General features: G+C 50.0%; 1 protein-coding gene across 2 annotated transcripts; it reads right to left on the bottom strand.

Annotated features, from left to right (window-relative positions):
• Positions 1-697: 697 nt before the first annotated feature.
• CHRM3 (cholinergic receptor muscarinic 3) lies at positions 698-106,635 on the bottom strand. Of its 2 annotated transcripts, XM_007672446.2 has the most exons (3): positions 106,527-106,635; positions 68,124-68,226; positions 698-2,489 (listed from the first exon to the last, which is right to left on the bottom strand). In XM_007672446.2, exons 1-3 carry the CDS (start codon positions 106,618-106,620, stop codon positions 707-709), a joined length of 1,980 nt encoding a protein of 659 aa, XP_007670636.2. In that variant the 5' UTR covers positions 106,621-106,635; the 3' UTR covers positions 698-706. The 2 variants fall into 2 exon arrangements, with proteins under 2 accessions (XP_007670636.2, XP_001514553.2); XM_001514503.3 differs by lacking the exons at positions 68,124-68,226; positions 106,527-106,635 and adding an exon at positions 5,294-5,326.
• Positions 106,636-121,896: the final 15,261 nt, after the last annotated feature.

Raw genomic sequence — 121,896 nt, 5'->3', positions numbered from 1 at the left:
CTGAGCCCCCGGAGCCGACGTGAATCAGAGATCCGGGCAGAGCCCTGGGCGGTTTTACCAGCGCCGGATGCAGCATTTTTCTCTTTCTCGTTTTTTTTGGTCTTTTTCTTTTTTTAGGAAAACCACGGACAGTCTGTTTGAGAATAAAAACCTCGTCGTCGACCGCTTTCATTTACTCGTTTTTTATTATTATCGATCGTCATTATTACTTTTTTGCTTAATGCGGATTCGCCTCGATCCGAAAAGGAATCCCGCTCGGGCCGTGACGGCGACACAGGCGGTATCCGTCGAGCGAGGCCCACCGCGCGGCCGGCCCCGTCCCAGGCGCCGGGGCGGGTCCGGGCTCATCGGGTCGGACGCCGTCCACGTCCCGCCCGGGGCCCCCCGGGCTCGATCCCCATTTTCCAGATGAGGTGACGGAGGCGCAGAGGCCCGAGGTCACCCAGCGGAGGAGAGAAGGAGCCGGGATGAGGGCCCGGGCCGTCCCTCCTGCCTCCCGGGCCCCGGCCCCGCTCGGCCGCGCCGCCCCCCCACCCCTCCTGCCCGGCCCAGAGCCGACGGGGCGCGGCGTCCGGGCCGTCCGGCGCGGCCTCCCCGGCCCTCCCCGGCCCCCGCCCGTCGGCCCCGGCGCGTGGGCCCGGCCGGGCGCGCGCGGGCGCCCGCGCGGGGCCTCCGCGCCCTCCCCGCCCGGGCGGCGGGTCCGGGGCTAGGCCACCGCCTGGCGGGTCACCCGTTTGTGGAACACGACGGCCGGCCGCTGCTGGTACTGCTGTCTCCGGCGCCGGTGTCGGTCGCAGCGGCAGAGCAGCAGCATCTTGAAGGTGGTCCGGAAGGTCTTGTTGCAGAGCGCGTAGCAGACGGGGTTGACGGTGCTGTTGATGTAGCAGAGCCAGTAGCCCAGGTTCCAGAAGGCCTGGGGGATGCAGCTGTCGCAGAAGGTGTTGACCAGCACCATGATGTTGTAGGGGGTCCAGGTGATGATGAAGGCCAGCAGGATGGCGCTGAGGGTCTGGGCCGCCTTCTTCTCCTTGATGAGGGACATCCGCTTGCGCTTGGTGATCTGGCTGCGGGTCTTGAGGGCGAACCGCTTAGCCAGGGTGGCCTCCTTGAAGGACAGGGGCAAGGCGGCGGCGGCGGAGGGCGGGGGGCCGCCCCCGCCGGGCCCGGGGGAGACGGCCCCCTGCCCCGGCCGGAGGGTCGGCCCGGAGAAGCCCCCGCCGTCGGCCGGCCCCGTCTGGGGCCGCGGCCTCTCCCCGGCCGGCCTCCCCCGCCCCCGGCCGGCCCCCCGGGACCCCCGGCCCGACGGCGGCTTGGCGGAGTTGAGGATGGCCCCGCCGCCGTGGCCCGGGAGCTTGAGCACGATGGAGTAGATGGCCCGGGTCTCGGAGCCGAGGTCCTCCTCGTCGTCCTCGTCGTCCTCGTCGTCCTCGTCCTCGTCGGAGGAGGCGGCCGAGTTGTCGGGGGAGCCGGCCGCGTCGCCGTTGTTGTTCCAGCTGTCGCTGCTGCTCCGGTCCTGGTCCGCGGGGTCGGCGCCGGGACTCCAGGTGGCGAACCAGAAGCGGCAGCGGCCCGCTTTGCGGCGGGGGGTCCGCGTCCGCCCCCACGGCGGGGCCGGCGGCTCGTAGCCGCCGCTGCAGCTGCGCGAGCCGCCCGCCGGCGGGACGAAGCGGGCCTCCTCGCCCTCGCCGGCCGAGGCCTGCAGGCCGGCCAGCTCCTGGGTGCGCTTCTCCGTCTCCTTGTAGATCCTCCAGTAGAGCGCGGTCATGATGGTGACCGGCAGGTAGAAGGCCGCGATGGCCGTGCCGAAGGTGATGACCGGCTCGCTGAGGAACTGGATGAAGCACTTGTCCGGGGGGACCGTCCGCTTCCCGACGAAGTACTGCCAGAACAAGATGGCGGGGGCCCAGAGCACGAACGACACCACCCAGGCCAGCCCGATCATCACGCCCGCCCTCTTGGTGGTCCGCTTGGCCCGGTAGGTCAGGGGCCGGGTGACGGAGAAGTAGCGGTCGAAGCTGATGACCAGCAGGTTCATGACCGAGGCGTTGCTGGCCACGTAGTCCACCGAGAGCCACAGGTCGCAGGCCAGGTCGCCCAGGGCCCAGCGGTCCATGATGATGTAGGTGGTGAAGAGGTTCATGGAGATGACCCCGATGATCAGGTCGGCGCAGGCCAGGCTGAGCAGGAAGTAGTTGTTCACCGTCTTCAGCTGCTTGTTCACCTTGAAGGCCACGATGACCAGGATGTTCCCCACGATGGTCACCAGGGCCAGGACGCCCGTCAGGAAGGCGATGAAGACCACCTGCCAGACCGCGTGGCCCCCCAGCGGGTCAGGGGGCCGGGAGGCGTTGGCGGCGCCCCCGAAGGGAGCCGGGACCCCCGGGGCCAGCCCCGAGGGGGGGACGTCCCGGGGCCAGGGGGCGCTGCCGTTGGAGAAGGACGAAGAGGTGGGGTCGTGCTGGCCCATCGCGGCGGCTCTCTGACATAGTCTGGGGACGAAACGGACAAGGACGGGTCAGGGCCCGCGGGGCCTTTCCGGACAAGATCCCGGCCCGCCCCGCCTCCCGCCGCCCCCGCCCGCCCCCGTGGTCCCGGGGCGCGGGGCGAGGGGGTCGCGCTCCGCGGGCCCCCCCCGCTCCCCGCCTCCCCTCCCGCTCTTTGGCCGGTCTTCCGGCAGCCTCCGCTCCGGTGACCTTCCCCTCCGGGGGGAAGGCTCCCCCGGGGAGGAAGGAGGGGCGAGCCGGACCCCCGCTGGGCTTCGGGGTCAGAGGTCATGGGTTCGACTCCCGGCTCCGCCGCTCGTCAGCTGTGTGACCGCGGGCGAGTCACTTCACTTCTCCGGGCCTCGGGGACCCCATCTGTAAAACGGGGATTAACGGCGAGCCTCAGGTGGGACGACCTGACTCCCCTGTATCTCCCCCAGCGCTCAGAACGGTGCCCTGCACAGAGTAAGCGCTTAACAAATGCCAACGTTCTCGTTATCATTATCATTATTACCCCCCCGTCCCGGGCCTGTGAATCCCCCACTCCTCGCTGAGGCCAGAATGCGGCGAGGGAGTAAAACAGCGGGACTCGTCCTCAGCGCAGGGCGAGGGCGGCCCGGGATCGGGGAGGACGTCACCCTTATCGATTACGGAGGCCCCGGTTGGGCGTCCACTCTGGGCCGGGCCCCCGGATACGCTGCCGTCGGGTCAGACGCAGTCCCGGTCCCCCACGGGGCCCTCGGCTTAAAGGGGGAGGGGGAGCGGGTAGTTCATCCCCATTCTCCAGAGGAGGAAACTGGGGCACAGAGGAGTTAAGTATTTCAGCCAACGTCCCGGCCCCGTCCTTTGTCCGCTAGGCCGGGCTTGTTTCTCAGCACAGGACTGCGAGGCCCCCCGTGGGGCACAGACCGGATCGAACTTGATGATCTCTATCCGTCGCCAAATCGTCCACTCCAAGCGCTCAGTACGGTGCTCTGCACACAGGAAGCGCTCAATGCACGCTGTTGAACGAACGAATGAATCTCGCCTCTGCCCGGTGCTTAGGACGGTGCTTGGTGAAAAATAACAATGATGATGATGATAACGATAACGGGTATCTGTTAAGCGCTCACCACGTGCCAGGCACCGTATTAAGCGCCGGGGTGGGTACGAGATAATCTGTCTGCGCACAAGCCGTCTGCCACAAAGGGCTCCCAGTTTTAATCCCTATTCGACGGTTGAGAAGAGCTTCTTGAGAAGCGGAATTCGAACCGGCGATGCCGAGGGAGAACGCGGCCTAAAGGCGGCGGCAGAGACCGCCCGACCGTCTTAAGCCACAGACTTACTCGGTCGGTCGATCGTATTTACCGAGCGCTGACTGTCCGCCAGCACCGTATTAAGCGCTCGGGCGAGTACGACGGAAGGGTAAGCGGACCCGTCCCCTGTCCGCGACGAGCCTAGCGCCCAACGAGCAATGCCGTTGCTAATGTTAGCGATGAACTTCTCTGCCCCTCGGTTCCCTCATCTGCAAAGAGGGGATTCGACCCACGTCCTCCCTTCTATTCCGACCGGGAGCCCCGTGAGGGACCAGGTCGTCTCGAATCGACCCCAGTGCTCGGCCCAGCGTCGGGTACGGCCCTTAACGGCCACCGCGGCAACTTTCAATAGTAATCATAATAATGACTACGGTATCCGTTGAGGGCTTACCGTGCAGCCTTGGTCTAAGCGCCGGGGTGGATACAATTAAATTGAGTTGGCACGGTCCCCTGGCCCAGGTGGGCCTTACGGTCTCAATCCCCATTTTGCAGATGAGGTAACTGAGGCAGAGAGAAGTGACGTGACTTGCCCAAGCTCACGCAGCAGACAATAATAACAGCGGTGGCGTCTGTTACGCGCTTACCGTGTGCCGAGCGCTGTTTCAAGCATTGGGGTAGATACAAGGCAATCAGGTTTTCCCAGTCTTAATCTCCGTTTTACAGATGAGGTAACTGAGGCCCAGAGAAGTGAAGTGACCTGCCCGAAGTCACACAGCTGACAAGTGGCAGAGCCGGGATAATAATGTTGGTATTCGTTAAGCGCTTACTCTGGGCCGAGCACCGTTCTCAGCGCCGGGGGAGATACAGGGTGATCAGATTGGCCCGCGTGGGGCTCACATTTTTTAATCCCCATTTTTACAGATGAGGTAACTGAGGCCCAGAGAAGTGAAGTGACTGGCCCAAGGTCACACAGCAGACGAGTGGCGGAGCCGGGATAAGAAGCCATGACCTTCTGACGCCCAGGCCCGGATCGCCACTTTGGGGATGCTCTTAAATTCAAGCCCGTCAAAAACCGGGGGCTGCATTCATTCATTCAATAGAATTCACCGCGGGCTTACTACGTGCGGAGCACTGTACTAAGCGCTTGGAATGGACAGTCCGGCAACAGGTAGAGACGATCCCTGCCCACCGATGGGCTCACGGTCTAATCGGGGGGGAGACGGACGGACAAAAACAAGGCAACATCATCACGATACAGGGAAGGAGCGTGGCTCGGTGGAAAGAGCCCGGGCTTCGGAGTCAGAGGTCATGGGTTCGACTCCCGGCTCTGCCACTCGGCAGCTGTGTGACCGCGGGCGAGTCGCTTCACTTCTCCGGGCCTCGGTTCCCTCATCTGTAAAATGGGGATTAACCGTGAGCCTCACGTGGGACCACCTGATCCCCCTGTATCGGCCCCAGCGCTTAGAACGGTGCTCTGCACATAGTAAGCGCTTAACAAATACCAACGTTATTATTAACGCGCTTGGCTGTGTATGCCTTAAGTCATTCAAACAATGGTATTTATTGAGTACTTACTATTTAGGGGAAGCAGCACGGCTCAGTGGAAAGAGCCTGGGCTTCGGAGTCAGAGGTCATGGGTTCGATTCCCGGCTCGGCCACTCGGCAGCTGTGTGACCGCGGGCGAGTCACTTAACTTCTCCGTGCCTCGGTTACCTCATCTGTAAAATGGGGATTAACCGTGAGCCTCACGTGGGACCACCTGATTACTATGTATTACCCCAGCGCTTAGAACAGCGCTCGGCACCTAGTGAGCGCTTAACAAGTACCAACATTATTACGATAAATAGAATCAAGGGGATGGACACCTCGTTAACAAAATAAATAGGGGAATAAAAATATATACAAATGAGCACAGTGCTGAGGGGAGGGGAAGGGAGAGGGGGAGGAGCAGAGGTACATCCTTGTTTACTAACGAGGACCCCTTTTCCCCCTTCCCAACTACACACGCCCAATAACCTAGTGGGAAGAGCCCGGTCCTGGGAGTCAGAAGGACCTGGTTTCTAATCCCAGCTCCGTCACCTGTCTGCTGTGTGACCTTGGGGAAGTTACTTCGCTTCTCTGGACCTCAATTCCCTCATCTGCACAACGGGGATGAAGACTGTGAGCTCCACGTGGGACACGGACAGAGCCCGACCCGATTAGCTTGTATCTACCCCAGTGCTTAGAACAGCGCCTGGCACACGGTAAGTTCTTAGCAGACAACATTTCAAAAAATGAAAAGAACTAGGTCCTCTAGCACCGCGTCGCGCCGTGACCCGCGTAGGAAAAATCCAACCTAATTCTGCTGCTCATCAATGTGGGCAGCTTTCTGTTAATTGTTCTAGCGTCCTCGCTCGAGCGCTTAATACGGCGCTTTGTACACAGTAAGCGCTCAGTAAATACGCTTGAATGACCGAGACGCGTAGCGGAAGGACTCCCTCGGCATCTCTCCTCCGTCCTGCCGTTTGATTTTTTTCCTTTCTCGCTCGACAGTGAGCATCAGAATTCATTATCCTCTCTGTCCACCCGGCTCAGAGAGTCTCCGGTTCCTCCCCCAGATTAATCCCGCCGGGGAAAAAGATGAAAATGACCTTCACGAGAGGGGCCGGGCACCGGGAGGAAGGACGTGCCCGGCAGCGGACACAAGAGGGCCCAGTCGGCCCAGTCGACACTGTGTGTGTGTGTGTGTGTGTGTGTGTGTTTGTGTTGTTTTTTCCCCCTCCCAATCCCAGGAATTTTCACTTCGTTTCCATCGTCACTCCTAGGGAAGAGTCCTCAGACAGGATCCGCGCTAAAAGATGAGGTTGAAAAGCCACAGAAACCCGCTCTCTCGTTCATTCCTTCGATCCTATTTAATCGGCCGCTTACTGTGTGCAGGGCGCCGGACTCAGCGCTTGTCAGCTGTGTGACTGTGGGCGAGTCACTCAACTTCTCTGGGCCTCAGTGACCTCATCTGTAAAATGGGGATTAACTGTGAGCCTCACGCGGGACAACCTGATTACCCTGTTTCTACCCCAGCGCTTAGAACGGTGCTCGGCACATAGTAAGCGCTTAACAAATAGCAACATCATTACTGCAACACAACAATAAGTAGTGACGTCCCCTGCCCGCAGTGAGCTTACAGCCTAGAGGGACCCCCGGCTCAGCTCCGCCACTCGTCCGCTTCAATGTTGGTATTTGTTAAGCGCTTACTATGTGCCGAGCACCGTTCTAAGCGCTGGGGTAGACACAGGGGGAATCAGGCTGGCCCACGTGGGGCTCACAGCCTTAATCCCCATTTTACAGGTGAGGGAACTGAGGCCCAGAGAAGTGAAGTGACTCGCCCACAGTCACACAGCTGACAAGTGGCAGAGCCGGGATTCGAACCCATGACCTCTGACTCCAAAGCCCGTCCTCTTTCCACTGAGCCACGCTGCTTCTCGTCTTTGTCCGCTTTGTGGCTGTGGGCAAGTCACTTGCCTTTTTTGTGCCTCAGTTACCTCATCTGTAAAATGGAGATTAAGACTGTGAGCCCCTGGGACTGGGCGCAACCTGATTATCTTGTATCTACCTCAGGACTTAGAACAGTGCGTGACACATGGTAAGCGCTTAATAAATAGCATCATCGTCATTACTTGGGGAAAGGGGGGAGACAGAGACAAGAATCGATCAAGGGTATTTATTGCGCATTTACTAGGTGCGGAGCACTGTACTAAGCGCTTTGGAGAGTATAAGACGACAGAATTCCCTACAGTCTGGAGGGAACAGGGAAAAGGAGGTGGAGAGGGAGGGAGGGGAGCGTGTACTGACACGCCGCCATCTTTGACGCCCTCCCGAATCCACGCTTTCTCTCAGAACGTGCCGCTGTGAGGAAAATCCTCCTTCATAAAGAGGATGCCTGTTCCTCTGATTCGCCTCTCCGTCCTTCTGGTCTGATTCTACAGGACTCCCTAAATGTCGGAGGCCGAGGGTGATTTCTCCGAGCGTGGAGGCCACGCCAAAAAAATGGCTTCATCCCTCTGACAAGAAGCTAAGTCGCGCTTCTGCTTACCTGCCTTCGCGGGCCTGCAAAACTCTGCTTGGTGCTTTGGGAGGTGTCTTCAAACGAGGGGATCATCTTGTCTCTACCCCAGCACTCAGTACAGTGCCTGGCACGTAGCAAACGCTCAGTAGATTCCATAATTATGATTAGGGGAGAGAGGCGGACATGTAGTATAATTACAGTGGGAGCAGGAAGAAAAATAGACGTGATTGGAGAGAGTTCAGAAAAATGAAAAGAGCGGTGATGATAATGTCTATCTCCCCTTCTAGACTATAAACTCACTGAGGGCAGGGGAAGTGTTTACTGTTATAATGTATTCCCCCAAGTGCTCAGTACATTAATTCAATCGTATTTATTGAGGGCTTACTGTGTGCAGAGCACTGTACTAAGCGCCTGGAAAGTACAATTCGGCAACAGAGACAATCCCTACCCAACAATTGTGCCCTGCACACAGTGAGAGCTTAATAAATAAAACACTTACTTTGTGCCAAGCAGTGTATTAAACGCTGGGGCAGATACTAGATCGTAAGCAAGTGGCAGGTCGGTAACATTTCTACCAACTCTGTCGTCCTGTACTCTCCCAAGCGCTCGGTACAGTGCTCTGCACACAGTGAGGGCTCAACGAATACCACTGATGGAGGTGATGATGCAAGATAATGAAATAAGAGACAGTCCATGTCCCACGTGGGCCATAGGAGGGAGAATCAGTACCGAATCTCCACTTTATAGGGGAGGAAACTGAGGTCCGGAGAGGTTAAGTGACTTGTCCAAGGTCACACAGCAGGCAGTGGCAGAGCCCTCTGACACCCAGGCCCGTATTCCCCTCCACTAGGTCATGTTTCTCCTCCCAAGTGATGTTTTCTTATATATATATATATATATATGTGCTTAACCAATCAATCAATCATATTTATTGAGCCATTACTGTGTGCAGAGCACTACGCTCAGTGTTTGGGAGAGTACAAGGCAACAGAATTAACAGAAACGTTCCCTGTCCTTAACGAGCTTACAGTGTAGAGGGGGAAACAGACATTAATATGAATGATAATAATTTTGCACGTATATAAATATATGTGACAGCTAGGGGAGCAATGATCAGATCGCTTGAGAAATGTCTCCTGGAAAGGGAGAAATTCAGGAGGGAGGAAGCCCTAGCCAAGTGATGAATTTGAAAAATGTGAAATGAAGCCTTCAATGTTTGGGCATAAACAGGAGTTGTATTCATTAGAGCACTGCAAACAAACACCATCCTACTACGAAAAACAAAGCTATAATGCAGCGGAAAGTGGTAGAAAACAAAATCAGGCCATAATGATCATGTTTCCGTGTTCCTTGTCCAGTTAAGGCCTAGAATATGATCATTTTTTGTTTTTCTTTTCACATAGGATAAAGGAAGACAAAATATGTCTCCCTATCTGCTTAGATTCTATGGGAACTTGGAGAAAAAGGCTTAAACGCTAGAGCAGGAACGTGGGAGACAGTCTAAGGGAAGCAGTGCAACCTGGTGGAAAGAGCCCGGGCCTGGGAGTCCGAGGACCTGGGTTCTAATCCTGGCTCTGCTCCTTGTCTTCTTTGTGACCTTGGGTAAGTCGTTTAGCCCCTCTGTGGCTCAGTTACCTCATCCGTAAAATGGGGGATGAAGACCGTGAGCCCTAAGTGGGGAAGGGACTGTTCAATCTGATTGATTTGTATCGCCCCCGCAGGAACAGTGCCTAGCACATAGTGAGCGCTTAACCAGTAAAGGAAAAAAGTGGTGGATTCCGAATCGCCAAAGTCGACACAGACAAGCCAGGTCCTTCTGACTCCCAGGCCTTCTGACTCCACCGCCTTCTCCCCACACCCCCCAGCCGTGCCAAGTCCCCCAAAAGCGTCGTCCGATGACCTCTCCTAACTCCCCCTACCCCGTGGACGGCAGGGGCTCACTGCCAGCGGAGAGCCAGGGAGCCAGGACGCTTCAGAAACCCGGATCAATAAAACGCGCTGCAGCGTTCGAAGTCACTAGGCAGAGTCAGTATCAGGAAATCCTGAACAGGAAAAGATCTTAAATCAACTTTATGAATCAAGTGACATTTGGGAGTCAGAGGGAAGATGAAGCAGAACCTGGCAAGGTTTCGTTGGGTTTTTTTTAATCTATGAGCAATACAATTTGGAAAATGCACTAATTAATTACGGAAATGACTTCCATTTGTCTGTGTGGTGGTTTTTTTTTCTTCTTCCAGCCATGTGGCACTGAGTTTAGAAAGCATGAAGAAAGCATCTGCTGGATCTCAGAGGGTGACCCTCACTGCATTTCATAGGGAAAAACGCACGGTTTCTGGTTTACTTCAATCCACCCAAGGCAATGGTGTCTCACAGACTGGCACGAGCTTTGGCAAATGCAGTTTTCCCTAAAAGGACTTCCAGTGCATCACGTTTTCTGCTCATCGACAAAAGCCCGGCAATAAAAATAATAACCATAGTAATATGTATAATAATGACACTGGTCTCTGCTAAGGTTTTACCGTATACCCCTTTTCATTCAGTCGTATTAATTGAGCACTTATTAGGTGCACAGCGCTACTAAGCACTTGGGAGAGTACAATACAACGAGAAACAGACACATTCCCTGCCCACAATGAGACTGTAAGCCCGTCAATGGGCAGGGATCGTCTCTATCTGTTGCCCAATTGTCCATTCCAAGCGCTTAGTACAGTGCTCCGCACATAGTAAGCGCTCAATAAACACTACTGAACAATGAGCTCAATGTCTCCCTCAGCCCCACAGCTGCTTCTTCAAATGGCAGCGAGTCGTTTCCGACTCATAGCGACTCCACGGACGCACCCTCTCGAGAACATCCCATCTTCTGTCATAAAGTGGTTCTGGTATTTGTATCTTATGTCCACTTATGTCCATAGCCATAATTTATTTAATCACATCGCTGTCTCCCTCACCCTTCATAACTGACAGATCATCACTCTTCTTAACTTCAAAGGCTTATGGCAATCACATCTCCTCCAAGAGGCCTTCCTGGATTAAGCTCCCTTCTCCCATATGCCCTCTCCCTTCCGCGTTGCCCAAGCATTTGATATTCGCCCTTTGTTCAGCCCCTCATCACTTCGCGCGTATCGGGATTTTATTTATTTATATTAACATCTTTCTCCCCTTCAAAGCCCCTTGTGGGCAGGGGAAGCATCAGTGCGTTAAAGAAGCAGCGTGGCCTAGTGGCTAGAACGGTGGCCTGGGAGTCAGAAGGACCTGGGTTCTAATCCCGGCTTCGCCACCTGGCTGCTGTGTGATCTTGGGTTGGTCACTTCACTTCCCTGTGCCTCAGTTACCTCATCTACAAAATAGGAGGGATAAGAGTGTGAGCCCCATGTGGGTCCGTGTCCAACCTGATGAACTTGTATCTACCCCTGCGCTTAGAACAGTGCTTGGCACATAGTAAGGGCTTAACAAGTACCGTGATTATTAAATGAACTTGGAGACCCACTCTCCCACGTGCTGAGTGCAGTGCCTTTCACACAGTATGCGTTCAATAAATAGGACCGAATGAATGAATCCCCAAAGTTGGCACAGACGAGCCTGTGGGTTTGTATAGCTGTTTTCGGGAAAATCCAGATGAAGTCTAGTCAACGTCTTCTTTGATCCCCTGGCCCCTCTCTTTCATCGAAGAGGTAAGTTCCCGGCGTCAGTGACGCGTGCAAAATCACCGCGGGCTACCTGCCATCTCTGACAACGAGCCCTCCCATCTGGAGAGGCCCATATCGACAAAGGTCCCGGAAAGGGGTTCTCTATACTTACCTTGCCGCTCTAATGCCAACCTCCTCACTGTACCACCATCTCATCTATCGCGCCGCCGACCCCTCGCCCATGTCCCGCCTCTGGCCTGGAACGCCCTCCCCCCCGCAGAACCCACAGACAGTGACTCTCCCCCGCTTTAAAGCCTTATTCCCTGACTAAGCCCTGCTTCCCCCTTCTCCCACTCCCTTCCGCATCGCTCTGGCTTTATTCATTCCCCCCTCCCGGACCCACAGCACTTCCGTCCTCGTCTGTCATATTACTTATTTATATTAATGTGCGTCTCCCCCTCTAGACCGTAAGCTCATCTGGGGCAAGGAATGTGTCTGTTGTCGGGTGGTACTCTCCCAAGTGCTTAGTACAGTGCTCTGCACACAGTAAGCCCTCGATAAATGATGGACTGATCTATTTCTCGCTCTGAACAGGAAGACTCAGATCAAAGGAATCCCCACTGTTAATCCCGGGCACAAAGCTCGGCAGCATCATTTTTTAGTCCGCATAACCCGCTCCTAATGCCAGATTATCGTAGTTTCGGGAAACTGCGGTAATCTTTCCAAGAATCCCCGAGTCCGTCTTTCTGGGGAAAATAAAAAAAAGTCAGCTCTGCTCCTCTCTTCCTACCGTCTTACTTTCCCCTTAATATCATTTATTGAGCACTTAATATGTTTAGGGCATTGTATGAAGCACTAGGGAGAATACAGTACAGTTGAGCTCCCCTCTAGGCTATAACCTCATAAGCGCTTAGCATTTATTCACTCATTCATTCAATTGTATTTACTCAGCACTTACTGTGTGCAGAACACTGCACTAAGTGCATGGGAGAGTACAATAGAACAATAAATAGATACACTCCCTGCCCACGACAAGTTTGAAGTCTAGTAATGATAATGATAACAATGATGATGGTATTTGTTAAGTGCTTATCATGTGCTAAGCACTGTACTAAGTGCTGGGATAGATACGGGGTTATCAGGTCGCCCAGCGTGTTGCTCAGAGTCTTAATCCCCCTTTTAAAGATGAGGTAACGGAGGCACAGAGAAGTTGAGTGATTTGCCCCAAGTCAAACAGCTGACAAGTGGAGGAGCTGGGATTAGGACCCACGACCTCTGACTCCCGAGCCCGTTTTCTTGCCACCAAGCCACGCTGTTTCCCCACACGGTAAATGTTCAATAAATACGAACGACCGATTGACAAACAAAAACAGCAACCACAATGAAACAATGAAAATATTATGCATGTCTCTGGCGTGACAAGACAGATCCAAGATGGAACTTGGCAGAGAGATGTCAAAACTAGGCTTATCCACGCCAGGGGGCTTTATTTCGGGGGAGACAGACCCAGGATAATCCATGGCAGATCGTTCCTCTAAGCTGTAAAACACAGACACATCTATTCCTGAATCCCCAGTGGGAAACCTCTGATTCTAGACTTCAGGCCGGCAAATTTATAATCCGTCAGTTAGGCAGTGGTATCTATCGACCGCTCACCGTGCGCAGAGCACCGTACCGAGCGCTTGGGAGAGTGCACTATAACGACGTAACAGACACATCCCCTGCCCGTGGCAGCGAGCCCTTGAGCGCTGCAGACCGCTGTAGTAGACGCTTGGGAGCGTACGTTCCAACAGAGTCAGTAGATACGTTCCCCGCCCACAACGAGCTTACGGTCTAGAGGGGGAGACAGAAATGAACAGAAATAAATGACAGCTATGAACCTAAGTGCTGAGGGGCCGGGAGTGGGGGGATGAATAAAGGGAGCAGATCAGGGTGACGCAGATGAGAGTTGAAGAGAAGGAAAAGAGGGCTTAGTCAGGAAGGCCTCTTGGAGGAGACGGGCCTTCAGAAAGGCTTTGAATAAGAGACGAGTCTGTTGAATATGAGGAGGGAGGGTGTTCCGGGCCAGAGGCAGGATGTGGGTGAGCGGTTGGCGGCGAGATAGATGAGGAGGAGGCACAGAGAGGAGGCTGGCATCAGAGGAGCAAGGTGTGTGGGTTGGGCTCTAGTAGGAGAGTAGCAAGGTGAGGTAGGTGGGGGTAAGGTGGCTGAGGGCTTCGAAGCCGAAGGTGAGGAGAGTCTGTTCGATGAAGAGGTGGATGGGCAAACACTGGATTGTTCTTGAGGAGTGGGGAAACACGGCCTGGATTTTCCTGTAGAAAAATGATCCAGGCAGCAGAGTGAAGTAAGGCCTGGAGTAGGGGGAGACAGGAGGCTGGGAGGTCGGCCAGGAGGCTGATATAGGCCCAAAAGGACGAGTGATTGGAACTTAGTGGTGGTAACTCAATTTCCATTCAAACTGCCGAATTCCATCCCTCTATTCGGGCTTAAAACTTGGGCATTGAGTTTCAAATCCTCTTTATCTCTTTTTCCTTCGCACCCCCCCGACGGGAACGGGGAAAAAGGTGGAAAAGAGGCCATTAGACCCTCTTAAGTTCCCCGAACTCATTGCTATTCTGCTGGAGGGTTTCCATCGATTTTTAAGGTCAGAGTTGATGGGGTTTTTTGTTTTCCACGGAAAAGCGTTACTCATTCCTTTAATAACGAGGAACGAACAAACCCTCAGAAACCTGTCACCGACACTGGGTCCGCAATTCGGATTTCACACACCACCGCCGGCTCCTTGCGAAGAAAATTGATCCGCGGCTCCCACAGTGGCAGAGTTCCTTTCTTCCTTTTTAGTAGGGTACCAAATTGAAAACCTCTTTTTAACTAAATTAATCTGAAAAATCTAGCAAGACATGCCTGCCACCACAAAGCGAGGAGCAAAATATTACCGAGGAAGTTTTTCTCACGCTACAAAAAAACGAACAGAGTATAGGCTTATGCTTGCCGGGAGTCATGAAGGCAGAAGGTTTCTTTAAATGGAACTTACAAAAAAAAAGTGTGCCTTGGCGTCAAACTATGAAAAACGCTACATTTTATGAACTCCGAAGTAGAAATTTCATGTTTAATGACAGTGGGAAAATGGTAACCTCCACAGGGTTGATCTCGTGCCCGCGCTCGGCTTGGTCTGATTACTTTTGAAAGCGATCTCTGGATTGTAAACTCACTGTGGATGGAGAACATGACTGCCAACTCGGCTATATTGTAAAAATAATGTATTTGTTAAGCGCTGACTATGTGCAGAGCACCGTTCTAAGCGCCGGGGTAGATACAGGGTCATCAGGTCGTCCCACGTGAGGCTCAGAGTTAATCCCCATTTTACGGATGAGGTAACTGAGGCCCAGAGAAGCGAAGTGACTCGCCCACAGTCACACAGCTGACGAGTGGCAGAGCCGGGAGACCTCTGACTCCGAAGCCCAGGCTCTTTCCACTGAGCCACGCTGCTTCCCCAAATGCTCAGTACAGTGCTCTGCAAACATAAGCGCTCAATAAATATTTTTGATGATGAACATCTTTTTTACCGTACTCTGCTTAGTATGCATCAAGTGCTTAATAAATGCCACCGATGATTTATTGATTATAACTGAAATTGTCATTTTGGTATTTGTATTTGGTATTTGAGAAGCAGCGTGGCTCAGTGGAAAGAGCACGGGCTTGGGAGTCAGAGGTCATGAGTTCGAATCCCGGCTCTGCCACTTGTCAGCTGTGTGACCGTGGGCGAGTCACTTCACTTCTCTGGGCCTCAGTGACCTCATCTGTAAAATGGGGACGAAGACTGTGAGCCCCACGTGGGACGACCCGATTACCCTGTATCTACCCCAGAGCTCAGAACAATGCTGGGCACATAGTAAGCGCTTAACAAATACCAACATCATCACTTACTACGTGTCAAGTAACTGAACTAAGCACTAGGGGTAGACACATGGGGCTTGCGGGTTAAAGCGGGAGGGAGAACAGTCAGTCTGTCGATTGTACTTATTGAGCGCTCACTGTGTGCAGAACAGTAAGCTTGGGAGAGTACAATATAGCAGACACATTCCCTGCCCCCAACGGGCTTACGGTCTAGAGCAGACACTGGATCCCCATTTTGCCGATGAGGGAACTGAGGCACAGAAAAGTGACGTGACTTGCCCAAGGTCACCCAACGGATCTGCGGTCACGCTGGGATTAACGCCTGGAAAATTCTGGCCAATGCCACCTTTGCCTCACAGCCACCGACCTTTCCCATCCATTCTCCTACCGGGTTGTCAGGAAAATTATCCTTTTCGAAAGGACTGTCTTCTTCCCCTGTCCCGAACTCAACACAACAGAGGTGAGATCTGCCAGCCCCAGAGGACGGGGAATGAACCTTTTTGGGAAAGAAGTATCCCGGGAACCGCCGGGAGTGACATATGGAGCCATTCGACAGTGAACGGACTCCAACTGTTATCTGGACGTCGGCCACGGTGGCCACGGTGGGGGAGAAGAGGTGCATTCCGAGCGACGGCCGTGGAAGGAGAGGCACTTGGCCCAGTCTCAGATGCCGTCCCCCGAAAAATGAAGCAGGTTTGAAAGTCAATATAGCTTCCGGCAGTTCCACGACGGGGTTTTGGCTCCTCTCCCCCCAAAAATGAATCGGGAAGGAGTCAGTCGATCAGTCGATTGTATTTATTGAGCGCATACTGTGTGTAGAGCACTGTACTAAGCACTGGGGAGGGTACAGCGTAACGAGAAACGGACACGTTCCCTGCCCTCAACGAGCTTACCGTGCTCCAGTGGAGAGAGCACAAGTCTGGGAGCCAGAGGACCTGGGTCCCAATCCTGGCTCTGCCCCTTGTCTTCTGCGTGACCTTGGGCGAGGCGTTCACCTACGAGGGGGTCAGGAAAATAATCCTTTTAAGTTCTATGGACCTCAGTCTCCTCATCTGCAAAACGGGCATCCGATAGCCGTTCTCCCTCCGATTTGGACTGCGAGACCCATGTGGGGCAGGGACCGTGTCCGACCCGATTATCTGAGATCTACCCAGGGCTCAATACGGTGCTAGGCACCAAGTAAACGCTTAACAAATAGCACAGTTACTAACAGAAGCCGGCTTGGCACTGGCTCATCTCCCCAGGCGAAGGGGGTCTGTATCTTAGAAGATCTGTCTCCCCAGCTGGAGTTCCCACTTAACGTGCACGATTTTAAATTGTACATTACAGATTACTAACTTAACCCTATACATGATAAATTCCTTATTTATTCATTCGAATGCCCGCCTCTCCCTCTAGCTTGTAAGCTCATTACGGGCAGGGAACGTGAGAGGCAGCGTGGCTCAGTGGAAAGCGCCTGGGCTTCGGAGTCAGAGGTCATGGGTTCGACTCCCGGCTCTGCCACTCGTCAGCTGTGGGACCGTGGGCGAGTCACTTCGCTTCTCTGGGCCTCAGTTCCCTCATCTGTAAAATGGGGATTAAAAGTGTGTGAGCCCCACGTGGGACAACCTGAGGACCCCGTATCTCCCCCAGCGCTTAGAACGGTGCTCGGCACCTAGTAAGCGCTTAACAAATACCTACGTTATTATTATTATTATTATTAATTCTACTGCATTTGAAGACTAGGAATATGACCAGGAACTGGTTTCCCACTTCCATTTTAGATGCCAAAGGTAGGCAATTAAAGGGACCTCTGTTGGGGGAATTGTTTCTTCTCTTTTTCCCCAAACCATTTCAGGCTCCACTTGGAGAACAAATATCGGCCCTTGGGCTTTCTGCAGCCCTGCCATTTTAAAATTACAGTCTCAAACTGGCAATGAGTCCATAATGATCTCATTACACGAGGCGAAACAACTAGCGTGTTTCATTCGGGAAAGCATTTTCTAAGGGTGTGTTGTACCTATTGTTAATCAAATATTTCATACATATGTTTCTAGCCTGTGGGCGATGATTACTTGGCTTGAAGGCAGGGCAACAGCAGAAATTCTGGAGCCATTACAATTAATAATCTGCCATTGAGCACCTCTAACGAGATTTTTGCACAGCACCGAGGACCTTACCCAGCTTGGGAAGGAGGGCGAGACGGAGCGGATGAGGAAGGAGGGAGGGAAGGAGAAAGCGGTGTGGCCTAGTGAAAAGAGCAGGGGCCGGGAGTCAGAGGACCTGGATTCAAATCCCGGATCTGCCCTTTGGCTGCTGTGTGACCTCGGGCAAGCTGCTTAACCTCTCTGTGCCTCAGTTTCCTCCCCTGTATAATGGGGATTCAATACCTGTTCTCCTTCCTCTTTACATCCTCGTCCCTCCTAGCTAGATCGTAATCCCCAAGTGGGACAGGGATTGGGTCTGCCTTGAATATCTTCCATCTATCCCAGCGTTAAGTACGGCGCTCGGCACAAAGTAAGCAGCTAACGAATACTGCGATTGTTATTACTGAAGTCTGGGAGCCCCATGCGTGTGCCTGGATGACCGTCTTAACCACCCCATCGTTGAGCATAGAGCTTGCCACATAGAGAGGCCTGAATAAATATCACAATTATCATTATTACTATTATTAGTAATGATGGGGGACAGGATGTAAGGAATTCCAGGGACCAGAAGGGCTCGGAGAGGATCAGCTTCCCCACGGCAGCTGCTAAAGGCGCCTCCTTCCCAAATCCAGGCCGAATTCCCAGCTGCCGGCTGTCCTGGCCGGATGGAAGGTGGCACGTTCCCGGGAGAAGCAGCCCTGGCCTGGGAGCCAGAAGGACCTGGGTTCTAATTCCAGCTCTGCCACCTGTCTGCTGTGGAACCTTGGGCAAGTCACTTAACTTCTCAGCACCGCGGCTACCTCATCTGTTCAGTGGGGATCGAGACTGGGAGCCCCCCGCGGGACGGGGACCGCGTCCAACCCGATTTACTTGTAGCTATCCCAGTGCTCAGTACAGCACCCGGCACATGGCAAGCGCTTAAACAAATACCACAGTTGTTATTTTTATGAGCTTACGGTCTAGCTACGGGGAGGCTTTTGGGATATCAAGGTCACAGGGGTCCCCGTATTTTCCAAGATTATCTCGAACGGGAAAGGCGGGTCAGTAAAGCAGGTGGGAAGTAAGCAAAGGAAGTCAGAAGTTGGAAGCAATTCCAGCCAAGTCTAAATCCAGGCTCGAGTCCAGCCAGGCCTGGGAACACAGCCACGGAAAAGGACAAGCCAGATAAGAGTGGAGGGGCCGGTGGGTGTTTCGAGTGAAGCGGCGTGGCCTAGTGGATAGAGCACGGCCCTGGGAGTCAGAGGACATAATAATAATAATAATAATGTTGGTATTTGTTAAGCGCTTACTATGTGCAGAGCACTGTTCTAAGCGCCGGGGTAGACACGGGGGAATCGGGTCGTCCCACGTGGGGCTCACAGTCTTCATCCCCATTTCACAGATGAGGGAACTGAGGCCCAGAGAAGTTAAGTGACTTGCCCACAGTCACCCAGCTGACAAGGGGCAGAGCTGGGATTCGAACTCATGACCTCTGACTCCAAAGCCCGTGCTCTTTTCACTGAGCCACGCTGCTCCCCTATTACACTGAAATACCAAACAGGCAGTCGGGGAATGTAAACGGGGTGGCGGGGAGAAAGGGGTGTTAAGAAGTAATTAAGGAAAGCCTCCTGAGGAGATGGGAGAGCCGTGAAAAGGGGGAGAGCTGTGAACGTTACTGCTTCAGGAAAATTAATGTAAAATAGTGCTGGGGTTCTCATTCACGTGGCAGTTTAACATGTCAATAGTACAGGCCACCTGGCTGTCCTTATTTCTTACTTCACACAGAAGCCTCCCAATCAATCTATGGATAGGAATTGTTCTGAGGTAATAATAATTATGGTATTTGTTAAGCGCTTACTATGTGCCAGATATTGTTCTAAGGGCTGGGATAGATACAAGGGCATCAGGTGGTCCCACGTGGGGCTCACAGTCTTCATCCCCGTTTTATAGAAGAGGAAACTGAGGGCACAGAGAAGGCAAGTGACTTGCCCGAAGTCACACAGCAGACAAGCGGGGGAGCCGGGGTTAGAATCCACGTCCTCTCACTCCCAAGTCCGTGCTCTTTCCACTAAGCCACGCTGGAATCAGAGATCCTGGGTTGTAAACCCGGCTCCTCCACGGACTTGCTGTGTGACGCCGGGCAAGTCACTTCACTTCCCTGCGCCTCCGTCCTCTCATCCGCAAAATGGGGATTCGACACCTGTTCTCCTTCCTACTTAGAATCTAAGCCCCACGTTGGACCCGACTGACTTGTATCTACCCCAGGGCTTAGAACGGTTCCTGACACAGAAGAAGCACTTAAACACCTCGGTTCATAATAACGTTCACGGAAATCCTTCGGAAGTCAAACAAATTTTGGAGCTGTGGAGGAGAGCGTGTTTTGAGGCCAAGAAACAGAATTTCTCTCCAAGAAAAGGGGGTTTTCGCCGGAATGGAGTTGCTCATCAAATAGCCAGTGGCGAAAGCATCCCTTGTGTACCCCCCTTCTCTACCGCTGCAAAAGTCTTGGCTTTAGCAGAACACACTGCCCAAGAGCGCACCTCAGCTTCTCGGTGGGGGATCTAAACCGCTGCTCGATAGTTTTTACCCGTTCTCACATTCTCCAGCCGGTCAGCGGCCTCTGTGTTTACAGAAGCGGCCGAGACGATAATTTGGTGTGTTAACATTCCCCTCTCTCTCTCTGCCCTTCCCTCTGCCGTTTAGCATCCCGCTATCTCTCCGGAGTGATGGCTGAAAGAATACAGAGCCGCCCGGCTCTCTCGCTCTCCCCGGGAGACGCCATCTTCGGCCCTGTCCCCGGGAGAAATTCCTCCGCTCCAACTTGCCTCGGGTTTACCGCTCGTCTCCGCGGGTGGTCGGCTGTTCCGGACTTCCTTCCCGGCCCGCCATCCCTAAGGCGCTTCCTCCGGGCCTTTCCTGACATTTGGAGTGGCAGCGTCCCCAAGGGTACGGCTGTTTTGAGGCCCGGGCTTTTCCTCGTCTGGCTCGCTCAGTCAACCCTTCAGCGGGAGCTCGGAGACTTAACGTGTCGAAAACGGAACTCCCTATCTTCCCACCCAAACCCCATCTTTCCCGACTTTCCCATCACCGTGGACGGCGCCACCATCCTTCCCGTCTCACAAGCCTGTAACTTCGGCGTCATCCGTGACTCCTCTCTCTCATTCAAGCCGCACATTCGGTCCGTCACTAAATCCTGTCAGTTTGATCCCTCCCCCACATCTCTAAAACCCACCCTTTGCTCCCCATCCGAAGCGCTAGCACGTTAATCCAAGCATTTATCTATCCCGCCTTAATTACTGTATCAGCCTCCTTGCTGACCTCCTTGCCTCCTGTCTCTCCCAACTCCGGTCCATATTTCACTCTGCTATCCGGATCATTCTGCTAAATGGTCAGGCCACGTTTCCCCACTCTTCAAAAGCCTCCAGAGGTTGTCCATCAAACAGAAACCGCTTACTTTAAAAGCATCAGCTTTAAAAGCACTCAGTCGCCCTCCGCCTCCTACCTCACCTCGCTCCTTTCCTACTCCGACCCGGCCCGCACGCTTCACTCCTCTAATGGCGACCTTCCTTTTATTCCTCAATCTCGTCTATCTCGCCGCTGACCTCTCGCCCCTTCCTGGCTCTGGCCTGGAACACCCTCCCTCCTCAAATCCGACAGACCGTTACTCTCCCCCCCTTCGAAGCCTTATTGAAGGGACGTCTCCTCCGAGAGGCCTTCCGTGACTAAGGCTTCCTTTCCTCTTCTCCGACCCCCTTCCGCATCGCCTTGACTTGCTCCCTTTATTCACCCCCCGCTCCCAGCCCTATAGTACTTATGTACTTATCTCTAATTTCTTTTATTTGTATTAACGTCCGTCTCCCCGTCTAGGCCGTAAGCTCCTTTTGGGCAGGGAATGCGTCTGTCATATTGTTGTACTGTACTCTCCCAAGCACTCAGCACAGTGCTCTGCCCACGGAAAGCGCTCAATAAATACGATCGACTGACTGACTGATTGGAACGCAGGGAGACGGACCCAACCTGCGGCTTACGTTTGCCCGGGGCCCCGAAGGAAGGACCATTTGTCGGGTGCTCGCCACAGGCTGGCGACGTGTCCTTTCCCTGTTGGGAATTTCCCGAGCGTACTGAACCCCGCGACCGCCCTGACACTCCATCATTTCATCACTCAATCGTTCTCCGGCAACTCTTTCCTTTTCACCAAAATGGCCATCCTCCTCCTCCTCTCCCGATCAGTCCCCTCAGTAGCCTCCCTGCCTCTGGCCTCTCAGTCGATGAACGATCAACCGACGGTATTTACCGAGCCCTTACTGCGCGCAGGGCACCGTACTAAGCACCGGGGCGCGTTCGACAGAGTCGGCAGACACGTTCCCCGTCCACAACAAGCTTCCAGTCTCCAAGTAGGCATTTTTCTAAAATGGGCGCGCTCCTCCTCTATCCGCCGCAGCCATCTTAACATTCGGCAACGGAATCCAGCAGTAACCCTGAAAGGAGAGCAGTTTAAAAAGAGCAGAGCGGTGGAAGAGAGAATCCACTGAGAATGTTTAGTCTGAAGGAAGGAAAGCTTAAAGCGGGGGGGGCTTAATGGCAGTTAATAAGTGTTGTGATGTGGAAAAGACTCCTTGCTCTCCATCCAGGCCCAAATAAGGGGAAAATGTGCTTAAATTACAGAGAAGGGAATTAGATTAGAACCAAAGGAGTGATGGGGTGGTGAAGGAGATGGAGGGATTTTACAGTCTAAGAGTTATTTATCGAGAGCCTACTGTTTCCCAGCTCTGCCTTAAGCACCTCTGGGAGAATACGACGGTTAGTGGGGTGATCTCGGCTCTCAGAGAGAGTTTACGATCTCTCCTCCCCATCTGCTTCTCTCCACCCCTCTGCCTCCCTTTTTTCTATGGTATTTGTTGAGGGTTTACTACGTGCCGGGCACTGTTCTAAGCGCTGGGGTAGATACGGGCTAATCAGGTCTTGTGTCCCACAAGGGGCCTCGCAGGCTCAATCCCCATTTTGCAGATGAGGAAACCGAAGCCCAGATTAGTAAAGTGACTTGCCCCGGGTGATGGAGCTGGGATTAGAACCCAGGTCCTTCCGACTCCCAAACAAGTATTCTATCCACTAGGCCATGCTGCTTCTCAAGGGGAGGGGAGGGGGGGGGGGATAAAGCCGGATTGGGGGACCTGGGGAGCCCGACAAGACCCTCAGGAAGCTTAAACATCAGCCTCACTTACGAGCCACTGAGAAATAGTACGGTGTAGCGGATAGAGCCCGGGCCTGGGAGTCGGAAGGACCCGGGTTCTAATCCCGGCCCCGTCCTTGTCTGCCGTGTGTGACCTCCACTTCTCTGTACCTCAGTTCCCTCATCTGCAAACTGGGGATTAAGACCGTCAGCCCCATGTGGAACAGAGACTGTGTCCAACCCGATTATCTTGTTTCTACTCCAGTGCTGAGAACAGTGTGTGGCACAGAGGAAGCACCTAATAAATGTCATTATTACTATCATTATTGTTACTTCTATTGTTATTATTATTATTACTATCATTATTATTATTTCCTGCCAGGGGATGACCAGGAGCCAAAGCTGCAGCTTTAGCCAACTGGAAGAAAAAAAAAAATGCATAATCGCAGAGATAAGTCATGATTCTTCTGAAGGGTATCTCTTCATCGTGATGTCTGGGTCCTGAATGACAGATATCTACGGGCTTCAGAGGGCTGTCGAGTTAAATAAGATCGCCGGCCTTGATTTCGGTTCAGGATAAAGAAGTCATGCGGAGAAAACCCCTTTACTCTTATCTTGGGTGAACAAAAACTGACCGTGAAGAGAGTGATGACCGAAGTGGGGAACGGATTTTCATAATACTCAACGCACGGCTGACGGGCAGGAGAAGACGACGTTATATGACGTTACGCTCTATTCTCCCAAGCGCTCAGTACGGTGCTCTGCGCCCAGTAAGCGCTCAAGAAAGACGACTGAATGATTGATACGATTTAATTCAACGGAGTCATCACTGGGCCGCCTAAAGGGGAAATGTTCTGGGCTTCCAGAATATTTTTAATCCACCCCTCGAGAAGATCCCCGTGGCTCCTGGATTTCCACGGGATGGCTAAGGAATCTTCCTTCGCTCCTTAGGAACCCCGAGTGGAAGTGAGCTGCCTTGAGGATTTCACCGGGGGTGGGGAATATTTGAAATCCCCTCATTTGGTGGGCCATAAAAAAGGTGTTCTTCAAGGAAGGTGAACACCCTAAGCTTCCTGAGGGCACAGACCCTGTCTACATCTTCTACCCAGCCACTTGATGTTGATTCATCAATCAGTCGATGCTATTTACTGAGCGCTTACTGTGTGCAGAGCACTGTATTAAGCACTTGAGAGAGTATCACGTCACAGAGTTGGTAGACACGTTCCCTGCCCACAGCAAGCTTACGGTCTGGAGAGGGAGACAGACGTTAAATGAGGGAACTATGGATTTGTAACCTAAATGCAGTAGGGCTGAGGGAGGGGGTGAAAAAAGGGTGCGAATCCAAGGGCAGGGCACTGTACTAAGCACTTGGGATGGCTGGAGTCGGATGGCTTGGGGAAGAAGCTGGTGAAACTACTTAGGAAACACCTCTGGCGGAAGCTGTAGCCACTAGGAAAACTAAGCCTGTGAAGGGAGCAGTGTGGCCTATTGGAAAGAGCACAGACCTGGGAGTCACAGGACCTGGGTTCTAATCCCGACTCTGCCACTTACCTGCTGTGTGACCTTGGGCCAGTCACTTCACTTCTCCCTGCCTCTGTTCCCCCATCCGTTAAATGGGGATTCAATACTCGCTCTCTCTCTCTCTCCTACTTACACTGGGAGCCCCAAGTGGGACCTGATTATTTGATATCTACCCCCGGCACGCAGTACAGTGCTTGGCCTAAAATAAGCGCTTAACAAATAGCACAACTGCCGTCGATATTATCACTGACCGTCGCCTCAGCATTGCAGGAGTGGTGGTGATAGTATTTACTGACCCCCCGGCTGGTGCTGGGAAACACCTGAATAGATCACTGGAGATACATCAGATATATAACACACAAAAGCACTGACTTTCTCAATAAATAATAAGAACTATGGCATTTATCAGGCTGCACTGCCCTTCTAGACTCACTGGCAAGGGATGTGTCTACCAAATCTGTTATATCGTACTCCCCCAAGCCCTGATTTCATTACGTACGTGCTTGAGTGCCAAGCAATGTGATAAGCCCTGGGGCAGACACAAAACAATCAGGTCCGACCCAGGGATAAAGCACTATGGGTGCTAGGATTGGTTGTAGGTTCAGTTACCTCGTTTGTAAAATGGGGATGAAGAGTCCCACGAGGGACAACCTGATTATCTCGTGTCTACCCCAGCACTCGGAAGAGCGCCTGGCACATCGTATGTGCTTAACAAACGCCATCATTATCATTATTATTATTATTATTATTCACGCCTCTGCGATGAACTGATCGGGGAAGGTTTCCTGGAGGAGGCGGGAATCAGAAATAGGAGGATTAACGAGGGTACAAAAGCTTTAGAGCTCGAAACCAACTTGATGCCCACAAAAGTACATTTTTTCAGGAAAAGACGGGAAAATAGACAAAGAACCCTCTGCAGAGGTACAGTGACGGACTTCACGGCTTTTCAATTTTCCCAAAGAGCTTCTTCGCCCCCGCCGGCTACCCCGGGTCACTGTGTTCCGGTGTCACGGCCGACTGTGCGCCGTAAGATGAAGCAAGCTGGGAAAATGGGAGTCGGAGGAGGAGGAGAGAAACGGAAACCTTTTGATGACAAGGGAGATCACACAAAGAAAGACGTCTGGATGTTTGAGGAAACCAAAATGCCATCGAGATATCGTCAAGTTGATCATCGAGAGGAAACAGCCGTAATCATTTTGCTGAAGTGGGATCTCTGCCATCCGTTGAGAGGGGGAGACACCGTTGAAGCCCTTGAACAAAGCTTCGGACGCAATGCAATCGGAAGCGGCGTTTCCTAGAGGATAGGGCACGGACGTGAAGGACCGGGGTTCCAATCCCGGCCCCGCCACTTGTCTGCTGGGTGACCTTGGGCAGGTAACTTCACTTCTCTTGGGTCTCAGTTCCCTCATCTGGAAAATGGGGATTTAGATTGTGAACCCCATATGGGACAGGGACTGTGTTCTAAACAATTTGCTTCTACCCACCCCGGTGCTTAGTACAGTGCCTGGTGCATAGTAAGCTCTTAACAAGTACCACAATTATTATAATTAGTTATGATTATTACAACGTTCCTCGCCCCCCCCCCCCCAATAACAATACCCAAATGGAACAAACAGTCCCCAAATCCACAACGATGTTGAGGTCATGACACAAGTTGGAAGGCGAGGCAGTGAATCAATTGACGCTACATATTAAGCACCTATTCTGTGCAGAGCACTAAACTGAACGGTTCGAGGGAGTAAACACCATCCCTACCCTCTGGCAGCTTACAATCTCACCGTCTTTCAGCGGCCCTTCCGGTCAATCGATCCTTACAATCGATCGGCCTCCGCGTTCTCAGATCGGTTCCCCATGTCGATAGAAACGCGGGCTCGAGGATGCGGTGACTGATTTCCCAGAGGGCTGCCTCGGTTTACCGGCACCGCCCGCGGCACGTGAACACCCAGCCTCCGGATTTAACTGGGGACGACGCCAGGGGAGCTGAAAAATGACAAAGATGAATGCTGGGAGGAGGAAGGGAGCATTACACTAAAGACTACGATGGCAACGCGTAAGCCTCCGGGCGGGGAAAACTGATTTATGGCTACCTCGACCAAAGGCATTTAAATCCCCGCTCTCATTCACGCTGAGCAGTGTCCACATTTTCCATTCAGTTTTCCAAGAGTCCTCTCCTGTCGGAGGGAAAACCCTCTTGGGTCCCTCCCACCCCCAACCCGGGCCTCTGATTTTCCGGATCTCCGACTCCGGGGGCTAGAAAGCACCTCGGAGACCCGCTGCCCTGTCCAAACGGCGAACGCCATCCCAGTGGCCCAGACCGGCTGTTTTAGGACAGTGTCCGGCGTATAAACGTGAGAAGCTGCTCTATGTCCGAGTTGTCAGCCAGTTGGTCGTATTTATCGAGCGCTTACTGTGTGCAGAGCACTGTACTAAGTGTTTGGGAGAGGAGAATATAACAGTAAACAGACCCATTCCCTCATTTATTGATTTACATTAATGTCTGTCTCCCCGTCAAGCCTGGAAGTTCCTCATAATCAGGGAGCGTTGTCTACCAGCTCTGTTCTACTGGAATCTCCCACGTACTTGGTCACAGTGTTGCGCACATAGTAAGCGCTCAATAGACACGACTGATGGACTGACTGATTGATTGAAGAGCTGTTCTCTCCTTGTTTTCTCATTCTGTCTGGCCTCTCCACGGCCTTTGCCTGAAGCTGGTCCACTAAATCACACATCGCCGATGTCACTCTCCCGACCGTAAGCTTGCTGTGGGCCGTGCCTGGTTTATCGTTCTACTGAACCCTCCCGGGTGCTCAGTACAGTGTTCCGCACACGGTAAGCACTCAGTAAGTACTACTGAATGAATCAAATGAACTCCACTTGCATGCAAAGATGGAGACCGCCAGAGGAAAGTCCAGGCAGGGGAAGTGTTAGCGCCCTCGGGCCCGTGAACCATTTCCTATTGGAAACCGAATGGATTGGAAAAAAATTTCTTTTATAATAATGTTGGTGTTTGTTAGGCGCTTACTATGTGCCGAGCACTGTTCTAAGCGCTGGGGTGGATACAGGGTAATCACGTTGCCCCATGTGAGGCTCCCAGTCTTTCTTTGATGGTAATTGTTAAGCTCTTACCATGTGTCAGAGCGCTGTCCCGAGCGCTGGGGTAGGTACAAAGGAATTACGTTTGGACACGGTCCCTTTCCCACGTGGGGCTCCCAGAGTAAGTCGGAGAGAAAACACAATTTTACAGTGGAGGAAATGGACTCCCAAGAGACGTGAGGTAACTTGCTCAAGGTCACAGAGCAGTGGCAGAGCCGAGATTAGAACCCGAGTCCTCCTGAATCCCAGACCCGTGCTCTAACCGTTAGACCACACTGCTGGATCCTACGTTTTCTGGCCACAGCAGGAGAAAGTTTGGGAGGCGGCAAAAGGGAGACTGGAACAGCTGAAACCCTCTCCTCCTCTTGGGTCTCCCCAGTGCTTCGTTCAGTGCCCTGCACACGGTGGGCCTGCAGTAAATATCCATCCATTCATTCAGTCGTATTTATTAAGCGCTTACTGTGTGCAAAGCACTGTACTAAGCACTTGGGAAAGTAATCATAATAATAACGTTGGTATTTGTTAAGCGCTTACTATGTGCGGAGCGCTGCTCTAAGCGCCGGGGGAGATACAGGGTCATCGGGTCGTCCCACGTGAGGCTCACAGTTAATCCCCATTTTACAGACGAGGGAACCGGGGCACAGAGAAGTGAAGTGACTCGCCCACAGTCCCACAGCTGACAAGGGGCAGAGCCGGGATTCGAACCCATGACCTCGGACTCCGAAGCCCAGGCGCTTTCCACTGAGCCACGCTGCCTCTCACGTTCCCTGCCCGTAATGAGCTTACAAGCTAGAGGGAGAGGCGGGCATTCGTATGAATAAATAAGGAATTTATCATGTATAGGATTAAGTACATCTGATTACCCTGTATCTACCCCAGCGCTTAGAGCAGTGCTCTGCACATAGTAGGCGCTTAACAAACGCCATAATCATTACTGATACTAGGTGAAATTGGGCTATTTCCTTGAACTAGAGAGGTCTGGATGCCACCCTCCATTTCCCAAAGTAGCTCTTCCGCCCCGTGTCCTCATCAGTCAATCCATCCATCCACGGTATGTACTGAGCGCTTCCCGGTGGGCTGTGCCGCGAGCGCTCCGTGACGCTGGCTGATTTTTGCAAGAGAACACTCTGTGGCTTTCCCCGGAAAAACCGTAAAAGTGTCACTGCCCAACAGAGATAAAGGTTTCAACCTCCGGCCGGCCTGGTCCGTGTTTTCTTCACCGCCTCCGTGCTGCCCACCGAGGCAGACGGACACCCCGACTGCTCCCGCTCTCGAGATAACCGGGCTCCGCCGTCTGCTTTACGAATCCCCGGAAACTCAGTGACGCCGGCCTGAGGCCCGGCATCGGCTCGCGGCCTCCCTCGAGCCAGAAGCCAACCGGGGAAAGCGTTAGCCTACGGCTCCGTTGGCCGGAGCGGGGTTTGTCTTTCTAGATACGTGAATAATAGTAATAATAATGATAATAGCGCTATGTGCTAAGCGCGTACTATGGACCAGACACCCTACTGAGCCCTGGAGTGGATACAAGCAAATTGGGTCCCTGTTCCACACATTCTTAGTCCCCATTTTACAGATGAGGTAACTGAGGCACAGAGAGGTCAAGTGCCTTGTCGGAGGCCACACAGCAGACAAGTGGCGGAGCTGGATTTAGAACCCATGACCTCCTGATTCCCAGGCCCGGGCTCTATCCACTACACGAGGCTGTTTCCTGCATCTTGGGGACGGTCGCTCCGGCCGTGAGGGGGTCCGGCCTCTGGGTCTCCTTCCAGTGGAAAATCAAGCCATCGTATTGACTGAGCGCTTACTGTGTGCAGAGCACTGTACTAAGCGCTTGGGGGAGTCCAGCAGAACAATAAAACAGACACGTTCCCTGCCCACAAGGGGCTTACAGTCTAGAGATGAGCTTTCGGCCCTCGATCGGACCTGTAAGCTCGACGTGGGCGTACATCATGTCATGTTGTACTCTCCCAAGTGTTTAGTTACAGTGCTCGGCACACGGTGAGCACTTGAGAAACACGATTAGGCAACCAATTAGCCGGGAAGCATCCGGCTTGCTTTTCCTACTCTCTGCAGGAGAGCCAGGCGCTTAGTACAGTGCTCTGCCCGCAGTAAGGGCTCAATAATTACAGCTGAAGGAATGAACGAGTGAGAGACTGATGGCGTTGACCCTCTTCTCCCCCTTCTCCCTCTCCTCCTCCCCCTCTCCCGTCCCACCCCCTCAGCACCGTACTCGTCCGCTCGACCGTACAGAGCTTCATCGCCCTATTTATTTCGTTCAATGAGATGTACGTCACCCCGATTCTATTTATTTGCCATCGGTTTTTATCAGATGTTCCTCCCCACGACTCTATTTATCGCCATCGTTCTCGTCCGCCCGTCTCCCCCGATCAGACCGTGAGCCCGTCAGAGGGCGGGGACCGTCTCGGTCTGTTGCCGACTTGTCCATTCCAAGCGCTTAGTCCAGTGCTCTGCACGTAGTAAGCGCTCAATAAATACTACTGAATGAATACTTGACCCCGGGGCTATGATTCACCCATTTGTGGAGCACTGCAAAGGGCGGTGTGGCCTGGGAGGCAGAGGATGCGGGTTCTAATCCCGGCATCGTCAGTTCCCTGCTGGGTGGCCTTGGGTGAATCACTTCCACTTCTCCATGCCTCAGTTTCTTCAGCTGTAAAATGCGAGTTCACGTGGTCTCCCTCCTATTTAGACTGTGAACCCCGTGTGGGACAGGGACCGTGTTTTACCTGGTTATCTTGAACCTACCGGTGGAAAGAGCCCGGGCTTGGGAGTCAGAGGGCAGGGATTCGAATCCCAGCTCTGCCGCTTGTCAGCCGTGTGACTTTGGGCGAGTCACGTAACTTCTCTGGGCCTCAGTTACCGCAGCTGTACAACGGGGATTAAGACCGGGAGCCTCACGTGGGACAACCTGATTACCTCGTATCTACCCCAGCGCTTAGAACAGTGCTCGGCACGTAGTAAGCGCTTAACCAATACCGACGTCATTAGTATTATGAGTGGTACACAGTAAGTGCTAAACAAACATCGTACAGGATTCACTGTCTGGGGGAGAGGAGGTGGGATGGGACGGGGGGAGAGAGGGGGAGATGGGAGATGCTTTGTGTCTTTGTTCAAAGCCAGGTCAGAGGAAGATCAATCTGGTCAGATCTAATTTTCTCCCAGCAAGTCAAGTGAAAAGCATTTCGGTTTCTGAACCTCATCCCTCTAAAGTTGAAAACTCCGCCACGTCCCCTTCGAGTCGGAGGAAGATCACATTTTAATTTACGGCCCGGAATCCTTTTAACTTTATTCCAGCATTTGAGGCTACAGTAACTCCAATCAAGGACACCCACCTGATCACGGCAGACGAGGATTTACCAAAAATGGAAACGGGGAGGAACGAAGAGGTCACGAAAGGAGAACGGACGAGACCTCCATTTTTCCCCAGGAACCTCAGCTGAACCGTCCTCAAAGCGAGAGGCTAGCTCTGGTCTATTAAGGAGAAACAGCTGAGGGAGACAACTTGGACATCTTGGAAGAGATCTGGCTCACAGAAGATTAATCAGGAAACCTTTATAAAACATTGTGACACGCCAGCACGGAGAGTAAGCCTCTGAAATGACAAATCGTGATAGTACGTCAAATGTCACTTTCAATGCCATAATATTTTCGGGATAGAATAATAATGTGGTATTAATCGAAAACGTCCTTCCTCTTTGCCCTCAACTCTCGGGTACATTTTGAAATCGTGACCCTAGAGATTTTCGATCAATCTACGGTATTGGCCTCGCTCCGGCGACAGCCTGGTTTTTGGGGCCCCATTTTTCTCCGAAGAAGTCTGGTTCAGATGGGCCCGGCTCAGAAAGGGGGTGTGCTTCCATCTGACTTTTGAAATTACTCACTCACTTCCTGATCTTCGCAAAGAGGGCAAAGTCGCTGGCACCGATAACCTCGACTTGCAGAAAAATAAGATCCTGCAAATGTCTAACAAGCTTTTTGCATGGAGAGGCACGATCTGATGGAGAGCACTATAAACTCATTGTATCACTGTCATATTATTTATTCCGTCGGAGAGGGACGAGAGGGCGTGTACGCCGTCCTTTATGTGACGGGTCCATCCGTAATATTCGTCGAATGCTTCCCGGGCGCAGAGCACTGTGCTGAGAGCCTGTGAGAGTACGCTATAATTACATTCTGTGTGCACAAGGAAAGGATCTCTGAGGGCAACGGGATGATATACTCCTTGAGGGCAAAGATCGTATCTACCGACTCTATCGTACTCTCCCAAGTGCTCAGTTCAGGGCTCTGCACAAAGAAGACTATAAGCTCCTTGAAGGGACGGATCACGTCTACCAATCGTACTGCCCCAAGCGCTTAGTACAGTGTTTGGCACATAGTATCTCTAAGCTCCTCAAGGGCAGGGATCGTGTCTACTATGTCCACTGAGCCCTCCCAAGCGCTTAGTATAGTGCTCTGTGGGTGCTCAATAAATAGGAGAGAGATCAAGGTGTTCAAACGCTCGGATAAATTCCCTCCCGTTGACGCAAACAGACTCTGTGTCCCAGCTGTCTGGTTTTTTCATTTCCCCTCACCCAGTTCTCCCCCCTCGGTCCTGCCCTCCCCTATTTTCGGGATTAACAACCCGACATCCAGGGGCTGAAAAGGCCCCGTTCGGTATTCTGGTGCAGGCAAATGGAAATCTCAACACCTCCAGAAGTAAAATCAAGCAACCCTCCAAGGTAATTCCGCAAGACTAAATAAACCACCGGCTCTGTGAAACGGAAACCTTTCACCATTTCTGCTTATCTTAAAAGCCTAACTTTAAAAAAACACGCAAACCAATCAATATCGACTAATCTTCTGTAGGCAGAGGGAGCTTGTAAATAAATGTGTTTCCTTCAATCCCTCAGTGAATGAACTGCCTTGGAGATAGGAGCCATTTGATTAATCTTAAATGAAAGGGGATCACAGACCTCCAATGGCATCATTCCAAAAACCACGGAACCCTTGTGGGTTCAATTTCCGCCCCCTCAGAACTTATCTACCTCTGTAGATTTATTTCTGTATTGGATTATTCGTTGAGTAATTTCATATTCACAGTGCTGCTGTTACAACTCAGTCCTGGCCCCTGATCCCTCCGTCTATAATAACAATGATAATAATTGTATTGTTGAGCGCTTACCGTGCGCCAGACACCGTACTAAGCGCTGGGGGGGGGATACGAGCCAATCGGGTTGGACCCAGTCTCTGTCCCAATCTAATCCCGGCTCCGCCGCTTGCCTGCTGTATGACCTTGAGCAAGTCACTTCGCTTCTCTGGGCCTCAGTTCTCTCATCTGTAAAATGGGGGATTAGATGGCGAGCCCCATGTGGAACAGGGATTGGGTCCAACCTCGCATCCACCCCAGTGCTTAGAACAGTGCTCGGCACATAGTAAGCACTTAACGAATACCATCCTCATCATCACTATTATTATTATTATTATCCCTGCCTCGGTGACCCTCTTCCGCTTTTACGGGCCCGGAAGAAAGTCCTTCCGCCCGACTGATCAATGACTCGTTGCCACTTTCCAAATCTCCTGTTAAAACCTTTTCATCCCACGAGGAGCTCTGAAGTTCGCCTTTTCTTTCATTCTTTTTTGCCATTAACTTTGTGAAGGGTTTTGACCTACAAGAAAGGCACCTACAAACTGCTCTCTCGCAAAAATGGCCTGGAAAAGCCCGCCGCGATCGAAGCAGGAAGCTAAATGTTTTTGATCTGAATGTTAACTAGCTAAAAAGAAAGAAAGAAAGAAAGAAACCTAAAATGCACATCCTTAACCTCAGTGCGTGATATTCAAGCTGAGGAGATGACGGGGCTGAAAATCACGGATGGGATTCGCTTTGATCTTCATGTTGGAACTTAAAGAGCTCTCCAGAAAGACACGATATGGGAAGCCGGAAAGAAAACTACCCAAGGAATTTATATGGGGCAAATTTCAGGGTGTGTTTCCTTTGGCATCAGGAAGCTTTGGGGGGGAATTACGGTGATAATACAAATGGTTTTTACGAAATGCTCACTCTAGGCTGAGCACTAGATTAAGTTTTCGGCTTGGTTCGAGATAATCGGTCCCGACAAAATCCCGCTCCCACATGTACTTTAAAATCTAAGAGCGAGGGAGGAAGAGCATCTTATTCCCGTTTTACAGATGAGGAAATGAGAGGGGATTCGGTATTCGTTAAGTGCTTACTATGTGTCTGACACCGTTCTAAGCACTGGGGTAGGTGCAAGTTAATGAGGTCAGACACAGTCCCGGGCTCACAGTCTAACTGGGACGGAGAACGGCTATTAAATCCCCCTTCCGCAGTTTCAGTCAAGTGAGGCACGGAGAAGTTAAGTTCATTCGATCGCACTGATGGAGCGCTTACTGTGTGCAGAGCACTGTACTAAGCGCTCGGAAAGTACAATTCAGTAATAGACCATCCTTGCCCACGCCGGGCTTGTAGTCTAGACGTGACTTGCCCAGGGTCACACAGCAAGCGATTAGCGGAGCCAGGATTGGAATCCAGGTCCTCGGACTCCCAGGCCAGTACTTTTTCCAATAGACCGTGCTGCTTCTTAGAGACCCAGCTGGAAGCTTTCTTTGGTTTCCAAGTGTTGGCACTGGTTTTGGGGGCTGACTGAACGTCTCTTTCCTCATTCCGACAGGTTTCTCTGCTGATAACTCTGCCCTGGTGTAGAAATCAGAAGCAAAGAATAGAGGTTCAGGTCCCTCTGGATCGTTGCTTTTTTTTTTTTTTATTGATTTTGCTTTAATTGATTCCTAACGTTTAATCAACAATTCCCATTTCATCGAGTCTCAGGTGGGTGCAAAATTAGTACTGTGCCCGGCTTCTCAAAAAGTGGCTTGGGTTCAATCAAAAGCATTTCATCACAGCGAGAAAAAGGTCCACCGTGTGACAGAAAATATCAGGAAAGTCATGAAAGAGGAGGGAGGAGAGGAAGCAGAAAAAAAAAAAGGGTTTAACGAAAGTCTGGATTTCTCCTGACTTCAGAAACACCTATCCCCGCTTCCAGCCTTAATCCACCTTAGTCTCTACGATCCGATTTGTTTGTATCATCCACCCCAGCGCTCAGTACAGTGCGTGGAACCTAGTAAGCCCTGAACAGATACCCTAATTATCAATTATTACTATTACAACCTCTCCCTGCAGTTATGATGTTGGCGTCAATCAGGGGGCAACGTGACCTAGCGGGTAGAGCATGGACTTGGGAGACAGAGGGACCTCGGTTCTAATCCTGGCTCTGTCACTTGTCTGCCGTGTGACCTCGGGCAAGTCACTTCCGATCTGTCCATTCCAAGCGCTTAGTACAGCGCTCTGCACATAGTAAGCGCTCAGTAAATACTATTGAATGAATGAATGAACTTCCCTTCTCGGGGCCTCAGTGACCGCATCCGGAAAATGGGGATTAAGACCCCATGTGGGACTGCGTCCAACCCCATTTGCTTGCGGTCTGGAGGGGGGAAACAGATATTAATAGAGATCAATAAATGACTGATAACGGCTGAGGGAGGGGGAAGAAAAGGTACATATCCAAGTACAGGGCGACGCAGAAGGGTGTGGGAGAAGAGGAAATGAGGACTTGGGGAAGGCCTCTGCTTGAGGGGTGGTCCATTCATTCAGTTGTATTTACTGAGTGCTTACAGCGTGCAAAGCACTGTATTAAGCACTTGGGAGAGCACATTATAAGATTAGACAGATTCCCTGCCCACCACGAGCTCGCAGCCTAGAGGTTGTTGCATAACTAGTAACGTTCGATCGATGGGATCGTTTGCCCACCGGACTAAAATAAAAATCAATTAATCGACGGTGTTTATTGAGCGCTTTCATTCATTCATTCAGTGGTATTTACTGAGCCCTTACTACGTGCGGAGCACTGTACCAGCCGCGTGGAATGTACAGATCGGCAACAGATAGAGACAATCCCTGCCCACTGACGGGCTCACGGTCTAAACGGGGGAGAGCGCAATACGACCGAGTTGATAGGCATTATCCCTGCCTTCAGGAAGACTACGATCTAGAAGCGACAGCCCAAAGATTTTGCTTTCACGTGGCTATCCTATAATAATGATGGCCACAATAATAATTATTACAGAGTGGTATTCGTTAGACATTTACTACGTGCTAAAGCACATGGACAGACGTAAGGCGATCAGGTCGGAAACAGCCTACGCGGAGCTCGCGACCTGTAGGAAGGAGGAGAGGTGGTGAACCCCCATTTTTCAGATGAGGAACCCGAGGCCCGAGGTCACGCAGCAGACGAGAGTGGGAGCTGGGGTTAGGACCCAAGTCCCCTGACCCCCAGGTCCATGCTCTTTTCCACCAGGCCACGCTGCTTCCAATACCATCTTTGGCAGTCCGGATTTCTACCAGACACCAGCACGGCACACGAATGCACGTATATTTGCAAACTGCCCCCGCCCCTCCCCGTGCCGCCCGGATCGAGAATAGACAGATGTGTTTCTGCTCTGATATTTATCCTCCGTCCTAATCCGACGGCCTGCGAACGGCCCGTTTCTGACCGTAAGACCGAGCATTTCACGCCGCTCCGTGTTCTGGTTTACTCCCCCCGAGGCTTCTCCATCTGGATCGCATCCCCCTGCGGCGGAGTCAGATACTCTTATCCCATTATACCACTTACTTACACATACAGACACACCCACGCGCGCCTCCCAATCCAGCCATCGGCGGTATTTACCGAGCGCTTCCCGGGTTCAGAGCCCCGTATTAAGCGCTCGGGAGAGTCCAGTGGAGCGGAGTTGATAGACAAGTGCCCTGCCCACAGCGAACTTCTCGCTTGTACTCTTCCATTTCTCCACGTATCCGTCCACCATGCAAGTCATTCCGTCAGTCGGTGGCAACTACTGAGCGCTCGCTGGGCGCTGAGCGCTGTACTAGGCTCGTGGGCGAGCACAATGCTGTCGCTCGATCACGAGCACAATACGCAATCCCCCACCCCCCTCCCCGCACCCTGTTTTTTTTAATAGTATCTGTTAAGCGCTTACTATGTGCCTGGCGCTATACTAAGCCCTGGAGTAGATACAGGTTAACCAGGTTTGACACAGTCCCTGTCCCGCATGGAGCTCACGGTCTTCATCCCCATTTTACGGATGATAAAACTAAGAGATGGAGAAGTGAAGTGACTTGCCCAACAGACAAGAGGCGGAGTGGGGATTAGAACCCATGACCTTCTTACTCCCGGGCCCATTCTCTGGAGAAGCAGCGTGGCTCAGCGGAAGGGGCCCGGGCTTTGGAGGTCATGGGTTCGAATCCCGGCTCGGCCACCCGTCAGCCGGGTGACCGTGGACGAGTCACTTCACTTCTCCGTGCCTCAGCGACCTCATCTGTAAAAGGGGGATGAAGACTGTGAGCCCCACGTGGGACAACCCGATTCCCCCGTGTCTCCCCCAGCGCTTAGAACAGTGCTCTGCACATAGTGAGCGCTTAACAAATACCAACATTATGATTATTATTCTCTATCGACAAGACCACCCTGCTTCTTGCTATGTAAGCTTCAGTGATTTCCCTTCTGGGCAGAGAACCTGTCTCTACTCGGTCGTACCGTCCTCTCCCAAGCGCTTAACGCTGTGCTCTGCACGCAGCAAGCGCTCGATAAATACCATCGGTCGACTGACTATAAGTAGAAAATACTCATGGATGTAACCTCCTTCAACGGAGAATCCAATGTCTTCAGAATCCCTCGGGCGAAAGCTTCTAATTTAAGGAAAATGAGGCTTGATTGAGCACTTACTATGTAAGTGGTGGTATTTGTTAAGCGCTTACTACGTGCAAAGCACTGTTCTAAGCGCTGGGGGATACAGGGTGATCAGGTAGTCCCCACGTAGGGCTCACAGTTTTAATCCCCATTTTACAGATGAGGTAACTGAGGCCCAGAGAAGTGAAGTGACTTGCCCACAGTCACCCAGCTGGCAAGCGGCAGAGCCGGGATTAGAACCCATGACCCCTGACTCCCGGTCCGGGTTCTTTCCACTGAGCCACGCTGCTTCTCTGTACTCTGTACAGAGCGCTGTACTGAGCGCTTGGGAGAGTACAACAGTATCGCAGAAACATTCTCTGCCCACAACGAGCTTGCAGTCTTCTTCCGACTGACGGCGGTAAAAACGCCCCAAACCTTTTCATACGTTTTATTAGTCATTTCACAGCAGCTGCCGGTCGAATGGTTAGGTTTCTTCCCCTAAAATACGTGTGGGTGACTGATTCCATTTAACATCGAGACTCCTAAAAACGCAGCCGCCCGGGAGAACCGACAGTCTGTTGCTATAAACAATTAACATCACAAACTTCATAATGAGCAAATAATAAAGCATTAACCGGGAACGACCCTGATCGTTATTTATTTCCATAGCGATAATCACTTAAACAGAAGGATAAGCAATCGCTCTGTAGTTGGTTTTTGTTTTTTGTTTTTTGGGGTTTTTTCTATTCTAAAGGAGAAGGAGGAGAAAGAGGCACCATTGCGTGTCCGTTGCGGCTGACTGTTGCCTCGGAAGAAGTTGCGGGCAAGGAACGTGCGCTGTAACACTCCGTTGTACCGTACTCTCCTAAGTGCCCAGTACAGTGCTCGGCGCACGATAAGCGCTCGATAAATACGATTGACTGATTGACAGTTCTCCATTCTGGGTCGGCAAGGGAGGATTACTGGATCGTAGAGAAGCAGCGTGGCTCAGTGGAAAGAGCACGGGCTCGGGAGTCAGGGGTCATGAGTTCGAATCCCGGCTCCGCCACTCGTCAGCTGTGCGACTGTGGGCAAGTCACTTCACTTCTCTGGGCCTCGGTGACCTCATCTGTCAAACGGGGATTAAGACCGTGAGCCTCACGTGGGACGACCTGATGACCCTGGATCTCCCCCAGCGCTTAGAACGGTACTCGGCACATAGTAGGCGCTTAGCAAATACCAACATTATTACTATAGGGCACACAGGGTCAGGGAGGGATGGGGAAGAATGCTCGGGAGTTCACTTTTCAAATTTTTCAAAATTTTTTTATCGTTTTCGGTAAACGCTTACTATGTGCCAGGCACTGTGCTAGGCCCCGTTTTACATACGAGTTGCTGAGGCATAGGGAAGTGAAGTGACTTAGCTGAGGTTCCTCAGCAGACAAGAGGCGGAGTCGGGATTAGAACCCAGGTCCTTCCGACTCCTAGGCCCCCGCTCTTTCCACTAGGCCCCGCCGCTTGCGCGATTGGTTACATTCTCACTACGCGCTAGGTACTTTAATATGCACCGGAGTAGATACAAAAATCTTCCTACTGGACGCAGCCCACGTCTCACAGGGATCTCACAGTCTTGATCTCCATTTTACAGATGAGGAAACGGAGGCACCGCAAAGTCGTGATTTGCCCAGAGAGGTCGCGCAGCAGGTGGGGTGCGTGTGAGGGGGTGGAACCGGAGTCTGGATTAGGCCCCAGGTCTCCCGATTCCCGGACCGGGGCTCTCGGAGAAGCAGCATGACACCGTGGATAGAATACAGGTCCGGGAGTCGGAAGGTCATGGGTTCTAATCCCGCTTTCGCCACTTGTCAGCCGGGTAGCCTTGGCCAAGTCACTTCATTTTTCTACGCCTCTGTTATCTCACCTATAAAACGGGGATTAAGACTGTGAGCCCCATGTGGGACAGGGACTGTGTTCCCCTGGATTTGCTTGCATCCACCCCAGACATCAGTACAGTGCCCGGCACATAGTAAGTGCTTAACGAATACCATGATTATTATAATTATTTCCCCAAGGCCTTGCTGGATTTCCACCCGCTACTGTATTTCCCACCACAAATGAGAAGCACCACGGCCTCCCGGACAGAACCCGGGCCCGGGAATCAGAAGGATCTGGGGTCTAATTCCGATTCCGCCACTTTACTGCCGTGTGACCCCGGGCGGTTCACTTCGCCCTGTGCCTCAGTTCCCTCATCTGTAAAATGGGGGTTAAGACTGCGAACCCCGTGAGGGATCTGGACTGCGTCCAACCTGACTAGCTTTTGTGTACCCCAGTGCTCAGTATATAGTGGCTGGCAAGTGGTAAGCGCTTGACCAAGACCATAAAATAATTTAAAACATGAACTAGCTTGCCGGAGTCACTATTACAGAGCGCCCGGCTTCGCCGCCGACCGAGTCTAAGAGGCCTCTTACCGTAGCCGGGATTCTTTACGATAACACAGAATCTAACCGGGTTCCGGAAGCAGCGTGTAGCGGATAGAACCGGGCCCGGGATTCGGGAAGACCTGGGTTCTAATCCCGGCTCGGCCACTTGTCTGCGGGGTGACCCTGGGCAAGTCACGTCGCTTCCCTGGGCCTCGGTTAACTCATCTGCCAAACGGGGATTAAGACTGCGAGCCCCACGTGAGAGAGGGATTGTGTCCAACCCGATTAGCTTGTAGTGCTTAGTACAGTACCTGGTACATAGTTAGTGCTTAAAAAAAGCCAAAGCGAGGCCTGAGCGATTCATTTCCAAAGGTCTTCTTGCAGAAAAACACTTGAGGGGAAGCACTGACCATCGGGCCCGGGTCCCACGGGGAGGGCTTTGAGGGGGAATCCCGTGCCCAGATGGATACTGTCTGCGCGCTCCGTTTCCAGGCAGGAGGTCATCGACTTGGCCACCCCAGAGAAGGCTAAAGCCAAATGTCAAGCCCCGTATGAAAACATAGAGAAATGAGTTGGCATTCCACCAACCCACGTTAGACATTCCCCTCTTTCCCTGAGAGTTTTCGGGGACGACGAGGGGCGAGCAGTGACAAAGAAGAGGTTTCCCAAGGAGCGGTCGGTCAGTCATTTATTGAGCGCTTACTGAGGGCAGAGCACTGCACTAAGCGCTTGGGAGGGTCCGATATTACAATATGACAACATAGAAAAATGGAGTGGCCTAAAGCCACTCTGCGGAAGAAGGAAGAGGAGCTGGGTGGCCTAGTGGGTAGAGCACGGGCCTGGGAGTCAGAAGGATCCCTGCTCCGCTATTTGTCTCCGCCACTTGACTTGGGCAAGTCACTCCACTTCTCCGCGCCTCAGTTCCCTCATTGGTAAAATGGGGATGAAGACCGGGAGCCCTGCGTGGGACAGGGACTACGTCCAACCCGATTAGCTTCCATCTACCCCAGTGCCTTGCATATCATGAGCACTTCAACACCACAATCGTGGTTATTATTGATGATTAATATAGCTCTTGATTTCTATCACTAATAGCATCATTTTGATGCACAGTGTGCCTAGCGGGCCGGGTCAAATCTAACCGACCTCTGGCTGAGACGGATCGACGCTTGGCTGTTGGGGAGAGGTGGCTCTATCGTCACCACGTAATAAAAACAATGACGATGGTATCTGTTTGGGCGTCCACTCGGTGCCGGGCACTGTACTAAGCGCTGGGGTGAACGCGAGCAAATCAAGTTGGACGCCGTCCCCGTCCTAAGTGGGGCTCACAGTCTCAATCCCCATTTTACAGATGAGGCACAGAGAAGTGAAGTGACCTGCCCAGGGTCTCCCAGCAGGCAGGTGGCGGAGCCGGGATTAGAACCTGTACCTGCTGGTAGCCGTGTGGATTGGGAAAAAGGAGCACTGAGTCCTGGGAATCCCGAGAAGTCCTGGGAAGGGCCTGGATTCTAATCCCACCTCTGCCAATTGCCTACTGTGGGACCTTGGATGAGTCGCTTCACTTCCCCGTCCCTCGGCTTCCTCGCAAGTGCTTAACAAATACCACAACGTTTATTACGGCAGTCTGTTCCCCGTCAGACTGGGGAGCGGGGAATCCTATTTGAGGGCTCACTGTGTGCGGAGCACTGTACTAAGCGCTTGGGAGAGTACAAGAGAACAGTAAACGGACACATTCCCTGCCCACGATGAGCTCACAGTCTAGAGAATGAGCCTCGAGGCGTACGGAGCAGCAGGAAGAGTGGACCGTACTGACCACCCACTGGGCCCGGTGCACTCCCCTAAGCACTTCATCGTAATAAATTCTGGTATTTGTTAAGCGCTTACTTTGTACTAAGCACCGGGGCAGACGTAGTAGGCAGCAGAAGCAGCGTGGCTCAGTGGAAAGAGCCCGGGCTTGGGAGCCAGACGTCATGAGTTCGACTCCCGGCTCTGCCACTCGTCAGCTGTGCGACTGCGGGCGAGTCACTTCACTTCTCCGTGCCTCGGTGACCTCATCTGGAAAATGGGGATTAACTGTGAGCCTCACGTGGGACGACCCGATGACCCCGTACCTCCCCCAGCGCTTAGACCGGTGCTCTGCACATAGTAAGCGCTTAACAAATACCGACATTACCATTATTATTAGGCGGGGAATGTGTCTGCTAAATTGTTGTGTCCTAGGCGCTCGGTACAGAGCTCTGCACACGGTAAGCGCTCAGTAAACATGACTGATTGCTTGGTACAAGATCATCAGGTCTGGCACGGCCCCCGTCCCACACGAGGCTCCTGATCTGAGGAGGAGGGAGAACGGGCGTCGAACCCTCATTCTACCTCTAGACCGTAAGCTCGCCGTGGGCAGGGAACGTGTCCGTTCAGCACCCACGGCCGGCGCTCAACAAATAGGACCGAGTGCCCGGATGACGGGGCGGGGTCCCGGAGCCGGCCCCACCCGGGCCCCTTCCCTCGGATGACCCCGGGCTCTCTTCCGGAACGCTCCGCGTGGTCGCTAACGTCTCCCGGGAGAAAGCAGACGCGTCCGTTTTGCGCATCTCTCCCCGGTGGCACAGTCGGCTAACCCCCGGCGCTCGGCGGAGGCTGCTGGGAAACTCTCCAGAGCTCAGCGTCTGGAAGGCCTCCAGAGACGCATCAACCTCACATTAACTCCCTAATTCAATCCGCCTCCTCCCCAGATCCCTTTTCTGCCCAGCGGGGCTACTTCCCCTGCGCCCCCCCCCCCCCCCTCCGGCAACTGGACCTTCTACGGACGGGCAACTGGACCTTCTAAAGCCCAGCACGGACAGACCCCCCCCCCCCCCCACTCAACGAACCCCTGACCTCGTGGGAGACCCTCTGCGGGACGATCGCAACCTAGTCGTGGGCGGGGAATGTGTCTATTGTTCTACTCTACACTTCCGAGCGCTCAGTAAGTGCTCCACGCACAGTATGCGCTCAATAAATTTGGCCGAATGGATGAGAGGCCCCACGTGATCACCGTCCCCAGTGTGGCAGGGGTCACCGTCCACCTGGGACTCGCCTGAGGTCACGCGGCTGATTTTCGTTCATTCGATCGGCTTTATTGAGTGTTTACTTTGTGCAGAGGACTGTACTAAGCGTTTGGGAGTCCGACGTAACAACGTTCGGGTGTATATCCTGCCCACGACGAGCTCACAGGCTAGAGAGGGCCGACCTGGCACTCCGACACGGGCACCCGTGGCTTCTCAAGTCACCGCCCTCCCCGCTGGACTCTTCCGCCCAGGAGTGACCAGCCGAGCCGTCCGTCGGCTCCCTCGGACGACCACCCAACCGGCTCCCTCCGCTGGCCCCGCTCTGGCCGTTATCATCTCCCAAGCGCTCGGTCCAGTGCTCTGCCCTCAGTAAGCGCTCAATAAATACCATCCATCGTTGGGGCCGGTCAGCCCACAGTGCACATTCCTAAAGAGAGAAGCAGCACGGTGTGGCGGACAGAGCACGGCCCTGGGAGTCAGAAGGTCATGGGTTCTAATCGCGGCTCTGCCATCGGTCTGCTGTGTGGTCTTGGGCAAGTCACTTCGATTTTCCTCGCCTCATTTACCTCCTGGATAAAATGGGGATCGAGACTGTAAGTCCCATGTGGGACAGGGATGTGCTCATCCCGACTTGCCTGTATCCAACCCAGTACTTAGTACGGCGTAAGCACTTAAATACCATAATCATTATTATGAGTCTACCATAATTATTATTATCATTTAATTAACGGCCCCAGAGCCCGTGCCGTCACCTGCCCTTCCTCCCACCCCTCGGCACGGCCGGGGGGAGCCCACGGAACCGTCTTCTCGGGTTCAAAATCCCTCCCTGACCCCGCCAGGGAGACGCTAATCCTCCCTAACCCCGCCAAAGCGGGCCAGCTGCTCTTCCCGCCTGCCGCTGTCACTAAGCCAGGCCATCCGGGGATGGACGACGGATCCCGATCTCGGCCTTCCACAGCGCCTTTCGGCCGAGGGTGGGCAGAGCTTCGGATTATGCCCCTGACTTGACCTAATAGAGATCTGCCTGTGAGGGAGGGGGAGAAACATGCCAGGGAGGAAGCGGGGAGGCCAGGAACAGATCACACCGGGAAAAGCCGAGAGGCCTCGGTCCGGGCTGGGCCTGCTCACTTCTCCCACGCCGGCTGAATCGCAAGCAGGATTTTCCTGCCCCCCTCTCTCCGAAACCTCGCGGCCTCCGGCTTGGCCGGTGAACCCGGGTGGGAATCCCTTCCGGGGCTCGGAGGAGAAGCGGGAAGTAGGATCAGCTACCGAACGTGACGCGGTGCCGAGGGGGAAGGTGGCGTTCATCAAGTACGGCCTGTGGCCTCAGTCGGTCAACTATACTTATTGAGCACTTACCGCGTGCGGAGCACTGTACTAAGTGCTTGGGAGAGAACAGTAGAAGGATACAACAGACACATTCCCTGCTCACAACGGGCACAGAGTCTAGAGGGCTGAGCACTGTGCTGAGCAATGAGGGAGGACTATTGAGCTGTTTCCCCCAGGGCAGCGTCACCCGCCTGGGGGCCGTTTTCTCTTTCCGACCGGCTTCGATCCAGCAGGAGAAGGGGGATGTATTCTTTCTCAGCCCTCACTATAATACTCTTTACCTCACAGGTGGTTAATCAAGACGATCCCTACTACTTCATGCCAACCGGTTATGGAATCGTCACCCAAGACCCTGGAAAATGTAACGAACGCTCAGAAAATGCCGAGAGAAAAACGTGGTACCGATGACTCCGTCAGGCTGTTTTGTGTTTCGGCCGTTTTCCCCCCGTCTCTCCCACTGACTCTCAGGAGAAGCAGCGTGGCCCAGCGGATAGAGGACGGGCTCGGGAGTCGGAAGGTCCCGGTTTCTCATCCCGGCTCCGCCACTTCCCTGCTGTGTGACCTTGGGCAAGTCACTTGACTTCTCTGGGCCTCAGTTCCCTCACCTGTCAAATGGGGATTAAGACCGTGAGCCCCATGTGGGGACAGGGACACTGTCCAACCCGATTTGCTTGTATCCACCTTAGCACTTAGAACAGTGCTTGGCACACAGTAAGTGCTCGACCCAGGCACAGGCCCAGAGGTGGCAGAGCTGGACCGGAAACGGTCATCTCCCTGACGTCTACCGGTCTGGAAATGGAACCGGAACGAGAAAAATGAGGTGCACGCGCTCACCGGAAGAAAATGTTCCATTACAGACCGAGAGAGCTCAACCTGAAATCTCCACCATTCCCAACATTGCATATTCCATCGATGAATATGCAAACACAAACCTGTCATTTGCACAGCAGACACGAACGCTTTCTCCTTCGTTGGAAATGAAGGGGGGAGGGGGAGGGTTTTGTGTGTGTGTGTGTGTGTGTGTCTCGTTGCTTGGGCCTGGTTCTATTTAGAGTAGAAAAATTCTGATGATAAAAGACAGAATTAAAAACACTGCTCTGTGCTGCAAATAGCAAATACAAGAGTTCAGCAAAGAACTATCTTATTTTTCTTTTCCCAGTGGCATTTGTTAAACGCGTACTACGTGCCGAGCACTGGGGTAAATACAAGCCAATCCGGTCGGTCGCAGTCCACAGTCCCACCCGGGGCTCCCGGTTTTAATCCTCGTTTTACAGAGGAGGGAACTGAGGCGCAGAGGAGTGCGGTAACTTGCCCCAGGTCACGCAGCAGCAGATACGTGCGGGAGGCACCATTAGAACTCAGGTCTTTCCAATCTAATCTTTAAAATACCTAGGCTGAAGGAATCGTAAATGGATTCTAACGCATTCACGTGGAAGAGCAAATTTTCCCTGTCTGCCTCTTCATATTCAGACAGAAAACTCTCCCTCTTTCCCCTTCTCTCTGTTTCTCCCTTTGACTCTCCTCCCCTCTCCCTCCTACTGCTAACTATGTCATCTCCTGCTGTTTCGTATTTCCCCGTTACTGTTCTTTATATTCCCGTAGCTCGTTTAGATTGTGAGTGGGTAGGCCGGGGCCCAGGTCTAATCTATTTATCATGGGTTCGTCCCTTCGCTAAGCACATCTAAGTGAATATAAGTGTTTAACAAACACCATTACTAACTCCCCAAGTGCCCGAGGGACAATCCGAGTCATTATCGCCTTAAGGAGTCACCCGCCAGGTAATGTCAACGGGCAAAATCGAAATATACAAAGCAGTTCACCTGAGACCTTATCTTGATGCAAAAATTACATTTCTCACACACCTAAATCGCGGCTCGAAGTCGTTTTTCGAACGACTCCTTTCCCTTAGTCACCTTACAATAAACCTCTGAATGTATGATATTTTGAAAGATTAATCCATTCGCACGTGGCTAATCTCCTCTGCAATTTTTCATCTCGGTGCCTGTAATTCCCGGGCTAGTGCAGGGCACCAAGGGGTTTCGCAGCTTTTTGGAACAAACTTCGTGGCTTATTTATAGATTACAAATGGTTGGTTATAGACCCATTTGAATCTGGACCAAACTGAAAAGGTTATAAATGATCAAAGAGCTGCCAGATGGTTAAAAGAAGACGCTTGTGCTAGAGAATCTGTCCATTTCCATCTCCCGTTCTTTCTCCTTCTCTCCCTCTTTCTCTCCCTCTTAAAGAACCCGGGCTTGGGAGTCAGAGGTCATGGGTTCGAATCCCGGCTCTGCCACTTGTCAGCTGTGTGACTGTGGGCGAGTCACTTCACTTCTCTGGGTCTCAGTTACCTCATCTGTAAAATGGGGATGAAGACTGTGAGCCCCACGTGGGACAACCTGATGACCCTGTATCTACTCCAGCGCTTAGAACAGTGCTCTGCACATAGTAAGCGCTTAACAAATACCAACATTATTATTCTCTCTCCCTTTTCCCCTTTTCTTTTCTCCCTCAATCCCTCTCCCTTCTTTCTTTTCTCCCCTCTTTCTACTCTCCCTCTATCCCTCTCCCTTCTTTCTTTTCTCCCCTCTTTCTACTCTCCCTCTATCCCTCTCCCTTCTTTCTTTTCTCCCCTCTTTCTACTCTCCCTCAATCCCTCTCCCTTCTTTCTTTTCTCCCCTCTTTCTACTCTCCCTCTATCCCTCTCCCTTCTTTCTTTTCTCCCCTCTTTCTACTCTCCCTCTATCCCTCTCCCTTCTTTCTTTTCTCCCCTCTTTCTACTCTCCCTCTATCCTTCTCCCTTCTTTTCTCCCCTCTTTCTACTCTCCCTCTATCCCTCTCCCTTCTTTCTTTTCTCTCCTCTTTCTACTCTCCCTCTATCCCTCTCCCTTCTTTCTTTTCTCTCCTCTTTCTACTCTCCCTCTATCCCTCTCTCTTCTTTCTTTTCTCCCCTCTTTCTACTCTCCCTCAATCCCTCTCCCTTCTTTCTTTTCTCCCCTCTTTCTACTCTCCCTCTATCCCTCTCTCTTCTTTCTTTTCTCCCCTCTTTCTACTCTCCCTCTATCCCTCTCCCTTCTTTCTTTTCCCTCCTCTTTCTACTCTCCCTCAATCCCTCTCCCTTCTTTCTTTTCTCCCCTCTTTCTACTCTCCCTCAATCCCTCTCCCTTCTTTCTTTTCTCCCCTCTTTCTACTCTCCCTCTATCCCTCTCCCTTCTTTCTTTTCTCCCCTCTTTCTACTCTCCCTCTATCCCTCTCCCTTCTTTCTTTTCTCCCCTCTTTCTACTCTCCCTCTATCCCTCTCCCTTCTTTCTTTTCTCCCCTCTTTCTACTCTCCCTCTATCCTTCTCCCTTCTTTTCTCCCCTCTTTCTACTCTCCCTCTATCCCTCTCCCTTCTTTCTTTTCTCTCCTCTTTCTACTCTCCCTCAATCCCTCTCTCTTCTTTCTTTTCTCCCCTCTTTCTACTCTCCCTCTATCCCTCTCCCTTCTTTCTTTTCTCCCCTCTTTCTACTCTCCCTCAATCCCTCTCCCTTCTTTCTTTTCTCCCCTCTTTCTACTCTCCCTCTATCCCTCTCCCTTCTTTCTTTTCTCCCCTCTTTCTACTCTCCCTCAATCCCTCTCCCTTCTTTCTTTTCTCCCCTCTTTCTACTCTCCCTCTATCCCTCTATCCCTCTCCCTTCTCTCTTTTCTCCCCTCTTTCTACTCTCCCTCTATCCCTCTCCCTTCTTTCTTTTCTCCCCTCTTTCTACTCTCCCTCTATCCTTCTCCCTTCTTTTCTCCCCTCTTTCTACTCTCCCTCTATCCCTCTCCCTTCTTTCTTTTCTCTCCTCTTTCTACTCTCCCTCTATCCCTCTCCCTTCTTTCTTTTCTCCCCTCTTTCTACTCTCCCTCAATCCCTCTCCCTTCTTTCTTTTCTCTCCTCTTTCTACTCTCCCTCTATCCCTCTCTCTTCTTTCTTTTCTCCCCTCTTTCTACTCTCCCTCTATCCCTCTCCCTTCTTTCTTTTCCCTCCTCTTTCTACTCTCCCTCAATCCCTCTCCCTTCTTTCTTTTCTCCCCTCTTTCTACTCTCCCTCTATCCCTCTCCCTTCTTTCTTTTCTCCCCCCTTTCTACTCTCCCTCTATCCCTCTCCCCCTTTTCCTTTCCATCTCTCTGCCCCCTTTCTACTCTCCCTCTTTCTCTCCCCTTCTTCTCTCCCTCTCTCTCTCCTCTTTCCTTCTCTCCCCCTCTGACCCAGATGAAGACTGGGAAACAAGCTACAATACAATACTTCAGTGTCTCAAAAGCAACAGCCTAAGAACGAAGCAGTGTGGCCTAATGGAAAGAGCCCAAGGCTAGGAATCAGAGGATCTGCCTTCTAATTCCAGCTTCACCACTCGCCTGCTGTGTGACCTCGGGGAAGTCACTTTGCTTTTCTGGGACTCAGTCTCTTCATCCTTAAAATGGGGAATCGATACCCGTTCTCCCTCCCCCTTAGGCTGGGAGGCCAGTGTGGGACAGGGACTGCATCCGATTATCTGGATTCTATCCCAGCGCTCAGTACAGTGCTCGGCGCATAGCAAGTGCCTAACCAAAGGCTCTGCTACTGGTGTGCTGGGGCAAGTCCCTTCTCTTCTCTCCACCTCAGTTCCCTCATCTGGCAAACTGGGATAGAGACTCTGAGCCCCCTTGTGGGACACGGACTGTATCCAACCTGACCAGCTTGCATCTACCCCAGCACTTAATACAGTGCCTGAAACATAGTAAGCGCTTAATAAATACCATTAAAAGAAATTCCATAATCCCTGTTGTTATCATTTAGCATCGTTCCCCCTCAGTAAACAACGGATTCACCGGAATTATTGACAACACTCTCTAACGGCATGCGCATAGACGTCTTTAATAATAATAATGATGATGATGATAATTGTGGTATGCATTAAATGTTTTCTAAGTGCCAGGCACTGTACTGAAGGCTGGGGTGGATATAAGCAGCAGCAGCGTGGCTCAGTGGAAAGAGCACGGGCTTTGGAGTCAGGGCTCATGAGTTCGAATCCCAGCTCTGCCACTTGTCGGCTGTGTGACTGTGGGCGAGTCACTTCACTTCTCGGTGCCTCAGTTCCCTCATCTGTAAAATGGGGATTAAGACTGTGAGCCCCATGTGGGACGACCTGATTCCCCTATGTCTACCCCAGCGCTTAGAACAGTGCTCGGCACATAGTAAGCGCTTAACAAATACCAACATTATTATTATTATTATTATTATATAAGCAAGTCGGGTTTGTGCATGGATGTACCCCCAGAGACACCCCAATGTCGCCTTAGAGAAGCTGCGATTCGATCTGACCCTGCGTCATCCGACCACCCTCAAATATATGAAACGACACGATGGGGGGAGTCAAGGAGAGGAGAAACCGCAGCATCTCTTCCTAATAACGACAATAATAGCGATGGTATTTCTTAAGCGCTTACTATACGCCAGACCCTCTACTAAGCACTGGGGTGGATACGAGCAAATTGGGTTGGACTCGGACCCTGTCCCACGTGGGGCCTACGGTCTCAATCCCCATTTTACAGGTGAAGGAACTGAGGCCCAGAAAAATAAAGCGACTTGCTCCAGGTCACTCGGTAGACAAGTGGCAGAGCCGGGATTAGAACCCATGACCTTCTGACTCCCGGGCCCGGGCTCTAGCCGCTAGTCCACGCTGCTTCTCGATCACCAGCGTCTCCGATCACTAGCAGGGGTAGGGCAGTGCCCAATCACCTTGGGATGCGGCTTTCATGACGAAGAACAGGCTGAGCTAGGGGCCCTAGAACCTCCAGGGAGGAATCATTCCTGTGCCGAAGGTTTGCTTCTCTCCCCACCGTTTTCCCAGTGGGCAAGATACCCCAGTATTTCCTGAGTGCTTACTCTGTGCTGAGCACTGCACTAAGCGCTTGGAAACAGAGATAATCCCTACCCAACAACGGGCTCACAGTCTAGAAGGGGGAGACAGACAACAAAACAAAACAAGTAAAAAACAGGCATCAATAGCATCAATATAAATAAATGGAATTATAGAAATATACACATCATTAATAAAATGAATAGAATAATGAATATGTAAATATATACATATATAAATATATACATCAATATGCGCTGTGGGGCGGGGAGGGTGGCAGAACAGAGGGAGAGGAGTCGGGGCGATGGGGAGGGGAGGAGGAGCAGAGGAAAAGGAGGTTAATGCTCGCCCACATTACCCAGTAGAAGACAGATCCAGAACGAGAACCCCCGTGTGACCTTGGTCAAGTCATTCACTTAATTATTCAATCGTATTTATTGAGCACTCACTGTTTGCTGAGCACTGTACCTAGCGCTCGGGAGAATACGATACAACAATAAACGGACACATTCCCTGCCCACAACGAGCTTACAGTCTAGAGGGAAGGGAATTGACTTGTCTGTGCCTCCGTCTCCTCGACTGTAAAACGGGGATACTTGTTCTCCCTCCTACTGGGAGCCCCATGTGGGAATGGGACTGTGCCCAACCGTACCTACCCCAGCGCTCAGAAAGGAGAAAATGCTTAACAAATACCACGAAAAACAAACTAACGAGCATAAATAATAATAATATTGGTATTTGTTAAGCGCTTACTATGTGCAGGGCACCGTTCTAAGCGCTGGGGTAGATACGGGGTCATCGGGTCGTCCCACGTGAGGCTCACAGTTAATCCCCATTTTCCAGATGAGGGAACTGAGGCCCAGAGAAGCGAAGTGACTCGCCCACGGTCACCCAGCTGACAGGTGGCAGGGCCGGGAGTCGAACTCATGACCTCTGACTCCGAAGCCCAGGCTCTTTCCACTGAGCCGCGCTGCTTCCCCGGTCTCCTGATTCCCAGAGTCAGGTTCTTGCCACCGGAAGCCAGCACGGCTCAGTAGTGAACGTATTGAAATAATACCATCACAAGGCATTGAAAATGGACTAGAAAAGAACCTCTCGATGACCGTCTTTATTATAACAGTTCCCCGCATAGAGGAGACACTTCCAGAGACTGTTCTTTATTTGAGCTTTTCTCCGTATTAAAATTTTATCTCCCTCAGACCTTTCGGGAGGCGGTTTCCATGCATTATGCAAAATTTTATTACACTCCACTTGCTGGAGATTATTAGCTATCTATAGTGTCATGTGGGGGAGGTTGACATAGCAGCTGACTTGCTAGGAAAGTATTGGATTATTGCTATTATAATTTGGTTTAGGGTGGGTACACAGTTTTCCAATAAATCCTCCCGGTGATATTGTGGCTTGTTATTGTGGAATATACTTTCATCCATCAATGATATCCACTGGTACTAAGCACTGTACTAAGCACAACAGCCCAGAGCCGGGAGACCCGATCTTTGCCCACTGACCTCGTCGTCTTGTATTTACTCCGACGCTTAGAACGGTGCTTGGCACGTAGTAAGCGCTTAACAAATACCGCAATTATTATCATTATTATTACAGGGCTTGGCGACCAGTAAGCATTTAACAAACACCTTAACTAACGAATCAGATTATCAGGTCGGACGTAGTCCCTTTCCCACCTGGGGCTCACAGTCCAATCCGAAGGGAGAACAGGCACTGAATCCCCAATTCACAGTTGAGGAAACCGAGACCCAGAGAAGCGAGGCGACTTGCCCGAGTTCACGCGTCCGACCGGTGGCGGAGCTGGGATTAGAACTCGGGCCCTCCGGCTCTGAGAACTCCAGGCCGTGCTGCTTCTAGACTTTTGATTAACACCATAAACGTCGTCGGCTAAGGGAGTGTGGCCACCGACTTACGTCTTCCCTTGGCTTCATCTTCCTTCCACAGGATCCCGTTCCCTAGTAGGCCTGACTTACTGATCGACTGAACCTAGGGAGAGCTTTTCGTCGAAGCGCACCCTCGCCAAAGGTGCTCTCCTGCCTCTCTCAGGCAGAGGAGTCGAGCCCAAGCCTCTTACACAACTTCACGCCCCTTTACACCACTGCCAGCCCCTCTACACAACTGCCAGGCCCTTACAACTTCACGCCCCTTTTCACAACTTCCAGCCCCCTTCACACCACAGCCATTTCCACCACCGCTAGTCCCTTCCGACAACTTCAAGGCCCTTTACACACCTTCCGGCTGCCTGCACGACTTCGTGATCCTTTCCACAACTGCCGTCCGCCCTGCCCAACTACACGACACATGAACACCTGCTTGAGGGAGCAAACCTAAACCCGACGCTCCTCAGCTGTTACCTGACTTCCAGGAGGCTCTGCCAGTCATGAGCCTTCTTCTTCGTCTTCTCCCGATTTCCTCTCCCTAGCCCAGGGCTCTTCGATCCTCTCTGCTCAATCCCCCCGCCCCCTTCCCTGACAGAGCTCCGTGGCAGGTGCCTTGGTGGTCCCGAGGATCGGGCGTCTCCCCCGACGGACTCCTGAGTGTGCACGTGCTTGGGCGGACACCTGCCAAGCGGAAGGATTGAAAGCTAACACCGCCCGTGCAAATGACTCGCTCCCACCGTCTGGCCTCCTCACAATTCCTCCTCAGCTGGCCCGGCTCGGCTAAATCCGTCCCGAGACGCCGGCCTACCTAATTCCCGGCAGACCGGTCCTCCCCCCCGGACCACCCCCCTCTAAATCAGGACCCCTCACTGGAAGTCAAGACCAAACCAGGGCGACCTGAGGAGAATGAGCGACAGGACCGTCTCTGCCGGAATCCACTTCGAGTTACGACTGCCTGTTTTTTCTTAACGGTGGTATCTGTTGAGGACTTAGCACGGTGTTTTGTCACAGAGTAAGTAGTGGGGTGGATAGGAGATAATCGGGTCGGGTACAATCCCTGTTCTACCCGCCGTTCACAGCCTAAGAGGGAGGGGGATGAGGCATCTTATCCCCAGTTGACAGATGAGGAAATCGAGGCACGGAGAGGTTAGGTAACTCGCCCGAGATCACACAGCGAGTCCTTGGCCGAGCCGGAATTAGAACTCAGGGCTCCTGACTCCCAGTTCCTGGCTCTTTCCACTAGGCCACCCTCCCTCTTCCTTTCTGTCTCAAAGTCTCACCTATTCTGAGAGGTGAAACTTCTCAGATATATGGTGGGCGGAAAGGGGAATAAAAAGCCGACTATCAAGCGCTGAAATTTCATCCTGAATTTCTCTCAGTCGATCAGTGGTATTTATCGAGTGCTGCACTAAGGGCTCGGGAGAGTCCAATATAACAGAGTTGGTAGACACGTTCCCTGCCCGTGAGGAGTTTATGGTCTGGAGGATATGTTTACCTCTCGCGTTATTAACCTCCAGTTCATTCATTCATTCATTCAATCGTATTTATTGAGAGCTTACTCTACGCAAAGCATTTTACTAAGCGCTTGGGAGAGTCCATTATAACAACAGACAGATGCATTCCCCGCCCACAACGAGCTCACAGTCCTTTGGAGTCAGGGCTCATGAGTTCGAATCCCAGCTCTGCCACTTGTCAGCTGTGTGACTGTGGGCGAGTCACTTAACTTCTCTGTGCCTCAGTTCCCTCATCTGTAAAATGGGGATTAAGACTGCGAGCCCCACGTGGGACAACCTGATTCCCCTGTGTCTACCCCGGCGCTTAGAACAGTGCTCTGCACATAGTAAGCGCTTAACAAATACCAACATTATTATTATTATTACAGTCTAGAGGCAGAGAGAATCATTAATATAAATAAATACACTACATTATTCCATTCTCATGGCCTTCCATGGAATTTCCTTCTTCCGTAACCCCACTTCAAAATGCTAGTGCCGAGGGTTCCTCGGAAATCCAAACGTGGCCCCGGAAAACCACATTTCCCCCGGAGAGCTTCCTTCGGCTCTCGTTTCAGTCCCGGCCTCTCGGGCTCATTCCGAACTGAGCGGATTCCACATTCCAAATGGAGTTTATTCCACTCCACTCACTTAAAATTCCAGATGCGACGGGAGAGTCTTCACTTCATGTACCATCTGTGCAGCGTTCAATGAACTCCAAGGCGTGGGGAGGCTCCAGAAAGGTAGCCCTCTAAAGGAAATTCATTCCAATCGACCTAAATCGGCCATTTCCAGATCCCGGTGACCACCTCTACTGCGTTGGACTCTCCCACGGCCTCAGCACAGTGCTCTGCACAGGGTCAGTGCTCAATAAATACCACGGATTGATTATATCCCTTCTCAGCGCTTGTGTACGATATATACACCCCTCCTCAGCACCTGGGTACGGTATATATGGCTATTCGTTAGAATGTTACATAATTCATTTTGAGTATTCCAGAGTGAAATATTGTTATGTCTGTCTTCCTAGTAGAGTGTAAATTCCTTGTGGGCGGGAAGCTTATTTTTTTTTTATTATTTATGGCACTTATTAAGTGCTTACCATCTGCCAGACATTGTAGATACAAGATGATCAGGTTGGATACGGTCCCTGTCCCACATGGGGCTCGTAGTCTCAATCCCCATTTTCCAGATGTGGGAACTGAAGCATAGAGAATAATAACAATAATAATAACCGTGGTATCTGTTGAGCGCTTACTATGTGCCAGGCACTGTACTGAGTGCCGAGGTGGATCCAAGCAAATCGGGTTGGACACAGTCCCGGCCCCACGTGGGGCTCACGGGCTCAATCCCCATTTTACAGACGAGGGAACTGAGGCCCAGAGAAGTGAAGTGACTTGCCCAAGATCACAAGGCAGACCCGCGGCACAGAAGGGATTAGAACACAGGTCCTTCACAGGGCTCTATCCACTAGGCCACACCGCTTCTTGTTCCATTAATTAGGCCCTGCTGCATCCTTTTTGGGTTCTGTTTCTTCCTGCCTCTCCACCAGCGAGGACCCTTTGAATAGCGGCCCATCTCATTGGAAGCTCATATAAATCCTCTTTCTACGCAAGGGCTTAAATGGAGAGTCCTCTTGGGATTTGCCCAAGAGCAGCATATTTTATCTGTGGGTGCTGGGCACCCAGGTGATAATCTCTTATATATTCTCCCTCTGTAGCCCGAAAGCTCCCTGTGGGCAGGGATTGTGTCTACCTACTTGGTTGTACTGTACTTTCTCAAGAGCCCAGTACAGTGCCCTGCACACGGTAAGCGCTCCGTCAACATTACTGTCAGCTCACCGGGTTGGCAGCGAGATTGGGGCGTGAGATCAGAGGTGGGCAGAGACACAGCCCACCCGGGCGGGTAGGACGGAGCCTGGGGTATCTCGATGCCGATGACAGGAGAGGGCGGCGGCAACGGCAGCGGGACGTGGAGGCCTGCGGCCACTGAGGACCCAGCCGGGAACGAGGCGGTGGGGACCCCGGGGGGCTAGGAGGGGAGGAGGGGAGGAGGAGGTCGTCCGCTCTGCTCCGGCAAAGCCACTTTGAAAGTCAAAAGGCTGGGAGTCAGATTTCAAAATGGAAACAGGTGCTGGAATGGCGAACACATCTGAGTGCTAGGGACCATGTACACAAATACCCAAAAAATACACACACACACACACACACTGCAGTGGAGTGTCAGTTGCGCATCCTTTTTTAGAACTGCACCTGCATGCGGGGATAAGTACCTAAATGCATTCTCATCTATGAATACCAAAGAATGATAAAATAATCTATCTAAGCACGCTCACAAATACACAAACACATACATTATATATGTACATTATATATACATATAGACACATGCACCCACATACAAATATATTCATGCACACACATATATATATATACACCTACATAAACAAACATACATACACACATACACATTCACAGTCAAGTGCCCATACACATTCACACATGCACCCACACATTCATACATGTAGGTACACATGCACTTATGCATACATACACATGCATACGTACCAGCACTTAGAACAGTGTTGGACACATAGTAAGGGCTTAACGAATATCATCATTTATTTTTTTAGACCTACCCTTAGACATACATATATTCATACACACACAGGCACAGGCATTCACCCATATATTTGGTTCCAGTCCCGGAGGCAAATTACCTGAAAATCGGGCTTGGAATGTGTTAATGGAACTCAAACTTTAGAACGAAAAAAAAAAAAGGAAAGTTGATTAAGATTTCCTTCAGGCCATCTCCCAACATGCTATTCCAGAACTGTAACAATATTTCATTCCACAATAATGACTCAGAGGAATAATGACCTTTCCACAGGAAAGAAACGCTACGATTTCATAAAATGTGAAATACTCCACAGTGGCTCATGTAGAAATGTTGAGTCCGGAGGCCCCCGTAGTGTTGGTGAAAGTACGGAAGTTAGCAAAATAATAATCAGCTCTGAAAATCTACCTCGAGTCAATCAATCAGTTGTGTTTATTGAACGCCTACCACGTGCACGGTATTCATTCATTCATTCCATCGTATTTACTGAGCGCTTACTACGTGCAGAGCACTGTACTGAGCGCTTGGAATGGACAATTCGGAGTACTGTACTAAGTGCCTGGGAGAGTATACCGCAACGAAATTAGCAGACGCTTTCCCTGCCCATAACGAGCTTACTTTAGAGAAACGAGCTTGGCGAAACCCAACGACCTGTTCAGATTTCCCCTAGAATTAGAAGTAATAATAATAATAATGTTGGTATTTGTTAAGCGCTTACTATGTGCAGGGCACTGTTCTAAGCGCTGGGGGAGATACAGGGTAGAATTCAGCTGCGTGACTGTGGGCAAGTCACTTCTCTGTGCCTCAGTTACCTCACCTGTAAAATGGGGATTAAGACTGTGAGCCTCACGTGGGACAACCCGATGACCCTGTATCTACCCCGGCGCTTAGAACGGTGCTCTGCACATAGTAAACGCTTAACAAATACCAACGTTATTGTTGTTATCGTGCGTACCCACTTCAAATCGAGGTCCGTGCTATTCCGTGTAGCCTAGGGGAAAAAGGAGCCCTTGGCCCGAGAGTCCGAGGACCTGTATTCTAATCCCGGCTCCGCCGCTCGTCTGCTGGATGACCTCGGGGAAGTCACTTCACTTCTGTGGGCCTCAGTTCCCTCGCCTGCAAAATGGGGATCCAGTAGCCTTTCGCCTTCCTACTCAAAGTGGGAGCCCCATGTAGGACTCAGTTAATTTGTATCTACCCTAGCACTTAGATGAGTGTCTGACACTGTAGTGAGTGCTAAACCGACACCCACGGTTATGATGTAAATAATAATAATGATGTTGGTGTTCGTCAAGCGCTCGCTACGTGCCGAGCGCCGTTCTAAGCGCCGGGGTAGACACGGGGGAATCGGGCTGTCCCACGTGGGGCTCACGGTCTTCATCCCCGCTTTACAGATGAGGTAACTGAGGCACAGAGAAGTTAAGTGACTCGCCCCCCAGTCACGCAGCTGACAAGGGGCAGATCCGCGATTCGAACCCATGACCTCTGACTCCAAAGCCCGTGCTCTTTCCACTGAGCCACGCTGCTTCTCAACGTTTGAGTTATATGAGTTTATATACTCATATAAAGAGTATTTAGTTCATGTTTCCCTCTTCTAGGGGAATGTAACTCCGGTAAGGAGGTGTAACCTACCCCCAGATTGTGCCCCGATTTTCTCAAGAAGAAAAGCAGCGTGGCCTAGTGACGAAAGCCCGGGGCTGGGAGTCAGAAGGCCCTGGGTTCTAATCCTGCCTCTGTTACTTGTCACTTCACTTCTCTCTGCCTCAGTTACCTCAGCTGTAAAATGGGGATCAAGGGTTCGTGGGACATGGATCGTGTCCAGTCCGATTAGCTACCCCAGCGCTCAGTACAGTGCCTGACACATAGTAAGGGCTTAAATACCATTTACAAAAATAAAATAAGTTGTTCTACAGCTCAGCTTCGAGCTTTCTACTCCCGTACCTCACAGTTAAGGATCTGCACAATTTTCTTGTAGAAAGGAAGGGGGAAAAGGATGAACTTTGCAATTCCAAGTAACGACTAGTTTCAAAATGCCAGACGTTTCATCAAAATAAATTGGATTTTTTAAAAACAGTTCCTCTAGGTTGTGCTCATCTAGAGCATCTAATGTCAATGCTTGCATAACATGGGCACAAACATATTTTAATTCTGAGATGCACGAGAGAAAGGTTTTTAACCCTCGCAGAGGCGGAAGAAGACTCGAAGCACAACAATGAAATCCTTCAAAATCACATCGCAGAGCTGTGTCTTTCCTCGATGGGATGCGATAGAGAGAGCACTGAAAAACGGATGTGAAATGTGCATTTTTTATAGATTGAAAAAAAAATGTCACTTGCTCCAGCTCAAGAGATGTTTTCATTAAGACAAACCACTGCCCATGATTAGTGTTACAAAGGAAGATGATGGTACTATTTTGAATTAGAAATTCCCTTCAGGCCCAGGGTGATTACATTCTCCGCTTATGCTTATATTAGCATTGAGAGATGATAATGATCTAGTGGATAGAGCGCGGTCTTCAGAGTCAGAAGGACCCGGGTTCTAATCCCGCCTCTGCTATTTGTCTGCTGTGTGACCTTTAAAACGGGGATTAAGATTGTGAGCCCCACGGGGGACACGGACCGTGTCCAATCGGATTGATTTATAACTACCCCAGTGCTTAGATCAGAGCCCGGCACAGAGTAAGCGCTTAATAAATACCATTAAAAAAGAGAGAGGATGACTCAGGGTTGGGGCTACAATTCTATTTTTATATGTTCGCTGATGCACAGGAGAAAGGACAATTTTAATTCCCTGGCAGGTCAAACTCAAAGTCCCTGCGGTCTATGTTAAAAGTGAGGAAAAGAAAAAAAAGAACCCTATCGTTTACGATTCTCCAGATCTCATCTTTCCACAGACAATTTTAGACTGTGAAGGACGGAAACCAGGTCTAATTGCCACCTGTGTACTCATTCATTCCGCCGTATTTATTGAGTGCCCTCTGTGTGCCAAGCACTGTAATAAGCGCTTGGGAGAGTACGATACAACGATAAACAGACACATTCCCTGCCCACAGTGAGTTTATAGTCTAGAGGACGAGCTTATGGTATTCTTTCCTAGTGCTCAGTACAGTGCTCTACAATAATAATAATGATAATAATAATAATGGTGTTTGTTAAGGACTTACAATGTGCCAAGCATGGTTCTAAGCCTTGGAAAAATAATTATCACGGTATTTGTTAAGCGCTTACTATGTGCCAAGCACTGTTCTAAGCACTGGGGTAGACACAGGGGAATCAGGTTGTCCCATGTGGGGCTCACAGTTTTAATCCCCATTTTACAGATGGAGTACCTGAGGCACAGAGAAGTTGAGTGACTTGCCCAAGGTCACCCGGCAGACGAGGGAGGGCCAGAGCCGGGATGAGGACCCACGTCCTCTGACGCCCAAGCCCGTGGAGGCCATGCCTGGGAGTCAGAAGGACCTGTGTTCTAATCCTGGCTCCGCCGCTTGTCCGCGGTGTGATCTCGGGCAAGTCACTTCACGTCTCTTTGCCTCGGTTACCTCATCTGTAAAATGGGGATTAAGACTGTGAGCCCCACGTGGGACAGGGACTGCATCCTACCCGAGAACCTCGTATCTACCCCAGCTCTTCGAACAGTGCTTGGCACATAGTACGTCCTTCACAAACACCAAAGTTATTATTGCTCTGCCCACAATAAGCTCTTATTAAACACCCTTCCTACTTCTACTCCTAAATTACCCTCCCGCACAGCGTCTGTGCCCCCCGGCTGGCAGCGACCAAGAAATCGACCTCTCGTATAATAAGGGGAAGCGACGGTACGCATTAAGCAAGCACTTACTCTGTGCCAAGCACTGCGCTAGGAGGATAGCGAGACACCGGTTCAGACCCAGTGATCTTGGCTAGGCGTCGCTTCGGCTAAGTTTCGCCAAGTCCCTGAAATCGGGGGGAGAGGAGGCATCCACAGGAGACGCTTTTCATCTTGAGGGACAGTCGGATCCTCCGCGCCCGGATTTAAAAGTTAGGACAGGTGAGTGAGGACCTAATGAGAGGCTCAGATGGACATTCCATCTCCCGCTCGCCCAGATTTCATCTGTCCAGGGGCGAACACAGATGGCCACTGGGTGATCAGCATCTCCATCTGACATTTCATGGAAATGAAGATGAATGAACAGATTACGTTTCCTGTGTTTCTCCTCTAAACGATTAGAAGTTTTGGAGCTCCTGACCTTTAAGGATTCTTCTCTTTTATGAGGTGCAGTCAGACTTTGAAGTCTGTAATTGTCTTCCCGCAAAATGCCAGCTGATTTAGCACATCTACGGGGGGGACCAGGAATCTGGGCACGGAATGATTTCAGTGGGGACGTGGAAAGGTTTAGGGACAAACACAATTGCGCTTACAGCTAACACAATAAAAAGAAGCTGACCTCTCCTGATTTGCTTCCTGTGTGTGAACTGTTTTTGCAAATCTGTATTCGTTTTGTATTTAATACAGTTTAAATTGTACCGAACAGGGCAAAAGCGGTGTGGTCTAGTGGAAAGACCGTGAGCCTGCGTGCCAGAGGACCTGGCTTCTATTCTCAGCTCTGCCACTTGCCTGCTGGGTGACTGTGGACAAGTCACTTCACTTCTCTGGGCCTCAGTCTCCCCTTGGGTAGCAAACCCTTAACCAATACCACAGTCGATATAATGATTCAGGGGATTCCCCACGATCCATCTCAAGGACCCGACGGGCCAACCCGCCACGCAAACCGCAAGTCAGAATATCAACAATTTCCTCCTCCCAGTCACGATTTCCCGAGTTCGTAATGTCCAATTTCCCTGTCAGTGGCTGTAAAAACAGTCATTTGATCACGGCGTGCACTTCTGAGGATGTGTCAGCAAGAAAGCTAGGCCTACCAAACATCAGAAAGAATTTTTTACAAGATGAACCTCAACGCTGAGGGAAGTACTCATTATTAACCGCCAGGTTTCATCGATTCATTTTCTCCCCGATCTCAAACTGTTAGAAAACAGGAGCCAGTGAAATTTCTAAGACCTGTTGACTCTGAAGCCTCCTCGGCCCCGTTTCCACCAGAAGGTGGAAAAGATCCTCCAACAGCCTGAGACCCCTCCGTGAAGCTTTACTGTAGACCAGAGGGGACTGACAGTAGTCGCTGTGGTGTTGGTTAAGCGCTTACTGTGTGCTAAACACTGGGATAAGTAAAGGACAGTCGGGGCAGTACCCAGTACCTTGTCCCGCCTGGGGCTTACAGTCTTGAGTACGAGGGAGAACGGAATCCATGAGCCTTCTTCATTCAACCGATCCACCAACTGCATTTATTGAGCACTTACTGTGTGCAGAGCACTGTACTAAGCACTTGGGAGAGTTCACTATAACAGCAGAGTTGGTAGAGAGGTTCCCTGCTGGCTCAGTGGAAACAGCACGGGCTCTGGAGTCAGAGGTCAGGGGTTCGAATCCCGGCTCTGCCACTCGTCAGCTGTGTGACTGTGGGCGAGTCACTTAACTTCTCTGTGCTTCAGTTACCTCATCTGTAAAATGGGGATGAAGACCGGGAGCCCCACGTGGGACAACCTGATTCCCCTGTGTCTACCCCGGCGCTTAGAACAGTGCTCTGCACACAGTAAGCGCTTAACAAATCCCAACATTATTATTATTATTATTAATTAATCAGTCAATCAATGGTGTTCAATGGCTGCTTACTGTGTGCCGAGCACTGTACAAAACGTTTGGGAGAGTGCAAACAATTATGACGGGCAAGCAGTTTAGAGGGAGAGATGGCCGTTAATATGAATAAATTAAATTAAAGGTACGCACGTAAGTGCCGTGTGGCTGAGGGAGAGGCGTGCAAAATCCTAGTTCGAGGGTGACGCGGAAGGGAGTGGGAGAAGAGGAAATGAGGGTACAGTCAGGGAAGGCCTCTTGGAGGAGATACGCCTCCAATAAGGCTCTGAAGGGGAGCAGAGTGAACGCCTGTCGGATACGAAGAGGGACACTTACCGGCTGTCACTGACATGGACGTGTTTAAGATGGAACATCAACCAATTCATTCATCCGGTCGTATTGATTTAGCGCTCACTGGGTGCAGAGCACTGTGCTACGTATCAGTGAGAAGCAGCACGACCTAGAGGATAGAACACGGGCCTGGGAGTCGGAGGGACCTGGGTTCTAGTCCCAGCTCTGCCATTTGTCTGCTAGATGATCTTGGGCGAGTCACTTCACTTCTCTGTGCCTCAGTTACCTCACCTGTAGAGTGGGGATTAAGACTGCGAGCCCCATGCAGGAGAGGGACTGTGTCCAACCTGATCAGCTTGTACTCAGCGCTTAGTACGGTGTCTGGCAAACAGTCAGTGCTTAACAAATACCATGATTATTATTATTATTATTATTATTATTATCATCATTAGTTCTCACTACTTGTTCCTCTCTGCCATTTCTGTCTCGGACCCCTCAGGATTGACAGGGTAGCAGCGTGACTCGGTGGAAAGAGCCCGGGCTTTGGAGTCAGAGGTCATGGGTTCGAATCCCTGCTCGGCCACATGTCAGCTGTGTGACTTTGGGGCGAGTCACTTAACTTCCCGGTGTCTCAGTGACCTCATCTGTAAAATGGGGATTAAGACCGGGAGCCCCACGTGGGACAACCTGATTCCCCTGTGTCTACCCCAGCGCTTAGAACGGTGCTCGGCACATAGTAAGCGCTTCACAAATACCAATATCGTTATTATTTATTGAGCACCTCCTTGGTTCAACCGCCATGCAAACCGCAAGTCAGAATATCGACCATTTCCTCCCACTAGTCACAATCTCCCGAGTCCATAATGTCCGATTTCCAATTTCTAGGGCAATTTCCAGATTGTGAGCCCACTGTGGGCAGGGATTATCTCTATTTATTGCTGAATTGTACTTCCCAAGTGCTTAGTACAGTGCTCTGCACCCAGTAAGCGCTCGATAAATACAACTCGGTGAATTGGATTTATTCGTCGGCACAGTCCCTGTCCCACAAGGGGCTCACGGTCTCAAACCCCATTTTACCGATGAGGTAACTGAGGCCCAGAGAAGGGAAGCAATCACACAGCAGAGAAGTCGCAGAACCGCGATTAGAACAGACTCCCAGGCCCGAGCTCTATTCACTACGCCATGGCTGCTTCTCTGTGTTTCAGAACCACAACCCACCAAGCTCCAGAGCTGTAGGAATCAGCCTTCAGGCGAGGCAATGGTCTGTTTCCAAGACCTATGTAATTGTCACCGCTGCCCTAGCTGGCTCAGACTCCAGGGAGGACAGAGATGGCACCCGAGGGGAGAACGACTCTCCCATCTTCGGGATGAACGCCACACGTTTCCCACCACGCAGCCGACAACGATGTAGACACGACCCCTCCCTCACGTTGCCCTGGGCTTCAGTCGATTTTTGACTCTCTCGGGACGCTCAGCTGAACGGTCCCATCGTCTTCCGATTCGCCTCCACCGCCGCCAAAAACGGCTGATTAGATTCCAGAAAACGGATGTAATCCAGGAGTCGAATGTACATAGCCTGCGTACTCCTCTGGGCACGGCAGACTATTTCACGTAATGACGCGGTGTCGCTGAGGGGAGAAGTGGAAGCTCAATCTGAAAGGAGGATCGTTTTATTTCCACAGTTTTACCAGCTGGAGGGATAGGAGGCCTCCCCAGGAAAACGGGGGCAAAAGGCAGGCAGGAAATTTAGTGGTTCATTTCTTTATAAATTGATTCATTCATTCATTTAGATTATTTACTTGCATCATCTATTTATTAATATTCTTTATGCTATTTGCATTCTTTATTCACATAATTTCTTTATTCAATACATTCTTTCATATTCTTTACTCAGTTATGTTAAGGTCAGTCTCCCCCTCTAGACTATAAGCTTGTTGGGGGCACGGAACGTGTCCACCAAATCTGTTGTACTGTACCCTCTCAAGAGCTTAGTACAGTGTTCTGCACCCGGTTACGTGCTCAATTAATATGATCGATCTATTGATCGATCTGGGGAGTCCTCCCCAGGCCTAAATCTTTCCAAGCCGGCACGAAGCTTTTAGGTCTGGTCAGACCTGGGATAAGGGGAAGGCAGAAGTCTGGTTTGCACAACTGTGACTGGACTTCACATTTTCTCAAATCCATCTTTATTCCCACAGTCACAATGGGACCAATGCAAAATCCATCACCTCCGTGGCTAATGGCTCCAAGTGGAAGCTCTTGAAGGGCAAGCAATGGATCAGTGGTATTTATTGAGCGCTTATCATGTGCAGAGCACTGAACTAAGCGCTTGGGAGAGTACAAAAGAACAGAGTTGTTAGACCCCGCAAACCTTTACCGTCAATTGGAATGCAGTGAGACCCTTCGCTCCTCAATGGGAAAAATCCCACATTATTGAGGAGAGAAATGACTTTCTCCTCTTGGACCTCTGGCGGGGACAGAGGGTGAATCCGTGCCTTTGTGGAGTCTCTACAGTGCTCAGGACAGTGTTCCGCCCAAGGTACTCGCTTAACAAATGAGACTCCGATCAAACCAAACTGTCCCCTCCCTGTGCCTTCCATGGATCCCAGTAGACTTGACCTCCTTCCAAACACTAACAATCAACGATATTGATTGAGCTCACTTACTGTGTGCAGAGCACTGTACTAAGCGCTTCGGAGAGTACCATACAAACAAGTTGGTAGACACGTTCCCTGCCCACAAAGACGTCACAGTCTAGCACTTACGCTGTAAGTTCCTGTAGAGAGGCAACGTGCTTACCAACTCTACGGCACTTCCCAACCGCTCAGTACAGTGCTCCGTCTTCAGGAAGCGCTCAATAAATACCACTGATGGACTGACTGATTCAAGCAGCAAGAAGCCAACAAACGCAAGGACGCTTAAAAGAAGGCCCAACCAGAGAAGATCTATTCCAGCTACTGTCTATGGTCTACTGGGAAATCTTTTGATGTGCTTTACATTTTTCCATCTCTGGTGGCTGCAATACCGGAAGTCTGGGGGAATCTCAGGATAAAGAAGTTTGCGGCCTGAAAAACGGCTTCATCTTCCATAAACCCGGTACATCATTTTAGAAATCCTTTCAATTTGTCTTGAAGAGAGGTGCAAATATTTCTCAGAAAATGCCTTCCAGGTGAGGACAAATGAATATTGCTAGGCATTTCGCTAGTTTGCTTTCACCATAAAATCAGAAAAATGTCGATTTGGAAGTTTCAATGTTTCCTTTATTTCTCTCCAAAGTACACTGAATATTTATTGGCCTTTAATGTTCCAGTGCGCTCTCACAGTACTTAGCTCACTACCTTGAACCTACCCCAGTTCTCAGTACAGTGCTTGGCACATAGAAGGCCTTAGCAATGCAACACAATTATTATTTTGGTCATCACAGTATTGCTGCAATTAGGATTCCCATTTTATCGCTGAGGAACCGGCGGCCCAGAGAGGTTAGGTGACTTGCCCAAGGTCACAGAGCAGGCCAGTGGTGGAGCTGGGGACAGATTCACATCTTTTCCTTCCCAGATTCTCAGGATCTTTCCTTTACGGCGAGCTCCCTCTTCGTCTATCATCAGTGGTATTTATTGAGTAGTAACTATGTGGAGAGTGCCGTTCTAGAGCTCGGGAGGGTAACAATACAAGAGAGTTGGCAGATACGTTTCCTACCCACATCGAGCTCACAGTCTGCATCACCCTGACTTGCTCCCTCTACTCATCCCCCATCCCAGCCCCACAGCACTTATGTCCATAATTGTCCTTCATTTATTTATTTATATTACTCTCGGTTTCCCCTTCTAGACTCTGAGTTCGTTATGGTCAGGGAACGAGTCCGATTATTGCTATATCGTACCCTCCCAAGCTCTGAGAACAGTGCCCCGGCACACGGTAAGTGCTCAATAAATACGATTGATTGACTGACAGATGAAATCCTGGAGCCTTCAATGGCCTTACTACTCTTCGGGATGAAATACCACATCATCCCAAGGCAAAGACAGAGCAACAACCTAAATGCGAACTGAGAAGCTGAACTGGGATTTGGGTCTCCGGTTTGCTGCCAGATAATCTCCCTCAGGTTACAGGGAGAGGAGCAGTTTGACACTTCCAAGAGAAGTCCTTTCTTCAGCTCAATAAGAGGTCAGTCCTCGTCTGAGGGAATCCTATGTTCTTTCCCTAAATGACTTGCCAGGAGGTTTCTACTCAAAGGTTCAGATGAACGAATCCATCTTCCACCACTATCACGGCCTCAAAGCCCGCCATGCCAATAAGTGTTCGAAATCTCACACGTATAAAGCTGATGAAACATCCAGCACCGTGGGGAAATGATACCCAACGATTGCTCCTGTAATCCAAAACAAAAAAATTCCTCTTTCATATGAAACCAACTCTTCCCCCTTCCCGGTTGGAATCTAGCGAACATAGTCGGAGCTCACAGAATTTCCCAAAATTCCTTGGTGAATCCTGAAGTTCAAGAAAAAAAGATCGAGGCGTGCACGCGGCAAAACTATAGACTAAAAAGCATTTAAATATCAGAGCGTGGTATTCTGGTGATATTTGCTGGTATTTACTCCTGCCGGGAATCAGTGAGCGCTTCAAGTAACTTTTTTCCTTCTTCCTATAAGGGCCCGTTTTAACTCCCTGAAGTCCTGAATGTCACATTATTGGGGTCACTCTCGTCTCCATTCCTGGCACACGCATTTCTTAAGTTAAAAAGGTCTTTGACTATTAATAAGTTCTCATTCAGCTTTCGCTTTGGCCCGGTGTACTGGGTGGATCTTAACGGTGTTTTGGTGGGAGACGCCGAACGTACCGACCGTGTTGTGTACTAACACGCCGGCAGGCCGGAACCTCATGGAGCATAAGTGGCTGGCACGTTGGTCATTCAATAGTATTTATTGAGCGCTTACTATGTGCAGAGCACTGTACTAAGCGCTTGGGATGAACAAGTCGGCAACAGATAGAGACAGTCCCTGCCGTTTGACGGGCTTACAGTCTAATCGACGGGCTTACAGTCTGGTCGCGGGCATTACTTAAGTATGAATGACAAACTATTGGGTGAGGTACCTCAGTACTACCAGAAGATTTGGCTCTCGGACTAGAATAAGCCCTTTCAAACCGAGATAGGAACTCCCTCTTCAATACCGGAAAAACAATGCTGAGCGAAGGCTGACTTTCAACGATCATCTAAGTGTTTGTTTAGTTTAGACAATCACAGATGCTATTGGTGTCTTTAACCCTGTTAAAGCCCAGGGTGTGAAGATACATCCTGCCGGGTTTCTCCAGCCTAGGCCTTCGGCAAACGTCGAAGTAAAATCCCTGTTTTTATTACGGTGGCCCGAAATGGCAGTTTTACCCCAAACCCGGGAAAAGACGTAGGCTTGGTTCCCATTAATAAGCACGGCCAAGCTCCACTGAGGACAATCAACAGAACAACGACGCAGAAGGGCCACTAACGGTGCTTTAGAATATTCAACCTTTGATTCTCGGGGCTGAGGGGATTGAGGGCAAGAGTGGGGCAGGTAACGCATGGCGTCGTGGACAGGGCACTGGCCTGGGAGTCAGAAAGTCATGAGTTCTAATCCTGACTCTTCCACTTCTCTGCTGTGTGATCTTGGGCAAGTCACTTCTCTGAGCCTCAGTTGCCTTATCTGTAAAACGGGGATTGAGAGTGTGAGCCCCACGCGGGACAGGGACCGAATCCAACCCGATCTGCTTGAATCCACCCCAGAGCTTAGTACAGTGCCTGGCGCATAGTTAAGCGCTTAACAAATACCATAATTACTGTTATTATTATTATCAATACAAAATGGTGGCGAAGCTTAGACATCAGCTTGTGAGAGGGGTTGGAAGGACATGGGGAAGTCATCTAGACTCTAAGCTCATCGTGGGCAGGGAATGTGTCTGTTTATTGTGATATAAGTGCTTAGTACGGTGCTCTGCACACTGTAAGCGCTCAATAAGTACAACTGACTGAAGGTCAGTCACCGGGGTCAAATTAGGTAGTCCAAGTCAATGAAGTTGGGAACGACTCACTGTTACGATTTGCCTAAGCGAAACACGGCATGTCCGGGAAGTCGATCTTCAAAGCTTATGAGATGAAAAATAAAAATCGTATGAGGAAAGACCCACTGACGAGTCATCAAGATCTGGCTGAATCTGGTTCCCTCTTTTCTTCCGAAGGACAGCTCAGTATCTTCATCCAAATATGGATCACTTCTCTTACTGATAAGCCAGTAAGATGCAGTCTTCTTAGCAGAACGGCCAAACACAGATGGGAATCTATCACCTTGACCTTGACCACTAAGCAGGTTTATTTGGTTCTTTTTAATTATATCTGTTAAGCGTTAACTGTGTTCCAAACACTCTACAAAGCACTGGGGTGGACACAAGCTAATCAGTTTGGACGCAGTCCATGTTCAACGTGGGGCTCATAGTTTTAAACCCCATTTTCCCAATGAAGGAACCGAGGCCCAGAGAAGTGAAGTGACTTGACCAAAGTCAAAAACGGCAGACTAATGGCAGAGTCGGGAATAGAACCCAGTTCCTTTTGACCCTGTTTCCCCCAAAACGTCCAGGCCAGAAAGGAGGAAAGGGAAACGGGCTGGGATATACCTGTTCCAGGTAGAAGCATCAAACCGATCGACTGGATCAGGCGGCGCGATGCGTGTTGAACTTCTGTTCTGGAAACCAATGTGGAGCTCTGTCACCGTGCAGGCTGGAAAGACAGAGGACAAAACCAATTAATCAGTGGTATTTGCGGAGCGCTTACTTTGTGCGCGAGCACTGTACTAAGCCGTTGGCAGAGTACAACGCAATAGAGTTGGCAGGCACAATCCTTGCCCTCAGGAAGCTTACCGTTTAGCGGGGGAAGACACATTCAAATAAATTTCCGAGAGGGAGAGCAACAGGACACACGTTTCCTGCCTGGTTGATCGATCAATCAGTCAATCAATTGTATCTATTGAGCACTGTGTGCAGAGCACTGCACTAAGCACTTGGGAGAGTACAATATAACGGAATTGGTAGACCCATTCCCTAGCCCTGATTGACTGTGGGAAGCAGCTTGGCTTAGTGGAAAGAGCTCAGGCCAGGGAGACAGAGGACGTGGATTCTAATTTACTTGTCTGCTGGGTGACGCCGGGCGAGTCTCCGGGCCTCAGTTCCCTTAACTGCCACATGGGAATTAAGACTGCGAGCTGTGTCTGTGTCCAACCCGACTGTCTTCTATCTATCCCAGTGCCTGGCAAATAGTAAGCGCTTAATAAATACTGTTGATTGATTGATATAAGGAAATATACATCAGCGTGGTGGGGTTGGGGTATCCTCAAGGAGTCAAGTGCAGAGGTGATGCAGAAGGAAAGGCAAATCGGGTGGGGAAATGAGAGGTTAATCAGGGAGGTTTTTGGGAAGAGAAATGCTTCCAGTAGGGCTCTGAAGAGGGTGTTGTTCGACTGGCTATGAAAGAGCACGTCTAAATGTTCTCCGCTTGGCTGACCGATCGATCGTGGGAAACAGCAAGGCCCAGTGGAAAGATTATGGGCCTGGGAGCCGAAGGACCTGGGTTCTAAACCCACTGCCAACTGCTTGCTCTTGGAACTTGGGGAAGTCATTTCACTTCTCTGGGCCTCAGTTCTCCCTCCTACTTAGACTGTGAGCCTCATGTGGGGCAGGGACTGGGTCCAGCCTAATGAACTTGAATCTACCCCAGATCTTAGAGCCGTGTTTGACATACGATAAGTGCTTAACAAATACCATAAAAAAGAGGGCTGATTGAGGCAAAAGGAAAGGCAGATGCTTAGTCTGGTAGAAGAGAAGAGGACGATAAAATGTATCTATGAACATACGGCCTTTGGGTTTGACCACACTCCAAAAAAGAGGGCTGGAATCATGTCTAGTATTATCTTTATTGTTAGCATCATTCTTATTAAAGCTTAGTATGTGCCAAGCACTTTTCTAAGCTCTGGGGTGGATACAAGTTAGGTTGGACACAGTCCCTGTCCCACATGGGGCTCACACTCTTAATCCCCATTTTACAGATGAGGCAACTGAGGTCCAGAGGAGTGAAGTGACTTCCCCAAGGTCACCCAGCAGACACACACGGGAGTCGACATGAGAACCCAGGTCCTTCTGACTCCCAGGCCTGTGCTCTAGCCACTAAGCCACACTGCTTCTCTACTAACTCCACCGCACTCTCCCGAGATCGTCATCCACTGCTCCGCACACAGTGGGAACTCACTAAATACTGATGTTTGATGCATTAAGTGGGGCTGGAATTCTGGACGCTCTTTTCCAAACCTGGAATACCGGCTCCCTCCTGTTGACTCATTAAACCCAGCCCTTCCCATCTGTTTCTAGTTCTAAGTTCCCTGTGGGCAGGTTACCTGTCGACCAACTTTGTTGTATTACATTCTCCCAAGCACTCAGCACGGTACCCTGCACACAGTAAGCGCTCAGTAAGTACCATCGATCGATTGATCGAAAGCTACATGCTTAACACCCCGTCTCCCCACAGGAACAAAGTCGGGAGTGTCGACTTTCACAGCCGGGCAAATTTAGAAATTCCCGGCTGTCGGGCGCTTTCTCATTCCATATTTCAACTTCGGAAACGTTTCCTGCCTTAAGGGGAGAGTGGCTTCTAAACAAGACGCCCTCTGCCTCTGGCTTCTTGAGGATTTAAACCAATTTCAAAGCAGCAGCTGAGCCCCGGGACAGGGAAAAGAAACATCGCGTCTATGAAGGCTGAAATCCGAACTGGATTCAGTCACAGGCCTGGTTAATAATAATAATAATAATAATAATGTTGGTATTTGTTAAGCGCTTACTATGTGCAGAGCACCGTTCTAAGCACTGGGGTAAACACAGGGGAATCAGGTTGTCCCACGTGGGGCTCACAGTCTTAATCCCCATTTTACAGTTGAGGTAACTGAGGCACAGAGAAGTGAAGTGACTCGCCCACAGTCACACAGCCGACAAGTGGCGGAATCGGGATTCGAACCCATGACCTCTGACTCCCAAGCCCGGGCTCTTTCCACTGAGCCACGCTGCTTCTCAAGAACAGATCAATACATCATACGGTATGAATAATTTATTCCTGTCTCCCCCCCCCCACCCCAGGTATGTGCGTAGTTATAAATTATATATTACAAGTTCTTCATTTGTTTTAATTTCTGTCTTCCCCTCTAGACTCTCGACCGTGAGCTCACTGTGGGCAGGGAATGTGTCTATTGTTCTATTGTGCTCTCCCAAGTGCTTAGTAAAGTGCTCTGCACACAGTAAGAGCTCAATAAATACAATTGAATGAACGAATGAATGGACTGTAAGCTCTTTGTGGACAGGGACTGTGTCTACTGATTCTTTCATGGTATTTAAGCGCTGACCATGTGCCAACCAAAGTAATCGGAAACGGAGAAATCCTTAAAAACCCTTCCTCTTCCTATCCAAGCTCTTAGAGCTCTTAGAAAACAGGGATCTGGAGATTTGACTCTCGACGGGTTCTGGAGGCTCTTTTCCAACGGCCGAGATCTGAAACCTTCAGACCTCACGTGATCAGGAAGAGCTTCTCTTCGGAAAGGATTTCTTTCCCATATTTGGTTCAGATTCGGGACGGTTTCTCAGGTGCGAACGATGGGTCACGGAAGTGGGTTTTTACTTGGGGGTGTGCTACTGAATTCAAGAGCGTCTTGTTATTTTGGGGCCGCAACCGCACTGGGAGCCCAGATCGGTCGAAAATAAATAGCGAAGCATTGAATTTACTGAACAGCAGAGCTTGAGTAGCTAAAGCTATAATGAGATGTCAGAAGAGATATATTTCCCTACATTACCACGCTACACCACCTCACCTGGGCATAGTTGTGACCTATTAAACCAGTCTTATTTAATTAAACCAGTTCATTGGCCAACATCTCACATTTTCAATCACTTTAAAAAAAGAAAACCCAACACCAAATGTACAACATTGCTTAATTAGATCATCTCTAAAGTGTCTTGCCAGGCTGAGGAGAACCAAGCAAGGAGCCACGTGCCGACTGGGGCATGATGGAAGATTAACTGCAAGTTGAAAAATAAAAAGAATCTTGCGAGGAAGCGTGATCTTATCCCTGAGCTCCCTCTCTCTGGGAGCGGCCTTCCCATACCCCCTCACCGCCGAGCAACCGACCAGCTGGGGCGTACGCGATCTCTGCCTCATCTCATTCTGGTGGCGCTGGAAGTATTAGCAAGGTATGTCCCTGGCCAGCCTCGAGAGCAAATCCAATTAATGTCAGGAGATCAGTCTCTTAAGCCTCTGTTACTCAAGGAGCATACGGCGCAAATATCAAAACAGACCTCAGATGTTCATTTTTAGATATGACTCAGAGATTCAACATCCACCCGTTCGCGCTCTTATCTCCCGGTCCTCTCCCCTCGGGGGCGGTGGGGAAAATGTGTTTTCTCCCTTAGAAGGCTCGATGCAGGTCTGCTGGTAGGGAAGGATCGGCGATTCGCCTTCGTTGGTGCCCGCTCCCTGTGGGGGGGAGGGGAACTGGGGGAGGGGGAGGGGGAAGGGAGGAGGGCGAAGGACACGAAAGCCCCCATCAGCTCTCTGAACCCCAGCCCTTACCCCTCCGGGGCCCTTATCAGGCCTGAGAGAGCCCAGTCAGGCCCGAAAAGACCCCGAAAAAGGACTCCGGCCTGTTACCTTTGAGGTCATAGTAATAGTAATAATAATAATAACGACGGTGATATTTTAGAAGCACTTCCTGCGTGCCGAGGGCCGTACTACGCGCTGGAGTAGATTCAAGATCATCAGGTCCCCCCTGGGGCTCACAGTCTGAGGAGGAAAGAGAACAGGTATGGTTGATGATGATGATGGTATTTATTAAGCGCTTAACAGATACCATCATCATTATTATTATTAAGCGCTTACTACGTGCCAAGCACTATATTCTAAGCGATGGGGTAGATACAAGGTAATCTGGTTGGACACAGTCCCTGTCCAACATGGGGTTCACAGTCTTCATCCCCATTTCCCAGTTGAGGGAACTGAGACACAGAGAGGTGAAGTGACTCACCCAAGGCCACACAGCAGACAGGTGGTCAAGTCGGGATTAGAATTCCGGTCCTCTGACTCCCGGGCCCGGGCTCTTTCCACTAGGCCACGCTGCTTCTCTAATTACGGTACTCTGCACGCAGTAAGCGCTCAATCAATCATATGTATTGAGCGCTTACCGTGGGCTGAGGGCTTTACTAAGCACTTGGGAGAGTACAACATAACGGGGAAGCAGCGTGGCTCGGTGGAAAGAGCCCGGGCTTGGGAGTCAGAGGTCATGCGTTCGAATCCCGGCTCTGCCACCTGTCAGCTGTGGGGCTGTGGGAAAGTCACAACGTCTCGGTGCCTCAGTCCCCTCATCTGTAAAATGGGGATGAAGACTGTGAGCCTCACGTGGGACAGCCTGATCACCTTACATCTACTCCAGCGCTTAGAACAGTGCTCTGCACATAATAAGCACTTAACAAATACCAACCTTATTATTATTATTAGAGTCGGTAGACCTGTTCCCTGCCCCCAGTGCGCTTACAGTCAACATCATTGATTGGCTAATTGAAGAATTACTGCACTTATGCACATATCTGTAATTTATTCATTTACATTAATGTCTGTCTCCCTCTCTAGTCTGTAAGCTCACTGTGGGCAGGGAATATGATTCTTATATTGCTCTATTGTACTCTCCCAAGTGCTTAGTACAGTGCTCTGCACACAATAAGCGCTCAATAAATACGACTGACTGATGAGCTTCACTAATCCACAATCCTTCTTCCAGCAAGACTTGCAGCGAGAAAAATGCCATACTGTTAAGGCAGTACTGGAGTTAGTTAATGATGGTATTTGTTAAACGCTTATAATGTATCAAGCCCTGGGTAGATACTAGATGATCTGATAAAATAAGTCAATCGATTGCATTTATTGAGCATTTCCTGTGTGCAGAACACTGTACATAATGTTCAGGAGAGTACAATATACTAGAGTTGGTAGAGAAGCAGTATGGCCTAGTGGATCGAGCACAGGTCTGGGAATCAAGAATTTCATTTTCTGTATTTTAATCCCGGCTCTGCCACTGGTCTGCTGTGTGACCTTGGGCAAGTCATTTCACTTCCTGGGCCTGAGTTTCCTCATCTAAGGAAGCAGCGTGGCTCAGTGGGAAGAGCCTGGGTTTTGGAGTCAGAGCTCATGAGTTCGAATCCCAGCTCTGCCACCTGTCAGCTGTGTGACTGTGGGCGAGTCACTTAACTTCTCTGGGCCTCAGTTCCCTCATCTGTAAAATGAGGATGAAGACTGTGAGCCCCACGTGGGACAACCTGATTCCCCTGTGTCTACCCCAGCGCTTAGAACAGTGCTCTGCACAGAGTAAGCGCTTAACAAATACCAACATTATTATTAAAAGGGGGATTGAGACTGTGAGCCTGATGTGGGACAGGGACTGTGTCCTTCCCGATTTGCTGTATCCACCCCAGGGCTTGGCACACAGTCAGCGCTTAACAAATACCACAATTATCGCCATTATCATTATTATTATTATTAAGAGGGCTGTGAGTTCTCTCCGGACTTTACATGCAACTCTTGGTTCGCGCCTATTGAAATTTAGCCTAAATCGGAGCCTACTTAGAAACAGTGTGGCCTAGTGGAAAGAGGCTGGGCCGGGGAGTCAGAGGACCTGGGTTCTAATCCTGGCTCTTCCACCTACCTCCTGGGTGAACTTTGGCACGTTAGTTAATACCTCTGAGGTAACTGAGGCACATCTGTAAAACGGGGGTTCAACGTCTTTTGACTCTGAGCTCCATATGGGACAGAGACTGATTTTCTAGTAACTACCCCAGTACTGTGTCTGGCACAGGGTCAGTGCTTAACAAATACCACAGTTATCCCGGCTATTATTATTCATATGCCAACTATGAAAATGACCAAGGAAGAGATCACTTGGAGACGTTCCAGCAGAACGTACCTCCGGTGTTCTGATTGACCCGGGCCCACATCTCCCCCCGGAGACTCCAATTTCAGGCCAAGGGGTTTGAAAATAAACGAGGCCCCTCATCGAAGCCACGCTCTGACGGAAAAGAACGTGCTTGACGGGGTCCTTCGGCTTCAACTTACCGAGCCGATCATTTCGGCTCAGAAATAGCTCAGCCTGCAAAACACTCACCCCCTTCCTTCTTTTCCCGAACCTTTTCGAAATGGAAAGACCCGGTGTTAAGGTCGCCGGAGTTTGAAAGTGAAGGGAGAAAACATTTCGGATTTCAAGCTGGCATTTCTCTGGCAATAAAACATTCCTGCCGGGTTTCTTAGGGTTGTATTATCTAAAGAGGTCGATCCTAGGAATCGTAGCCGCTTCAAAAACCGAAGGGCATTTTCCTTTAGTCTTGATTTGCTTGTCGACACTTGGGTCAAAGAAATGACCCCACCCCCGGCTGCGAACAGGTGAGGAAATCACACCTATCTAACAGAAGTTGGCCTCTGGCTCCAGAGACAAAGCCCTGGGGAGAGACAAAAGAAAACTCCCTCAAAAATATTTCCAGTCAGTCTGAGTCCTCCAGATGGCGTCTTTGTTCCTTTGCCTGGTCTAACCACAATCCTTCATGTTGCAACAGTCCAGATCCCCAGATGTTGGGTGGGCAGACACCCTCACCAGCTTGAGCTCTGGGGTCTAAGGGAGCTCCCCCTGCCCCACGAACCTGGGAGTCAGAAGGACCTCTGTTCTAATCCCGGCTCCACCATTTGTCTGCTGTGCGACCGTGGGCGAGGCACTTCACTTCTCTGTGCCCCACTTACCTCACCTGTAAAATGGGCGTGAAGACTTTGAGCCCCCTGTGGGACACGGACTGAGTCCAATCTGATTAGCTTGCATCTGACCCAGCGCTTAGTACAGTGCCTGACACATAGCAAGCACTTATCAAATACAATAATAATAATAAAAAAGCTTACCTTCCCAAAATTTAGATGACTGGGAAGGATGAGGCCTTCAGTTTCCTCAACTGGAAAATGGGGATTCAATCCTACTCTCATGTGGGACAGGGACTGAGTCTGACTTGATTAATGCGTATCTACTCCAGATTTCAGTACAGTGTTTGGCACATAATAAGCACTTAACAAATAGAAGAAAGAAGGAAGGAGAAAGAAAGAAGAAAAGAGAAGGGAAAAAGAAGAGAGGAGAAAGAAGAAAGAAAAGAGAAAGGAGAAAGGAGAGAGGAGAAAGAGAAAGAGGAAAGAGGAAGGGAAGAGAGAAAGGAGAAAGAAAAGAGAAGGGAGAAAGAAGAAAGGAGAAAGAAGAGAGGAGAAAGGAGAAAGGAAGGAGAAAGAAAAAGGAAGAGAGAAAGGAGAAAGAAAGAAGAAAAGAGAAGGGAGAAAAGAGGGGGAAAGGAGAAAGAAGAAGGTAGAGAGAAAGGAGGAAGGAAGACAGAAAGGAGAAAGAAGAAAAAAGAAGGGAAAAAAGAAGAGAGGAGAAAGGAGAAAGAAAGAAGAAAAGAGAAGGGAGAAAAGAGAGGGGAAAGGAGAAAGAAGAAAGAAAAGAGAAAGGAGAAAGAGGAAGGAAGGGAGAAAAGAGAAAGAAAGAAGAAGAAAAGAGAATGGAGAAAGAAGAGAGGAGAAAGAAGAAAGAGAAGAGAAAGGAGAAAGAAGAAGGAAGAGAGGAAGGAGGAAGGAGGAGAGAAAGGAGAAAGAAAGAAGAAAAAAAGAGAATGGAGAAAAAAGAGAGGAGAAAGAAGAAAGAGAAGAGAAAGGAGAAAGAAGAAGGAAGAGAGGAAGGAGGAAGGAGGAGAGAAAGGAGAAAGAAAGAAGAAAAAAAGAAGGGAAAAAGAAGAGAGGAGAAAGGAGAAAGAAGAAAGCACAAAAGAGAAGGGAGAAAGAAGAAAGAAAAGAGAAAGGAGAAAAAAGAAGAAGAACGACAAAATGGTTGAGCACTCCACCTCAACGGTATAGGTTTGAGAACGGACGGGGGACGGGGTCAAGAGTGGAGGCCCCAGCTCCAAGAGAGGAGATGGTGGAAGTGATAACAGGAGGTGGAGAGGCACTGGGAGGAAGCGGAGCTGGAGCTGAGAGACGGCCGGAGAACAAAGGGTACCATGCGCCAGCCCCGGCCCGGTCAGAACGATCCGATCCGTGCAATCGGAAGGAACAGTGTGTTTTCCCCATCCATTAGGGAGGGCGGGAATTGTGTGGGAGATCACCGTGAGATAGGGAAACGGCACGGGTCTACCAGCACCGACTGATGGGGGTCAAGCAGGGGCCAGTGACAGACGAGGGGATGGGTGGGAGGAGAGGCCTAGTGGAAAGAGCCCGGGCTTGGGAGTCAGAGGCGGCGGGTTCTAATCCCGCCTCCGCCACTTGTCAGCTGCGTGACTTTAGGCAAGTCGCTTCGCTTCTCTGGGCCTCGGTTACCTCATCTGTAAAATGGGGACGAAGACCGTGAGCCCCACGTGGGACAACCTGATCGCCTTGCATCTATCCCAGTGATTAGCCTGGAAGCCCGTGATTGGACCGTAAGCCCGTCAAAGGGCAGGGACTGTCTCTATCTGTTAACCCTCTGTACATTCCAAGCGCTCAGTACAGTGCTCTGCACGTAGTAAGCGCTCAATGAATACTATTGAATGAATGAATGCTTAGAACAGTGCTTGGCACATAGTAAGCGCTTAACAGATACCATCATTATCATTATATCATTATTACCTCTCCCAGGGAAATTAAAGCCCGGTCCTTCGGGGCTAAAACTCTAGGAGCTTAACGAGCGCCCTTCTTCTTCTTCTTCTTCTTCTTAGGCTCCGCTCGGGTTTGGGACAAGAACGCCACCCCAATTTTGTGAGCCCTAAAGGATTCCCACCTGGGAGAAGATATCCCAATCATCAATCGCAGCCCTACCACCTGCCTGTTGTGTGACCTCGGGCAGTATTTTTTTTAATGGTGTTTGTTAAGTGCTTACCTCACCTCCCTCATCTGCAAAATGGAGATTTAAGACTGTGAGCCCCATGTGGGACATGGTTTGTGTCCAACCTGATTAGGTTGTATCCAACCCAGTGTCTGGTATATAGCAGGCGCTTAACAAATACCGTGAAGAAAGAAAGAAAACAGCGGCAGAGCAGGGATTAGAATTTAGGTCCGTCTGACTCCCAGGCCCGAGTTCTATCCAAATCATTAACTTCCCCAAGCTCCAGTTTTCTAAAATGGGAAATCAGTAGCTGTTCTCCCTCCCCCTTATAATAATAATAATGATGGCATTGGTTAAGCGCTTACTGTGTGCCAAGAACTGTTCTAAGCCCTGGGGTATGTACAGGGTAATCAAGTGGTCCCAAGTGGGGGGGGGGGAGGGTCTCAGTCTTCATCCCCATTTTACAGATGAGGGAACTGAGGCCCAGAGAAGTGAAGTGACTAGCCCAAGGTCACACAGCTGATTAAGCGGCGGAGTCGGCATTAGAGCCCACGACCTCTGACTCCCAAGCCCGGGCTCTTGCCACTGCGCCACGCTGCTTCCCCTTGTGTTTCAGAGACCATGTCAGATCTGATTATCTGGTTTCCAGCCCCAGTTCTTAGCACAGCGTTCGACTCACAGCAAGGGCTGGTTTAACCAGTACCACTGTTATTATCACCCAATCAATCGGCGGTATTTATTGAGCACTTACTCTTCCCTCTTCACATTTAAGCCTCCCTTCCTCACCATGATGAGAAGAGCATTTATTGAGCGCTCACTATGTTCAGGACACCGTACTGCTGGGGAAGCACCGTGGCCTCGCGATAGAGCGCGGGCCTGGGAGTAAGAGGACCTGGGTTCTAATCCCACTCCACTGCTTTTCTGCTGTGTGACCTTGGGCAAATCACTTAACTGCTCCGTGCCTTAGTTATCCAAAAAATGGGGATGAAGACTACGAACCTCGTGGGTCAGGGACCGTGTCCAACCCGATTACCCGGTAATAATAATGTTGGTATTTGTTAAGCGCTTACTATGTGCCAAGCACTGTTCTAAGCGCTGGGGTAGACAGAGGGGAATCAGGTTGTCCCACGTGGGGCTCACAGTCTTAATCCCCATTTTACAGATGAGGCAACTGAGGCACCGAGAAGTGAAGTGACCCGGTATCTACCTTATCGCTTAGTACAGTGCCCGGGCACATAGTAAGCACTTCGTAAATACCACAGTTTTATCTATTTTTTTCACTCAAAGCTTAGAAGAGCACAAAAGCGTCGGAAAACACTATCCCTGACACTATTCCAGCCTAGCAGGAACCAATCCATCCCAGACCCAACTTCTCCGGCAGAAGCGAGAAGATCTGAATTTATATTCGGATGGGAAGGTCAGGAGAGTGGAGCAGGAGAAAGAGAATGAAGCTGATGAGTCAGCCGTCGTTCCTTCGAGCCCTTACCAGGAAGAGGATAACTCTGTTAGCACTCCTCAGATTTCGTTATAACCCACGGCACGACGCCAGCACTTGAAAATTTTAGTATTTAAGCTCTACCTTCCCCGGCGCTGGCAACCCACATTCACATTTCCTCCAAATCTCTCTAAGAATGCACGCTCACCGAGGGTATAGGGAAAATGGGCTTTTTGCATCGGGGGTACTGGGTACAGCGCAGACTTCGGAATAGGAGGACACGGGTTCTTTCATTCATTCATTCATTCATTCATTAGTATTAATTGAGCGCTTTCTATGTGCAGAGCACTGTACTAAGCGCTTGGAATGGACAAACCGGTAGCAGATAGAGACGGTCCCTACCCTTCGACGGGCTCACGGTCTAATCGGGGGAGACGGACAGACAAGAACAGTGGCAATAAATAGAATCGAGGGGAAGAACAGCTCATTAAAACAACAGCAGATAAATAGAATCAGGGTGATGTACATCTCATTAATAAAATTGGTTCTGCCAATGGCTTGCTGTGTGACCCTGGGCAAGTCACTTGGTTTCTCCGGGCTTCAGTTTCCGCGATGGTTAAATGGGAATTCAATGCCGGGTCTCCCTCCCACTTAGACTGTGAGCCACGAGTGGAATACAGGCTGTGTCCAACCTGCTTAGGTTGTATTTACAGTGCCTGGCATATAATAAGTGCTTCAATACCATAAAAAAGTGCTCTATCCATGGGTAAGTTTTAAAGCATATTTGGCATGGAAATGTCCTTCAGCTCACCTGTAAAACGGGGATTGAGACAGTGTGCCCCAAGTGAGTCAGTGATTATGTCCAACCTGATCAGCTTGTTTCTACCCCGGCGCTTAGAACAGTGCTTGACACATAGGAAGTGCTTAATAACTACCACAATCACTACTATTATTAGTATTAACACTTGGGAGAGTACAGTCGGTAGACACAATCCCTTCTCAAAGGAGCTTAAAAAGTTGTTTTCGTTGAGGATTTCCAATTCCAATGCAGTCCAACCTCCTGGCGGGCTCTCCCAAGCGCTTAGTACAGTGCTTTACACACAATAAGAGCTCATTAAATGCGACTGAATGAATATAAAGCCGCCTTCCCCTCCTCGGTTTGATATAGATTCAAGTTCTATTGTGTCCCACTTGTCTGCTGCGGCGCTGGGGTAGATACAATGTAATCAGGATGGACATCTTTTCTTTTCCCACCTGGGGTTCACAGTCTTCCTCACCAGTTTACAGATGAGGGAACTGAGACACAGAGAAGTGAAGTGACTTGCCCAAGGTCACCCAGCAGACAGGTGGTGGAGCCAGAATCAGAACCCGGGTCCTCTGCCTCCCGGGTCCACATTTTCCACATGGGCACGTTCTAAAGGAACATCCAGGTTCTTTTCCTCCCTAATTTCTCAATCCCTTCAGAAAGGACCCAGGTTTGGAAGCGTCAAGTGCCAGCAGCTGACACGTCCAAAGAACTGATATCACGTTACCAATAAATGACCCAGCGAGCTGGAAAATTACTAGATCTAAAGAACGGGTAGATAAATCAGGGGGGAACCTTGATTTCATTTAACTTCCCAGGGCTTCACTCAACGACATCTAACTCGAAGTGTCAGAAGATTCCATTAGGAAACTGTTCAAACTTGGTGCGATCATTTTAGAAACAAAATTAAAAGAGCGGAGCAATTTTCAAAATGTATCGCTCCCTTCTTCACACCGGAAGATGTGAAATAATGCCACCTAACCTCCAAAGCTAAGAGGATATGAGGAGAATGTGATTTGATTTGAGCAAAGGAAATCAACCTGCACTTCACCATGTTAAAAGCAAAAGCTTTTCCAAATATAAAGATTGTCCATCTGCGATGAAAACCTCCAAACCGGTTCAAGGGGAACGTAGATGAAGAACTTCAATTTTCTTTGCCAAAAGGAGACTTTGTCAGTCCCATTTCCCCCATCACTTCACCCTTTCCTGCTTTTCCTCTCTCTTCTCCTCTTCTCTCTGCCCCATCTCTTTAATAACTGTGGTATTTGTTAAGCGCTTACTATGTGTCAAGCACTGTAACAATAATAATAATGTTGGTATTTGTTAAGCGCTTACTACGTGCAGAGCACTGTCCTAAGCGCTGGGGTAGATACAGGGGAATGAGGTTGTCCCACGGGAGGCTCACCGTCTTCATCCCCATTTTACAGACGAGGGAACTGAGGCACAGAGAAGTGAAGTGACTTGCCCACAGTCACCCAGCTGACAAGCGGCAGAGCCGGGATTCAAACCCATGACCTCTGACACCCAAGCCCGGGCTCTTTCCACTGAGCCACGCTGCTTCTCTGAGCCACGCTGATACAAAATAATCGGGTATTGAATCCCCAGAAGAGGGAACTGAGGCCCAGAGAAGTGAAGTGACCCGCCCAGGTTCACACAGTACGCAAGTGGCGGAGTCTGGATTAGAATCCAGGTCCTCTGACTCCCAGGCCTGGTCTCTACCACTAGGCCACCCTGATTCACACATTCACTCGTTCAATCGTATTTACTGAGAGCTTACTGTCTCCCTCTCAACTCAGGTGACCAGAAACCTGGCCCAATCGTTTCATCTATTCATCCTGGGAAACAGGTTCAATATCTTTAATAATTATAAATAGTAATAACAGTGATAATAGTCATAATTGTAGTATTTCCTTTGCTCCTACTATGTGCCAAGCTCCATTCTAAGCATGGGGGATAGATACAAAGTAATCAGGTTGGACACGGTCCCTGTCCCACATGGGGTTCTCAGTTTTAATCTCCATTTTACAGATGAAGAAACCGAGGCACAGAGAAGTGAAGTGATTTGCCCAAGGTCACCCAGCAGACGCGTGGCAGAGCCAGGATTAGAACCCACATCCTCTGACTCCCAGGTCCCCATGCTCTTTCCACTGGACCATCCTGCTTCCCGTCTTTGGAAACACATCCTGAAATCTGGTTGCTGAAAACAGCCAAAAAAAACAACCCCCAAAAACCAACCAAAACCCATCACAGCAATCAAAATGCCAAAGTTATAACTCTGTCCATTAGAAGCACCAAGGGGTAAGGGTCCAGAATGATTTCCCTCCTAATGCTGGTGAACATCACTTGCCCACTGGAAAATATTTCAAGTGCCGATTATTCAAAGAGTAAAAAAAGGTGGAAAAGGTCAACCACTTATGTCGTTTTTAAACACTTTCAAATATGTCCTGTGCTCGGCAGTGGTTATTAATCAAGCGTAAGGAGGAAAAAAAAAAAACCAGACTGTAATAGCATGCACGATAAAACCCTAAGTTCAATTAATACGGCGATGAAGTACTGAGAGATGAACCATCTTAACACTGGATTTAAGTGTTGGGAGTGATTAGGGTTCGATAAAGCTTTCAGTCAACCTGAATGGCCAACACTTTACAACTCATTCCAAGCGCTTAGTACGGTGCTCTGCACATAGTAAGCGCTCAATAAATACCGTTGAATGAACTCAGAAATTTTTAGTCTAAATGATACGTGAATGATAATAAAGCGTCAGGGTAGTTTCAAGGTTATGAGATCGGAGGCTTCCTCCATCCCACACGGGGCTCCCAATTCATCTCAGCCCCGTTTATCAGATGAGGAAACTGAGGCACACTGAAGCGAAGTGACTCGCCCGAGGTCGCACAGCTGAGACGGGGCAGAGCCGGGATTAGGACCCAGGTCCTCTGACGCCCGGGCCCGTGCTCTACCCACTAGGCCACGCTGCTTCTGTTGGTATTCTGCATCGCAGCTGGTGAGCATTCAATAAATATCGCCGCGACTCGAACCGCCATCCAAATGCAGCAGTCTTCCTTAAACTCGATTTCACCGTCGATACGTAACTTCCCCGCACCTCTCGATAGCTGTCGTCAACATTTGCAGCACCTTTCTCTGACAATTAATACCCTCATTTTATTAACCTAAGTGCTAATTATGTTTGTAATCCCCATACTGGCACATTATTCCACTTGACAGTAAATTGAACAATTTCCTCTTTATATTTAAATGGCCCTGGCATACTACCAGAACCTATGGCTGGAATATGATTTCCAGTGCACGCTCGGAATATTAATGCTGACCATTCGTCTGCTTCTGGTTTAATTTTTAAGCGCCTTAAAATCAGCCTGGGAAAATATTAACATGGCACCTCAGGTTCACAGGAAAGAGAACAGGTACTGAATCCCCCTTTTACAGATGAGGAAACTGAGGCCCAGAGAAGTCAAGTGACTTTCTCAAGCTCCCGGCAGGCAAGCGGCAGAGTGAAGATTAGGATTCAGATCTTGAGACGCCTAGACGTCTACGAGAAGCAGCGTGGCTCAGTGGAAAGAGCACGGGCTTTGGAGTCAGAGGTCATGAGTTCGAATGCCGGCTCCGCCACTTGTCAGCTGTGTGACTGTGGGCGAGTCACTTAACTTCTCTGTGCCTCAGTTCCCTCATCTGTAAAATGGGGATTAAGACTGTGAGCCCCACGCGGGACACCCTGATTCCCTTGTGTCTACCCCAGCGCTTAGAACAGTGCTCGGCACATAGTGGGCGCTTAACAAATTCCAAATACCAACATTACTATAGACGCAGGCCCCACCTAGTAGGCCACGCTGCTTCCCGCCACTTAGTACAGTGTTATGCACCGTATTATTACTATTACCCTAACGGTAATAATAATAACTGTAGTATTCGTTAAGCTCCTACTATCTGCCCGGCACTGTACTAAGCACTGGGGTAGATGCGGGCAGATACAGCCCTGTTCAATTTTAAAGATGAGGGAACTGAGGCAGAGAGAGGTGACTGGCCTAAGGTCACCCAGCGGACGGGTGGCAGAGCCGGGATTAGAACCCAGGTCCTTCCGACTCCCGGGCCCGGATTCCATCCACAGGTCACTACCTCCACCAGATCGATCCAATTTCTTCACAGTTCTGCCCTCTCGCTTACGTGTAATTCGAATCTTTCTACCACCTCATTATCCCTGGGTAAACAGTAGCCGGGCGATCTCTGCACGATCAAGCGCTGTCAGAATAAATTGTTTACAGAGCACTGCTTCTTCTCCTCTTCTGTTTAGGTCTTCACCGACTTTGTCGGGCGACACGTCAAACTACAGCTTGAATAGTCTGCAGTCAAGAGTCGCCTTGTCACTTTTAGACCGTGGGCAACTCTTAGCTTCTCCACAACTCGATAGACACCTTCCCCGCCCCCCCCCCCCGCCTCGATCACCTCCTGTTTCGTTCCTCCCTGACGATACCGGTATCCGTTAAGCGCTTATCAGGTTTCAGGCACTGTTCTAAGCACTGGGGGAGACACAAGCTCATCAGGTTGAGCCCAGGTGGGGGCTCACGGCATGAATCCCTATTTTACAGATGAGGTAACTGAGGCCCATAGAAGTGAAGTGACCTTGGGCAAGTCACACAGCAGACAAGTGGAGGAGCGGGGATTAGAACCCAGGTCCCCCTGACTCCCTAGGGCCGCGCTCTTATCCACTACGCCATGCTGCTTTCCTGCCTGGGAAAGCTGCACCTGACTGGATTCCTAAGTCTCATAGTAAAGGGAGCAAAACGGCGACTTCTCTCCCTAAAGAAATGCCCGAGTAAAGTCCGCCCAGGTGTAGAGAAGCTAAAATGCTAAACCGAGACACATAATCATTGGCCGGGAAACCACCAATAGCCTATTTGCTTGAAACCGGTAATTATTCTGAACTTTTCCTCTGACAGCCCATTAATCTCCTTAAGTGAATGTGGAAATTCTACCTTGGAATATTAGTTCAGAGCATTTTTCTTTTGTTTATTGAGGGAAAAAATGGATCTCCATATTGGATTTTGCCCGGGTCTCTCAATTAGGAAAAAAATTAAGAATGCTTCCTGAAGGATTATTTTAGCCATCCTTTGAGCACGGTGATGGGACTGGATCTTTTTCGTTCCGGTTATCTGTGGAAAAGGTACAGAAACTGTATAGGCGACCACCGGTTAATCGATCGATGGTATTTATCGAGCGTCTACCAAGTGCTTGGGAGAGTTCAATAAAAGAGAATGAGCAGACACGTTCTCTGCCCGTGATGAGCTCACAGTCTAGAGGACCATAAAGTGTGTGTACATTTTCTAGGAATGTTCTCTTTATGACAAAGGAGTTGATCAATCTTGGGCAGGATTAAGACTCCTTGAAGAAAAGCAGCATGGCCTCGTGGATAGAGCACGGGTCTGGAAGTCCGAAGGACCCGGGTTCTGATCTAGCTCCACCACTTGTTTGCTGAGTGACCTCGGACAAGTCACTTCACTTCTCTGGGCCTCAGTTCCCTCATCTAAAAAGTGGGGATTAAGACCGTGAGCCCCATGTGGGACAGGGACTGCGTCCAACCTGATTAGCTTGTGTCTTCAACGGTGCTTGACACATGATAAGCACTTGACAAATACCACAATGGCTACTGTTGTTATTATTAACGATAAAAGGAAAATTCCAAAAGCAGACGTTGGCACCTCCAACAACCCCCCAGATAAGGTCTCTAATCAATCAATCAGTAGTATTCACTGAGCATCTCTCCGTAGTTGTCCATATTCAAAGAAAGCATCGATAACGGTGAAATCCTCCAAAGAATACGTGTGAACAGTGAGCACCTCTGTGCGGAACACTATACTAAGCACTTGGGAAAGCACAAGAGGGCTAGAAGACATCGTCCCCTGTCCTCCAGGGACTTTGGTAAAACCTCCGTGATCTTGCCATTTCTGGAGAACGGAGCTGAACTTTTCAGAGGGGCTGTTTCTTGAGCCCCTCTGAGCCACCTCACTCTCCCACCAGAGAGATGGAGGAGGGACAAGAGAGATGAAAGAAAGAGAGGAGAGGAAGGGGAGAGACGAGGGAAAGCATAATCAACCGATTCACCGATCAGTCGTCTCTACTGAGCGCTTATCGTGCCCACGGCACTGTATTAAGCGCTTGGGAGAGTCCGATGTAATAGCGTTGGTAGCCACGTTCCCCGCCCACAACGGATTTAGGGTCTAGATAGAGGGTGAGCTGACTGTCTCAGCAACGCGGGTGAGGTGTCGGGGGGATGAGGAGGAAGGAGGGGGTTGTGCGTGCGTGTGCACGTACGTCTGAGAAGGAGAGACACACTGTCCTCTGAAGATATCACCAGTGTACATAAATGATGACAACGGTCCCCGGAGGACTTGAATTCCAGAAAAAATGCGAGATCATGAACGTTCCCGGAACGTATTTGTTGGCAGGCCTTGGGAGGGTCCAGCCTTAGAGACGATTCCCAAGTTTTCTCTTGTCCTTGTCCGTTCTCCCGATCAGTGAAACCGTCAAGGGTATTTACTCAGCGTTTAAAGTGTGCAGAGCGTTTATTGAGCGTTTACTCTGTGCAGAGCACTACGCTAAGCGCTTGGGAGAGTACAGTCCAACGGCAGCGGGGCCTAGTGGATAGAGCACGGGCCCGGGAGTCAGAGGACTTGGGTTCTAATCCCAGTTCCGCCACTTGTCCGCTGAGTGACCTTGAGCAAGACGTTTCATTTCTCTGGGCCTCAGTTACCACATCTGTAAAATGGGATTCAATACCTGATCTCCCTGCCGGTGAGACCGTGGGCCCTATGTAGGACCGGGACTGTGTCTGACCTGATAAATTTGAATCTACCTCAGCGCTTAGAAGAGTGCTTGACCCGTATTTCATTAAAAAAACCAAAAACCCAAGATGTTCCCGAAACCCAGATGGGAATAGCAATAGTTCACTCTTTCAAGTATGGTTGGAACAATCAAATGAGAAATGTGGCCTAGGAAAAAGGCCTGGGCCTTAGGGTTAGAAGTCCCGGGTTCTAATCCCGAGTCTGTTACTGGCCCGCTGGGTGACACTGGTCAAGTCACTTAACTTCTCTGCGCCTCAGTTTCCTCCTCTGTAAAATGGGGATTAAATGCCCGTTCCCCCTCCCACTTAAACTACGAGCCCAATGTGGGGGCAGGGACTGTGTCCGACCGGATTATCTCGTATTTACCAAGCTCTCACTACATTATTTGGCGGCTAACCAAATCCCCACCATCATTATTACTTTCGTTGTTCTTGTTGTTTTCATCATCCTCGAACTTCCACAAGTCAGTTAATGTTCCCCAAAGAAATATCAGGCAACTCCAAAGAGGTGGCATTTATTATCCAGGGCACACTACACCGAAATAGCCGCCCGGCATTTAAATGCTCTCTTCGTCTCTCCCGCTTTCATTAACATCATAAAAGCCACTGTTAAGAAAATGAGCTCCTTCGGAAATGATTGAGATTTTCCTTGTAAACCCTGAACTTTTTTCCACCGCAATCCAAGCTCAGGGAAATGCCCCGGTCCCATCTGCATTCTAATTCCGCGTTTCTGCCAGAAACTCGGCTTTCGGGAATGCCAGGGTCTGGATTTCCCCATTTCATAACAGTAATGATGATGATAATAATAATAATTGTGGCATTTGTTAAATGCTTACTTTGTGCCAGGCACTGTACTAAGTGCTGGGCTGGATACAAGCGATATGGGTTGCTAACCAACCTCTAGCCCGCATGAGGCTCACGGTCTTCACCCCCATTTTACAGACGAGGTAACAGGCACACAGAGGTTAATAATAATAACAATGATAATGTTGGTATTTGTTAAGCGCTTACTATGTGCGGAGCACCGTTCTCAGCGCTGGGGTAGATACAGGGTCATCGGGTGGTTCCACGTGAGGCTCACAGTTGATCCCCGTTTTACAGATGAGGGAACCGAGGCCCAGAGAAGCGAAGCGACCCGCCCACGGTCACACAGCTGACGAGTGGCAGAGCCGGGGGTCGAACCCACGACCCCTGACTCCGAAGCCCGGGCTCTTTCCACTGAGCCACGCTGACTTGACCGGGGTCAAACAGCAGACAAGTGGTAGAGCTGGGATTATTCACTCATTCAGTAGTATTTATTGAGCGCTTACTATGTGCAGAGCACTGTACTAAGCGCTTGGAGCGTACGAGTCGGCAACAGATAGAGACGGTCCCTGCCCTTTGACGGGAACCGGGTCCTCCTGACTCCCGGGCCCGCGCTCTACCCACTAGGTCATGCTGCTTCTGCTTTTCTACTGATCAGTAGACCTTCTTAAAAAAAAAAAAAAAGGCCATCTTCCTAAAGAAAGACGCCTGGTAGAGCAAATTGATTTGAAATGATATTGCAACCAATTACCTCTCTGGGTGAAGCTGAAATTTATTTTCCTGGATTTGAACTTCTTCCCTAGAGAAAAATCTCAAGGATTTTACTCTGGTGAGCAGCCCAGCTATACCTGATTCAGGATAAGGGGAGGAAACTAAACTGGGATTCAAGAGAAGCCACCAGAAGCAGTGTGACCTAGTGGACAGAACGTAAGGCTGGGAGTCCGAACACCTGGCTTCTAATCCCGGCTCTGCCACTCGTCGGCTGTGTGGCCTGGGGCAGGTGACTTCACTTCTCTGTGCCTCAGTGACCTCATCTGTAAAATGGGGATTGACCGTGAGCCTCACGTGGGACGACCTGATCACCCTGTATCTACCCCAGCGCGGCTCAGTGGGAAGAGCCCGGGCTTCGGAGTCCGAGGTCATGGGTTCGACCCCCGGCTCTGCCACTCGTCAGCTGTGTGACCGTGGGCGGGTCGCTTCGCTTCTCTGGGCCTCAGTGACCTCATCTGTAAAACGGGGATTAACCGCGAGCCTCACGGGGGACGACCCGATGACCCCGTATCTACCCCGGCGCTTAGAACGGCGCTCCGCACATAGTAAGCGCTTAACGAATACCGACATTATCATTATTATTCTCTGTTCCTTAGTTCCCCCCATCTGTAAAATGGGGATTAGGACTGGGGGTCCCATGCGGGACATGAACTGTGTCCAACCTGATTAGCTTGTCTCTATTCCAGCACTTAGTACAGTACTTGACACATAGTAAGCGCTTCACAAATTCCACTAAAAAAGACCCCAGAGAGTAATGCGAATGAAAAGCAACGTGGCCTAATGGATAGAGAACAAATTCCATTAAAAAAAGACCCGAGAGAGTAATGCGAATGAAAAGCAACGTGGCCTAGTGGACAGAGAACAGAGCTAGGAGACTGAAGGACCTGAGTTCTAAATCCGTCTCCATCGCTTGTCTGCTGTGTGACCTTGGACAAGTCACTTCACTTCTCCATGCTTCAGTCCCCTCATCTGTAAAATGGGGATTAAGACGGTGAGCCCCAAGTGGGAAAGGGACTGTGTCCCACCTTCTTGCTTTTGCCTTAGTAGAGTGCCTGGCACATAGTAAGAGCTTACCAAATACCACAGTTTTCATTCTCCGGGTCTCAGTTTCTTCATCCGTAAAATGGGGATCCGATGCCTGCTCTCCCTCCTACTCAGGGAGCGTGAGCGGGACAGGGACTGTCTGATCTGTTTATACCAAATACCACCGACAGGTTGGTTGACTGATTATCCTTTACCTACCCCAGCACTTAGAACAGTGCTTGACGCAGTGCAAACGCTTAAAAGCCACTATCATTACCATTATTGTTGTTGTTATTAAGACATCCAAACGGGCAACACGCCCGAAGCAGGTGGATTTCAAATGAGCAAGCACCACAATCCACCCAGCTCTCCCAGACCGTGAAAATCGCCGCTCTTCCGCTCCGCCGGGCAGCGTATCACCCGCGCGCACAACCGCTCCTTCCGACGGACGGACGGAATCGGAAGAACCTTCCCTTATTCCCCCACTGCCTTTCTAGCCAAGACACGGACTGCAAACCCGCACCGTGGCCGGAAAGAGGAGCAAATTTCAAAACCATCGTGAGGGGCCGCCCTCAGAATGCGAAATTCCCCCGCTTCTCCTCGAAGAGGAACTCGTGGCCACAAAATGTGCTCTCGGTCTTAGGGGAAGGTTTGGAAGCCAGAAACGCGGCGACCTTAAACGGGTTCAGTTGCAACTCTTCCGATCGGACGTTAAATAGAGGACGAATCGGCGATACCTATGAACGCTCGCCGCTGGTCTAATAATGGCGAAGTATGTGTGAGACGGGCGATGGATAAAGCCGGGTTCGGTAAACACGAGCTCTCTTCTTTCTGTAAACAAATGACACACATCCTTCCCCGAGTCTAAGCACGAGGCAGAATTCCTTAAATCTGTCTGGGAACACATCCAACTCTGACTAAACACGGACAGGGGGTGGCAGGAGGAAACCTCATATTTCTCTGCTGCGAGAATGATGAAGGCAGATCAGGAACTGGGGGAGGAGTGAAGGAGGGAAGAGAAGGGAGAAGGAGTGAGAGAGGAAGATGGCAAAATAGACCGCGAACTCCGTTTAGGCAGAGATTGTCTCTTGACCCCGCTCAACACTCAGACTTGGGGAGCCCCGTTGGGTAGGGATTGTCTCTGGTGACCAACTGTGCTTTCCGAGTGCTTAGTACAGTGCTCGGCGCACAGTAAGCGCTCAGTAAACACGGCTGAATGAATGCATGATAATCATTAATAACTGTGGGATGATCAATGGCTGGGGATTGTCTCTGGGGACAAATTGTACTTTCCGAGCGCTCAGTACAGTGCTCTGCACACAGTAAGCGCTCGATAAGTACGACTGAATGAATGAATTATTAAGCGCTTACTCTGTGCCATTCTATTATTGATTCCGTTTATTTGCTATTGTTTTAACGGGATGTTCACCCCCTCGATTCTATTTATCGCCATCGTTCTCGTCCGTCCGTCTCCCCCGATCAGACCGTGAGCCCGTCGAACGGCGGGGACCGCCTCGATCTGTTACCGATCTGTCCATTCCAAGCGCTTAGTACAGTGCTCTGCGCCCGGTAAGCGCTCGATAAATACTATTGAATGAATGAATGAATGAATGCCAGAGTACTTTACGAAGCACTGGAGTAGAATCAAGCCAATCAAGTTGGACACCTGTCTCACGTGAGGCGCACAGTCTTAATCCCCATTTTGCGGATGAGGTAACCGAGGCACAGAGAAACGAAGTGATTTGCCCAAGGATCGCGTGGCGGGACAAGTGTCGGAACCGGAATTGGAACCCAGATCTTTCTGACTCCGAGGCTCGTGCTCTGCCCACCGTTCATTCGTTCATTCAGTTGCAATAATGATAATGATGTTGGTATTTAGGCGCTTACTATGTGCAGAGCACCGTTCTAAGCAGTGGGGGAGATACGGGGTCATCGGGTCATCCCACGTGAGGCTCACGGTTAATCCCCATTTTACAGATGAGGTAACAGAGGCCCGGAGAAGCCAAGTGACTCGCCCACCGTCACACAGCTGACGAGTGGCAGAGCGGGGAGTCGAACCCATGACCCCTGACTCCGAAGCCCGGGGTCTTTCCACTGAGCCACGCCGCTTCTCTATTGAGCACCGTACTAAACGCTTGGGAGACTATAATACAGTGAAAAGCAATGAAATACATGAAATATATGTATATATGAGACTATAAAACAATGAAATATAACACAACGAGAATATGAGGCTATAATAATGTTGGTATCTGTTAAGCGCCGACTATGTGCCGAGCACCGTTCTAAGCGCTGGGGTAGACACGGGGGCATCAGGTCGTCCCACGTGGGGCTCACGGTCTTCATCCCCATTTTCCAGATGAGGTCACTGAGGCAGCGAGAAGTGAAGCGACTCGCCCACGGTCACACGGCTGATGAGCGGCCGAGCCGGGATTCGAACCCGTGACCTCCGACTCCAAAGCCCGGGCTCTTTCCACTGAGCCACGCTGCGACGACAAGCGGACGCACCCCCTGCCGACCACGGGCTTACGGTCTAGAGGTCTCCCGACGCTCCCACTAGGCCACACCGCTCCCCAAGCGGCGTCTTCTGGACGCTCTAGCCGCGAGGATTCAGCAAAGCCTTTGGCTACGGTAAATAAAAACGAGTGATTACCAACTCTCCCGACAATCGAAACGCGGTCGGGTGATCGGAAAATCAAACGGTCACCCGACAGCGACGAGAGCGAAAACCTGACACCGTCGCCGCTCCGGAGGGGAGCGTAAGTGAACCTTACGCCTCGCTCGGCAAAGGTAGCGAGTGAAATGAGGAGGGACGGAGAGGGACGCAGAAGCAGAGGAAACTGTGTCCGTTATATTGCTATCTGGTACACTCCCAAGCGCTCAGTACAGTGGTCTGCACACAGTAAGTGGTCAATAAATATGACTGACTTTCAGGACTGTCTCTATCCGTTGCCGACTTGTTCATTCCAAGCGCTTAGTACAGTGCTCTGCACATAGTAAGCGCTCAGTAAATACTATTGAATGAATGAATGAATTGATAAGATATATGCTTAGTACAGTACTCTGCACACGGTTAGTGCTCAATGAATATGACTGAATGACTTGCAGTATTATTAATGATATTAATGAAGACGATAGGCGCTTAGTACAGTGCTCTGCACACAGCAAGCACTCAATGAATACGACCGACTTGCGGTATCATTAATAATATTAGACCGTGAGCCCGTCAAAGGGCGGGGATCGTCTCTCTCTGTTGCCGATTTGTCCATTCCAAGCGCTTGGTACAGTGCTCTGCACACGGTAAGCGCTCAATAAATATGATTGACTTTCATTAATAATATTGATAAGCTATATGCTTAGTACAGTGCTCTGCACACAGTAAGCACTCAATAAATACGACTGACTTGCAGTATCATTAATAATATTGATAAGAAAGATAAGTGTTTAGTACAGTGCTCTGCACACAGTAAGCGCTTAATAAATACGACTGACTTGCAGTATTATTAAGAATATTAATAAGATACGTGCTTAGTACAGTGGTCTGCACATGGTAAGTGCTCAATAGATATGACTGACTGACTTGCATTATCAATAATATTAATGAATACGGCAGGTGCTTAATACAGTGCCGTGCACACAGTAAGCACTCAATGAATACAGTAAATACGACTGAATGAATAATATTTGTGCTATTTGTTAAGCGCTGACCATGTAACAGGTGCTGGGGACACACGGTTTAATAAGGTCAGACTGTTCCCATCCCACACGGGGCGCAACAGTCGAAACAGAAGGGACACTAGGTGTCGAAACTCCATTTTACGGATGAGGAAACTGAGGCCCAGAGGAGTGAAGGGACTCGCCCACGGTCACAGAGCGGATAGAGGAGCAGCGTAGCTCAGTGGAAAGGGCCCGGGTTTGGGAGTCAGAGGGGATGGGTTCGAATCCCGGCTCCGCCACCCGTCAGCTGTGTGACTGTGGGCGAGTCGCTTCACTTCTCTGGGCCTCAGTGACCTCATCTGTCAAATGGGGATGAAGACCGTGAGCCTCCCGGGGGACAACCCGATGACCCCGTATCCACCCCAGCGCTTAGAACAGTGCTCTGCACAGAGTAAGCGCTTAACAAATACCAACATATCTATAAGTGGCGGAGCCGGGATTCGAACCACACTTATCTCTCATATCATCACCTCATTTCTTCCAGTCCTGACAGCTGACTACCTCTAAATCATCTAAGAGGGAAGAAATTCACCCCCTTTTTATAAATAAGTGTATTTGTTCAGCGCTAACTATGCGCAGAGCACTGTTCCAAGCGCCGGGGTGGCTACAGGGTCATCAGGTCGTCCCCCGTGAGGCTCACGGTTAATCCCCACTTTACAGATGAGGTCACTGAGGCAGCGAGAAGTGAAGTGACCCGCCCCCAGTCACACAGCTGACAAGTTCTCTCTTTCACTGAGATCCCCTGGTGGGTCAAGGACTGTTCATCTTGTGTCCACCCCAGCGCTCAGTACAGCGCTTGGCACGGAGTAAGAACTTAATAGATACCACAATCATTAGCGCGCTCTTTGCACCGTGCTCCGCATACAGTCAGTGCTCAGTAAATCCCATGAGTTGATTATCATCATTACCACTAATGATAATGATGGCATTCGTTAAGCCCTTACTATGTGCCAGGCACTGTTCTAAACGCTGATAACTATGGTATTTTTTAAGCGCCACTACGTGTGAGGTACTCTAAGCGCTGGGGTAGAAACAAGCAAATCAGGATGGTCAGAGTCCCTGTCCCACGTGGGGCTCACGGTCTCAATCCCCATTTTGCAGATGAGGTCGCTGAGGCCCGGAGAAGTGAAGTGACCCGCCCAAGATCACCCAGCAGATAGGCGGCGGAGCCAGGATGAGAACCCATGACCTTCTGACTCCCAGAATTCATTCAATCGTACTTATTGAGCGCTTACCGTGGGCAAAGCGCTGTACTAGCTAATAATAATCATCATAATGGTCTTATTTGTGAAGTGCTTACTCTACGCCAGGCCCTCTACTAAACGCTCGGGTAGATAGACGTTTAGCAGGTTGGACACGGTCCCTGTCCCACATGGAGCTCACAGTCTCAATCCCCATTTGGCAGATGAGGTCACTGAGGCCCAGAGAAGTGAAGTGACCTGCCCAAGGTCACACCGCAGACAAGTGGCGGAGCCACTTCTGACTCCCAGGCCCGGGTTCCATCCAACTACGCCACGTCGCTCAGATCGCCGGAACCACGTCGGGCGACGACTGGGTCCCGTCCGATCATCCCGGCCCCGCCCCGGCGCTGGGCACAGTGCTTGACGCACCGTGAGCACGCCGGGAACACCACCGTGATCACCATCGTTGTTCCCGCCGGCTGAGAATGAGAGGGTCTGGAGGGAGAGCCGGAGGAAACGCGGGGGGGGGGGAAATCGACGGCTCCTTCTGGCAGCTGAAGTTGGCGCAGAATTCCCGCCAGCTCACCGCATGAATTCAAAGACGCGGCCCTGCTCTTCCTTTCCTTCGGAGGCAAGTTTTAAGAACGCACCGTCTCCCGAGCACAGACGGCAAACGTTAAGACGAAGAACCTGCATTTACAAGCCAATTCATCAGAAGCCTTCCTCGCCCATAAAACCCGTTCCTTAGAAGCGGGGCCTCACACTTCCACTCGCTACAGACCAGACCGTTACATCGGCAGTAATGAATATCCACTTCTGAGCAGAATCGGGTCGATGAATAACCATTTCCAGATAAAATCATCTCCCGTCGGCCAGAGCGCCTCGCGTACCTGAAAGGCACTCCGACCCCATCCAGAGATATTTCCAGGGAGAATCGTCGTCCCGCTCTTTTCCCGGCAGAGGAGGCGAAGAAGCGCCAAGGAATCTAAGTCATCTTTCTTCCCCGATATCCTCATACTGGAGTGTGGAAAAATTCTAGAGCCGAGCACTCTATGTCTTTGTGTGTAAATGACATAATCCAGGCCCAGAAAACACACGTTGGATTCCAGGCCATTTCAGTAGGAAAGGAGGAGGGTTTGGAGATCTGCTCTTCGTGGTGAAGGAGGGTCAGGGCCCATTTTTAGACCCGGGGTCATCGGGCCACTTGCACGAGGAAAACCTCGCTCTCCCAGCCCGGGTCGAACGCGAGCCAACGCTCCTCAGAGGATCGTCATCGGAGGTATTTCTTGAGCGCTCACTAAATGCAGAGTGCTGCGCTAAGCGCTTGAAGACGCGCTTTTCGTTCACTCATTCGGTCGCCCTCGGTCCCCCCGTGACCGACCTTTCTCTTTTCAATTATTTACTGAGCACTTACTGTGTGCAGAGCACTATGCTAAGCACTTAGGAGAGTGTAATATAACAATAAACGGACGCATTACCTTCCCACAGTGAGCTTAATAATAATAATGCCGGGATGTGGTAAGCGCTTACTATGTGCGGAGCACCGTTCTAAGCGCCGGGGGAGACACGGGGGAATCGGGCTGTCCCACGTGGGGCTCACGGTCTTAATCCCCATTTTACAGATGAGGTCACTGAGGCAAAGTAAAGTGACTTGCCCACAGTCACACAGCTGACAAGGGGCAGAGCCGGGATTCCAACTCACGACCTCTGACTCCAAAGCCCGGGCTCTTTCCACTGAGCCACGCAGCTTAGAGTCTAGAGGATTAGCGTAGGGTCTGGAGTCCTCTAAGCAGGCCCCTAACTTAATAACGGTGGTATTTATTAGGCATTCACTATGTGCCAAGCGCCGGTCGAAGCACTGAGGTAGCTGCAAGATGATCAGACCGCACGCAGTCCCTGTCCCGAGTGGGGCTCACCGTCTTAATCCCCATTTCACAGATGAGGTAACTGAGGCCCAGGCAAGCGAAGCGACTCGCCTGAGGTCGCACAGCAGGCGCTCGGCGGAGCCGGGATCGGATCCCACGTCCTCCGACTCCCAGGCCCGAGCTCGATCCACTGGACCATCCACTGGACCTAACAGGACTTTCATGGCATCACCTTTATTCATAATTATTATTATTCTTAACGTTCAGCGCTTACTATGCGCCAGGCGCTCAGTAAGCGATCTTCTCTTCCGTGCTGGGCAACCGTGAAACGATAGAACTAATGCAGGGTAATAAAACAGGCACCACTGCTGTGGGCAGCACCGTGGGAACCTGAGCTGCCAATTCTAGGTTGAAAACGGATGACCGAGGGTGAAGCAGGGTGAGGTCGCACAGCCTCTTAGGAGGAACCGTATTTATTCATTCAATCGTATTCATTGGGCGCTTACTGTGGGCAGAGCACTGGACTGAGCGCTGTGGAGAGTACAAAACAGCAATACACAGACACATTTTCCCGCCCACGGTGAGATCCCAGTTTAGAGTGGGAGACGGATCACCGTGGCTCGGCGGAAAGAGCCCGGGCTTGGGAGTCCGAGGTCATGAGTTCGAATGCCGGCTCCGCCGCCTGTCAGCTGGGTGACTGTGGGCGGGTCACTTCACCTCTCTGGGCCTCAGTTCCCTCATCTGTAAAATGGGGGTGAAGACCGTGAGGCTCACGTGGGACAACCTATCACCCTGCGTCTACCCCAGCGCTCAGAACAGTGCTCTGCACATAGTAAGCGCTTGACAAATACCAACATCGTTATTATGTTAATAGAAATCAATAAATTAGAGATATGTACATAAGTGGTGCGGGGCTGGGAGGGGGGGATGAAATCCATTCGTTCATTCAACAGTATTTATTGAGCGCTTACTACGTGCAGAGCGCTGCACTAAGTCCTTGGAATGTACAATTTGGCAACAGATAGAGACGATCCCTGCCCAGTGATGGGCTCACAGTCTAATCGGGGGAGACGGACAAAAACAACGTAAGCACGATAAATAGAATCAAGGGGATGGACACCTCATTAACAAAATAAAGAGGGTAATGAAAATAAAGGGAGCAAGTCAGGGCGACGCAAAAGGGAGTGGGAGAGGAAAGGGGGGTTTAAATCGGGGAAGGCCTCTTGGAGGAGATGTGCCTTCAATAAGACTTTGAAGTGGAGCAGAGATCGTCTTTCGGGCATTCCAGGTCAGAGAGAGGATGCGGGCAAAAGGTTGGCGGCGAAACAGACGAAATCAAGGTATAGCAAGCAGGTCGGTATTAAGGAGCGAGCTGTGACGACTGCATCGTACTGGGAGAGCAGCGAGGTGAGATAGGAAAGACTGAGGTGGATTGAGTGATTCAAAGCCAACGGTGAGGAGTTTCTGTTTGACGTGGAGCTGGATGGGTAACGACCGGAGGTTCCCGAGAAGCGGGGGAACGTGTCCTGAATGTTTCTGTAGGGAAACGATCCGGCCAGCGGAGCGAAGTACGGACTGGAGCGCGGAGAGACGCGGGGCGGGGAGGTCAGCGACGAGGCCGGTACGGTAATCGAGGGGGGACGCTGTCTGGAGTGAGCGGGTGCCATGGGGAGTTGAATTCCTGCCGTTTTCTGAAGACTGCAAAAGTGCACTCTTGACAAGAGACTGTTTGCAGGAAGCTAATTCAGAGTGGCAACAAATAGTTGTAAGAAGATGAGGAAATCCTATACAAAAGCCCAGAGTTTGCAGTGAATAGGAGGGTTAGAGCAATTTACTATTCTAGGAAGTGGAGCAGCTGGCTTATCTGAAGCTTTCCTCTATCTCACGAGCAGCGTGCCTGGAAACGGGAAACGGTTTGGAAAGACGGACTCACCTCTCCCTACGGTGTCTGCCTAGAATTAGAGGGGCAAAGAGCAACCTCCACAAGACCGTTCCTTTCCTTTCTTTAGACTTCCCAATGACTCCTCTTACATTTCCTCCGAGCTTTATGCGTCACAGAGGGTTCCCCACGACCAGATCCGGTGGAATGGGCCCGGGCCTGGGAGTCAGAGGGTCTGGGATTAGAGAAGCGGCGTGGCCAAGTGGAAAGAACACTAGTCCGGGAGTCAGAAGGAACGACACTTCCATCCTGTCTCCTCTAATAGGAAGGCTTTGTTCTCGAACTTTGCATTATGGGAACATCAAGTTATTATCTGCATTGGAGCCATGGAAATTCATGGGATAGTGGATTGAGCACAGGCCTGGGAATCAGAAGGATCTGGGTTCGAAACCCACGTCCCCCCGTTTGCCCGTGACCTGGGTCAAGTCACTTCACTTCCCTGCGCCTCGGTTACCTCATCTGTGAAATGGGGATTAAGACTGTGGGACAGGGAATGTGTCCAACGTCATTAGTCTGTATCTACTACAGCGCCTGGGACATAGTAAGCATTTTCATTCATTCATTCATTCAATAGTATTTATTGAGCGCTTACTATGTGCAGAGCACTGTACTAAGCGCTTGGGATGAACAAGTCGGCAACAGATAGAGACGGTCCCTGCCGTTTGACGGGCTTACGGTCTAATCGGGGGAGACGGACAGACGAGAACAATGGCACTGAACAGCGTCAAGGGGAAGAACATCTCGTAAAAACAATGGCAACAATTAACATTTAACAGATACCATTTAAACAACCGCTTAACACATAGCCCAGTTATTGTTGTTATACCAAACAGAAGAGTCCGCTGCAGAGTCAAGCGCATGGACCCTCTATCGGGTCAATTACCTTTATTGAGCACTTACTCTGTGCAGGGCACTGTTCTAGACGCTTTGGAGAGTACGATATAACAGAGTTGGTAGACACGTTCCCTGCCCGCAACAAGCTATGACATTGCTGAAAAGAGTCAGTTATGAAAGCAGCTCACCTCCTATCAGTTGAAAATAATAATAGCTTCTCCTTTTGGAGCACTTTTATTCCCCAAATGCTTTCACTTTACTTATTTCACTTTTGCCCTCACTTCATCCCTGGCGAGCAGGAGCAGACAGGAATTCTTACCCCCTTTCATAGAGGAGGAAATGGAGGCCCGGAGGTGTTAGGTGGCTTGCCCAACATCACACGGCAGGCCCGGGGCACAGCTGGGACTAGAACCCAGGACATCCAATATATTTTGGTGGGTTTTTTTTATGCTATCTGCTAGTACTGTTCCAAGCCCTGGGGTATTTCCAAGCTAATCAAGCTGGTCACAGTCTCTGTCCCACATGTGCCTCAGTCTTAATCCCCATTTTACAGATGGAGTGTCGGAGGCCTAGACAAGTCAAGTGACTTGCCCCGAGACCACATCGTCGGCAGGCGGCAGAGCTGGGTTTAGAACTCAGGTCCTTCTGACTCCCAGGCCTGGGCTCTTTCCATTCCCCTTCTAGGTTGAGGCGGGCTTATAAGGGCTTCTGCAAAATGTGCCACGGGGTGGCATTGCATTGGTTTATTTGTGTGTGTTTGTGTGTACGTGAGTGTGTACGTGTATGTCTCAGTGTCCAGCTCAATCAGGACTGTCCGGGCCACACACCCCTCACGCACTCCCCCGCCCCCTCCATCCTCACACACTTGTCTGCTTCGAGCTGGCTGTTCCGGGGATGAGCCTTCATGTTTTTCAATCCACGAGAGGAATTAAACAAGATGAAACCAATCGCATCCGTCAGCCTCCCGTCACCCCGATCTCCGTTCTATTCCCCTCTCGGAGCCTCTGCCCACACGGTCTGTCACACAAAGCTTTTCCCACCCTCAATAGCGGGAGGGTGGGGGAGGAACGGCGCTCAATAAATAAGATGGATTGATTCAGGAGGTCGGCTCCCATTTCACACTGGAGATTGGGGGCGGAGAAGATGCCACTCGTCTGCTGCCTGTGACAACCTCACGCCAACAAGAGTCGCTGTCGTTTCCTGCTGCTTGGCGGCAATTTGTTCACTCGGTCAATCGATTTACCGGGCACTTACTGTGTGCAGAGCACTGGACTGAGCACTTGGGAGATCACAATACGACAATAAACAGATGCATTTCCCGCCCACAGAGAGCTTACAGAGAAGAGAGGTAGACAGACGTTAAAATAAACAAATGAACTGCAGATGTGTACGTAATTGCGGTGGGGCTGGGAGGGAGAGGGGAATAAAGGGATCAAGTCAGGGTGATGCAGAAAGGAGTGGGAGAAGGGGAGATGAGGGCAGAGTCAGGGAAGGCCTCTTGGAGGAGATGTGTCTTCAATAAGGCTTTGAAGGCAGGGAGAGTGATTGTTTGTTGGATATGAGGAGGGAGGGGGTACTTGGCCACGGGCAGAACGTCTGCGGCGAGGCAGATGAGATGGAGGTACAGGTAGACGGTCGGCATTAGAGGAGACAAGTGAGCGGGCTGCGTTGTAGGAGGAGAGTAGTGAGGTGAAGTAGGAGGGGGCGAGGGGATTTGAGTACTTTAAAAACATTCATTCCTGCGATCGTAAGGATTGAACTCCGATGGCGAGGACTTTCTGTCTGATGCAGAGGTGGTTGGGCCAAACCCAGAGGTTCTTGAGGCGTGGGGAAATACGGACTGAACGTCTCTGTAAGAAACGATCCACGCAGCGGAGTGAAGTACGGGCTGGAGTGGGGAGAGACGGGATGCAGGGAGATCAACGAGGAGGCTGATATAGTAATCAAGGCAGGATAGGATAAGTGCTTGGATTAATGCCTCTTCAAATACACTAAACTAGTTTATTGCTCTTCCAGTCAGCAAACCACTTGGGTGTAATGCGCGGCTTCTTGTCTTTGGGTCTTTCCATTTTTATAGGAGGCGGTCTGCTGACCGGCCCGAGGGAAACGCATGCCAAATTGCCTCAATACATAATACGATCGGGAAACCACTTAACTTACAAATCAATTTGAAAGTGTGCCTGGGATCAACACAGAAATGGGAACTTGCTCTCCCAGGCGCCCAGCCAACAGATATTCGAGACATGAGACCCGAGAGGTTATCCCTGAGGTGAAAAGGACCCAGAATGGCAGCCTCCCGGCCACTGGCTCTCAACACAGAAATGGGAACTTGCTCTCCCAGGCGCCTAGCCAACAGATATCGAGACATGAGACCCGAGAGGTTATCCTTGAGGTGAAAAGGACCCAAAACGGCAGCCACCTGGCCCGTTGGCTCTTGGAATCTGGCCCCTCTTTATCCCCCATGTTCCCAGAGATAGGTTTACAGGAAGAGATAGAGATACCAACTGAAACCAGCCTGATTATAGAAATGATCATTATTATTAATAACAGCACTAATAATAATAGCATTTGTTAAGTACCCACTACATGCCAAACACTGTACTAGTATTGAGGTAGATGCAAGTTCATCAGGTCCCACATGGAGATTAAAGTCTAAGTAGGAAGGGGAACGTATGGGATCCCCGCTTTGAGGGAACTGAGGCACAGGGAAGTTAAAAGACTACCCCAAGGTCACATAGTAGTCAAATAGCGGAGCCGGGGTCAGAACCCAGGTCCCGTGGCTCCTGGACCTGGGCTCTTTCCACCAGGCCACGCTGCTTTTCACGGATAATGGGGTTCCTGGGCTTCAGTTTCCTCAGTTGTAAAATGGGGACTCGAAACCCGTTCTCCTTCCCCCTTGAACTGTGAGCTCCACATGGAACGGGGTCAAGACTGATTTTCTTGTATCTAGCCCAACGACAAGCGCTTGGTACATAGTGAGCACTTAACAAATGCTACAATTGTCATTACTACTCCCGCTACAGAGCAGTAGCGGTGAAGCAGCATGACCTAGTGGATAAAGCACAGGCCGAAGGGCCAGAGGACCTGGGTTCTAATTCTGGCTCCATCACTTGCCTGCAGCTTGACCTCGAGCAAGTCACTCAACTTCCCTGGGCCTCATCTTCCTCAGCTGCAAAAAGGAGAATCAATACCTGTTCTTCCTCTTAGATGGTGTGAGTTCAATTTGAGACAGGGACAGGGACTTTAATCGGCCTGATTAACTTGTCTCTACCCCAGTGCTTAGAACAGTCCTTAACAAATACCATAAAAAAGAAGCATGCAGCCTCTCCAAGAATCAAGAAAAACACCTTCACGTGCTTAAGAAATCTATTTCATTTTAAACAGAAAATATGTCTCACTAATCTAACTGGATCAGTTACTTTGCAGGTTCTAATTACCGTGAATATGTCTTTTCTCCAATGGCAAAATTTCTCCAAAGAAGAAAGTTTTTCTTGCTCCTCGCTGAATATAATAATGCTGGTATTTGGTAAGCGCTTACTGTGTGCAGAGCACTGTTCTAAGCGCTGAGGTAGATATAGGGTAATCAAGTTGTCCCACGTGAGGCTCACGGTTAATCCCCATTTTACAGATGAGGGAACTTGGGCCCAGAGAAGTTAAGTGACTTGCCCACAGTCACACAGCTGACAAGTGGCGGAGCTGGGATTCGAACCCATGACCTCCGACTCCCAAGCTCGGGCTCTTTCTACTGATCATCGCTAAAACTGGGGAAACTACCTCTTTCAGAAGCAGTGTGCTTTCTGCAGGACAGAGGAGTCTGTTTGGAGTTTTGTGCAGTGATATAGTTTATAGTTCAAGTTTATCTAACCTCGATGACAACAGCTTTCTCTTTATGCCAAAATCTGCCTTTTAATCAATGTAAATGAAGCCTTATGAAGTTGATACGAGGCCTCCACAAATCTGCTCCTACCATAGGATCATCTGATTACACTGAGATGAAAATGAATCACAGGTGAAATAAATTTCCTTTAGCAGTTTTACAGCAAGGAAGAAGATGGCTCCTTAAAACATAGCCCAGGCTTGACTGTGCTAAAAAAAAAATAATAATAATGACAAAAAAAGTCCGTCAAAATGAGGATGAAATTGTCGGGGGTTTTTGTCATCACAGTTACCGATGAGTAACCGCTGCCAAACTTTCTAATTTCTACTTAGCTAAATCATAAATGAATAGATTTACGACTGCAAGAGGAGCCAACAGAAGCGGCAAGGCCTAGTGGTTAGGACACGGGCCTGGGATCCAGAGGATCTGGGTTCTAATCCCCGCTCCATCACTTGTCAGCTGTGTGACCTTGGACAAGTCACTTCCCTTCTCGATGCCTCAGTTACCTCAATTGTAAAATGGGGATTAAGACCGTGAGCCTCATGAACTGCGTCCAGGCCGAATGGGTTGTGTCTACTCCAGTGCTCGGAACAGTGCCTGGCCCGTAGTAAGTCCTTAACAAATAAAAAAATGGTACCACGTTGCACAAGTCTTCTCCGCTCACGACTAATGCTAATAAAAATGAATTAAATCTTAGCCTCTAAAGCACTGTTTCTGAGAGAACATGACAAGAATGGGAGCGAATGTGTCAGCTAATTCTGTTCTACTGAACTCAGTACAGTGCTGTGCGCATGGTAAGCGCTCAACCAATACAGTTGATTGATTGAACATTCTAGACTCTGGAGTATGAACACTTCGAGGGCAAGGATCATTCCAGGCTTTTAGCAAAGTTCTCTGCACACCGAAGGCCCTCAAAAATACTATTAATTGATTTTAATAATACCCAGGAGCCAGGCAGTGTGTCCTGTAGGTATCACTAACGCCGTATAGATCAGAAAAAAACATGCAAGGGGAAAATTCGATATCCATGTTCTCTGAAAGCAACGCTAGCACTGGATGATGAGAAAGAGCTCACAGGCTAAGAGGTAGCGTGGCCTAGTGGAAAAAACACAGGCCTGGGAGTCAGAGGACCTGAGTTCTAATCCCAGATCCGCCGCTTGTCTGCTATTTGAGCTTGGGCCTGTCACTTCACTTCTCTGGGTCTCAGTTTCCTCACCTGTAAAATGGAGATTAAATCCTACATCCTCCTTCCTTGACTGCGAGCCCCATGTGGGACAGGGACTGTGTTCAAGTACTTAGAACATTGTTTGGCATATAACACGTAATGAAAACCATTCCAAAAAAGTCAGGAAGGCACTATCTTATCGCTTTTGATCAGCTGAGGGAACCGAGGTTCAGAGAGGTTTAAGCGTCTTCCCTAGGACACACAGCGGGCCAGTGGCAGAGCTGGGTTTAGAACTCAGGTCCGCCAGTTCCCCGAGCAGTTCTCCGTCCACTGGACCAGGAAGTGAGGAGGGGGGAGATCATATCACGCGATCGGACACGGGCCCTGCGCCCAACACAGGGCTCACAACCTAAGAGATAAGGAGAGGGGACATTATCCAGGTGCCCAAGTAGGAACAGGGGAGCCCCAGCTCTGACCACCGCTACGGGAGAGACAAGAAACCGGCAGCAATGTTTCCACTGGACAAATAGATATCAGGCAATCAATCAATGCTATTTATTATTATTAATAATAATAGTAATAGCCATAACTGTGGTATTTAAGTGCCATGTGCCAGGCACTGTACTAAGCGCTGGGGTGGACACAAGTCAATCGGGTTGGACACAGTCCCTGGCCCATACGGGGCTCACAGTCTCAATCCCCATTTTAGAGATGACTGATAACTGGGGCCCAGAGAAGTGACTTCCCCACGGTCACACAGCAGACAAGCGGCCAAGCCGGGATTAGAACTCATGACCTGGGACCGGGTGGCAGGGCCAGGATTAGAACTCGGGTCCTCTGGCTCCCAGGCCCGTGCTCTTTCCAGTAGGACACGCTGCTTCTCGATTGGGAGAGAAAAATACCGCAAAGCCGGGAGACGCATTTCCTGCTCACAACGAGTTTATAGTCTAGACGACTGAGCTCCCACTTCATTTCGATAATTCCCTTGCATTAGCACTACGATCATGCGGCATTTGCCATCTTTAAACTCTACAACATAAGGCACGAGTAATTTCACATCCACAGAACGTCTGACCTTTAACTAGCACAGAAATCCCTCTTCTAATGACTGTAAACATCTCCTCAATGGATGGGGGCCATCTGTTATTATCGGTTATTTAAGATGGATCTGGCAATCTCTCACACACGTTCTATATGTAGAAAAATACACCCTTTCAATGAATGCTACAAAATGGCTGGAAAAGATGTTTGAAAACAAGTTGACAGGGTCAGAGAAGCAGTGCGGCCTCGTGAATACAGCACGGGCCTGGGAGTCTGAAGGACCTGGGTTCTAATCCCGGTCCCGCCACTTATCCGCGGCGTGACCTCACTTCACTTCTCTGTGCCTCAGTTACCTTATCAGCAAAATAGGTAACTGTGAGGCAGACTTGGGACATGGACTGTGTCCAACCTGATTAGCTTGTACGTACCCCAGTGCTTAGTACAGTGCCTGGCACATAGTCAGCGCCTAACAAAAGACATTTACAATACGAACGAGTTCAACTAATGACGGTGTCAGAGATCTGTTCCGTCCTAGGCATATCGAGGCAGCAGAAATCTATTTTCCAACCTGGCCAGGCAAGCTTTTCTCTGCGTTGCATAATTCTACTATCTGAGCGCTATTATGCAGCTGAAGGAGAAATGTAGCAAGTTCAGTGTGCCTTTTGAAAAGCAGAATGATTTGAGTGCAAAGGAATTAAGATGAAATCCTGCTCTCTGAATGAGTCACTTCTGATCTAATTCCTACCACGCCACGAAGAGCTACTCCACGGTTACTTTTGAATGAAGCCCCCGAGAGGAAAGGGACCTAATGCATTTTTTTCTTCTAAGCGTAAATATCTAATAAATATAACCAAGCAGTGTGACCTAGTGGAAAGAGCACGGGGCTCACAGTGGGAGTAAAAGGGAGAAGACCGGCCTGGGAGTCAGAAGTTCTAATCCCGGCTCTGCCCCTTCTCCGCTGTGTGACCCTGGGCAAGTCACGTCACTTTCCTTCAATCGTATTTACTGAGCGCTTACTATGTGCAGAGCACTGTACTATGCGCTTGGAATGTACAATCCGGCAGCCGATAGAGTCACATCTGTGTGCCTCATTTTCCTCGTCTGCAAAATGGGGATTCAATACCTGTTCTCCCTCCTACTTTGACTGTGAGTCTCACGTGGGACAGGAATTCAGTCCAGTCTAATTCGAATCTCCCCCAGCGCTTAGAACAGTGTTTGACACATAACAAGGGTTTAGCAAATACCATTAAAAATAAACGGTGGAGGGGTGCTTACTCTATTGTACTCTGCCTAGCACAAAGTGTGAGCCTCCTGAGGGTTGAGGTCAACGTCTACTTCCTTCTCGTGCTTGGTACAGTGTTCTGCACACAATAAGTACTCAGTCGATACAATGACTACTGTTTTGCTTTGTTTTTAATGGTATTTATCAAGCCGCATCTACGTACAAGGCGCCGTATTAACCGGGGGTAGATGCAGATACAAGATAATCACAATCTTAATCCCCATTTTCCATGTGAGATAACTGAGGCCCAGAGAAGTGAACTGCCCAAGGTCACACGGCAGACACAGGATAGAGCCGGGATTAGAATCCAGGTCCTTCTGACTCCCAGGCCCTTGCTCTATCCATGAGGCCATCCTGCTTCTCTATCAAGATACGCCTCTCGAGAGAGCTTCGGGTTAGAGTTGGGTGCAGGAAAGGATGTTAAATGACAGTGAAAATTCTAGAAAACGTGTCCTGAAAGCCTCCAATGCAGAAAGGCAGACTGAGCTCCACGAGGAGATCGACTACCCACTTTTCAGAGTCAGGAGCACACTTACCGACAACAGGGCTGAAGGCTGAGCCTGAGGATCCATGATGGAAATTGTAGCAGTTTGAAAGGACACTCCTTTGTACAGTTCCTGCCTGGGACATAGGCCATTACCACCGATATCTGAAAGCAAAAGCAAAAATCAAGGGATATTAAGACATTTCTTTCTTTAACTGTGCTAAAAATAAATGACCGATAATCTAATGGACAACAGAGAATCAGTTTCCCAAAGTCTGCAATTTATATTAACGCCCGTCTTCCCCTCTAGAGCGTAAGCTCGTCGTGGGCAGAGAATGTGTCTGTTTATTGTTATACTGTACTGTACGTACAGTAAGCGCTCAATAAATACGATTGAATGAATGACTGATATCTAAAACGGGGGTTGAATACCTGCTCCCCCTCTTATTTGGACCTCGAGTCCCATATGAGACAGAGATCGGGTCCGATCTGATTAACTTATATCTCCCCCAGCGCTTAGAACAGTCCTTGACACATAGAGATTAACACATACCATCACAATAATAATAGTGAAATTGACAATAATTCATTCTTTCAATAGTATTTATTGAGCACTTACTATGTGCAGAGCACTGTACTAAGCGCTTGTAATATACAAATCGGTAACAGATAGAGACAGTCCCTGCCCTTTGACGGGTTTACCGTCTAATCGGGGGAGACGGACAGACAAGAACAATAGCAATAACAGAAAAAGGTCCAATTTTATCAGCGTCTCTTGTACTCTCCTAAGCACTTAGTAGTACAGTCCCCCGTTCCCAGAATGTCCTCAGTAAATATCACTGACGGATTGATAATTATCTCAATATCTCTAGTGTCTAATAATAATGATTGCTGTATTTCTTAAGCATTTACTGTGTGTTGAGCACTGTTCTGAGCACCAGGGTAGATATACGATAATCTGGTTGGACACAGGCCTTGTCCCACATGGGACTCACAGTCTTAGCAGGAGCGAGAACTGGTACTGAATCTCAGTTTAACAAAAGAGAAAGGTATGGCATAGCGCAGACAGATGACTTATCCAAGGTCACACTGCAGGCGGGTGGTGGATCTGGGATCAGTTCCCAAGTCCTCTGACTCCCTGTTCCGTGCTCTTTCCACTTTGGCATGCTCCTTCTCAGAGAGCACTGGTCTAGGCTCTTAAGAGTACAACAGAAATAGAATTCATTCATTCATTCATTCGATCGTATTTGAGCGCTTACTCTGTGCAGAGAACTGTACTAAGCGCTTAGTGAGTACAATACAGCAATAAAGAGAGACAATCCCTGCCCACAGCGGGCTTACAGTGTAGAGGGGGTACACGGTGTCCCTGCCTTCAAAAAACATAAAGTTTAACGGAGGGGAAAGGCAGAAACGACAGAAAGGTTGAGCTCCACACTGAATGGCTAAACGGCCTTATTATTAGAATCATTTGCCTAACGATGACCGACATCTGAGTCTCAAATCCCCTTTCCGGTTACCATGAGAAAAGGAGCAGGTTTCACCGGAATATCATTTGTGGGCATTCGTTTCCACGGACAGAACCCCGAGGTCTGAAATGATCATCTAACGCAAGGTCCCCAAAGGTGGTCTTTAAAGCAGAGATCCAGAAGTACAAAAGCACCGTTGGAGTCAAATTATCCTGGAGAGAATGTCGCTTGGTAGGTGATTAAATGAAAAAAGAAAATGGAGACTTTCAGGAGGGAGCATTAAGACTGATTTGGATGAAACACTCTATAAATTTAAAAAGAAGCATAATACAACTGCGATCCTATCACCCGCCAGATTAACCAGACCAATCCCCAAGACGGTAAGCTCGTTGTGGGCAGGGAACGCGTTGACCAACTCTGTTGTCCTCTCCCAAGGGTGAAGTACGGCCTTGCCGATTTTAGACGGCACGATCCCAGCCCGCGAGGAGCTTACAGTCTAGCGAGGCAAGACAGGCTACGCCAGTGCTGATTGACTTCCATCTTCCGTTCCTATGGTTACCACCAACAGATATCTGAGTGCCCTCCGACAGAAACTCAGGAGAGGAAAATGGAAGTCGCCCAATGTCACCCTCCAGAGTCACCCAGATGTTCCCTTCTCCAGGATCAGCCCATTATTCACCAAACATTTTAGGGGGCAGCCAATTTAATCTGAGTTAATTAAAACTGATTCCCGGAAGGCACGTGAAGTCTGAAGAGAAAAGTCGTTTGCAAAAATTGCTCCCTTCAAAAACTAAAAAGAACCCCAAAAACCGGAAGATGAGGACGGTCAAGAAGATACCCACAGCCAGCGTTCATAGAGATTAACAGCCAACAGTGAGTCTTTGGGGGAGTTTGGTCTAGTAATAATTGTCATAATAACTGTGGTATTTGTTAAGTGACTACTCTGTCCCAGCCCCTGTTCTAAGCCCTGGGATGGGCGCAAGCAAATCGGGTTGGACACAGTCCCTGTCCCACACGGGGTTCACAGTCTTAATCCCCATTACGCAGTTGAGGTAACTGAGGCCCAGAGAAGTGAAGTGACTTGCCCAGGTCACACACAGCAGACAGGTGGCGGAGTCAGGATTAGAACTCAGGTCCTTCTAACTCCCAGGCCCGTACTCTACCCACTAAGCCACGCCGCTTCTCCTTAGAAGTCCCGGATAAAGGCGCCTCTTGAATCGGCAACTGTCAAACCCGGTAAGGCCGATTTACTAACGGATCCAAGGGAGAGGATGTGTGTGTGAACGGATGAATGAATCACTCCTTCACTCACTCATTCATCAATTCACTCGGCGTCACTGCCAGGAAATGAACATTTGACTAAATAGGCATTTGGCTACATGATGCGTCAAGAAATCTATTAACCCAAATGTCCTCCTCCAAGGACGAAAACCCACAACGTGGGAAGTGCGACTGGAGGAAATCGAAGGGAATCCATCAGGATTTGAACTGCTTGGCGTTTATGGCCCTAAACGAAAGCACGAATTGATACCCGGTGAATGATGATTTGACTGCTTAAAGAACAAAAGGGGATAGAGATAGAGGAAGCATCTTGTTCAGGGCATTACATTCAGTAGGTGCTTAATAAATACCTTTCTACTGCCACTTTTACAAATGAAATAGACGAAGACACGAGACGGTAATAATAGAAAGGACCAAGGGCCTCAAACCCAGGGGAACTAGGCTCTAATTCCTGCTCTGCCACTTGTCTGCTGGGTGACCTCGAAGGGAGTGGGGGAAGAGGAAAGGAGGGTTTAGTCAGGGAAGGCCTCTTGGAGGAGATGGGCCTTCAATAAGGCTTCGAGGGGGAGAAGGATAAATGCCTGTCGGATATGAAGAGGGAGGGTGTACCAGGCCCAAGGCTGGACGTGGGGGAAAGGTCGGAGGCAAGATAGACGAGAGCTGGAACAGATAAAAGTTTATCACGTCGGATTCAGCCCTGACCCACACGGGTCTCACAATCTAAGTAGGAGGGAGAACAATCAGTCAATCAATCGTATTTATCGAGCACTTAATAGGTGCAGAGCACTAAGTGCTTGGGAGAGTACAACACAAAAATGTAGCAGACACATTCCCTGCCCACAAGCTTACAGTCTAGAGGAGGGGAGAACACGTATTTCACCCCCATTTTACATTTAAGGCAACTGAGGCACAGAGAAATAAAGTGACTGGCCCAAGGTCACCCAGCAGGCAACTGGCGGAGCCAGAATTAGAACCCAGGTCCTCTGACTCCCAGATCTGGGCTCTTTCCCCTAGGTCACGCTATTCATCAAGAAGGGCCTTGGAAACAAATGAAGCTGACTATTGGACGACAATTAAACTGCCAGCGAAACCATCGAGATCTTGACTACGGAAAAACCGGCGGGGGTTTCCGGGGGAGGACGGAGAGCGAGTTTGAAGGTCGTCTTGCAGCAGCCCGGAGTCTCAGTAGGGGAAATATCGGCTGAAAGGCACGGGGGGCCAATGCAGCCTTGTCAGCAGAGAGCGATGCGTATCTGGCTGCAAACAGGGTGGGTGACTCACTCCTCGTGCTTCGATTCCCACCAGGGTCACCGATCCACCTCGTTCCGGGAAAGCGGCCCGGTGCTCCCACGGTAAAACCGCCAAGAGGGTTCCCGATCCCAAACCGGCATCAGAATCCCGGGCGTGGGTTACGGAGGAAGAAAGGAGGTAAAGCTATGGCCGGAGAGAGCCGTGGGATTCGGAAAATGACCACGCTGATCCGCTGCATCAACCAGTCAACAATTCATTCCCTCGTTCATTCGTATTTATTGAGTGCTTACTGTGTGCAGAGCGCTGTACTAAGCCCCTGGGGGAGTACAGACAACAAGCTTACAGGGACAAGGGGCTTACAGAGGAGGAGGTGAAATAGTCACAGAGCACCGAACTAATCTCACACTGAGAGAATACAACAGAGTCGGAAGATGCCGTCCACGCCCTCGAAGAGCTTACGGTGTTCACGGTGTTTCAGGGGGTCTTGGGATTAGTCGAAAGTCTCCCCCCCCCCCACCGAATAAACTTCCTGGAAACCTCCACCAACGATAACAATAACCACGACGGTACTCATTAAGCACTTAACACGGGCTAAGCTCTGGAGTAGATCACTGTGGGCAGGGAATTTGTCTGCCTATTATTATACTGGACTCTCCTAAGCGCTTAGTATAGGGGGCTCCAGATAGTAAGCGCTCAATAAATACGATCGAATGAATCATCGGGTCGGACACAGTCCCTGTCCCACGTGGGGCTCACTGCCTGAGAGGGAGAGAGAGCAGGGATCGAGGCCCCATTGTACAGAGGGGCAAACTGAGGCCCAGAGTGATGCGGCGACTTGCCCAAGGTCACACAGCCGGCAGGTGGGAAGAGCCAGAACCAGAACTCGAATCCGTCTAATTCCCAGGTCCGGCAATTTCCCCTAGCCCACGGGGCCCTTTCCACTAGTCAATCGTTGGGCACGCTTTTATGAACGGTATGGCCCATGAGCTACAGTATCGCCCACGAACTACCTCTCCAAAAGGTGGGTTCCCCTGCAATCTTGCCTTCCCTGCACAAACCTGAAAAACATCCGCTAGAGGAACCATCCTGAATCTTCTAATGGGAGAACATCTGTTGGTTCATCTGTGATTTTTATTTCATTTTTCTCACCTTCACCTTCCCTCATCCGTCGCCGTGCCCCACCACCGCAGATTTGGCAAATTACACTCAATACGGTCCCCGAGAGGGCGCTCAGTCAGTGCTTTGGACCGTGTCGACGAAGCTGCCGTTTGGATCGGACCCTGTTTCCAGGCTGAACTTTACCCTGGACAGAGGGCAGCTATTTCTTTTTTCAAAATGATCTTGAGAAACAGTGACTTCATCAACATCCTCGACTGTCCACCTCTCCCCATTAGACTAAAAGCTCCTTGTGGGCAGGAAATGGGGCTAGCTTCTGGGATATCTTCCCAGGTGCTCAGTAGAGTGTAGTGTACTCGGTGGGTACTCAATAAATACCATGAACAAATCGATGGAATTTATTTATTTAGGGTATTTGTTAAGCGCTTACCATGTGCGAAGCAGCCTGGCTCAGTGGCAAGAGCCTGGGCTTCGGAGTCAGGGGTCATGGGTTCGATTCCCGCTTCTGCCACTTGTCAGCTGTGTGACTGTGGGCAAGTCACTTCACTTCTCTGGGCCTCAGTTTCCTCATCTGTAAAATGGGATTAACTGTGAGCCTCACGTGGGACGACCTGATTACCCTGTATCTACCCCAGCGCTTAGAACGGTGCTGTGCACATAGTAAGCGCTTAACAAATACCAACATTATTATGTGCGAGGCACTGTTCTAAGTGTTACCTTAGATATAAAGTAAATAGGTTGGACACAGTCCATGTCCCACAGCGGGGTCACGGTCTCAATGCCCATTTTACAGATGAGGTAACTGAGACCCAGAGCAGTGAAGTGACTTGCCTGAAGTTAAACAGCAGATGAATGGTAGAAGAGGGATTAGAATCCAGCTCCTTCAGACTCCCAGGCCCCGGCTCTATCCACTAGGCCTGGCAGGTTCTCTTGTTGAGTGCTTACTCTGTGCAGTACTAAGCGTTTAGAAAAGTACAAGACAGTAGAGGAGGTAGACATGATATTATAGACATTGGGAAGGAAAAGAAGAAAGAGGCCCAAAGAAGCATTTCAATAGCATCAGACTGGGGAACTCCTTCAAGGAATAGATGTCCAAATAAATCAAAACGAAACTCCATCTGGAAATTAAGCATTAACTCAGCTTACTTAGGTGAGGAAGGGTTTCAAAGAAGTTTTTTCAGGAAAAGAACAAGGAGAAATTGGGCCCCCTGCCTTAACCCAATTCATGAATTCATTAACTACTTCAATTATGAATCATTAACAATTGAAGTGTCAAACACACAAAACCATTTTTTTTCCCCAAAATCAAAGAAATAGAAGCGTCATGTAAAGCGCTAAAATAAGGCTATTTTGGGCGTGTGTTAAAACTCTTAAGAGACTATATTTGGTGAGGGTTCCTCATAAAGGATTCATTCTTTGAACTACAATGAGTAATCTCAGAATTTTCATTTAGATTACAACAGAAGAAAAATCAGGCCCGTTTTTCTATTTACCCAGATAATTGCTATAATACGCCGAAATTTGTTTTATTATCTGCGCCGGAGAAACTACATTCAACTCGGTACTAAAAATGGACAATTAAAAATGGAATTTAGATAGGCAGATGGCAATTTCTTTTTTAACAGCTAATCTCGGGCACGAAGGGAGGGAGAAGGAGCGCGGCCTAGTGGATAGAGCGGGGGCTTGGGAGTCAGAAGGACATGGGCTCTAATCCTGGCTCCGCCGCCTGTCTGCTGTGTGACCTTGGGCAAGTTATTTAATTCTCTGTGCCTCAGTTACCTTGTCTATAAAATAAGGAACAAGACTGGGAGCCCCACATGGGACAGGGACTGTGTCCAAGCTGATGATCTTGTATCTACCCCAGGGCTTTGTACAGTATCCTGCACATAGTAAGCACTTAAATTCCATTTTTAAAAAAATAAAGGAGGGCGGAAAAGACGACTACCATCTGTGAAGAAAAGCATGACGGAAGACTTCATCTTTAGTCACAGGGAGTAGTCGTAGCTCCACTGAAAATTATTTATTTCTATTAATGACCTTCTCCCCCTCCAGACTATAAACTCGCTGTGGGCAGGGAACGAATCTGCCAACTCTGTCATGGAGTCCTCTCCCAAGCACTTAGTTCAGTAAGCGTTCAATAAATACCATCGACGATGAGTTCTCGAGGTAATTAACCTTTTCAATCCTATTCTCAGATTCCCACCCGTGTGACTTTTGCCCTCCCCTAATCCCACCATCACGGCATGAGGATTAAGCAGTGTTACAGTCTAGCAGCCCAGCTAGACTACAAGCTCTTTTGCAAGCAGGTCTCATATCTAGCAACTCTGGTATATTGTACTCCCCCTTAGCACTTAGTACAGTTCTTCCGCACACTGTAAGCACTGAAGAAATACGATTAATTGACTGATCGATCGATTAAACCGGCCCTGCGCTGGTGCGGGGAGGAGGGATGCAGAAATGAAGAACTTCCACTGGCTATAGCAATTTGGGGCTGGGTAAGGCCCAGACCTCATAGTGAAGGGATGATTTAAGAAGCAAGATCAATGCCATGAGGGTGGCTTTCTCTCTCTAAACTCTCTCTAATTTTCTCCCAATCTCTGCTTTAGCTTCAGCTCCACTTAACGTCTCTGTGCCTCGGTTTTCTCACCTGTAAAATGGGGATAAAATGTCAGTTCTCCCTCCCCCTTAAACCGTGAGCCCCGGATGGGACAGGGACTCTCTCTGACCTGATGATCTCTGATCTACTCCAGTGGTAATTTGGCATTTGTCACAAAATAAGTGCTTAAATATCTCTATCATTATTAGTTATTGATTGCCTTCCCCTAAAGAGAGCTCTGTAGTAAGAGCTTTTTTATGGTATCGGTTAAGCGCTTACTATGTGCCAGGCACTGTAACTAAGAACGGGGGTAGAGACAAGCTAATCAGGTTAGAAACAGTCCCTGCCACACGCGGGGTTTGCAGTCTAAGTAGGAAGGAGAGGAGGGAAAGGGTGTAGGGGAAGGAAGTGGGGTGAGGATAGAAGGGGAAAGGGGGGAGAAGGCAATCGGGGGGAAAGGGAAATAATAATAATAATAATAATAATAATGATGGTATTTGTTACCATATGCCAGGCATTCCACTAAGCACTGGGGCAGATTCAAGTAAATGGGGTTGGACAGAGTTCCTGTCCCATGTGGGGCTCACAGTCTCAATCCCCATTTTACTGATGAGGGAACTGAGGCACAGAGAAGCGAAATGACTTGCCCAAGTTCACACAGCAGACAACTGGTGGAGCTGGGATTAGAACACAGGTCCTTCTGACTCCCAGTCCCGTGCTCCATCCACTACGCCATGCTGCTTCTCTGCGGGGGTGGGTGGGAGGAGAGAGCAGGAGAGTCGTCGCTCAGTGTTCTGCATATAGTCAGCCCTCAAAAATATAAAAATCATTGATTGATTGATCTGGGCCTGCAAAAATCCTCCAGGGGAGGGTCTGAGCACACCCAATCCTTTCTCCCGGATTTTCCACCCAAGACCCCGCAGTCAGTCGGCCCAGAGAGAGGGAGGGGTGGGATTCTTCTTGACGGCCGGTAGGCCCACGAATCGAGAAGATCGAAAGAGTCAATCTCTGCCGTATCGGGGGTGGGGGAAGGCCTTCCGTTTGGGTTCTGGACTGTCCCGGATAAGCCTTTTATGGGGCGATTGCATTTGCCGATCGCAGATGGATGTGGAAGTTCATCTGACTACTTAGTACTCCCTCATGGTCCCTAAAAGGCAATTACGGTAAAACGTGTGTGGAGATGGTCTCTTCAGCTCATCAGTAAGTGGCGATGAATCATCCCCGGTTTACAACTCTTCATTTTCAGGCAGAGTGAAAGGTCCTTGTTTCCCAACCTGACACTCCCTCAGGCCATCAGTGAACTGCCCCGCCAGCCCCCCTCCACCACCACAGACGCATCGACTCCCCCCGCTCCAACTCCGAACCACTTCACGCCGCAACTTAGAAGGCCCAGTCGTGTGAACCCCAAGCTTCTCGCCCGTTGGAAGGATGGTGCCTAAACCCGTCGTCCCTCCCCACCGTGGAAGACAGAAGTCCCATCTGATGACAGTCTGGAAGACAGAAGCCTCTGGAATCAATTATTTATTCATAATAATAATAATAATGGTGTTCGTTAAATGCTTACTATATACTGCACTAAGCGCTGGGTAGATACGAGCAAATCAGGTTGAACACAGTCCCTGTCCCACATTATTGTTATTATTAGTAGTATTATGGCACTTGCTAAGCACTTAGTACATGCCAAGCACTATTCTAAGCGCTGGGATAGATACAAGGTAATTAGGTTGTCCCCCGTGGGGCTCAGAGACTTCATCCCCATTTTACAAGTGAGGTAACTGAAGTAAGTGAAGTGACTTGCCCAAGGTCACCCAGCAGGCCAGGGGATCTCCTGCATCTCTGTCCCTTGCTCCTTAATGCTGGGCCCCGCTGCCTCTAAAGCGATAATCAATTAACAAGCAAAGAGATGCACATCATCATCATCAGAGTGATCATACGTCAATTGGGGGCCACCTATTGCCTGACATTTTCTGCAGTTCTGAAGAGATTTTCGGTGTTATCGAAAGGGGTAGATGGCAGCATGGCCTAAGGGATAGATCCTGGGCCTGGCAGAAAGATCTGGGTTCTAATCCCCGCCCCGTCACTTGTCCGCTGTGTGTAACCTTGGGCAAGTCACTTCACTTCCCTGGGCCTCAGTTACCTCGTCTGTAAAATGGGGATGAAGATGTAGCCCCATGTGGGACATACTTCACTGGGCTGCCCGGATCATTTTTCTGCAAAAACGTTCAGGCCATGTCTCCCCACTCCTCAGAACCTCCAGTGGTTACCCAAAGCAGTCAATCCCCTTGCCGCCACCAACCCCACCACGCTACTCTCCTACTCCCCGGCCCGCACACTTGGCTCCTCTAATGCCAACCTCCTCACTGTCCCTCAATCTCGCCTATCTCGCCACCGACCTCTCGCCCACATCCTGCCTCTGGCCTGGAAGGCCCTCCCTCTTCATTTCGTCAGATAATGACTCTCCCCTGCTTCAAAGCATTATTGAAGGCACATCTCCTCCAAGACGCCTTTCCTAACTCCTTTGTCCCTTTACTTCAACTCCCTTCTGCGTCACCCTGACTCACTCCCTTTATTCATCCCCCTTCCCAGCGCCAAAGCACTCATGTCCGTATCTGCAATTTATTTATTTCTATTAATGTCTGCCTCCCCCTCTACACTGTAAGCTCACCTACAGTGGGCAGGGAATGTGTCTGTTATATTGTTCCATGTGCTCTCCCAAGCGTTTAGAAAAGTGCTCGGCACAGTAAGCGTTTAATAAATACAACTGACTGACTGACATGGACTGTGGTCCAACCTGACCTACCGCAGCGCCTGGTACATAGTAACCACTTAGATACCATTACAAACATGAGTTTCTGAGACCTGCTGAGATAGCCTGGGCAGAGCAAGGCCTAGAACCCAGGTAAACCAACTCCCAGCCCCAAGACGGTCCAGCTAAACGACAATAATAACCATGGTTTGTTAAGAGCTTACTATGTATCGGGCACCGTATTAAGCGCTGGGGTAGATACAGGCAAATCGGGTTGGACACAGTCGCCTCTGTAGTGGGAGCTCATGCCATGGAGCGGGAGCCTATTTTTACCCTCCAAGGGATGCAAGATTTGTACAGTCTTGAAAGAATTTGAATAAATGACATCAACTGGAATCTTCAGGTCAGCGGCAGAGGACCTACAAGGGACAAGCGAAACGTGGATAACATTGCCGATGAATTTCTCCTTATCGAGTGAAACCTGTCCACTTTTCCTTGAACCCCGCTTCTCTATCTCTCTCTCCCTCAACTGAGCCCAGCGACTAATAATAATAATAATAACGTTGGTATTTGTTAAGCGCTTACTCTGTGCAGAGCACCGTTCTAAGCGCTGGGGTAAACACAGGGGAATCAGGTTGTCCCACGTGGGGCTCACAGTCTTAATCCCCATTTTACAGATGAGGGAACTGAGGTACAGAGAAGTTAAGTGACTTGCCCACAGTCACACAGCCGACAAGTGGCAGAGCTGGGATTCGAACTCATGAGCCCTGACTCCAAAGCCCGTGCTCTTTCCACTGCGCCACGCTGCTTCTCAGACTAGGCCCTGGGGACTCTCTACTTCAAAGGCAAAAGCTCACAAAGCCAATCGCTTTCAGTTTCGCCGAAGGCCTCGCCTCAAAGTAGCAAGTTTTTAAGATCCTCCGTCACGGCGAGAGTTTGTTCCACGGATTTAGGACAGTTGTCTGACAGCGGAGGCTAGCGCTACACCGGGAGACTTCAATGCTATATAATTTCAAGCTGATTTGATGTTTGCTGGAAAAGGCTAAATCCTTAGAACCGCGGCTTTAAAAGATTTGAAATTCCATTTCTTCTCCTTCTCCCTACCTGGAATTTACCTTCTAAAGACCATGGTAAGCACCTTGAGGACAAGAATGGTGTCTACTGCACTCTCCTAAGCATTTAGTACAATGCTCCGCACACAGTAGAATGTACCTTCCTTAGGAGGAGGGATTGTGCTGTCGTATTCTCCTGTATAATGTTGGTATTTGTTAAGCGCTTACTATGTGCAGAGCACTGTTCTAAGCGCTGGGGGAGACACAAGGGTATCAGGTTGTCCCACGTGGGGCTCACAGTCTTCATCCCCATTTTACAGATGAGGTAACTGAGGCCCAGAGAAGTGAAGCGACTCGCCCAAAGTCACACAGCTGACAAGTGGCAGAGCTGGGATACGAACCCATGATCTCTGACTCCAAAGCCCGTGCTCTTTCCACTGAGCCACGCCGCTTCTAAATGCTTAGCAAATGATATTCTTCTAAATGCTTAGCACATGGTAGATTGTAAACTCCTTGGTCAAGGATCATGCCTATTTAGTCTACTTTACTCTCCCAAGCATTCAGTACAGTCCCCAGTAAAGTCCTCAGTAACAGTCCTCAGTTGATGTACCCTCGGGATAGGTACGGATTCTTGATCCCTACGTCGTGGACTTGCACATATTCATTCATTCAATAGTACTTACTGAGCGCTTACTATGTGCAGAGCACTGTACTAAGCGCTTGGAATTTACAAATTGGCAACAGATAGAGACAGCCCCTGACCACTGACGGGCTTACAGTCTAATCTTACATATGCTGGAGGTAGAACTTTAGTTTTCTGTTGTTGCTATTTTTCATGTATTTGTTTTTATGGTATTCGTTAAGCACTTGGTAGGTGCCAGGCAGTGTGCTGAGCGCTGGGGTAGATAACAAGCTAATCAGTTTGGACACAGTCCCTGTCCCACATGGGGCTCACAGTCTTATCCAGCACTCAGTACAGTGCCAGGCACATTGTAAGCACTTAAATACCATAATTAATGAGGATGTCGGATGATTTTTATTTTTTATTATCATTAACCCCCATTTTACAAATGAGGTGAGTGAGGCACAGAGAAATTAAATGACACACAAAAGACAAGTGGAGGAGCCGGGATAAGAACCCAGGTCATTCTGCTTTCCAGGCCCATTCTCTATCCACTAGCCTCATTCTGTCTTTGGTGACCGTAAGCTCACTGTGGGCAGGGAATGCGTCTCTTTATTGCTATATTGTCCTCTCCCAAGCACTCAGTACAGCGCTCGGCACACAGTAAGTGCTCAATAAATACAACTGAATGAACGAGTGATCGGTAAATCTGCGATACTCTTGGACCCTCAAACGTATTACTGGCTATTACAAACCGATCAGCCACTGCGCATCAGAATCAAATAGCCTAAAGCCAACACTGAGAATGCGTGAGAGACCAATCCATTTATACCACAGGATAATAAAAAAAAAAAGAAAAAAGAATAAATCTTTCCAGAAAGTAAATTCCAACACAAAGGGCAGTTGCCTCTGGCTAAATCGTGGCAGACGTGGACTGTTACGCTCTCTTAACTCCTCAGTGATCACTGCGCTCTATCTAATTTCCCACGTCTTTTCTGGCCAACCATCGGAATTAGCGGATCTGGACAGCCAAGCCGGAAAGCCGGGAGATTGCTTTCGAAAACCGCCAACGTTCTCTCTCCCCAGAAAGATCTTTAAACATTTTACTTAATGAACAGACTGGTGAGATGGGAGACAAACTATCCACTGGGCCAGACCGGAGTCTATCGGGGAAAGGATGCTTAGCAAATCGGTGTTCGTCAGCATTCCTTCCGGCTGATTTAAAGGAAACAAACAAAGAAGACCATAAAACAACACGGGCGGGTGAATCTCAGTGGCCACACACAAAGGAGACTGGTATCTTAGTGGCTGCGGGGAGCGATTTGCTTTTCTTCCCCTCATGAAGTGTCCTTGATTGGCTTGTCTCGGGCAAGGCTTAGAAAGTGAGAGTGTGGAGATGGCCAAACTTCGGAAAAAGCTGGCCCAAAATGAGCCAACTTCACCACAGATTCTGAGGAGCGAGGCCTAGTGGATAGCGCCCGGGCCTGGGAGCCAGAAGGACCTGCGTTCTAATCCTGGCTCTGCCACTTGTCTGCTGTGTGACCTTGGACAAGTCACTTAGCTTCTCTGGGCCTCAGCTGCCTCAGCTGAAAATGGGGATTCAGAGTGTGAGCCCCAAGTCGGTCAGAGACTGTGCCTAACCTCATTAGCTTGTATTTATCCCAGTGCTTAGAAGAGTGCTTGACATGTAGTAAGAGCTTAAAAAATACCATCATCGTCGTCATCATTATTATTATTATTATTCTTAAGTCAAATCCACTCGATTGATCAACCAGCCTTTCTCAGAGCATATTCTGTTGAGAGCCCTAAGTGCCGGGGAGAGTGTGGTCAAGGAGGCTCCCAACGAGCTCAACGAGCTAAAGGAAAGGAAGAGAGCCAGGAGCGTGGAGTACCAAGGCGATTTTATACCCAAAGCGTCTGTTGCTCAAAAGCCCAGGGGAATAAACAGCCACGTTTCACGTCCAAACCATCACGTTCAGTCTGGTGTGTATTTCACATTGCAGCTGGACCACTTGGTCATCAAATGCCTTGCCAAACTGACTCTACCGTGGATTCATCCAATTAAGATAATGCCACTAGCCACTCTGATCAATAAGGCATTAATCAGTCAGATAAAAGCACTTTTCCGCTAGGTTCCCAGAAAGCTTAGCCTTACGATTTATGCTCCTCCATTCTGTTAAATTAACGAGACCTGTGCTCTTCCTCCAGTGAGATGACATTCCCCTCTGAAAACCTAACAGCATGTGACTGGGGAGAGATTTTTTTCAAAAAATCAAATTTGTTTTCTGAAATCTCATAGCCACTTGACTGTTTAAAAGTAAAAGAAGACCTTGGCTAGTGCTTCTCAAAAGTACTGCGAAGCAAAATTTGAAGTTATATGACTTGCCTCATATTGAAAAAATTTTTACACCAATTCAAGGGGCAGATGCATATACAAATCAACGTGGTCTAGTGGATAGAGCATGGGCCTGGGAGTCAGAAGGTCATGGGTTCTAATTCCAGCTCCGTCACTTGTCTGCTGTGAGACCTTGGGCTTTACTCTGTGATCTTTACTTCTCTGTGCCTCAGTTACCTCATCTGTAAAATGGGGATTGAGACCGTGGGACAGGGACCGTGTCCCACCCGGCCTTCTTGTATCCACCCCAGCACTCAGTACTATGCCTGGCTCCTAGTAAGTGTTTAAAAAAATACTGTAATTATTATTATTATCAACAAATACCATTAGTAAAGAACTTCCATTTATCGATTTACCATTAATACAATTACTACAGAAGTTCTGTTTTAAAATGACCATTTATAACATAATTACTAAAGAAATTCTTCTACGTTGCGATAATAATGATCACGACGATGGAATTTTTTAAACGCTTACTATGTGCCAGGCCCTGTAAACTCTCTGACTGCAGGGATTCTAACTACTAATCAATCAATCGTATTTAATGAGTGCTTACTGTGCGCAGAGCACTACAATAAACGCTTGGGAGAGTCCGCCATAAAAGGTCGGTAGACACGTTCCCTGCCCACGATGCGCATAACACTAACTCCATTTTATTCCCCCCCTCCCGCAAAACAAAGGAGAGGAAGAAGTAGGGAGCAGATTGGTCCACAATAAACTGATCCATCCCCAGTTCACAGTCACCTGAAGGAATATTAAGGCGGCCCCGCCTCAATTTCCTAGGAGAGGACCTCCGGGGAAATCCACCTACTTATCAGGCATTAGCCAATTAATTTCCACACGTGTGGGAGGCAGGTTGAATTTGGATTTAATTCCCTCGCAGCTGTTTCCTCAAAA

The sequence above is a fragment of the Ornithorhynchus anatinus genome, chromosome 19 (genome assembly GCF_004115215.2).
Source record: "Ornithorhynchus anatinus isolate Pmale09 chromosome 19, mOrnAna1.pri.v4, whole genome shotgun sequence".
Classification (NCBI taxonomy): Eukaryota; Metazoa; Chordata; class Mammalia; order Monotremata; family Ornithorhynchidae; genus Ornithorhynchus; species Ornithorhynchus anatinus.
The sequence above is the reverse complement of the archived record's forward strand: the minus strand, read 5'-3'. Positions and strand labels throughout refer to the sequence as shown.

Excerpts from the sequence above, each read along its gene's own strand:
- CHRM3 (XM_007672446.2), bottom strand. The coding sequence starts at position 106,620 with ATGTCCCAGGCAGGAACTGTACAAAGGAGTGTCCTTTCAAACTGCTAC. Across the intron at positions 68,227-106,526 it reads AGCCTTCAGCCCTGTTGTCG|CCTGCACGGTGACAGAGCTC; the intron begins GTAAGTGTGCTC and ends CTGTCTTTCCAG. Across the intron at positions 2,490-68,123 it reads GATGCTTCTACCTGGAACAG|ACTATGTCAGAGAGCCGCCG; the intron begins GTATATCCCAGC and ends TTTCGTCCCCAG.